General features: G+C 40.1%; 5 protein-coding genes across 11 annotated transcripts; 3 read left to right on the top strand and 2 right to left on the bottom strand.

Annotated features, from left to right (window-relative positions):
- The first annotated feature begins 16136 nt into the window (after window positions 1-16136).
- si:ch211-117l17.6 (regulator of G-protein signaling 21) lies at window positions 16137-20825 on the top strand. 2 transcript variants are annotated; one of them, XM_012923584.3, is made up of 5 exons: window positions 16137-16305; window positions 16414-16485; window positions 16573-16622; window positions 16723-16889; window positions 18885-20825. In XM_012923584.3, the coding sequence occupies exons 1-5, from the start codon at window positions 16229-16231 to the stop codon at window positions 19068-19070; spliced, it is 552 nt and encodes a 183-aa protein (XP_012779038.2). In that variant the 5' UTR covers window positions 16137-16228; the 3' UTR covers window positions 19071-20825. The 2 variants fall into 2 exon arrangements, with proteins under 2 accessions (XP_012779038.2, XP_004567428.2); XM_004567371.3 differs by having other exon boundaries at window positions 16138-16305; window positions 16390-16485.
- Window positions 20826-25888: 5063 nt separating this feature from the next.
- Window positions 25889-31429, top strand: LOC101466098 (regulator of G-protein signaling 21). 2 transcript variants are annotated; one of them, XM_076875618.1, is made up of 5 exons: window positions 25889-26313; window positions 26611-26670; window positions 26975-27036; window positions 27190-27356; window positions 27524-31429. In XM_076875618.1, exons 1-5 carry the CDS (start codon window positions 26234-26236, stop codon window positions 27710-27712), a joined length of 558 nt encoding a protein of 185 aa, XP_076731733.1. In that variant the 5' UTR covers window positions 25889-26233; the 3' UTR covers window positions 27713-31429. The 2 variants fall into 2 exon arrangements, with proteins under 2 accessions (XP_076731733.1, XP_004567429.1); XM_004567372.6 differs by having other exon boundaries at window positions 25896-26313; window positions 26972-27036.
- A 5756-nt stretch (window positions 31430-37185) lies between these two features.
- On the top strand, window positions 37186-39347 carry rgs2 (regulator of G protein signaling 2). The gene is made up of 5 exons (XM_004567373.5): window positions 37186-37321; window positions 37436-37513; window positions 37890-37951; window positions 38151-38317; window positions 38461-39347. The coding sequence occupies exons 1-5, from the start codon at window positions 37230-37232 to the stop codon at window positions 38653-38655; spliced, it is 594 nt and encodes a 197-aa protein (XP_004567430.1). The 5' UTR covers window positions 37186-37229; the 3' UTR covers window positions 38656-39347.
- A 3737-nt stretch (window positions 39348-43084) lies between these two features.
- On the bottom strand, window positions 43085-56976 carry uchl5 (ubiquitin carboxyl-terminal hydrolase L5). Its single transcript, XM_004567375.6, has 11 exons — window positions 56767-56976; window positions 56295-56358; window positions 56113-56218; window positions 55541-55666; window positions 54186-54247; window positions 53857-53987; window positions 53540-53603; window positions 53349-53451; window positions 44320-44433; window positions 44083-44181; window positions 43085-43455 (listed from the first exon to the last, which is right to left on the bottom strand). Exons 1-11 carry the CDS (start codon window positions 56840-56842, stop codon window positions 43411-43413), a joined length of 990 nt encoding a protein of 329 aa, XP_004567432.1. The 5' UTR covers window positions 56843-56976; the 3' UTR covers window positions 43085-43410.
- Window positions 56977-57705: 729 nt separating this feature from the next.
- glrx2 (glutaredoxin 2) lies at window positions 57706-64072 on the bottom strand. Of its 5 annotated transcripts, none has more exons than XM_012923585.3 (4): window positions 63988-64072; window positions 62795-62861; window positions 61320-61496; window positions 57706-58321 (listed from the first exon to the last, which is right to left on the bottom strand). In XM_012923585.3, exons 2-4 carry the CDS (start codon window positions 62858-62860, stop codon window positions 58157-58159), a joined length of 408 nt encoding a protein of 135 aa, XP_012779039.1. In that variant the 5' UTR covers window position 62861; window positions 63988-64072; the 3' UTR covers window positions 57706-58156. The 5 variants fall into 5 exon arrangements, with proteins under 5 accessions (XP_012779039.1, XP_012779040.1, XP_004567434.2 ...); XM_012923586.3 differs by having other exon boundaries at window positions 64010-64029; XM_004567377.4 differs by lacking the exon at window positions 63988-64072 and adding an exon at window positions 63801-63897.
- Window positions 64073-121744: the final 57672 nt, after the last annotated feature.

Raw genomic sequence — 121744 nt, 5'->3', positions numbered from 1 at the left:
GTTAATGATACAGAAAATATACTGTGAATAAACGTAATTTTCTGTTTTATAGCTGAAGGAAATGTCCGTAAATAGTACAGAGAGTATACTGTAAATCTACAGAATTTTCCGTTTTATCATTTACAGAAAGGTCCGTCAAACCTCCGTAAAAAAACAGAAAATGTACTGGCAGAAAATTACCAGGACATTTTCTGTTTTTCTACGGAATATTTTTTTACAGTGCACATGTAAAAATGTCTGGAAACGTTCTGGTAGCTTGTTGCAATGATTGTATTGTAATTATACAATACATTTATTTTATTAATTTATTAATTTTATTGTAGACACATTGTAAAATACAGAAGACTCTATAGTATATAGTATACTTTGTTATAAATATACATTTAGGGCGCTCAACTGTCGTCTTTTCCAGGTTAATTCTGGCCTCTGATGTTTGACACCCATTTTATACCGTCTATGGTAGGTTTGCACTCTTGCCTTGACTGTTATATTTTTCTTATAATCTCTAAAACTGTAAATGACTTGCTCCAGTTGCCTGAATCAGGTCCGTGTTTGCACAAATGGAGAGTTAAATGTCACATGTCACAGCGAGCCTGACGCAGACAGCCTAAGTTAACAGATAAAGTTTAAACTCATCATCTCTAGATAACATTTGTTGATGAAGGCTAGGTCAAGCTTGCTCCATAGATAGTACACCCCTCAGAAGTAAGGTAAATAACACCTAGTTTGAGCCACTTTGGGTATGAAGACATATTGTGTCCTTGTGTGGTCTCGTTGAAAAACAGGCTTTAAGAGAAACAGAATCTCTGCTGTTTTATTCTCAAGCAAAAAAAAAAAAAAAAGAAAAAAAAAGAATTAAAATAAATTACTCGCAAAAGTGTTTTTGAGGACGAAAAAAAGCTTCTACAACTTTCTCAAAAGTGTTGTTTAAAGTACAACCCATACTGTAGCTACTGAGGTGTGAAAGAAGGACAACAGGGACCTAACGACGGTGATAATACTACAAATGTTCAGGGCTGCATTACATGTGTAAAAAAAAAAAAAGTTCATATATTTGTGACATGACTTATATCAACTAATGGTTACTTCCATGGCCTCTGTGAAAGAGGCTTAAATCTAAGAGCCAAGCTAACTAAAGATAATGTCAGTTTTCAAGATGTTCATTATAAAAATATAAAAGTCTTCTGCCACCTTATAAGTGGTTTAAAGCATTTTGAGGATATGACCTCAAGTGCTTTCAAGTGCAAATAGAGCCTGACAAGAGGTTTGATTTCCTCTATGGAGGATAGTCACTGAGAATGCAGAAGAGATACTGTAACCATACATGAAGAGCTGATGAACTGCAAGTGCTGAAGAGTCATGAAAAGCTTACTCTGGAAATTTTGGAATGAAACTGAAAATGTAAGAGGCCTTTCAAAGAGAAAAAAAGAAAAGCATACACCGAGGTGCTCTCCAAAGTTACTGATTCAGCTATATGAATGCTTCTCCTAATCAGCACACCACAGCCTGCTATGAAAAGTAAACAAATCCAACAATGGACATCAAGAGTCCTGGGCCTGATTTTATACAACAAGTGTAAAAAACATGGAAAGTAACATGTTCCAGCAAGGAGTCACTATTTGTAAGTGATTTAAGACTTAATTCCATAGTGATTTTTTTCATAGGGAGCTAATGTCACTGAATAAGACTGGAATAATTTCCATCAGCCATTCTCAAAGTCAAAGTGCTGCAGCCCACTTCAAAAGCAGAAAATCCCACAGAGGCCCATCTGACCATAAATGTTCGGTTGAATCCAAATACAAGAGAAACTGAAGTATCTATCTATCTATCTATCTATCTATCTATCTATCTATCTATCTATCTATCTATCTATCTATCTATCTATCTATCTGATAGATAGATCAAGAAAACTGTACATACCTCTGTACACTGTACACTTGCAGTATACGTTTGGTCCACCAGAGGGCCACGGTCTACATAATGGGAATCAGTGATTTACATGAATTTTCCATAACACATAGCACCACTGCATCATCCATGTAAGCAATGAAGCATTCTTCATACTCTTGTAACTTCAATATGTGAAGCAAGCTGACACCACCATGCTGGTTAAAATAGTTATTTATTTACTTGTTTATTTTTTATTTATTTTTTGTGGGGGAGGGGGGTTATGGGTTAAAAACATTTGCTTTTAAGCATATAGTAAATTCCAGCTGAAGTGACTTTTTCTAAAAAAAAATAAAAATTTAAAAAATTTAAAAAAAAAAAAAGAAGAAGAAGAAGAAGTGAGTTTATTTCTCAAGTTTGCAGCCCATGCTGATTGAACATGTCCCTTTGATGGAGATGCAGGAGGTTCTCGGTTCAGTTCAGGTAAGAGTGACGATTGGACCCAACATTCAGAAGACTGCTTCCCTCACACACGTGTCCTGCGTTCAGTTAATGGGTGCTTAGTGAAGGTTAGAGAGGATTTTTCATTCTTTCCATCACGTTCTCTCATGCACATAGAATAAAATAGCCCTTTACAATGGAACATATATTGCACAGATATCGTTATAGTGAAGAATGCTCAAATTAAGCACGGTGCATGTAGAGGTAATGCCTCTAAACCAAAAACTCAGGCTTCAGCTACCAAAGAGATGTCAAAATGACAGATATGGATATCCTTAATATGGTCCTGTCAGGCAAACAGCCATGATCCGTCTTTCAGATTTGCTGCTTCCAAGAAGAATCCAGATCTGAGGGAGGGGAGCTAAACCAGCTACCTGGCTATAGAAGGTGGACTGACAATCAGAATTATCTCTATTGGCCAAGTATGTGCACACATATAAGGAAACGTGCTATTATTTTGGTCCCAGTGTTCATAACAGAACAGACAATAGACAATAGTGACAATGACAACATGGCACAGACAATAACAATATGTATAGCATAATCTGCAGGATGGCTGCTGTGTTGCCTGGGGTTACTCCTCGTCCCCTACCCATCCCTGTGGCTTGTCATGTCTTCCACAATGTTGTGCTGTGAACATTCATGTGCTTTTTTTGTGCAGAGGAGTTTTTTTGTTTCCTGTTCTCGTGCTGTCCTACCATGGAAGCACAGCATGAGTGGAGGTCTCTTTTTTTCCTCTTGTACCTTCCCGTTGTTGTGTACATTTCAGTCAAAGGAGCTTGCAAAGAAAAGCGTCTGGACTTCTTTAAGTTGCTTGAAGATGTTTCACCTCTCATCCGAGAAGCTTCTTCAGTTCAGAACTGAAGAAGCTTCAGTTCTGAACTGAAGAAGCTGACCTGGATGACTGAGAACCTTCACAGACATATGTACATTTCAGTGTTTTTCTGCAACGCTACTGTTACGGATTCAAATATTGGGGATGGATACAAGAGGAAAAACCACAATAACAACACTGGTCCGGCCGGGTTGAGTCAAACAATGATTTTAATGATCACACGCGTGGGAGATGGACACCATACGCAGACAGCATCAGATCTCAAAATGGTGGAGCATTGATCAAACTCTTATAGCCTCTAGTGGCCCCCACCTTATCATAAAAGCCTAAACATTCACATGCTTTCTCTCACACAGCGCCTAAGCTACGACCTTGGCTCCCTGTTTATCTGCTCCTGCCGAGATGGAGCAGAAAACTCCAGTATGTTCTGTTCTATTCCAATCAGACAAATAAGGCGATGACTTTCTGCGAACAGTATTTCTTATAACTCAGCAGTATAATGCATCATAAAACAATATCCTTCATTCACAGTGTAATGCAAATCAGTTTAACAAATGCAATAATTATCACCTTCTTCTAATTCAGGAGAATAATGCAAACTAAAACTACATAATAATTCACAATCTTTAATTAGGGGTCTAACATGGCATAAAAATAATATTATAATCTCACACTACCGATCTCCGACTTGTAACCCCATGTGATGTCTGTGTTATGTGTGTAAGGTCGGGGGGGGGGGGAGGGTTCCCATTTCACTGCAGGGCAACCTGCTTATGACAAATAAAGCTTTCATTCATTGATATTCACTGTCATGGTGCAGAGTGCAAAGATGGCCCAGCATCTGCTACTTTGAACGGTGAATTATGCAAAGCTATTCTGCTACCACAGACGAGTTCAAGAATAACTACATGAAGTTGGAAATGAGCAGAACAGGTCCTCCTTGGGTTGCTAACAACTCCAGTAGTTAGCATGAAACTTGTTAATAAATGATGATCTTTCCAAATCTACCGACTCTCTGTGGATATCTGTGTTTCTTAAGCATAGTCAGTCATGCGCTTTTTAGTGGCTTCTGTTATATTGTGTTACTTTAACAGCAGAGTAGAGCTTACAGATATTAATCTTTTAGTGGTTACAAGCATCCCACACAACAGCAAAGTATGTAAATGTGTCATTTATTTTCCCTAAAAGGCAAAATATCTGTTTTCATAGCACAACAAAAAAAGACAAGAAAAGTATAAAGTAAAATGTAACAACACACATTTCTCATGACGGAAATTAGCATCTAATTCCCAACTACCGTCATTTATAGTAAAAGGAAAACAAAAAGATGTATCAAAATGAGGACGGCATGATATAAACAAGAGATTGTGACATATATTTTCTGACCTTATGTTGTGTTTCCTGAATGAGCCATGCACGGAAACCTTTTGTGGACCTCACACATGACATCTGCAAAATGTAGTCGCTCTGTGCAAGCAATCCTGCAGGGAGCTAGCTTCTGCCTGTCTGATTGGTCTGGCATTATCTGATTGTATTTCTGGTGCTAGTGGAACTCAGCATGGGCTTAATACTCAGGAGAGACAGGATAGGATGGGATAAGATAGGATAGGGTGGGATGGGAGAAAAGGGGCTTGACAGCGAAGGTCAAAATGTAGGAGGAGAAGGAGACAAAAAGAAAAGAGAATCTGTAATTTAGAAAAAGGAAAAAAAGGAAAGCAGAGAAGGATTAGGAATAGGGAGGAGAGTGGAAGATGGGGAGACAAGTAATGAGAAAAAGAAGGATTTGTGGTGAGTTTACAATGAAATGGGGGGGGGGGGGGGGTGAATTAGGAGAGGCATTAAGGAGAGGAGGAAGGGTATAGAGAAAGAAATAAGTGAAAGCACAAACACTGGAGAAAACTGAAAAGAACAGTGGGATGCAGGGAGGAAGAGGAAGCAGGAAGTGATTGAGAAGAGAAGCATGGCAGGGCAAAAGAAGGGTAGGAAAAAAGATGGGGGTTGTGTTAAAGAAGGAGGGCTCAGGGGCAGAGAAGCCCCAGCAGGTCGATGTAATGTGAGCAGCCGAGGCAGAGATAATGCCCCGGGAATTTGGGACTCGGAGGGGCACGAGTGGCAGAGTTCACAGTGGGTGGGAGATAAGGCAACCGAGTCTCTGCTGACTCCCACCAACTGTTCCTTCTCCCCCAACTTTACACAGTCTCAACACACACTCCCACAGATTAACTTCTCCTGTGGCAGACCTTCAGCGCTTTAGCACAGAAGCTTTAGAGATACGGGGCAAGTGATGAAAGAGTGCTTTTATTTCTACGCTAGCTTGTAATCTAAGGATGCAACAACTTTTCCCGTGTAGCTTTCTCCCAGCTAGAGTGCCAACGGGTGTGTTAGTGTGGGGGGAAAAAACAAAGTGGGGAAAACCACGCTGTATCATTCACAGAGAATATTTGACACAGTTATCGCTGTTGTTGTTTTTTTGGTTTATCAGCTGTCGGTGGTAATAGGGTGCAAAGAGGGAATACAATGTGCGAGAGAAGGAAAGAGGAAGGATTTAATAATAGCTATAGGCTTCATGAGGAAGGAAGTACTCTCAAGACGTCCATTCAACCTCAGTGATACACTAAGGCACACTACGCTGCCAAAATATTCACACACTTCACACGCATATGAACTCGAGTGACATCCTGGTCTTAATCCATAGGGTTTAATAGGATGTCGGCCCACCCTTTGCAGCTATAATAGTTTTGACTCTTCGGGTAAGGCTTTCCACAAGGTTTATGAGTGCTTATGGAAAATTTTGACCATTCTTTTGACCATGAGGTCAGACACTGATGTTGGACCAGAAGGCCTGGCTCACAGTCCCCGGTCCAATTCATCCAAAAGGTTGAGGTTAGGACTCTCTCTGACTGTGTTTTGGTGGAGAAGAACTCGGCTAGCTTGCACAGTCATCCACGTCTTTATGGATCTTGCTTTGTGCATTGGTGTGCAGTCATGTTGGAACAGGAAGGGACCATCCCTAAACTGTTGGTAGAATGACATTGTCCAAAATGTCTTGGTGTGCGGAAGCATTAAGAGTTCCTTTCACTGGAACTAAGGGCCCAAGCCCAACTCCTGAACAACAACCCCACACCATAATCCCTACTCCACCAAACTCTGGCACAGTGCAGTCAGACAAACACGTCACTGTATGCCTTCCATAACTGAAAGGCAATCGTATTTCTGTTTGTGTCGACAATGTGCTGTGCCTCAGCATCCACCGACACCCCCCCCCCCCCCCCCCCTGTGATGTCAGCTCCCGAGAGCTTAGATTTATACACCTGTGGCCATGGAAGTGATTGGGACACATGAATTCAATGATTTGGATGGGTGAGTGAGTATTTTTGGCAACACAGTGCATCATTTTGGAAAAAATAATATTTTCCTTCATTTTATGAGTATTGTGATTAAGAACCAATCAAATGAAAACAAAGTAGTACCTGCAGGTGGCCTCTAGATGGTAAATGGCCTGTATTTGTATACTAGTCCCTAAGGACCCCAAAGCGCTTTACATATCCAGCCATTCACACACACATTCACACACTGGTGATGGCAAGCTACATTGTAGCCACAGCCACCCTGGGGCGCACTGACAGAGGCGAGGCTGCCAGACACTGGCGCCACCGGGCCCTCTGACCAGGTACTGTTTGTGCCTGAGGGTAGTTTCCTCTTTTTGTATCAACTGTTTGGGTAATTAAGTCTTGCCTCACTCTGCATATTCTTTTAGATTAGTATTCACACCCAACCACTAGATGGAGACAAATGCCAGCTCTTATCATTTCAGCCTCATATGAGACGGGTATGACATGGATCAGGCAGAGTAAACTATACTGCACATTTTTAACTATTATTTTTTATTTCATTTGCGTCTCTCGGACCTTTGAGACCACATGTTATGCTTAGCATGTTGTGTAATTATACCTGGAGGCTTTGTGGGTTTTTTGTTTTTTTTTCCCAAATCTTATTTTGAGGAAAGGCAGCAAGCTTTTTAACCCTCTGAGGTGCTTCTATCCTGGAACATGGTTCTGTTGGCTGTGGAGCTTTGGTTGCTGGGTGCTCCAAAGAGTCTTAAGTAGGCACAACCAGTGTGTGGGCCACTCTTGTTTGCGCCGTTGTTGGTCCTTCAAGCAGCCACAGAAAAGGGCCAAACTGAGGCAGAGTGTTTAAAAACAATGAAAAGTCTCCACTGCAGCCAATCTCTGTTCTTTCCCTGCTCTCTTTTTTGATCTTTGATAACTTCTTTTGCACTTCTTCCACTCTTAGTGACTTTTAGTGGCATTCCCTTCCCTGCTCCAGCCCACTTTTCAACCAATCATTATTCGATCTACACATAGTCAAATTACTACATGCTATAGCGGTTTTTGGAGTGCAAATAGTTCCATAACCTGTAGGAACACAACCACTGCACCATAAACCGAGAATAAGTTGCCATCAAGCCTAACTCTAACCTTAGGTCAAACTTTACATACATAGAATGAGCAACTTTTGTGTTTACAACACTGCAGGACTCGAATGAGCACCAGGTTGTGTATGTTCACAAGACTTTTGAGAGATTTCATCATTAGCTATGCTCTAAAAACAGGAAAGTGTCATGTGGTAAAAATTCATGCTGACACAAAGAGTGACACTTGCGGCACAGGCTCAAGTCTGGGGAATGTAGATGACATGATAAGAAAATGACAGTCTGACTTCCCTCCAAAACGGCCTCGTGTCCATCAGCTATAGAAAGCCGTTTCACTTCCACACAGTGTTCTGGTGAAACACTTGCGACACCGATTCCTCACAGTGTCAGGCTGCTGAGACAGAGGTGGTTTTCAATGTGACCAAGTTGAAGGTCAGCACACCAAGAGACATGATTTTAAATGTAGCAGGACTATGAGTGAAGGTCTTTGCAGACTCAGCATGCAATTTGTGATATTGTCTATTATATTTAATAGCATCAGTTGTTTACATATTTAGACTTGGGTTAATAGCAAAGCTTTAGAGCTCAGTAGCTGATCTTTAATCGTGGGTGGAAAAGCAGGAATATGATCATGCTGAATGCAATGTGCGCTGCTAACATCACGCTGCATACAGCTTTCTCGAACTGTAACGATGTTGAAAATGAAACCTGACCGGCTCCTCATCCCACCTCTCTTTCACAAGAAACAAAACCTACATAGGCGCTTCCTTTGAGCTGTGAGTCATGTCTCTGTGTGAAGCCCCCCCAACAAAAAATTATATCACAAAACATTTTTTTGTTTACTCGGTGAAAGAAACTAAAAGAGACTCCCAAAAAATCCCTTTCTGGGCTTTTTAAATTTGAAACACAGAGCCTTGTTGTAGAAAAGAGTACTAGAATTCCTCACTTCCTCTTGCGAGCTGGTTATTCATTCACACTTGTACCTCATATAGACATGACCATGTCCAACATGATGGAAAAGCTCATTCCAGACAGCACGGAGGATCAGCTCTGTGCGTCTCTTCCGACTCCCAATGCGGCACTTTTACGAGCGACCCTGAGGCTCAGTGGGACGGCATGTCACAGTGACCACAGTTTTTTTTTTTTGGTTTGCAATCATTTATGTGGTTGGCAGAAATCATTTCCAAAAACAAAGATAGGGCTTTTTTCTCTCTCTTCTAGCTCCTCGGGTTGATACGATTGTGTCGTATGATGATTAAAATAGTAAAGGGTCTTTTCTTGAGCCGTCTGAGTCATGCATGCAAACAAAGCTTGGTGCCAATTTAAACTTGCCTGTGATTGATGAGATAAAATCTAGTTAAAAGCTGTTATTCCCCACAGGGCAAGCAAGCACAGGAGAGGATATGTTCAGATCTGTGGGCAACATCAATGCTGTTCTTCTTCTTATCACTGTGAGGCTTACGTCAGCCCCAAATCTAGCCCTGAAAACTACCCCTGTGGTCTGGAAACAAGCAAAAAGTGCCTTTCTGTATATTCACAGAAATGTCTTTTTTCCAAGACGGCTGAGATAATTTAATGAAAAAAATACATAATTTGATAGCATAAGCTTAGGATCAGAGAAGGGTTTAAGTGACTGGGTGATAATGAGAATTAACCCCATCCCTGATTCAATATCCAAACTACAATTTCTGATTGCTTAGGCTCGATTAGAGGTAGGGGTTACTGATAACTCAGAGGATTCCAGTGGTGAGGGGTATCACTAAACCCTCTGAGATCACCTGTGGTGAAGTCCCCAACCGTAACACCATCATCGTAGGCAATCAAAAGATGTAATTTTTGTTTTATGACATCTTTTTCATATGTTTTTGTAACAAGGGAACAAGGAAAATAATCAATCTGACACTCATGTGTTTCTCCAAAACATAGGGTTGGGCTCAGAGTAGGGTTAGTGCTGGTAGCTGTAATGACCTGAAAGCATCTATAAGAAAACAGAGTTTGTTCTTCTTCTGTGAAAGTGTAGAAATCAAAGAGCTGTTTGAATTCCGTGTAAGAGTAACAACAGCGTTCCCAGTACTCACAGCAAAATCTTAAATACCTCCCTGTCATCTGCGTAGAATGAAAACATGCTGGCGCTTTGTTTTTGTTTTGTTTTTTACCTAGTAATAAATTAATTAAACATAATTATTGCAAGCTGTTCCTACAAAGTTAAGTGAAAGTGACAGAACCTTTTATGGTCTCTAGTTTTTTTTTTTGTTTCAGTTTTTTTTTTGTTTCCACCACATTATTACAGCTGCTAGAGTTATTGTCTCACCAAGTCCACTTCCTGTCAGTCAGTCAGGCCTGATATGTTGAAATGTTTCATGAGTTTCCATTATTATGTAATGCTAATGTCACAACCGCACTTCTGAAAGGTAGTTTTATACAGCAGACTAAGAAAGAAGGACATTATTGAAAATCTGGGGAAATTCTAATGTAGTAAACATACTTGGAAAAAACATACGACACAAAGAAAAGAAGAACCACGGTGTTTAAAATGCAAATAAGTGGTTAAATCAGAACAAGAGTAAAAACACTGCTCCTGGTAAACAGCAACTAGCTAGCACTGTCTCTATCTACATTAGGTATTTAAAACCTTGCTAAAAACTTTTGTTTCTCCTTAACTTCCAAAACCAAAGCTGCAGAACCACTGCTACTGCATTACCAGTAGCCATTATGTAGTTTAATAAGTTATAACAGTGAGACCATTAGATATTTAATGGCAGAATACAAATTTAAACTGAAAAACCCTAAAAAGGAGGTAAACCGGATTGATGCATAAAGCTTTTTTTTTTTTTTTTTGTATGTTCTTTTGCACGCAGGTGGGAATGAACTTGATTTGATGGAAAGTATGTGTCAGGTTCAACAAGATCTACAGAAATATTAGTAGTCTAAAAATAGCTCCTCTGAATGGCTAAATATGAAAAGAATGTTCACGACCATGCTTTTTGTTCAGTCAGATGCCTGTGTTTGTTGTTTTTATACTGCTATTCGTCAGCGGAATATTTGACTCAATTCGTTAGTGCAAAAATGACACGTAGTTTTGTGCTTCTGTGCTGTCACCTCAGAACAGTCTGTTACAGATAACATTACTTGATTTTCTAAGGACTGCACTTGACCAGGAAAATAGCAAAGATATAATGTTAGAATGACGTTAACAGACACAGTAAGTAAAGTAGAAAATAGAAAAAGGAGTCACTAAAGATGGTATAATTAATTGAGTAAAATAAGCATTTTCACATATTTCTAGATCATTTGTAAATGAAGTTTAAACGCATGTGGAATCATTTTAACTACCACAAAATCTGAATGAAACTCATGTACAGTATAGGCAAAAATCACCCGAGTGCCCTGTGATGCAAAATTACAATAAAGTTACTGCTGCAAAAAGGCACGTTGTTCGGTTGCTCTGTTGTACGACCGTGCAACACAAGAGGAAATCAACCCACTGTGTGTTTCCATTTGTTTTTAATTAAACTGTCAGTCAGGCTAGCTGATGTTTTAGACTGAAGAAGACAAGGCTGTAGAGCCACAATGTTTTGCAAGTGTCACATGCAGCCGCAGAACTGGAAGTGCCCTGCCCTGCATGTTTTTTTTAATGTGTTGTAATCAAAAGGCTGACTCTCATTGATAACCCACCTCTTGACTGAGTAAGCTCCAGTGTTTCACTGCGGAAGTTAAAATTTTTCACCATCTATATACAAACAATTGAGATTTTAATCTATTAAAATCATATTACTTTATATATTTAAATTGAAAACAATTCGAGAACAAAAAGGGCACAACTGAAACCTGTTTTGTTAACTTGAAGACGTCTCATTACTAGCGTCACTCATCACAAGCTAATTAGCACAGAGCCGTTTTTTCCACTTTTTTGTAAATTGCATGAAAAAAATGTAATCTCTGGAATATTTTATGACTCCAATCATACTTTTATGAAGCTGTGGAGTGGTTTTGTTGTAATGACTCCTGAATGACACCTGGGCCACTGAATGGGTCCCGTGTAGTTTACCTTATAAGGAATACAATCTGTGTCAGGATCACTGAGATAAGCTGGCTAGCTGTTGCTCTTCTTTCTGGTCTCTTATCATTTGCCTTTCATTTTCATTTAGAAACAGCATCAAGTATAAAAATACTAACAGGAAATAATTCATGTAGCAGGTTGTTGCCCATTTGCAAAATCTCAAGCCGGCCCAGGCACACATGAACATTTACTTTAAAGGCTATAAAAACAAAGCAGGGTGAGATAAATAAATTAACCAAGATATTAATGCAAATTTAATTCAGTGAAAAAATATCAGCCAGTCATGATAAACTATTTCAAAAAGATAACTAAATAGAGCATTTTTAAGATGTATTTTGAGACACAATGTTAAAAAATGGAAAATGATTCAATCTTCAAACACATTTAAACTTCCAATTTTAGCTTATTCCTTAAGGTAAAGCTTCCAGCTTACTAATTTTCTTCTATGCCTAAACTGCTTTTTTTCTGTAGATCCCACAGAGACTTTCAGTGGGATTCAAATTCAGATATTTCACATACTTGATAAAGGCATGCTTGGGATTACTATTTTATTAGAAATTATCTTAATTGCTGAGGTCAATTCATGCACTGGGAAGCTTAAATGCTGCTTTAAAATCATGTTTCAATGTCTATTATTTAAAAGAATGCTGAATACAAGTCCTATAGTAAAATGAACCATTTCTACAATGTGATGGTCCTTTCTGTATGTTTGATCCTTGGGATAGTCATACAACCCTTACCTTTCTAATTCTATCCACGGTCCAAAGAGTTCCAGTTTAGAAATTGAATTGTATGAACTTATCATAATTTATTTTAGCCTGTATTCGGGTCATATTATTTACATTTATTTGACTAAAGAAATGATTTCAGCATATGTTAAAGCATGAGGCTTTCCCTTGTTTAGTGTATTTCATTTAGTCTATAATTCTCCTGTAACACAGCAGATTCTGTAGTATCCTCTATCATATGTACAGGCCTACATAATGCTTCCACTTTAAACTTACTTTAAAAGGAACTTTAAACTTAAAAGAAACTTTAAAAGTCATGTTTGCTACTTATGTTGAACAGCTGCAAATACAGAACTTTTACGTGCATCACACCTGAAACACATTCTGTTTCTGGCAAGAGCTACACTTTAACATAGAAAGAGATTGTTCAAAATATGAAGTTTGATTTAAATTATTGTCAATAGAATGCAGATGAAAAAATACTTTGTATAACCAGTTGTTCAGTAAATGCCATTGCAATTAGTCTAAATGACCCTATAATATTTTCTTTCTAGACAACTCTATATTTTCATCTTGGTTCATTATTTAACTATTATCTCTACATACATATTCAATTTATTGACTCGCAAAATAACTATATGTAAATCTTGTCCTTTTGAAAAACACCTGGTTACAAGGTCACTGCAGAAGCTAGTAGGTAGCTAGGCATGGTAATATACACTGCTTCTGGAGTTAGGACAGCAATAGAAAAAAAATCTAATAATCGTTGGCTTACAATTTTGATATAGATTTTTAAATGTGATTGATAACCTCGCTGAATGTTTCTCTGCATTATCAAAAGCTCTTATTTCTTTTGAATGTTACAAGATTATTGTTGAATCTAGTTAGCTAGCCATGCTATTATCTATAGCTTGTGCACAGTTAGCAGATTAACAACCTATTTGGGTGTACAAGAGACATTAACCTGGAAGTGGGCAATATATCAAAGCTAATAAATGTAACAATGATAATCCAGATTGTACAGTATTGTATAATGCTAATACTTTATATAGACTATTAAAATGCCATTTCCATTTGTTACAACTTAATGAACTTGCGACACAACGTTGCAATTTCACAAACTCAATGGACCCATGATGAAGACATTGATTAACAAAGAGCTGTTCTGTATTCTGTGGATTTTCTCATGCCCTGGTGTGAAAGTGCAGTTCAATCAAGCATGCAATATTAAGGGTGTTGGCTACTGAAAATTTAAATCTCCAGCTTCACATGTGCATCTACTACGGCTCCTGTAGTGTTAGAGGGGAAAGTTTGAAATAAACCCACTTCAACATTCTCCTAACCACAAACACAGCAGTATACCCAACAACGAGACCCCTGAGGGAATCTTGAAAAGCACCAAATGGATACACCTGATTTAACGCACCCACCCAAAAATGCACACAAGCACCGACTTTGTGTGTTGTAAAATTTCCATTAGTATATCAATATGGGTCATCAGAGAAGAGGAACTTTGTCTACACATATAGTCTAAGGCTTGCATGTTAAGGCTGATGGGGACAGTAAAGAGGGGACATTTGTGTTTTAGGAGTCGTTCTCAGAACTGTCTGGGTCACTTACGTCAGGAGTTTCAGTACTTATAGAAACTTCCCTACTAATATCCTGTGCCTTAAAATGCTGCTACTCTGTCCTTGTATGACTCAGTGCATGTTTCGGTTTCTGTGCGCATGTTTTTTGGGCCATCACAGTTTTCAAAACAGCTTTTTTTGAGTTATTCTTTTTCATTTTTTGGTTGTCCTTCTTATAGCCAGCACAAAAATAATGCTGTCTTTGATCTAAAGAGCTTCCTGCAAATGACTTATTGGGCCCTATTCCTCAACAATACCTTCAAAGGCCCAACTTGGTGGTCAATTGTCCAGGAGCCTGCTTAAAATCAGAGGGCATTAGCTCTACAATGTATTGCCTTGCAACCCAATATTTAGGGTGTTAGAGTTATGCCGCTCTCACTTGAAAGCCACTTGTTACCATGACGTTCAATTTATTGTTGGTATGCAGAATATATTTAACTTATCATTTAATCAAATTAGCAAAAAGAGTGATTCAAGGGTGTGGTACTTTAGCAGTTTTCAAGCACATTCCAGCCTTTTTATGCCTTGTCTTTGTTTCTACTTTTATTATTTTACACAAGAAAATGTACAAGTCTGTTTGTCCAATTCATCAAATACTTTTAATATTTTGAAAATCAAGACTGTCATGTAGACAGTTTCACAGTTTTGCTCCCTCTGATTCAGATCCAGCACTCTGATTCAGAAATAGGTGAGGTTTGTCTCTGAAGGCATGGTTGGTTCCTCTTTATTTTCTGTGCACAGTGATAGCATTAGCTAATGTTTGCCAATGGGTGGCTTAGGGCCTGTGCCTACAAATACAAACTGACCTGTAGTGCCTAATGTTCTAGACAAATCTAGACAAATGAAATTCCGTGTTCACAGAGTCCTCGGCAAAAATAAAAACCCCAAGTTCATTTTTGCTTCTGCACTCAGCTCAAAACGATTCAACTTTTGAATCTTCTCTGCGCTCATCCATGTTTAATGTCTCTCGCCAACTAATCAAAATAAAGTGGGGATTGAACTAGGAAGGAAAATGTTTATTTGTAACCTGGCAACAAGTGTGTGCAAGAAGCATCAGAAGATGAGGTCATAGGTATTTTTGATGGGGGAAAAAAAAATTTGTGGATGCATGGGATTGTCTTGGTAATCCGTAGATGCTTTGTCGACATATAACAGCTCTATACCATATCACTGCTACAACAGTGTCAAAAATGTTTGAGTGAAACAGTGTTAAAAACAATTGACATTGTTCACTGCAGCCATTGTCAGCTATGTTTTTATCTGATGGCATCATCTCCTTGGCGCCCTTCCTTTTCAAGATTATTTGACCCGTTAGTACCTCTGGGCTCACTGTATGTGTTATCACATCTTCACCAATTGGTTGAATTCCCATAATTTTTCTCTTCATGTCATCACATAGCAACAAAAAATGGACATAGATACAATATCCAATCCCTGTTTTACTGCATGTTTACATCCCAATACAGCTGTTTTTTTTCCCTGGGTTTTTAAGATCGTGGGTCATCTCTGCTGGTGGTTAAGTAATCATAGCCTCTTTCACACAAGCAAATCTTGTCAATCACGGTCAGTCGGTTGCCTTTAACAAATGTTATGCCTTTTTTCAGGGACATGAATGCATGCAAACAACTGATCAGTAAATTAACTGCTAATTCGTGACTTTGCCCTGCCATTCATTGTAAAAATGAATCATGATTCTCACAAGATCCCACAGCACACCTGGACTTCCCTTACGGCACACCCATGTCTCGGCACACCATTTGTGAAGTACTGATTTAAAATATGGCATAGGTAGTGCATCTAGAATCTCCATACAGACAAGTAAAAGGCAAACGCTCATATCGCCCTATATGGACTACACATACATCACGCAGTCAATCAGTCACCTAAATACCTTTTTCCAGAAATCTGAGTAACGGAAAAAAAAATTCTCCCATAGGAATTTTACAGCTGTGAGTCAGTAACAAGGGTAGATCAGTCTAACAACAGACATTTGTATTCGTATCCAATTGGCGTTTAGATACAGGTACCAGCAGGCCCACAGCGTCATAGGTATACCTTTCCTGGCAGTTTAAGGACAAGCCCAGGAGGGAACAGTGCTTTTACACATATCACAGCAGGCTATTGTATCTCCCTACAGGGAATTACAGGGATATTAAAATGCCCAAACTCTTATTTTCAAGGATTCGACTTTACGAATTTAAGGATTTAATGCCCAACATGAAGCAGCCACGAAGGTAAGCCAAGCACACTAATGATACTAAGTTTACATTTATAAACTTTACATTAACAAACATATTGAACTTGAGTTTGTTTTTAAGGTTTGACATTGTACTGAACTGCAGGAGGCGTAAGAAGGATATCCAGTGTGTCAGTGTACAGAAATGTAATGATGAGATGTACTCTTCAAAGCTAAGGTATCATATGATTGGAAGTGTTAGTTATTTTCATCTCCATGGTGTATATTATAAAGAAAATAATAGCCATATATCATTTCCTTATAGTTGTCAGACTGACCATGAACTTCACCTGGAAAAACTGCTAAAAGACAAAAGTAAGAAGTGTTACTCTTCACAAAACTGAGCCATGTGATTCTACAAATGAATTTCACGTAATGAATAATTCTGTATGTTTAACCCTTTCCCTCTTTGCAGAGTATTTAGCAGCATTCCACTCTTTTCTGCAGTCTGAGTTCAGTGAGGAAAACATTGAGTTCTGGCTCGCATGTGAGGAGTTCAGGTTGACTACCTCACCAGAAGACCTTCAATGGAGAGCAGAGGAGATCTACCGGGAGTTCATCCAGCCTACAGCCTGCAGAGAGGTCAGTTTGTCTGTTATACCAGAGCTAAATCATATTTCATACTTAAAAGAAGAAATTACTTTCTTGGACTTTCTGAGTAACTTTGTAAACTAAAAGTAGGCCCAAATATAAACTGCATTTTATCAAACTGGCATTACAGAAAAGAGGAAAGTATGATTGCATCAGAGAAAAAACTGTACAAAACTTTTACAAATTCAGTGAAGCAATGCAGATGATTACCAAATTTCATAACTTCCAGTGCTTCTGGTGCTTTTAGTACAGTATTTTCTGTGCCATATTTTCAGGGAAGATGCACTGAATCAGAATCAGAATACTTTAAGAAATCCCAGAGATAATTATGTTGTCACAGTTGCTCCAAGACTACGGAAGAGGATTAGGGCCACTGGAAAATAAATCTGAGAAAAAAGTCAGAATTCTGACTTTAATCTCAGAATTCTGACTTTATTCTCAGAATTTAGGAAAAGAAGAAGAAAAAAAAAGACGTGCCCACTTCTTTTTTTTTTCTTTTTTTTTTTTTTCCAGTGGCCCTAATCCTCTTCCGTACAAGACAGTAAGAACAATACCGAACACGTAAAAATACCAACAAACAAGTTAAAGTAGAAGAGTATGGAGGGAGGTTATGTAGTGTTTTATTCATTTCAAATATGGCACAGAATTTTCCCATTGTGAACCACAGACTGCACACAAAATATATACATTCCTAGTAAGAAATCACTTAGTGGTGGCAAGTAAGCAGCACATGTATCATGTGGGGTTGTCAAGCAACGTACACTTGGATACTAATTCTACTACACATTATTATAGGATTAGATATTTCTGTTAGTTTTTTGGAGTGAGATGTGGCCATATTTGGAGTTTGGAGTCTTAAGTTATGAGCTATAGCTAGCGTGCTAGGTTAGCAACCTGCAATCATAAATTGAAACACAAACTTCTAATACAGGTTGTACCTCACAGCATGCTATATTATTTGTTAGGTAATTTAATTAAAGTCCTCTAAAAGGCAATAACACAATAGACAAAGGGAAGAGGAAGAAGTCCACTTTAATAACTGGAGTTGGAGAACTAAGGCCACCAGCTGCCTGTGACAGGATAAGCAGTCACACTCCTACCTCCAACATCCACATGAATAAGGTATTTTTAAAAAAAACCATTGTCTTAAAGAGGGATTTTACCCACAGAGAATAATGTTAGGGTTTTGTTTTGTTTTTTTTGTTTTTTTGAAGCAGGCTGTTAAAATGTTTTTAATGCTGTATTTCGTGGAAATATAAAAGTCTATGGGGAACTGATTTATGTAGCCATTCAAGGAACTTCCACAATGGTTTCTTATTTAATTAGTTGCAACTTGAAGTGAAGCAAGACCAATACAATAGTAATCATTCAGCTAAATGGCAAGCCAAATGTTTTATATATTCTTCAATGTTTCTTTGAAAGAATGAAGTATTTCAATTACAAAGAAAAAGCAGAATCCAAATACAAATGGAGCAAGAAATAACATAGTTAAAAAAACAAAACAGGACAGGAAACTCTTTAGGGACAAGTAGTGTGTGTGTGTGTGTGTGTGTGTGTGCGTGTGTGTGTGTGTGTGTGTGTGTGTGTGTGTGTGTGTGTGTGTGTGTGTGTGTGTGTGTGTGTGTGTGTGTGTGATCTGTCTCAGCAGCTAGAATTCTGAATTTCATGGAGTTTCATCTGAGTTGAAAAGCATACAAGAGAGCTAGCAAGTTAATGTTTGATTTAATGTTTTTTTTTTTATTGTACCAGTAATAAAATTGACCACAAAATAGACTTTTTTTTTTCTCAAAAATGTAACCCTAGGATTCAGAGGTATTTTCTTACCTCCTTCCAGGGGTGTATTTTGCACATCTTGGTGGTGGCATTTTAATTATTTTGGATTTAACGTTTTTCAAGCACCTTTTTACAAATTGAAAACAAACACAGCCAATTTGAGAACCCATTACATGATGATATGTTGACTTGTCACATTTGTTTCCTTCTCAGATCAATGTAGACCAGCGTGTTAGAGAGAAGATCAAGCAGGCACTTGAGAAACCCAACCTTTCCTGCTTTGACGAGGCCCAGAAACATGTTTACCTGCTGATGGAAAGAGACTCTTGCCCAAGATTCCTGCACTCAGATGCCTACCTGAGTCTAAAGCGCAAATCCAGGACTCTGTGGTACCTTTAAAGAGAGCTACCATCCCTGGATCAACTAATTTACTGTTTCACTCTAAACCCAAACATAAAAAAATATTTTTTAACAGTGTGCAATATCATTTTTTCTTTTTGTACTGATAAAATGCCGTGGACTTTAGTACAGCAAGGCAAACACAATGACAGAAAAGTAATGTGAGTGTGGAGATATGTACGTATAAAGAATGTTGGTATGTGTTAGTACTTTAGAGGAGTTCAAGGTTCTTTGAAATACTGTATGTGTTAACTGAAAGTCTAGGTAAGTTAAGCTTGTTTCTGATGTGAAATGTTAGGACTTCTTGCCCAAATTTGGCTAATTCAGTCAGTAACTGTAGTCATTCATCATCTATAAGTATTCTTTTTATTCCAATATAGTCAGAATTATATTTATCTGACTGACTAACTGAGACATGAGGAAGGGCATGAGTCAAAATAAAGGATAACAGTTTCCACAGCTTACCCAGCAAAGGGATTCTGTTTTCAGTCACATGTCTAATATATCCTTTAATTAGGTGTGGGCCTGACTCTGTACACCAACATCAGGGTTTACTAAACTGGAAAAAAGTAACCCCCCACTCTAACCCTCGATCCCGCTCTGTTCTGTAAACGGCCTTATTCCTAAAGATTGTGCCTTAAAAAGGAGTACTGAGGCAGCTAATAATAACTCAAGGGCTTAAATGACAACACAGGAGTCATCAGACAACCTGATGCGTAACAGATCAGCCCTCAATGTGCTGCCTTGTTAGGGGAATAATCTCATCACCCACAGACAATGACTGGGGAAAATACTACAAAAAGAGGAGTCTGGGAAAGGTTTTTTCAAATGAAAATAGAGAGACTGTGTATGTTAAACAGTTCCACGTTAATAAAGGTTTTTGTCACATCGGTTTGTACTCATGGCCTGATGTTGTTAACAAATTTAAGCAGTTTTTCCAACCATGATGAGTACTGTGGGGCAAAAAAAGAGGACGTGGTCATAGAGAATCTGCTTCATCACTTATCAGACTTGATAATAAAAGGACAGTAGCTTATATTTTTTACAACAGTAAGCGCCTCATACCATTACTCAAAAGGATATTTGAACCCTATCTGGTCAAAGACTAATAGCTTTATGACTGAAAATCCTATTTTTAAAATACTATATTGAGGCATTTGCTCTGTTTTTAACATAAAGGTGAAAGTCCAGAGTTCATGTACTACCATATGAAAGAGAACACCAATGAAAGGTATGAAAACAAACTATGAAGCTCACTTTTTTGTAGTTCCAACACAAGTGAAGAAGGCTTTGAAACTATGTTGCTATATTGTTTCCCCATGTTAGCTAGTTTACAATCAACATCCACTTCAGCATGACACAAATATTTGTGTCATGGCAGTTGAGTCTAAACACATCCCAGTCTGTTAGTCAGCTGCCATTATAGGGACGACAGATTGGGCCTTTAGGTGTATATTCAGTTTGAGTTTGCCTGTTCTAGTTACTAGTCATTAGATAGAAATGCATATGGATTTTAAAAAGCGATGGTAGATTTACGTTTTCAGACAAAAGCCAAAGGTTTTGGCTATTGCTTTCCATGCAAACTATTTACTTTGATGTGAGAAAGGTTGCTCTAATGCTATTTGGACGTTGAGGGAAATAGAAACAGAAATCATACACTCAGTATAACAGCAGAACATCCTTTATGGTTCTATGGGAACATGACCCCTTGGCTTCCTCGATGTATGACCTCAATAAAGACTTTCTATGGTATCAGTCTCTAGACTGAAGTGTTTTCTATATCATGTTCATTTTGTAAACTATGGTTGCCATTAGATTGAAAAAAGGATGATAAAGTCTCAGTCAAATTAGCCGCTCGCTCTTCCAGTTTTAAGTTGCCGAGCTGACTACAGCGAAAATGCAAACTTTAAAACTTTGCAACTGAACCTACAATTAGTCATGTCCCAAAATCCATGTTTCATAGTCGCAGAGAGAAACCAGAAAGCTTCAGACACCAACCTACTGCAGGGAGAAATATCTTTATAGAGACACACCCACTCATACTATTTTTCTATGGACTAGTAACCACAACTCTTTCTTTTAATAACAATATTATTATTTTTATTTATTATATCCAGGGCCACTTGTGTTTCAGAGATATAGCTGTTGGAAAGTTTATTTTGGATCCTTAATCTCATAATTACACACAAAAAAAGAAAAAAATACTTTTCCCTCATGAACATAAAGCAATAATTTTGTGTAAAATGCAACTGAAATGTTCAATTTAAAGGTATAATTAATCAAATAATTAAGCATTAAAAAATATTCTTGGTATAAACCGAATGTACACCAATCAACAGATTCCATTAAATTTAATGTTTTACATTATTATTACATATGTAGCAAATTACATGGAAAATTTACATGTAAGCAAATTGCTTAATAAAGTCAGTATTTTGTGGAATAATTTTTTGAATGTAAACTCTGAAAGCATTACAATTAAGTTAAAAGGTTAAAATTAGTTTTAAAGCAGGACAAAATCCATGTGTGCTATGAAAAGGTTGAAAGTGCTCACTCTAATTTTATGTGGATACTGTAGGAAATGTTATGGTTGACTTAGTTTTGATTGTAATTTTGGGCTGAAACTATTTGCAGGTGTACAGTCGTACGTCAGAAAACTCTCAGTACACAGAGTGTCACGGGTTGTTCCTGATAAACGACAGAGGTCTCACATCTCCTCCATCACATGGCACACAATCTGTCACTGTTTTCTCATAGCCCACAACCGTTACCATGGTAGCGAAAAGGAAGTGAGTACTGCTGCTGGCACAGTGTTAGTCAAGACGGTTACGGTCAGGAGGAACTTTCCTATAAGAGCTGGATGCTGAATGTTAAATCTTATACACTGATGTGCTTGTCCACATTTTAACTTCAGACAGGGAATGCAGCTTTCACCTCTCAGTGTTTGGTGACTATCGCAACGCCTCAGTACTTATAACCGTGTTTGGGCAAAAAAGGGAAGCCTCAGTGAGGCAAAGCCTAAGGGTAGATTATAACAGGGTAGCCTATGGCATCAGGTTTCGAGTGGAAGCTTTCAAAAAGCTTTAAAGACTTCAAATTCCCCAGTTAGGAACCAAAGTTCGCATCTTAGATCTGTGAAATGCACTTGCTTTGGGCTTTCACACCTCTAACAGTAAATCTATTCACACTACCAAATATTAATAAGATTGCAGAGTTGCTATTTTTGTCTGGTTTTGTGTATTTGCTACAATGTCAATGCAAAGCTGTTTCTATTGATTTGGGGGGGGGGGGGGGGGGGGTGAACATACATTTCTGTGCTATGTGGTCAAGGATGAGAATGAATAAAGCACCAACATCCTCTCTCTATACAAAATCAGTAGGAAATCTTCTGCAACATGTGAAGGCAGAGGCAGATGGTGTGACTCAGTACTGTCACACTCCCAGCTAGGGTCTACATGGAAGTGCAAGGCTATGGGCTACATTTGATAATAACCTGATCTATTTTTGCTTTAAATGTAAACTGACCATAGTGACTATTGTCAGTACATTGATTAGAGTTGTAACCAATGAGTGATAACCCAGAGCGGCCTTGCTTGTTTAATGTCCCATAATTGTGTTTTCCTACACTGGGCGATACATTGCAGTGAAAGCAATGCTGTTGAAAAGTTCTGCAACTCTGCAGATCAAAAGCCATTGCAAATTACATGCAAACTTCAACTTGTGCCAAACTGACCACCAGAGTGTTGAAGCCCAAAGGGTATCAAAATCAAACAGGCTACTATATACAAACTGAGGCATATATGAAGATTTGCTGCAAACTACCCGAATTGCGAGCATATGCCAGTACAATGTGTTTTAGCCCAGTTGTAGCCCCTTCATCTTGACAGACAGGAGGAGGTCCCATATGCAAACTAGACCTATAAGCGCTCTAGTCAAATAGGAACTTCCTGGAAGAGTTCCTGTGCTGTACAAATGATAAAATTCAAATCAGGGATGTTTTTTTCTTTTCAAATTTTGTTATAGGTGGACTCCAAAAACAATAATAATGAAGCTGTGGTTAAAAGTTTACTTAAACTCTTCATGGTCATAAATATCATGGTAATTTTGGGCTTCTAACAATTTCTATGATTTTTTTTTCCATTGTGTAACAATTGTGCAGCATACATCTTTAATCATTCTAAAAAAATAAAAAAAAAACAAGAATTCGGTGCACAACTGAATTTATTTTTGGATTTTCTCAAATCCACACAGGCTCAAATATTATTACTTGGTTAAATGTCTCTTAACAAGTTGCTCTTGACCTGACGCTTTTTGTAGCAATCAAAAAGGTTCTGGTGTAATTTTGGCTGTATGTTTAACCACTTTTCTTGGCACATTTCCTCATAAATTGGTTGGTTCCCTGGAATGGACCTGGCTTTTAAGTGTAGTACACAAATTTTAATCAGGGTTGAAGTCGGGGGTTTGACAAGGCCATTTAAGAAGGCAGTTCCAACTTGTGCTCAAGTTTCAACAATCTAGCTGTTCATCTGAGCGGAAGTTGGAAGAGTTTGGAAGTATTCTTCCTTCATTACTGCATCCACTTTCCTGGCATCAAAACAGACCCACCCATGAAGCTACCACCACCATGCTCGACAGCTGGTACAGTGTTCTTAGGTTTGAATCCCTCACCTTTACTCTTCCAAACATAGCGTCATTGTGGCCAAATAGGTCAATCTTTATCTTGCATGAACATAAGAATTTCTTCGTGAGGCATTTGGCTTGTCAAGATTGACTGCATGTTTCAGTAAGGCATGGTTGGTTTTGAAACAGGGGCTTGTTTCATGGTTGGCGCTCTTTCAGTTTGTAGTGATGTAAAACTTGCTTCATAATAGACAGTGAGACTGGTGTTCCTGCTTTTTCCAATAAATGGCAGTCCCTGTTTGTTCCCAAACATCCTAACCAGTTTCTGCTTTTCTAAGAATGATGTCCTGGGTCTTCTTCTATAGCTTGACAAAGTTGTGTCACATCTATAAAAATTCTACTTATGTTATGATGATCTTGATCTTGGGATCTGCAATTGTTTAGAAATGGCTCCAAAGAAGACTTCTCAATTTGTGTACATCTACCATTTTCCCTCTTAGGTATTCGCTAACCTGCTTGGACTGTATATACACAGGCTGTTTGAGCCTGTGTATATACTTTTCACCCTGTGTGGATTAGGAAAATATCCATAATAAATTCAAAGTTGTATACCCAGTTCTTGTTTTTTAAAGTGATTAAAGACTATTTAAGTATTTAAAAGTATGCTGTACAGTTATTTCACACCAGAAAAAGAACAGCTAAGAAAAATCCAGAAAAGCCCCAAATTCCAATTATATCCATTCCAATAAATGTATGTAAACTTCTGACCACACCTGTATAAGCCCAGCATCCATTTGTCTATCCAAATAGACAAATCGCTTCCATCTTAAGGTGGGTTTCAAACAAAGACCTTCGCTCAACAATCATCATTTGAAACCTTGACTGACAACACCTTAAACCAGGGGCTTTCTCTGGCAATATCGTTAGCACATTTAGAAGTTTCAAAGTTTATGAGCATGAGACCAAGAATGCCTTCTGACATTTACTCTACTAAAGAGCACACTGTTCTCATCCAACCATTTGCTCCAAACAGTTTACTTGAAACCTTCAGATGTAGCCGAAAGACAAACACATAAATTAGTTTATCTTTAAGATAAGAGTTTGGGATTTGAATTCCCACAGTTCTTTTCTGTGCTACAATTATCAGCAGAAACGTCTACTTAAATGCCAGAGAAAATATCTGTTGTAGATCACCGCAAAACTGAAAGGAACATGAAATGTGAAGGGTCACCACAACTAATGCTAATTTCAGCTAATGCTAGTTCTTGCCAAGACCCCATCCAGTTCATTAAAGGTTCTTTGGCCACAGCCACAAGTTCTGGCTGACCTCGGTTGGTTCTCCTCACTTCTCGTCTGTTCCCCTGTCCCTTAAATAAATAACAGGCTCAAATGTAAAACATTGGGGCCCTTCAAATATGTATGGGTCTCTGACATTGGCAATGACATCATGCTCATTATCATAGTACTTGACTTTGCTGGATGTCTACCTTTTGTGTGGGTTGATGTTACACTTTCTTCATTTTAACGGTAAAATCTGCCTAAAATTTAACTGTACGTTTCTTTTCTTTCTTTTCTTTTGTAATTTTTTCTGTAGTTTACAAATCGTGCTTGATGTGAGGGCTGACAGAATACCCTCTGTTTTTTGAGGCACTTCCAAACCCTTCTATATTTTCTGGAGATATTTGGCATTGGATTAAAGCTGCAACTTTTTTTTTCCCGCCTTTTACACTAGTTTTAGCCACCATATAAGGATTTCCGCCTGCAGTTTGACGATGGTGGAAGGCTTCAATAATAAAGTAATAACTCTGCAGCTGAAAGATGAGAGTGGTCAGGATATGATGTTCTGACAGTCTTTCTGGCTTCCTGCCTTGCGGAGCCTCTCTGTTGCAATCAATTTGCTGTTTCCTCTTTCTCACTCATGTAGCCTTGTGTTGTGCACATTTCTACCACATCTTGACGAATTTCCCTTTTTTGGGATCAAAAAATGTTAAATATGAAAGACAGAAGGACAATCCCAATATTTGGTTTCGACCGCCTTCTCTTTTACATCCCATTTAATGGACTCACTACACAAACAGCGTGCGAAGGTCACGATTTGCCTATCAAAGTCACTGTTGCTGTCATTTGCATCTGTGCTGGCAGACTAAAAATAATGGGAACACAGCAAGCTTTCAGCCACAGAGAGTGCTGTTTGTTTGGCTAGTCCGGTTAGGAGGCGGGAAGGAGCAGCAACAGCAGAAGGGAAGGAAAAGAAGCAGAGACATAATAGGGAGTAAGGCATCAAGGCGAGGGAGGGAGACATGCATGCAAAGCACCGAGTGAGTATGTGTTGTTTCTAACTGTGAGGTAGAAGGAGGAGGAGAGGGAGGGAAGGAAGGGGTGCTTCCTCTTTAGTTTAAGCTTCTGATGTATCCCATCAACCCCAGACCGTCAACAGGAAACCTTGGTATAAAAAGCTGCATTGCAGGGGGAATCCTCCTAAGTGTCTCTCAGCCACAGCATGACCAGGACCGAGAGCCCGAGAGAGTGGACTTAATAAAACAATGCCAAGCTTAATCGTCGAACCACCCAACACACAGCGCTTCATCATGGACAGAGATGACAGGAAGAGAAACAAAAACATGTGAGTGAAACTTTTGACTTTAACGCTGAGCTGGAGTTTCCAGTAAATGTGCTGACTTGGAGCTTGACGAGAAAATCTCGAGCTGTTTAATAGCAAATAGTGTGGTGACATAAAAAATATGTTAAAAATACTTCATACTATCTCTGAAAATAGCCATTCATCTTATATAACGGCACGAGTCACTGTCTTTTCTAAACACCAGCCCTCCTAACATTCTTTGACACATTCATTGGAAGCTAATCGAACAGCAATAAACGCAACAGGGATATATTCATATATTTTTTATTCCCTACACAGTGGAAAGAACTTTATGTGCCGACTCCAGTGCATGTTCTCTCACTCCTCCAGCTCTGAGAGGTAAGGAGACTTATGGAGTGTTTTGCATACATTTCAGTTTTAAAATAGCCAGCCTGCGCCTATGATTTCCATCTATGGCATCATTGAAAGGATTCAAATGATCCTGAGACACCATGTTTGCTTTGGCACAGCACGCACACCAACCCGGCATATCCCAGGGTTCGGCATTTTTGTCTGAATTCGATAAGCCCATCTGCTATGCTTTCTTAATGAGTGTGCTTCTGTGTGACTCGCACCCTTTACAGCTTCGCTTTGCTCAAATTTGATTCTGTTAAGTAATCCAACTTGCATTCTCTCCCAGCAGGCTAAGTTTAGAAGATACCCAACAATGGTCACAGTCACTGGAAAAGCTTCTCGAGTCTAAATGTAGGTTCCTTTTCCCCCTCAGAGTGAGAATGCTGCTAAAACAATATTGTGTTTGTAAGAATGACAGTTTGGGCAGACTGATTTGGGTTTTTTCTTCTTTTTTTGTTTTAAATAAAAGCTGAAAATGGGCTTGTTTTATTTGCTTCACCTCAGATGGACTGGCTACTTTTCGCAACTTTCTCAAGTCCGAATACAGCGACGAGAACATTGAGTTCTGGCTCACGTGTGAGGACTACAAAAAGATCAAGTCTTCATTCCGAATGTCCTCAAGAGCCAAGAAGATTTATGAGCAGTTCATTAAAGCAGAATCGCCTAAAGAGGTAACTTCAGAGTCACACACAGACACCGTTTCCCTTACATATTGTCTTTATATGTCAGTGCAAGCAGTCCTCTGAAAGAGGAGAGAAGTGCCAGCTGAAATGTTGAATCTCACATCTTTTGCTCTTGGCTTAAATCCCCTCATTCCTACCTTTGTGCTTCATTCCAGATCAACATCGACTATCACACCCGAGAGCAGATCAAAAGGAACGTCAAGACTCCCACCATGCACTGCTTTGACGACGCTCAGAAGATCGTTTACGGGTTGATGGAAAGAGACTCGTACCCGCGGTTCCTCCGCTCGGACATTTATAGAACTCTTCTGGAGAGCCTCGCCGCCGACGCCATGAAGGGATGAAAGCACGGCAAGAGGAGGGGAGAGAAAGGACATAAAACCCATAACTGGAATGTTTGAGCTCCTTCAGGTGGAAGGACTGACAACAAAGATGGAAGAAGGGCCAACCGGCGCAGCACACGCGTGCAGAGGACTTGTTCCTCAGTGTCCAGAATCAGCCCTCAAGCCCCGTCACGGAAGTATCTCCCCCCGACTCCCTGCCACCTCACACTTAGCATCACACACATGAGGACTATATAAGAATGAGAAGCACAGGCAGATTTCTCAATATCAAGCATGTAGTGTGCATTTTCGCACTGGATCATGAGTTTGTGTGCGCACTTTTGACAGTGAATGAATCAGCGGGCTGGTTGCCTCTCGGTCTGACTGTAGAGCTGCGTAAGCAAACCATTCAGTAGACGCCCTTTGGCCTTTTTTGGAGACGTGTTTCCTATGCAGATAAGGATAGAGGATGTAACATGTCACGGTCACACTTGAGAAACTGTGTGTATGCGTGTGTAAAGAGGGAAAGAGAGCGAGCATTTTAGATGTAGTGTTTTTAACCGTCACTGATTCAGAATAAGCTGTCATGAAAAGAGCCGCCCAGTTACGGGATGACAGCACCAAGGAAGACAACAAATCTATAGATTTAACACTGATAAGCAATCATCAGTAAAAGCATGCAGAAGGCCACCTAGCAAGAGCCACTCATGGACACTTTCTGGTTTTTTTTTTAAATAATGTAGATTGCACCGATATGGGGTTTGAAAAACTGATGATTTAGGTTTTTTTTAGTTTAAGCTGTCTATAGGCGTTATTTTGTGCCGATATTTAATATCCTTTAGGGTTGTTTTGAAACTACAAAAAGTAAAAATAGTTTGTTTCAATAAAAATAACTATTAATGGTATAGTTTTGTGATTGCAAGAAGCCTAATCATGTATATTTTTTGTGTGGGATCTGAACTTGCCGTTTCTAGCCGCTGACGTCTAGCCTAGTGACGCAGCGTGTAAAGACTAAAATCTAAGCAGAAACCTTACAACGCTGAAATGTCATGAGTTGTGATTTTGTTTATTTAAGTTTTCTGGCGTGGAATGATTATAGAAATAGGATGTCTCACATTGCATGCCGGGATGTCAAAACTCCTTTTATACCATGAGAATAGGCCCGATTGCTGATGTCCAAAGCGCACTGTGTGAATGTACTCTTAGGGAGCTGATAGTTAAGTTAACTTAAAAAGTTCAATGTTGTGTTATTTATTTTTCATTGTCACCATTTGAGTACAAAGTTTGCTGCAGTGTTTAAGTACTTGTTAAACTTGTTAGGGATTTGAATTACATTAAATTATTACATTGAACCACATTTACATTATTTTATTTGCCGACCTGCAACTAAGTGAACTTTTCAGTGTTGTGCACCACCCTGCGGTGTAGGTCCTTCTCACTCACAATGTCACTTTTAGAATTCTGATTACAGTTTTGTGGTCTATTTATAGAAGGCTTCAAGACGCTTAGAGTGAAACAGTTCTTAACGCATTTCATTCAAAAAGAAATGGGATGTTTGCACGTGGTTGTGGGTTTTATGTTATAACAGACATATGCAAACATTTGCATGCAAACATGTATGCATGGGAATGTATGTACCTAAGTACAGATTAAGCTCATTCACTTAACAAAATCCTTTCAAAGATCACAAAGAGTGTTAACTTCTAGTTTTAATTTCAGTTTATGAAATGACATTAGAAAAAAAAATCTCTAAAGATATCGGACCAATATATTGATTTCTCGCAGTTTCCTGCTATCCTCTTTTTTTTCAATCACTGAAAGGCATCTGGTGTCTTGAAAATTAAGCTCGTAACAGATATGTGCTGTTTCAGAAAAAGGAAGGCACGAACTTCCAGTTTCTTGTGAAATCAGACATTGTGAGAAATGAGATTTTCTCTGCCTGACTTTGTACCTTCTCTGTTCCTTCCTGGAACGTAGTGCAGCTGAACAGGCGTCACTGGAGCAGATTAACAAGGCTCACAAAGGCTGAAGATGTGACATGATATTCACACAATACACAATAAAATACACAATCATTACAAACTTTTTTTTGTGGTAATTTTAAAGAATTCTGTGCCAAAATTATAATTTTTCAGTATCTTCACACTGGGCTTGATGCACAGACTCGATAAAATGTAACGTAGGCATTTAATATACTCAATTTTAGCTTTATGGCCATCGCTATCTTGATTTTTTTTTTTTTTACAGCAAAAAGAGACCATAATAGGGTGAGAAAGTGAACCCATAATAATGCAAACTTTAAGTTTTAGGTTTTAAGTAATAAAATGTAAAGAGCTGAGCTGTAAAAAATTTCCATGCAAGTCTATGTGGATTGTTTGGAGGCAGCCCATAGACTGTAAATAAAATGACTGATGTAGCGTGCAGGCATGATAAGTGAAACTAGATGACAAGTGGTTTTTAATGGCCCTGAGGAAGCCCTTAAAAACCAGCTCCCTGTGACCACTGTAACTACTTTTTCTGATGATTTAATGGTCTAATTAGCCCTTTTATGATTTTCTGATTATAATATACAAAATTAACCTCATGTTTTATTGATTATGACTTGAGACAATCCAAAAGACCGCAATCTCATCAGGTTTCTTGATAGTTTTTAGTTACTGCAGAGCAAGATATCATATTATAGATTTCTACACAAATGAACTTTGAATAAAAAAAAGAAAAAATTCTATACAGGATTTGCTCTCTGCTGGCTATTTGAAACCATCACAGTTTCAAGTATTTCCACACTGGGTTCACTTTTCAGAACTGGAATCTACGTCAGTCTTTTCTATACAGGCTTATAGGCCAACATCAAGTGGCCCTTCAAGGACTTGCAGCGCTTGATTTTTTCAGTCCTGGATTATTATGTGGTATGTTTGCACCACTTAAAGGTGCAAAATCTAATGTTGGCAGTGCCTTAGGTCAAGTTTCTCTCTGTGTTTCATTCCGCCAAGGTCTAATGAACAGGCAGTAATGCATTATAAAGCTCACATGTGGCATGTTACCACATTAGCCAATGGAATTTAAATTATTACCTGCTCTACAAAGTTTACAAAGTAACAATTAAAACACCTTTTGGAGAGCAGTTGTACACTAAAGCAGAGAAGGCCGCCAAAGCAATGCTAACTGTTTTGGTCTCCTTTGAAGATCATCTGCATGCTTAAACACAAGCAGCAACAGGGTTTGCGTGGTTGAGGACAGGACGCTTGTCAACACAGCAGCAGGTGATTTGCTGTGGTACAGTCTTTGATTAAAATGCACCCCCATCAACACTGTTGTCAACTTAATTATGTGCTTGTTTAACAAATACACTGTTGGACTGGGCTCAGCTGGCAAAGTGCACCTTCATGTGGGCATGTCAACACTATAAGGACAGTGCCTCACAATGGGGGGAATTTTTTTTCCGGTAACGTGGTCCAAAAATATCGGTACTGTGCAGCATGTGTTAATAATTTCTTGTAACTTTTGACTAACATCAACGCTAAGGGTGCAGCCTTCATTTCTACACACAGTGCATTTTGCATGCACTCTCTGTCTGACTTCCCAATACAGTACATGTCTGCCATTGCAGAGTATGAATTCATTACACAACTTTGGCCACATCTTACATTTCATATCCAAAACACTACCGATCAATGTTGTTTGTAGTTTCCAATAAAACTTAATAAATCCAACTTAATAAAAACTAATAAAAACTAATTTGTGTGTTTTGCATTAAGTCAGAAATAAATGTAAGCTTATGTGAGTAAATGTGAGCTTTAAGTTGGCAGTGACGCCTTTGACTTAAGCCTCTAAGGATTTTATACATGACTAGAAGAAAGATGCCATTTCTGACAAACTGACTAAAGCTTTTCTTGTGTAAAGACACTAAAATTTAGTGTAAAGGGCAATCCACATTCTAGTATGGCATCTTTTTAGAGGTCTTTTGACATCTGTGACTTATTGTGCCTTTTATAGTGCCTATAATCATAACCAACATGAAATCGAAGAAAGCTCCAGAGTTACACGCTGTAACTAACAGCTAAAAGTTGAAGAAAACAAACTGGTGGTTTTCATGTTTTAGCTTCATACTTTATGGTTATTACTGTGGTGTTGAGAGAAAAGTGATTGACTGAACAATTGAAGATGCAAAATAAAAGTTATTACTATGTAGGTGACATCATCTGCATATGTGGGTATTTGTTGTAGATGCAGATTAGATTAGGTGTAGTTTTTACCCATTTTCCCTGACTCTGTACTGGCCTCCACTATATAAACAAACGGCTTTTGTGTTTATTTTATTGGTGCCACAATGAATTGTTGCTGGCTCTGTCTGCCTCTTGAGCAATATCATGTCCTCTTGTATTTCTTTCAGAGTTTTTATGGGTTAGTGTTGTCCTCTATGTTGTTGACTGCCCGTACTGCCCCTGTGGACCCATGAAATTTATCATCCTCTGCTGCCAGTGACCAGCTACGACTTTTATGACTCCGAGAATTAAATATCTGCACATGATAAACAAATGAATAAATAATGACGATAAAAATACAATGAGCAGCTTTCCATAGTAGAATGTGCTGAAAATGGCATCCTCTGTCAGCCCACCTGACACAAAACCTTTCGAGCCTTTGTGTAAGATGTGCCAGGACCTGAGTCTCAAGCCACTGAGTTAGCAATTATGGAGGCAAATTTAGAGCAAAATGCTTGAGCTAATGAAACAGGCTGCCAGTATGCACCACTGTTTATTTTTTTCACTTGGACAGGATCACTGTTATGAGTAAGCCAGCAACCTGTACTTCCTGTTAATATGCCAAAACAACAACATAGCAGAATCAGTTGCCATGGAGAGGTTTTTGCTATCCCAGGGCCCAGCAGACTAAGCATAAATAGAGAGTATATACTATTCTCATCTTAGCTTTGCTGATACAGAAAAATACAGGAAATAGGGGTCAGAGATAAGTGACAATGCAGAACCTTTTGCTTTCACTTGTATACTCAAGATGAGGCCTAAAGTTGGGGACTTCACATGGCCATTACCTCTCCTTTCTGTTAATCTGATGGCATCTTAACCCGTCTTAGTAAAAAGTTGCGGCAATAGTCTTACTTTGTCACACCAAATGCCAATAAAGTATTCAAATCACCCAGCTCAGGCCTGGCTGCACAAAGGATAGCACACATTGCTACATTATGTGTTCAATGAGCACTCAGTGAGCATACACTGTGATGACCTCATGTGCCATTTTATGTACTTTCCATTCTTGGACTCCGAAATTTTCATGCATCTGTCTCTCGGAATCCACAGGGAACATTAACATAAAATGTACCTGTTTAAAAGACAGGATGACATCAGTGGGATTTAAGCCAGCAATATTACACATCCAATGTCTAAACAAGGGCATAGACAGACACTCACAGGATGCTCCACAGATAACACACTCCACCAGTCATGCTATAGGGGGCACTTTTTTTTTTTACCTTGTGATCTCTTGTGTCACAGTACCCCAGTTCCACAGTACATACCCCCATGGGTAAGCACACTGGCAGTTCTTGGTACATGCAGAAAATGATAGAAAGCTCGTGCCACCAGACATTTTCATGTAGTCTTTGACACAAGGATGGTAAACTCAATACCAAAGCAAGTCCAGGACCTTTTGTTTATTTCTTGTCCATTTTACATCACGAAAATAGCCCGATGGTTTAGAAGGCTAATATTTGCTGATACTGGTGTTAGCTACACCCATAATCCCAAAGCAAATGCCTTGTGTCCTGTGGAAATTACAACACTTGTGCTACGTAACTCCAACGCTTGAATGATTGGTTCTCTGTTATATGGGCTGACTGTTAAAAGTCAGTAAAGCGGAACTGGCTCTGCGGAGGCATCAGCCTGAAGAAAAAAAAAAGATTTATCAATTCCTCATCTGAGATACTAAAGCTGCCTCTTTAGATTACGTAACTAGGAGAAATGGCACTTACTTGTGAATAGTGCTCAACAATGTATGTATCCTCATGTCCAGTGAAGAATAAAGGAGAGTCTCTCGTACAAATACATATATATATATTTATCTGTTTTCTTTGTGTCCTGATTCATGATAAATAGCCTGCAATTTACTAATGATATAATTTTTTTTGACGATTCATTTCAATAATTAATCAGCTTCTCCTAGCACGTAGGAATAACCAGTATCAGGTGCTTCAGAGCAGACAAACTAGCTTTGAAATAAAGGTGATAGTAGCTTGTGTTAGTTTGCAGAATGTGTCTGCAGCTGCCCACTTGGGATTTTGTCTTGTGTTTACGAGATGAACTTTAGACAAGTAGCACACATTGGTGCTAAAATATAGAAAGTCAATTTCTAAGCAAACACTATCCAAAGCTTTTCTTTAATTTATTTTTAGCACCTATTTGTTTTGGAACGAGTGCGTGTGAAGCAGCCAGAATGGCTCTTAGGGATTTTTTTCCCCCCTATGGTCTAGAGCAAATCTTTCATTAAGGGTTTGGAGCTCCATGCTAACTTTAGGATGGCTGTCGGCACTTGGCTCGGTGCCGACAGCCATAAAGCACGAAAGAAAATCACCTGGAAGGGTTAATGAGTGCAGCTGTAAAGTCCAAACACAAAGAGGACAAACTCTGCAAACCGGTGCTGGGAATCACCTTCTTCTGTGTAAGCCCTCTTTGGACACAACTCGTGCCTTAATGGAAACTTGGCCCTGCGCTTCATCCACTTCTAGACAGACAGCTGCTTATACACTGTCTGCACATCATAATAAACATGTGAGGCGAACACCAGTGTTTTCACCCTGCAGAGCTCCGAGCTGAGAGAGAAGGAGGGAGGACAGCGACTATCACAACAGTACACAGCAGGTGACGCAGTTGCAAATGCTGCCAATACTGGGGGACAAAATGTGAGGATTTTTACATACGGGCATCCCATTCAATGGCAGAAACGTTCTTTTAGGCTTTCTGGGATGTGACGTCACTTTCAACTCAAGTTCCCAGAACAAAGGGTTCACTAAGCTGAACAGGTGACCTTTACAAGCAGCCGTTTTTAAAATGTGATAGATGTTGTCCAGATGGTTGAACCAAGTGGACCATCACATTACTTCTCCTACTTGATCGCCGCTCAGGTATATGTCATTACATAGAGTAGTATTTTTTATGAATGGAAGCTCTGCAGTAATATTTTTAGTCTTCCTTTATCTCCACAAAGCCGTGCAGACTCTGCATTCAAAACTGCGTTCATGAAAATGTTGTCATGCTATTTTAGGTAAAAACACCAAGCTAGTGGAAAGATGGCAGGGTTAGTGCCACGTGAAGGTGGTATGGGTTACTCTTTGACTGTATATAAAAACCGGGCCTGCAGGTTTAGCAAAACAGTTACTCATCTTCTTTACATGACACCTGGCTATTTGTGTGCAAGGATACGCAGGTTTAAACGTGACTGGCACGTTTGGTAACAAGAACACAATGTCCTTTCAATAATATCAGTAACGTAGTCAAAACCTAGCCCTATGTTGCCAGCAACATTGAATTTTTTTCTGGCTCAAAAGTGAGCTCATATCAATTCAGTTTCTAGTGCTAGCTCGTGGCTGCTTGAAGAAAATGATTAAAAGACAGAAAGCAAAGTGTAAAAAAGACCAAAGAAAAAGAATAGGCTTTACCCTAAGAGAAAACATTTAAATACTAGGTAGAAAATAAAACGTTAGCGGTTAAGAGCTATATGCTTGAGTTACATGCATACATCTCACAGACAGCCTACAAGCGCAAATTAATGCTGATAACATTAACATTTACAAGTATTGGTTATATGTATATATATATATGCTTACTAAAGGTATTAATTGCTTGATAATATTTTAAGATGTTCTAATTGTGTAGATTTTAGTCAAGTAGCACACTCCATGGTTCAAAACAAAGTGAACATAGTAGGGCTTGAAACGTTCGACCACTATTGGTTTGATTCAAATTCAATTCAATCTTCACAGACTTTCATGTTCAAAGGCTCACATTTATATCAGAAACAAACATCTTTCCTGGTAAAAACAGTGGTCTTTGCCCCTCATTTTCCTTTCCTGACATTTGTAAGGGAATGTATTTTTATGTAAATTACACATTTAAATTGTTTTACACGTTAAAGTTATGAATAATTAAGGCCTTGAGGCTCTGGGTGACACGGATGTCATTTTTTTCTTACTGAGCAACAGTTCTAAAGAGTCTGTTTAGTTTTTCCAGTAAACAAGCCTGTGTCTTGCTAGTCAAATCAGCATGCCATTCGTGTGTGTGGGCTCATGGTGGCTGTATCCATGTTTTATATAAAATCTAATCGAGTATCAGTGGAAGACTCCAGACAGGAAACTCAGCGTGATCAGTATCAGATACCTCAGTCATACTTTGTAATCTCGTGTCTGATCAGTCACCAGCATTATTCTTTGGTATTCATAGTGGTGCCTGAGAAAGCTTTGATAAGTTGAATCTCTCGCAGGTGACTGCTGATACCTTCGTGCTAACATAATTGGGCTGGAGTGCTACTCAGATCTCTGCCTCTGGTGTTGAACGTTTTTGGCTGTCTTCGCTTTAATAAAATCTCATGTTTGAGCATGTGTTTGGTGAAGGCGGATCAGTTCTTTAGCAGCAGCTTACTGCAGCTCAGATCCCTCTGAGAGCTCCCTCAAAAGGCACGGCCTTATCCACTAAATCTCGCCTCCATAACCTTCTGCTATAAATGGTCAGTTCCTTAACTACTGTGTTTCTAACTGACTAAAACACACTTCAAGTAAAGCAGGTAGTACTCCCCTCTAGATAAGGTTATGCTTTAAAAACAAGTAAACCTTTTTTGAGCTTTATAACAATACTGGAGGTAACCACCTAAAGTTTACTGGTGGACTCAATTAAAGCTTTTTTTATTAGGATAAAATGTGAGGAATGAAAACATTGTTCCTACATTTTTACCTAGAGAGGTAAGAGGATATTACATCATCACGTTTGTTCCAACTTGCCCATATCTAACATGCCATCAAGACAGGAGTCAGGATGCGAAGTGACTGATCCACACCCTCTATGAGTAATTAATTAAACATCAACACAGAAGGTAGCAACGAATCACCTGTTTCATCTATTCATTTCAAATATATTTTGTTTTCAACTCACCAATTACAGTCTTAAAGATATTGTGATTGTGTCTGGCTATAAACACAGGGGGGAAGAAGAAAAAGAAGAGAAAAGTTCCATTACTCTCCCAACACAACTTTATTTTAAGAACAGGGGCACTGAGTGTGCTATATACGTCACGTCTTGACCTTACTCTTAAAAATGGAAGCCCGCAGGCAACTCAGGGAGGGAATATTTATGCAGCGACAGCCTATCGTTGCTTCGGGCTGAGAGTCACAGCGGGGCGAGCTGCTGTTTACTCAGGGAGAGCCAATCACATTACAGACCCGCCGTTCTAGTTCCGCCTTGCTGCGACGCATGATTCTGAGCTATAAAGTTGCCAGACAAGTCAAGAGGGAGAAGGAGAGGAGGACTGAACAATGAGAGAGAACCTTGCTAGTGTGTCATCCCCAAACATGGCATTTACGGACTGCATGAAACCAACAGAGCTGGCCGCAGACAAGGGGATCAAGTAAGTTGATGCAGTCTTTAATGAGCACGTTCCTGGTCACTATGTCCTTGTAAAAGAATTGCACATCTTTAAAAGCAGATGAGTGAACTCTTTTTTTAATTTTCTTTTATAAAGGAGGAAAAACTGGAGGAACAGAATACGACTTCTCCTGAAGACAAATTCTACACAGCGTGTGAAAAACAGACTCTGCCGGTAAGCCCTGTTTGTTTTACAAGTTGTTTTAAAATGATTTCTGTGGATTTAATGTCTCAAATTTCAGGTGTTCAGTTAATTTGCATTTTATGTAAATTAAGATTTGGCATATTTTTCACTTGTGCATATAAGTGAGAACTGTACACGGCTCATATAAGTCCTTAAATTCTTAATGGAAAAGATATGAGAGCATCAAATGGCTGTAAAATAATTCATCAAACAGTTTGCAAAACAATCATGCAACACAATCATGCAACACGATCATGCAATATGACTTTCAACTTTGATAAGCAATTCTTTACAGTGACACTTCACTAACGTAGTAGTTAGCGCTACTATAATTATCTCTTACGTGAGCTGCGTTCTTTACCCTCAGGCCAAGTGTAGATGACGTGAACCAATGGGCGCAGTCGCTTGACAAGCTGCTCAGTCATAAATGTAAGTATCATTCACGCTTCTATTGGCACATTGAGTCACTAAGGTTACACGGTTACTGTGAGCCGAATGAAATCTTTTTATAGTCATCAGTAAAACAAAGCTGCCACTCCTTTCACCTACATGAATGGGCAAAGAGCCAGTAGGTGTGACGGAAGTAGTTTTCTAATCTTTCTCTTCTCCCTCTCTATCTCTCACGCAGATGGGAAAATTGCATTTTGTATCTTTCTGAGGTCCGAATTTTGCGATGAGAACATTGAGTTTTGGTCAGCCTGCGAGGAGTTCAAAAAGATCAAGTCACGGAAGGAAATGGTGTCCAAGGCAAACCGCATTTACGAGGAGTTCATTAAAAGTGAAGCGCCAAAGGAGGTAACGGCTAACAGATGGCTTCGGATTTGTTTGTTCTTTTTAAGCTGATTTTAATCAGAATTCACGCACTTTTAATAATAAAGATATTCTTTGTTAAAATGGGGGTCAAAGGCTCATTCTGGATGTTTTGTCTTTGGTCACAGGTCAACTTGGATTTCCACACCAAAAATGCCATCGCACAGAGTCTCCACAAGCCCACTGCAACTAGCTTCCTGGTAGCTCAGAGGAAAATCTACAACCTGATGGAAAACAACTCTTACCCCAGGTTTATCAGCTCTGACCTCTACAACGAACTGTATGCAGCTGCAGCAAGAGAGGACATGGACGTTGAGTCCTAGCATAACTGGACACCCACTTGTGGAGTCATTTGCTTACCCCTGTGACTGTAAATAGACTGTCCACCGTGTTCATTCCAGGCGCTACCTCGGTATAATACAGCTGAATGCAAATTCGTAGCATAAACATTAACGGGCGAGTGTGGAAAATGCAAAGTGCTGTCAAGAGCTCTCAACGAGGAAGCGGGAATGATTTGGCCAGATCCTGTATGTCGCTGCAGACAGTGCACAGACTGTCTCAAGCAGATGGGACTAATGCTAAGCTTTTATCACTGAGCCATTACCTGAACCTTCTTTTCAATACCAATAGACATTTTGATCAATGATGCAGATCTAGTTCCACTGCATTCAAAGTCAAAACACTTGCCTGCATCTCTTGCCTTACATCAAACCAAACACAGTGACAGGAAGTGTTTTCTGTCACAATATCCATTTGAAGGCTTTGTATGGTCAAACACACCTCGCGTGTACCTCTAGTTTTCATTTCTCTGCTGGTTGCAGCAGTTTACATTAAAACAAAATTACAATTGTAATTTATATGACACAGTTTCATCTAATGCCTATGTTTGGCCTGAAATTACTGTGATACTGTAAGATACTGTAAATATGTGATGTTGCACTATGTGTTTAATGTGAATTTAAGCATTGAGCAGCTGGACTGTTTGGTTATTAAAATGTTTTCTTCAACACTGAAATGTTCTGGATGTGTTTGTTTACCAGTTTAATGCACAAAATATGTAGCACTGAAGAATGCACGAGTTGTCTGAAAAAGTAGTACGTCAGCAAAAAGGGATTTAAGGTAGCTCCCTAGCTGGATCCTCTTTTAGCAGACTACTCGGAAATGTAAAATCTACATTACTGCTAGAGTGAGTTTTTCTTAACTCACTTCAACAGTAAATTTTAAAATAATGAATTAAAAAAAGAAAAAAGCTAGCTGACGTAAATAAACTAGCTGAGGCTAGCTTGTGCCCAAGCTAACTTTTTGGGGTAACTGGGGCCTGTAAGAAAAACTCAAACATAGTCGACATCTTTTCAAGGTACAAAGCTAATATGTGCGAAGTGTTTAGTATACCGTTGCTTTAAACCACACTACAGAATAAATATAGTCAAATATAGTTTGTCTGAGTTTGCATACTTACAACTGAATGTACTACGCTATGTACATTAAAGCATAGGTACTCGTTTTGCAAAGTGTTGACAGAGTACTTTTGGCTCAGACTCAACACCCAACGTCAAATGTTTCAAACAGGAAAGACTTCACGGAAATAATGACTGCCTTTGTCACGCCAGCTCTTTTTATGCAGCATTTGCAGAGTTCATGACAGAACACATTATCATATACATATAACACATATAATACTAAATTCTTCTACTCTAAGGTGATATTTTCATATACTTGAACACCTGTGCCTAAAAATACTGTTGTTAGCTAGCTAGCTAACACCAGCAGTATTGAAATCAGATTTGCTGGTGGTTTTTTACTTTCTGCCATGTTACCTAATATACTAATACAATAAGTTAGTTTCTAGTCTTTAAACTCAAATTTTGGTCTCCACCAGGCCTCAAGGGAAATACGTCCTTAGCTGTTCTATATTTTCTTTCCATACATTTTCTACATACGAGTTGTTTCCCAGTTCCTGCAGCATGTCGAGGTTGTGCACAGTAATGCGAGCTCGAGGAAAGTGTTACATTCAAAATACAAATGAACGTATGTGGAAATGCTGAAAAAATACGTACAAATACAAAGTTTTAGAGGACCTTTAAAATCCCAAATTCTTTGTTTAAAATAGAAATAACAAATGATTACTGAGATAAATGCCTCGCAATGTTTAACAGAGCAGTCAGACTTATTAGATAACGTGCAGCATGTTCAGTTGCCCAACAACAACATTCCTCGTCTTTTCTGGAACATTGCATTCCTTTTTGTACAGTTGAGTTCGCACACTGTAACAGTAACCCCTTATGTTTAAATTTCTAAGTGTAGGAGAAGAGGGCCACCTGACTGACAGGGAGAGTCCCCTTCTGTGAACTCACAGTGGTGGCTGACAGTGGCCAGACACCCAGACCTTCCCTTCTGCTCTCTCTGTCAGATGTCTGCCCTGCTGTCGTGACGAGACGGAATAATCTTTTAAAGCGGCTGCTCTCCAGAACCATATGTTCTGCTGTTCTCTGTGATGTGAGCACCATCAGCCAGCGATTTTATACCAGTGCGTTTAACTCTGCTCTTTCTTTGTTTTTGTGCTGGATTCATGTTCCCATAAAACTGCAGGACATCTATGGGGTGAGGGATGTTTAGGATATGGAGTCTCCAAAGATGTTTGATACACCAGTAATTTAGGTGAAACTTTCTTCTAGTCACGTCATATTTATTTGTTTGATCCTTTATACCTGGAAACCTTTCATGCTTCTATGTATGTTTTATTCAACTGATTCAGGTGCAGTTTGCAGTGGCAGCAGTCTAAACAAATGCCGAGACCTCCATTGCCTTGGGGGGGGGGGGGGGGGGGGGGGGGGGGGATACTGAGGTACTTTGAAACCAGCCAGTATGTCGTAGTGACTGGACATGTCTGAAACACCTTGCCTAAGGCGTGTCTACTCAAATCCCCTGGTTCCTTTCAACGTGGAGTAGCAACTCTACCCCAAGTCCGTCCCAAGTGACTTATCTTATTTCTAAGGGAATGTCCCGACACCCTCCGGAAGAAGCCCATTTCCGCCTCTGGCATCTGTGACTGTTTTCTGTTGGTGACTTTCTACAGTTCCTGCCCACATACGTGAGGGTAGAAACACAAATTTACAGTAAATAGCTTTAATTTCAATGCTTGGCTTTCATTTTTAGCTCTCTTCACCACAACAGATGAAAGCTGCTTTCTTTCACTTGGTTTGAAGAGTGAGCTGAAGGTTAATGCTCAATGAAAACAAATAATCCCCCCAAAACAAAGTAAACTAATGCTTTGTGTTTAGCCCATAGATACCTCTCCAAAGCACTGCTACACTTTTTATACAGTTTGCACATCTAGTTGTCAAAGGAGAAAAGACATCTAGAAGTATTTCTTCCAGAGTGTCTATTTGCCCCCCAAAGATTTATCATGAAAACCTATGAATCTTCCTAATCTTAGTCAACAAACAATGCCAAACATTCGATGGTTCCTGTTTCTCAATGCTTGTGCGTCACTGTGAAATCGAGTTCTTTTGGGTTTTGAAATGCTGGCTGAACAAAAAGAAAGCAACCGAGAAATTTAACAGTAAGGGAATACAAAAAAGTGAATTGTGTCCTAGTGCTGATGTTATTCTGCCACACATTTTCTCCATGTCTGATTGTGGAACCGTCATCGCTTCAGGCCTCTGAAGACCTTTGAGGAATCATATGTGATAATGAGCTGTGCAAATAAACTTGCCTTGACCTTTAAAGTAGACTTACCCAGCACACATTCCATTACGTAGATGCCTGGCTATTTTTAGAATCTTAATTCTTTTATCTAACATCTGCATCCATCTACCACATCATCACACTCATTTTTGTGACAACAGCCAAATAAAGGATACAATAGGCGTGAAAAAAAACAATGGCAATTGGTGTGCACAACAGCAGATAGTCCAAAAAAAAGCACAGGGTGTTGGTATTCACAAACGCAAAACTGGTATGTCATCATAGTGAACACCTTTGCTGATCCACATGGCTTGATGCAAGAAAATAAAACTGTCTTTGCCTCTCTCTCTCTAAACTGGTAGTAAAACCTGTGGGTTCTCATTTGTTGCTATGGACGATCATGGCAACAGACTACTGGGATCAGATCCAAGGAGTACTCAAAAGGTGTGTAAATACTGGATCCAAATTTAGAAACGGGCCACTGCCTACTTTGGTCAGCACTCTGCATATACGTCAGTCTGCACAGGCCTTTAGACGCACACACTGTTCTAGAGCAGCCAATTTCTGTACACCGCCGTCTCGAATTTGATTTACTTGACAAATTAAGAGAAGATCCTTTGCCTTCAGTGTTAAAAAACATCAAAACACTGCAATGGGAATGTATCCAAAAGCCACACAGACGTCATTAAATTTCCAGTCCATTGTTGATGATGCACTTATAAGGACCTGGCGGCTTGATTGTGTCCTCCCATCAGGTCCAGCTCTAAAACAAAGATCTGAATGTCTGATTGCTTAAGTAGGAGCTCTTTTAGAAAAACAGCTGTAGTACGAGTGTGCCACCATGTTAATTAAATGACAAAGCCTGGAAAAAAATAGTCTTGATACACGGCCTTCAAGAAGTACAGTAAATACATGCCCTGCTATTTCAACGCTACACCACCAGATGGAGCCAAAGATCCACTAGTAGAAATTTAGCTACACAGCACTGATGGGTAAACTATCTACAGACACATCTAAACATCAGGGGAACGCATAATACAGGTCCATAAAAGCAAGCAGTCCGCAAACATCTAGACATTTTTATTATGAAAATAAGACAGAACATCATTTGATAACAGCTTTCCTTCGAGCATGCATTAGAGCTGATGGACACATGATTTTTCTTTTTTTCCTTGCCAGACAGTCTTTTGGCTACACCCGAAGGGCAGTCCTGGATGGTTTAATGGGTTGCCATGGTGAGAGTGTGCTGCAGACCATCTTCGGTCATTAATACATATGTGACAGGTACAGTGTGTGTGTGTGTGTGTGTGGGAGGGGGGGGGGGGGGGGGGGGGTGACTGTAGGGTTTAGGATGGACGTGTGTGTGTGTATAAATCATAGTGTGCTCTTGTTCACTTGGCCTCCTGGGCTTTTTTGGCACTCTGTTTCTCTTTCGCCTGGGGAAACAAACCCAGAGACATTTTTATTAATAGCAACGGAGGACCTTCTCATTTCAAATGTAATTTCTTTGTATAATTCCTCTGGTTATTTCCCATTAAACTATCATAGTCACAACAATTAAACTCATATGCTCTAGTTACAAATAGATTAATAAACACATTTATTTTCTGTTTTTGTTGTCCAGTTGGAATCAATTAATGAAATGAAAAGTTATTTCCCATGAAAAGGTCCTGTATTAATAAACAGAAATTACTTCACTCAAAGACAGCGCCTACTTTTCAAATCAAGTTTGCCCCCTAGTGGACACAAAAGCCAATTACAGTCTGGCTTTCTACACAGTTTCACTAATCAGCGTGTTCTTAAAGAAATGCCCTCACCAAAATCTCAAAAGGGAATTCTTAATTCACAGAGACCCTTCACATTAAGAAAAGGTATTTCATTATCACTCCTCCAATGCTCATAAAAGCTACCTGCTGGCAGCACTCGGCTTATTAATTAAAATAATGTGCTTGTTAAAAGAACAATGTTTTAAAATGTCAAAGTACTCGAGTCTTCTGAGAACACTCGCCTGCTCAAAGTAAACAGGGCTGTGGAAAGCTGGAGAAAGTGGGGGGGGGAATTACCTTCTCCACCAAAGGTATTAACTGCTGGTACTCTGCCAGCGTCTTCAACAGCTCCATGATGAAAGGAAGGTAGTTGTGCTTTCGTCGAATATTTTCAATCTGTAAGAAAGAAAAATAATAATAAAAAATCCGCATCCACCAATCTTTCTGGAAGGAGAATTACTTCTTCATGGACCGGCTTTCTGTAAGACACGTCACATGCAACATTATGAAATTATTACTGAAGAAGAGACCCACCTTATATCTTTTTAGTTTCTGATTTTCTTCTTCAATAAGGAGCTGGTACTTGGCAATCTCTGACTGGATGGAGCTGAGGAACGTGCTGCTCTGGTCTGTGTCCATTGGTTCATCCTGGAAACAGAAGGCGGGAGAAGGTTTCCGTCCACTCACTGAATACTTGCACTCAGAACAAACGGTGATGATAAGTAGATGAAACGCACGCAGCAGCTAAACCTCTGCAAACGGCTTTAATCACCAAGATATGGAAATATAACACAGGCAACGATTTTATTAGTCTTAACAGAAGCAAGACACTAGATAATGAGCTGCAGTGAACAATATGTTTAGTCATTTTTACATTCTTCCACCCATCATTGAGAAAACTTTTGTGAATGTTAGGTGTGGTTAGTTACAGCAACATCCCATAACAGTGCACAGGACCATGGCAACGGCCTAAAGCTTTCAATCAGAGAGAGGCCAGCTTTCTTTCATCACTCTCTTAAGACACCTGCTCTTCTCTGGCAGGCCCCACTTTGAAACCCCAAATAAAAACAGCTCAAACCTACGCCCTGCTATTCTGATCAGTCAGCAGGACCAGCCTGAACTAGGGCTGTTCATATAACGATATATATCGGATGACAACATAAAAACGTCTATCGTTTCATTTTACGCCATCGTTTGTTTTGTGGTGTCGCAAAATAAACTGTTTACAGCAATATATTTTTCATTGTTTTGATGGTCACTGTAGTGGTTATATTAATTTCTTAAAGTTCTCTCTTTCTCTTATATTTAATATAACCACACTACAGACAGACAAGCGCCTGTTTTTATGCGTTGTCGTTAGCAACAACGATGGTAAAACCATCATCGCGTGTCCGCTTGTTTGTTTTCCACATAAACCTTTCACAATAAAGCTCAAGATCCTGTTGAGACTTTTCAAAATAAACTGAATCACGTGAAAGAGTTTGCAGAATGTTTACGGATGAGAAGCATAAAATAGCCGTCAGGTGCTAAAAAAATAAACCTTAGACTCAAACGTGTCTAAAAATGTATCGTTTCATGCATCGGTTAAAACACTCGACTCCAGGTACACGACGCCCAGCTGGAAACACTTCACACACGTCGAGCTGCCCGAGATTCACAGAATTTACAGAAAATGTTAAATTTTTGTGATTTATATCGTTATCGGGATGATAGATGTCTTATATCGGGATTTTGGCCATATCCCACAGCCCTAGCCTGAACTGTATTTAAATAAAGGTCAGCTAAACAGCAACAAACAGGCCGCTTTCTAACAGTGCAAAAGGTGCCAAGTTGTATTTGTTCCAACTCTTTCATTTTAATTTGAAGTTCAAAGATTCTCTCTCTTAAAAAGGGGGGAGCGGGGACTTAAAATCCTTAACCCTTTACAAATCACAGATTTTGTGAAACCTCCAATCATTAACTGAATGTGAACAGATAAATAAATGTCAGGCAATTTGCTGATAAGCTGATATCCATGTTTGGCTCATGTATCTGTGCAGCCCCTTTCATATACATGAAATCCCATTGATTTCATAAATACGAAATCTTTCACTCATGTCAGGTCATGTAAACTCAATATTTTATCTAATATACGTTATCAAGCAGTGGAATAAGGTTTGACATTTCAACCAGTGTCAGAGCGTAAAGATCAGCCGTAGACAGTCTTAAACTCCTTTTCTGAAACAAGTTCCTACAAATGTTTGCCTTCAAAAGCTTTAAGAAAATAAATTTCTGTGCAGAGAGACTAAAAAAAAGGAACTGTCTCACTATTAAACAGAAGGAATGAGAAAAGGCCAGTTATGTTCAGCAGAGTATCCATTACTGTAAGATGATATGCAGTTCTTGTGTTGTTTGAAAAGTTGGGTTAACTTTTAGTTTTTACTCGTGTAAGCCAGCAGCCGATGTAAAACTTTTCCACGCTTGTCTTTTTGATGCAATCTCTGATCCTGAACCAATGAGCATAAATACTGACAGCTAAAAGGAGTCTTGAACCACAGCCAGAGCCACATGGTGCTCTCTGCTCATCTTCAGTGGCTCACTGTGGTTTTGAATTAATAATGGGGGGCAAAGAAAAAAAAAAATAGACGAATATGAAAATGAACAGTGGGCATTTCATTTTTATTCATCATTGATGATGACTGATGTCGAGCTTATATAGATACAAAAGTGAATGTTTGCATCACCTGCCTTATCGTCTCAACTTTCCTGAACCTCGACAGTGGTGGGGAGCACAGCTGTATACACATAAATGGCAAAAAGCTCCGTTCCCCAAGCTTTGGGCTCCACATCCAAAAAAGGAAAAGTGACACAGAAGAAGGGAGAACTTAGCAGTGAACGGAGAGATCCGCAGCCGGACTTTAGCCTAAATTTAATTCAGAGCGGCTTGCTTCTTTTCCTTTTACCATTTTAAAAAGCTGTTAGGCTGTCGTTATGTACTAATACATAGATGGGCCTCAAAGTGGCCCGCAGAGCTTCTGTTTCACAATAACCCTAACAGGGTTGTTTCTCCCCCTCTACAGCCGTTCTGCTTGTATATTCATTCAAAAGGTAAAACGTTTTCAGTACTTCAGTCCCATCATTTCAGCACTGATTTAAGGTGTGCGTTGGGGGCCCCTGGTGGGACATGATGGTACTGCAGGTCGGCCACAGTAATAACAGAAATTCAGTTTGAAATTAATCACAAGTATGTACAGTTACACATTTATCTCAATTTATTTGTTCATATAAAAAGTGAGTTTTTTAAAAAGCTTTTAAACATGTAGCTTTTCCACCGAGGCGGAGCAACAAAAGTCTGTTTCCTGTTTGAGAAGACTGAGAATTTACGTTTGTTTCACAGGTAGTTGCTAGCCCATACAAACGTTTGGACATCTATAGAACGTTCCCGCATTAAGAATATAAATGGGTATGGGATATTGTATTTGTTTTAAATGTTATATACTTATGTGGTATGTGTATTTTGACTTTCGTTGCCATGAAGCCAGGTCTCTCTTGAAAATGAGATTTTTAATCTCAATGACATTTTTTACCTGTATAAATAAAGGACTAATAATAATAATAATAATAATAATAAAGTATACCCTGCTATGAATGTTTTGTAGTTCAAACTTGAAGTGTACATTTGAAAGTTGGTTCAGATGGAGCTCAGAACCTCTCTCGAGGTCATTTGGCAGCTGTTTTGAAACAAGAGGGACAAATGAATTTCCTCTAGGGCTGGGGGATATGGCCTAAAACCCCTATCATGGTATAATTTGAAGCATGTGCGGTAACGATATATATCGCGATATATTATTTTCTTCTCTATAACGTATTTTACACACTATAAGGCACATTTAAAATCCTTTAATTTTCTCAAAAATCGACAGTGTGCCTTATGTGTGAATTCTGGTTGTTCTTACTGACCTCAAACTGATTTTATGTGGTACACAGCACTCAAAAATCTGTCAAAAATGTTTTAGTACAACTTTGGTAAGCTACGAAGCTGCACCACCTGATGGATTGTCGGAGCATTATGGCTGTCGTTGTCAGGAGCCTTGTGAAGTAATCTGGGTCCAAAACTCCATCTGCTTCAGGTCCCACAGTAAAACGAACACTGGGGCATCAATGAGAGTTAAAAACTGTCTAAATTATTTCATCTTTAATCAAATTATCAGCGTTGCTGCTTTACCAGGTGTAACAATTAAGTTTAACATCCAGGCATCCATGAAAACAGAATTTATTCAATTCAACGGAGTTAGAAGTTAGCTCGCTAGTTTCCACCTAAACATGATACAGTGGGGCAAAAAAGTATTTAGTCAGCCACCAATTGTGCAAGTTCCCCCACCTAAAATGATGACAGAGGTCAGTAATTTGCACCAGAGGTACACTTCAACTGTGAGAGACAGAATGTGAAAAAAAAAAAAAAAAAAATCCATGAATCCACATGGTAGGATTTGTAAAGAATTTATTCGTAAATCAGGGTGGAAAATAAGTATTTGGTCAATAACAAAAATACAACTCAATACTTTGTAACTAGAGCTGGGCGATAGAACGATAACGATATGTATCGCGATATAACTTTTACTCGATAGAGAAATTAAGATATCGCGATAGACCTCGCCGCTCTTGTCCTCTTAAAAAAAAAAAAAAAAGTCAGCCAATCCAAATTAAGTAGCGCAGAGCCGAACCAATCACAGCCGCAGCGTCACGTCGCGTGACTTGTTACGTACAGCACAAGTGCCAAGCCGCACGTGTGTTTGTTTGGGAAGCAGCCAGCGGGTAATGGAGGAAATGAGTGTGCCGACTAGAAAAATCAACCGAGCGTGACCGAAGAGAAAACAGATGATGGTTCCAATGCCGGAGAGATTGTCAAACGGAAGAGCCATAGAAGTTCCGTAGTGTGAAGGTATTTCAGCTATTTCAAGTCTGACAAAAAACAGAGTAGCGTGCACTGTAAATGTGCCGAAAGCAAGTCTGGAAATACAATAAACTGGTGCATGCGTCACACTGTGCGCCACGTTATTGTTTCAGTGAAATGAATTTCTACAATACTGTTACTGTTAATTCTACTCTCTGCAGTGTTTAAATGCTTACATATACACACAGTTACTGTCCCTCCACACATACGACTCGGTTCTGCTTCTATGCCCCAGCTTTGTTTACTTTTTCCCACCGAGGCTTCTAGACTTCTGATTGGCCAACATTTCTGCACGGTTAGGAATCTAGCGCCACCTGCTGCTTTGGCATGTTCATAGCAGCGTTTTCCTTCATTTCTGCCTTTATGTGTGGACGGGATTATTTTTTAAAATGAAAACGGAAAATCTCCGTTTTCAAAAATACCCGTGTACGTGTGGACGTAGCCTCAGTCTCTGACTGGAAGCGCTGATTCGTCATTCGGCTTTTGTCAGACTAAAGTAACTGTTAAAACTGTTTGAAAAGCTCAGCTATACAACAAGGAGAGATTGAGAATTTCCTTTTAGTTCAGTTTATTTGATATTGACAAAAGTTAGTCAGTTTTGTCTGTTCTTCTGTAAAACAAACTAAGATTTATTTTTAGAATTAATATTTTGTTTCTAAGTGGAATTGACAATTTAGTCTGTTTCGTTTGTTCTATTTTGAAACTTAAACGCTTTAGCGGCTGCCTTTTGTGTAGTTTGCAATATTTGCCTTTATTTATCTGAAAAAGTCTCATGTTCCTTAAGTACATCTACCCTGTTGAACTTATTATTGTAACAAAAAATAATTTCCCCCAGGGATCAATAAAGTATTCTGATTCTGATTCTGATTATTATGGGAAATAAATATTTAAATAAAAACAAGCTGCTGATTATTTCACATTTTACTTGTGAGCAACGGCACATTTAAATCTTACAAATATAGTTATTTGGCTTATATCGTGATAGATATCGTTATCGCCTGAAATGAAAAAAACATATCGTGATATGAAAAAAATCTCATATCGCCCAGCTCTATTTGTAACATAACCTTTGTTGGCAATAACAGAGGTCAAACGTTTACTATAGGTCTTTACCAGGTTTGCACACACAGTAGCTGGTATTTTGGCCCATTCCTCCATGCAGATCTTCTCGAGAGCAGTGATGTTTTGGGGCTGTCGCCGAGCAACACGGACTTTCAACTCCCGCCACCGATTTTCTATGGGGTTGAGGTCTGGAGACTGGCTAGGCCACTCCAGGACTTTCAAATGCTTCTTACGGAGCCACTCCTTTGTTGCCCGGGCGGTGTGTTTTGGATCATTGTCATGTTGGAAGACCCAGCCTCGTTTCATCTTCAAAGTTCTCACTGATGGAAGGAGGTTTTGGCTCAAAATCTCACGATACATGGCCCCATTCATTCTGTCCTTAACACGGCTCAGTCGTCCTGTCCCCTTGGCAGAAAAACAGCCACATAGCATGATGTTTCCACCCCCATGCTTCACAGTAGGTATGGTGTTCTTGGGATGCAACTCAGTATTCTTTTTCCTCCAAACACGACGAGTTGAGTTTATACCAAAAAGTTCTACTTTGGTTTCATCTGACCACATGACATTCTCCCAATCCTCTGCTGTATCATCCATGTGCTCTCTGGCAAACTTCAGACGGGCCTGGACCTGCACTGGCTTCAGCAGCGGAACACGTCTGGCACTGCGGGATTTGATTCCCTGCCGTTGTAGTGTGTTACTGATGGTGACCTTTGTTACTTTGGTCCCAGCTCTCTGCAGGTCATTCACCAGGTCCCCCCGTGTGGTTCTGGGATCTTTGCTCACCGTTCTCATGATCATTTTGACCCCACGGGATGAGATCTTGCGTGGAGCCCCAGATCGAGGGAGATTATCAGTGGTCTTGTATGTCTTCCATTTTCTGATGATTGCTCCCACAGTTGATTTTTTCACACCAAGCTGCTTGCCTATTGCAGATTCACTCTTCCCAGTCTGGTGCAGGTCTACAATACTTTTCCTGGTGTCCTTCGAAAGCTCTTTGGTCTTGGCCATGGCGGCGTTTGGAGTCTGACTGTTTGAGGCTGTGGACAGGTGTCTTTTATACAGATGATGAGTTCAAACAGGTGCCATTCATACAGGTAACGAGTGGGGGGCAGAAAAGCTTCTTACAGAAGACGTTACAGGTCTGTGAGAGCCAGAGATTTTCCTTGTTTGAGGTAACCAAATACTTATTTTCCACCCTAATTTACGAATAAATTCTTTACAAATCCTACCATGTGGATTCATGGATTTTTTTTTTCACATTCTGTCTCTCACAGTTGAAGTGTACCTCTGGTGCAAATTACTGACCTCTGTCATCATTTTAAGTGGGGGAACTTGCACAATCGGTGGCTGACTAAATACTTTTTTTGCCCCACTGTATGCCATGTTCTGACTGAGAGATATTTGAAAAAATTAAAACGTACAGCTCTGCTATCACTTCCAACATAAATGAAGACAGAAAACTAAGCAGTGACATTTGTAGGGTTACTGAAGTTGGGCTAGATGGTATATAATGATGTCCTACGTGATCGCTAGCGACACAGCTATGTTAGCATAACATTAGCACAGTGAAGCTGGAGGATGAACGCTAAGTTTTTTCCACTCGATAAAAGTAAACGTGAGGGTTTCTGGTGGTTAGGGGCTATAAACGGACCAAACTTCAGTCAGGAGAACAACTGAGATAATCCATCCAAAAAAACGAGGTTAGTCATTAATATACTGCAACAACACAGGAATAGAGCGGCTGCAAGAGAATTCAGCATTAATGAATCAATGGAAGGGAAGTGGAGGAAGCGCAGTTTTTGGCTTTCCTCATATTCCAAAAGTGCTTTGTGTCTTTGCTATGACTGTCGCCCGGCATAATTTGCAGATGATGTTGTTTGCAGCCGCTGCGATGCTTTCGACCAAAACAGGCGCAGCTTGATGACACCATCAACATGCGCTATCGCGGTTAGGGATGGGTATCGAAAACCGGTTCTTGTTGAGAACCGGTTCCCACTGTTTCAATTCCTTGGAATCGTTTGCCACTTTTAAAAACGATTCCCTTATCGATTCCAGTCGCCCCGAATGACGTCATCACGTTGAGTAGCGTCTTTTACCCAGTAGGAAACACGGCGCCTGAGCGGCACAAACGCTCAAAAGTTTGGTTACACTTTATGAGAAAGGATGACAAGAGGGCAACGTGCAATACTTGCAAAGTAGAGATTTCATCAAAGGGAGGAAACACTACGAACATGCAAAAGCATTTGCTCAAAAAACACGCGATTGCTTTCAACGAATGTCGTGTTTTTGATCCGCTCCGGACTAGCGAAGCTCAACCCAGCAGCAGCGGTAGCGTTTCCACGTCCTCTCCCGTTAATACTGCAGGTAACTAATCAATTAGCATTGCATATTATGTTAGCGCGATTTACCTTATTACAAAACCTGCTATTACTGTGCGTTGCATTTAGATAACCATGATGAGAGAGACAGAGTCTGGCTGGCTCAGATGCTGGCAGTTCTCGCTGCAGTCTACCGGTAGCGTAGACTGCTACGGTAGCGTAGACGAATGTCACCGAGCAGTGACCAAGTTTGTGGTCAAAGGCTTGCACCCATTTGCCACAGCAGATGCCCCCGATTTCACTTTGGTAAGTGAATGTGTTTAATTGTAGGCAGGACATTACTGGATATTCTTGTGTAATTGCTACAGAATAATTTATGTTAAACTTTGTTATTGCTACAGGAGAATATTTATTTTATTATTTTACATATACATTTTTTTTCCTGGGGACCCTGTGACACCCCATTGAAGAGCCGTAGGCTGGATCTCTTAAGATCTCACTGTTGGGTTTGTAAGGCCATGTTACTCCTAAATTTCTATCTTGTTCAAAGAGAAGATATAAAACACAGTTCTAAGCTAATCGACTTTAGTGTTCTCCTTTAAAAAAAAAAAAAAAGAATCGATAAGAGAATCGAATCGTTAAAATCTTATCAATACCCATCCCTAATCGCGGTAGAGTGGTATAGTAAAAATCTCTACCATTGGCCAAATTTATATCGTTTCTACCGTATACCGTTTATACCGCCAACCCCTAATTTCCTCTGCAGCAACATCCCTGCTATATTTGTTTATATTCAAGCAAGCACCGTGCTTCAGTCCATTTTTGCCTGTTGTATTGACAACATGACACATGTGCAGTCTGTTTCGGTTACATATCCCCATAAACGGACTCTGTTCTGCATGTTATTTTGGTTCAGCTGGGTTTGAAATTGCAATGTTATTAAGTTAAATGAGATGACACAATTTTTACAACCCTGTCCATCAACATGACAGACAACCGAGTCCCTCTCTGACCCATCGTATTACTTATGGGAAAAAAAAAAGAAAAAAGGAATAGATGAAGTCCACAAAACATTTCTTGCCTCATTTCTTTCTTTCTCTTCACTTCCAGTGTAGCAGAGCTTTATGATCTCCAACTTTTGAAAGCTGCTGACGCATTATACAGGTTGCCTCAGAGGCAGAAAGCAACAGAATAAAAAATGATTCTCTGTCACATCTTCACTGGATTCAACCCCTTTCACTGCCTCTCACCTCAGTAAGCTGGGCCTGGAGCTCCGCAATTTTCCTCTCATATATCATTTTTCTGTCAGACACGATGGCCATTAGGTTGAACCGGATCTCTCCCTCACTGTACCTGAAGAAGGAAACAATGACGTGTAATTACAAAGTATCTGGTTAACGCAAGCCGTTCGTGAAATACATGTACAACACACAATGTTTACTTCTGTATTCTTTTCTCAATCACAGGGCGGACTGCGCTGATCCAGTCATCCTGGTTGCATGCACCTGGTGACAAAAAACAGGAAAAAAATAATAATAATAGCGCATACACTGACACCTGCACTAACCCCAAGCACGCACTCTACATCATCATAAAAAACAGGCAGCTTTATGAGGAATGGAGCACAGCCAAGAAGACAAAAATCAGCTGTGCACAGCAGGGCTGCACACCGAGGGACTTTAAACATTAAACTGTCAGTTTGTACTAAGCTATTAAAACCATAATGAAAAAAATAACAAAGGACATTTTTCTGCTTACCCAGGTCGATCGGCCCCTCTCGAAGCCCGTCCAGCTCATATAGCCTGCCATTTACAGGAACGTAGCTCACAAAGTGGAATGCGTCCTCGTCCTTCGCCGAAGACTTTGCATCAAATTCAAACATTTGCTGTCTGCAAACGCAAAAAACACAATTACAAAAAACCTCATACACAAATTATCGAGCAAGCGAGGATGCAGGACAGAACAGAAGTGACTCTCACATTTGCCCGTCTTACAAAAAAGGCACACTCGTCCACTGACAAACAAATCGACCAATCTCTTTTATTTTTCATCTTCCCCAGCTGGAAATGACAGGAGCAGAGCCTCACCTGGCAAAGCTGTTGTGAACTTGTCGGATCACTTCTGAGTTGCTGAGAGCCAAACCTTTCATCTGAGGAGAGGAGAAGATGCTGATTTTACGGGTCGTCACAAGACACCACTTAATTCTTTTCTCATCATGTGTTTAAATAGCTTGTTAACAAGTCATTACAGTAAATTATTATATTACTGACTGCTACCAACGTATAGTACATATAATAAACCGACTGATGCTACTGTTCATTAGAACAATGTGTCAACATGATTGCGGAGCCGCCGAGCCTTCCCATGTCTGTCTATAGAGGTCGAGGTCCGTATACAATTAAAAACATAATCCTCAGATCTCGTTGAATTTTGAACTGATCTTTGTTACAAATGCATGAACTTTGACAATGATACAGGCTAATGAGTTAACATCTTTAAAATGGTAAATGGACTGGTTCTTATGTAGCACTTTTATACTCAACTTGAGTGTTTTATACAACATGTCTCATTCTACAAGTGTTTCTTTCCCTTGTCTATGTTCTTTCTATCCAACACTAAGACTCCAATAAATGAATCTTGCCCAAGAATACTGCTGTGGTCCATGAATAACTCCTAATCTAGTCTGTGGATTAGCTGGGATTTCTCTTTGTGGAGTCTGCATCTTCTCAGTGTGGTTGGGTATTCATTTTCCCCCCACAATCCACAGACATGCATGGGTGTGAGCGCTCAGAGTCTAGAGTGCAAACCGATGTATACATGGGTAAAATGTGGCTTGTAGTCTTAAGTGCTTCGAGTAGCTAAGGCTTCCCAACAAAAATATTTGCTTATCCCGGCTCTCATAGTGTGAAAGGCTAGCTAAAAAGCTATCTATGCCCAGGACAGGTCACCAGACTGTCACAAGACTGACAATCATTTACGCTCACATTCCCACTTACTGCCAATTTAGAATCACACATGACCCAAACCCACACATGCCTTTGAACTGTGGGAGGAAACCAGGGCGCCAGGGGAGAACTTGCACAGAAAAAAGAGCTCCACACCAAAAAGCCCTGGGTGCACGATGGCTGTTCAAACCTAGGACTAGCTTGCTGTGAGGCAACAGTGCTAACCGCTACACTACAATGCTGCTGAAAATGTTTTCTTTTTTCCTCTTTATGCGATAAAAAAAACCAACCCTAAAACAACAACAACAACAAAAAAACCAAACTATACTGAGTCAGTATGGTTCTCATGACAATCTGAAGGACAGATGGCTGAGTCATCTCATAAAATGTATAAAATAATAAAATGTCTTGAAATCTATTTTTCGGTTAGATTTTTCCCCTTCCTTTTTTATTTATTTTTTAAATTTGGATTTGAGACAAAAATACCATTGACGTACAGCTGCATCAAAACTCTGTGAAAACTCTCTGAACTCCGTCAGCGTATCGCCGAGCAACATGTCAGGATGAGAGCAGTTGAGCAAAACACTGATGATGGCCTGGGTGGCACAAGCGTTGTTAATGACCTGGAAACACACAGATCAGAGAGGCACAAAATAAATAGACCAATTAAAAACACTATGACACGAGACTGGAAGTGGGATCTGCATGTTGATCATAAACATAATGAACATAAACATTTAACAAAAAAATATAACTTTAAACATTTTCTGCAGATCAGGTATCTCAAGATATATATATATATATTTTTTTTTTTTTTACACTGATGAGCAGCATCCTTTGGTGTGGGCTTAGTGAGATTTATCCAGCCAAGTAAGATGTGCTGCAATTTATTATCTCACTCATTTTCCAATGTGAATGAACTAGAGCCTTTTGCAGAGCCACTTCATTTCTCGTCTGGTAAGCGCCACCAACACTAACTAACTGGAAAATGCATTGCTTCTGCAGTGAAGATAGTGAGTCAAATGCATCTAAATGAACACAGGGACATTAATTGTAATGCTAAGAGTACCTGCTTGGCAAAGAAGATGTGATCAAGTCTTGAATCCTGGACAATTGATCCTGCTGGCTCTTCACCAGGCTGCCACTTAAACAGGAAAATCAACCCGTGAACGGGTCTGTAACAAAACACATACATTAAAAAGACCTGTCTTTAGCAGAGGCATGCAAGATAAGAGGTGTAGATGAACATACTTCAAGTTTTCAAAGTTCTCTGGCTCCATACTCCATATCTCTTCAACCTGGGCTCCTCTGCAGCCTGACAATGACAAGTGAAGCAGCGAACATTTATTTACATTGCTAATTACCGTTCAAGTAACCATTAACTAACGGAGAGAAAGCATTTGTAGTCTGACAGCTGAGAATGCACGACACATGTCAAAGGGGTTGCTTTCACGCGCGTTGTTTTGAACGCTGAGTAATGCTAGCTATTTAGCTCGCCCAATTAAAGTAGCGACCCAATTATTACAAGCAAATCATTCAACATTAAGGTGTAATAAAGATGCACAGTATGTAAAAAATTTTTCCTGTTGCAATACAAAAGTAAGAAGTAGCAATTTGGAAGCTATTGTTAGCTTTATTGTATCCAGTTAACCACCTAGCTAGCTTGTCGAGACAGCCACGTTACATTCAATGAGCCGCTAGCGTCACCCTACGAGTCACTCACCGAAACCTTTTATGAGCTCCGTGAAAACCCCGGGGTCGCTCTCCATGAGACACCACTCTCCTGCACTTCCAGACATCCTTCACACTGTTACTTATTCAGCCTACAGCACACATAAACGAAATGCTAATAGCTTAGCAGTGCACTGCTCCCGTTAGCCAGGCTAATTTAACCGCAGCACGACAATGACCTCACCGTGATGCGGCGCAATGTGGACGCGATGGTTGCGCGCGTTTTGTTTCACAGCGTACAACGCACGGGAATGGTGTAATTGGCAAAGAAGAAAAAAAAATTCGATTACTAACATCCTATTAACAACATCCGTGACTACATTGTTTAAAAAAAATAAATGCATAAAAACAAATATAGAAATAATAAAAACAATCTCTTTCTCCCGGCAAGGCAACCAGTACCCGCCCTCATGTGAGGTGAAGCATTGACATATGGAGCGCCCTTTGTAGAAGGGACACATTGCGACTTTATAACGGAATTTCCTTCATATTTAATATGTGAAAATCATTATTCACTCTATTTTTTGTAGTAATTATTATTTACTAATTTAATGAATTCAATGTCTAGCTCTAAAGTCAAAGATTCAGGAACTTCTTAATGTTGGCGTGACCTAAAGATTGTCCATAATGCGTATATTTGTAACAGGATTTCTTATCAGTCTACTTCAGTTCAATTGTGTTTTATTTAAATAGCAAAAATCATAAGAGCAGTCGCCTCAAGGCACTTTCTACTATAAGGAAAATACCCTACAATAATACAGTGAAAACCTCAAAAATCAATTACCCCCTCTTTTAGCAAGTACTTGGGGACAGTAGGAAGGAAAAAAAAACCTTTTAACAGGAAGAAACCCCTGGCAGAACCAGGAACGGGCAGCAATCCCCCGCGACTGCTTAGGGGTGGTAGAAAGCAATAGGACAACTGCAAAAAAAATACACAAATTACTAAATTTATTCACATTTTATGCAAATAACAGCACAATACTCTGCATATTTTTACAAAGTGTACCTCTTTTGCTCTTGCAAAATATGAAAAGTTACCTGAAATAAAAACCAACGGCTAAGGTAGAATCAATACATCAAGATGTTCACAGTTCAGTGAAGTGTAATATTGTTCAATAAAACAAACATGTACAAGTGCTGTACGAGTAATACAGCAATCCCACGCTTTACACAGAGGCCATAACAATAATATTAAAAACAATATCATCATCATTATCATAATAATGTACATCCCTGGATGAAAATGTATTTTTACATCAAGTATCCACCGCACTTTGATGCATAAATACTATAGTCATGCTCAAGCAATGTACACCTTGTACCATGAGCTCAAGCAAACATGTGATAAGTGGTGCATTGATAAAAACCGTAAGAACGGTTAGTCATTTGGCCGCCTCAAACTGTCTGGCGCCTGAGCCTTCAGAGCCTGTGGCAGCACAGCAGGAAGCACACTGCTCGATCAGAGGCACCAGCTTTCCTTGCTGATGGAGCTGTTTGGTATCAGACCCGCCCCCAATGCAATGGCCATTGACAAAGACTCTTGGGACCTAAACAGAGAAAAAAAGAGGGGGGAGGGTGTCAGGGGGATACAGACTTTAGCATGCTATGAATGAGTTGCTAATGATCAACGATTTCAGATTAGGTTAGGTTTTTTCCCCCAAGTTTCATGTGCCATCTCACATCTCCAATCTGTCCTTGCATTCAAGACCCACACACAGTCTATTTGTAGCTCCAGGTTTGTTTGTGTTCTTTCTTGGCCCCAACTTGACAGCTGTGTGAGCTGTTAATGAATTTTTACAACTTAAAGTAGGAGCAGCTAGTGAGCTAAAGAATACAAGTAGTGGAAATGGGCCACCTCCAAGGGCTCGCTGACTAGGGCTGAACGATTATGGAAAATAATCTAATTGCGATTTTTTGCCCCAATATTGCGATTGCGATGCGATATGCGATTATTTTTTAAGGTCTTTGTCTTCTGTATTATTAAACAAAGACAAGCAATACATCATATAGTATGGCCAATACTATATTACATTAATTTTAAACTGTTCTTTCCTGGAAGACAGACCTCTGTTATGATGACATGAGGTGATGCATGAATTGATGACTGACATTTTTATTTAACTTCTTCAATCACAACAGTATATTTGAACATACACAATAGTTTATTTTTAGCTTACAAACATCTGAGCATAAAGTGCTGGCAAGGAACCCTGGTGTAAACATTAAAATGAAAGTCAGTACAATGTGCAGATTGCAGAAATATACATAAACAAAATCAGTGGCTTTACCACACTCAGTTTTTCGACATCTGTGAACTACTAGACAGTCATTCAATTAAAAAATAATATTAAATAAATAAAACTAATAAATAAAAAATACACACATCTTACTGATCTCTGCAGTCAGTAACATTACACATAAAGTGCAAACATAATAGCAATTGTATAACCACACACACAAACACGCCTTTAAAGTTTAAAGGCATGAAATTGGACGGTCTAGTTCTGATTAGCGTCACCGCTGTCTCGGTGGAGTTTAATAAACTCGGCCGTCTGCTTCTTGCTATCTAAAATATAACCAGACACTGGTGTAAATTCTCGACTGTCTCATACTTCTGTTTAATAAGTTTTCTGTTTGATGTTTAGTCAGCTGTGTGAAAACCAAGGAGGAACCCACCCGGGGGATTAATAAAGTTTTATTTTATCTAATCTAATAACTTTAATCTCAGCCAAACCGATTTACTCACGAACAAACAAAACACTGAAAAAAGCCCAACAATAACATTTTTAGGTTGTCTAAGTGACTTATATATTACGTTTAACCCGAGCAGCAAAACTCCGCGGTGATCTGAAAATGATGTGCCGGGAGTTGTGCCGTTCTCGGCCGCATCAGTAACCCTCGAGCTCCCGGCTAGCTGTCGAGCTGGTGGGTAGCAGACGCCTCTGAAAACGTCGAAGCACTTTTGCAAATATGGGATATCTTGATAAACCGAGCAGATATTTGATGTTTACACAACTACTTTCTCGCCTGAAAATATGTTAAAAGTTTATTTTGTGACCCAGAAAGATTAGTATGAGTAATTTTAAAACTTAGTAGCGGCCGCCATTGCTGGAAACTGGAGTTTGGCTGGGCCGCGCTATGAATTCTGGGATATGGTAGTAATTTGGACAGCCTTCGGCGCGTCGCTGTGTCGTAATCGGTCTACAAATGCGGCCTCAGGAGGATGCAGCCCATGAATTTGGACATGTCCAGAGTATAATCGCAGCCTTTGCGGTTAGAAAATTGCACTTGATCATGTCGCGATATTATCGCAAATGCGATATATCGTTCAGCCCTATCGCTGACCCTGGTGAGGAGCCTGGTTATTCAGGAAGGACTAACAGTACAGCCACTACTCCTGAGGTGGTTCAGACACCTGACTATAATGCCTTCTAAGTGAGTTTGTTTGGCATTTTTCAAGCGGGAGGAGGCCCTGGGGCAGACCTGGGCAATGCTTGAGAAATTAGATCTCTCTAGGCTGGCTTGGGAATGCCTCAGCTGCAAGAGCTGAAGGAGATGGCTGGGGAGATGGTGGCCTGGGCATCTGTGCTTAGACTGCTGCCCCCACAACCCAGACCTGGACAAGTAGCAGAAAATGGATGGAATTACAGAAAGAGTAGATACTTTGTAATTAAAAGGAAAAAGACAGCATACATCCTCATGCTCAGCAATACTGGATCCAGTGGTCCAGACTGGCCTTTTTGGAGGTGCTAGTTCACGCCAAGGGGCTGCAAGTTTGACATAGTTGTTGAAATCGATGAGCCCCTAAATGTGGGCTGCTGCCCCCTTGTGGATGGTGGGCAGCAAGATGTTGTTCAATTTGCCATGAAAATGTAATGATTAAATATTTAGACTATAAAAGTATCAAGGTGATTTAAATTACGTGCTGTTCTTTATTAGTTACATGGGCTTTGAAACATCTGGTTCGATAACACTTCACAGATAACGTGTACGAGCACAAGGACATGCGTGGCTTCTCTGATAAAAAACAAAACAAATACATACCCTAACAGCGACCCTGAGTCGAGATGCTCCTATTTTGAATTATAAAATTCATTATCAACTTTCACAGCTTTCAAGCTGAGGCCAGGGAACATGAGCAAGGCTGCAGTGGCATACACCTGAAGGTAAAGCAGACGGCCTATGTATGTGTTTTTCAGCTTCATTGTTTTAATGCACAGTGTTCATGTGCGGACAGCCTTCCTCGTTTCCATGTTTTCAGAACTCTCGCATATTGGAAAGTGACTAAAGAGCAACAGAGCAAAGGCTATGATGTAAAAAGATGGGACTTGCTATGGGGATTCATCCTGACTCAGAGTCAGCTATTCTGAGCGCCTATAAAGTCCTCAATCTTGGCTGCAACCCCAACAAAGATGCTTGTTAACTCCACCTAAATTTAACTTGAAGGCAGAGCTGCCAGAACAAACAAGCTGTCAGAGATGTGTGTTTTGATTCTTCTTCTACTTAAAAAAAAAAAAAAGCACACGAAGGTGAGGTCCTTCTTACCGTCCTGGCACCGGTCATCTGAGCTAGGGCCTCTTGCAGACTCCGCCCGTCATTGTGCTCATCCAGTTCGATCACTTTGTAGGTTGCGCCAATTTCGTTGAAGACGTTTTTGGCCATTTTACAATATGGGCAGGTGGTCTTGGAAAATATCACAACACAGTTCTGTGACACCACATCCTGAAAGGGCAGACACAATTAGAATACTTAGTTATGAGTGTGGAGTCCAGAAACAGCTTCAGCATAGCAGGAATCAAGTTGGTGAAGGGCGAGAAGGATTTTATCTCCACTTCGGGCAGAGACCCAATTGCAGAATTATGGTGGAAGTTTCATGGCTTCCTTTTTGAGGGCAACAAGCACATTTCTACACCAGCATGACGACGGCTCCTCCTCTTTGCATTCTTTCTAGCAGATTGATGATTCATCACCAGAGTGTTGTCTGCTCTACTCACTTTAGGGTAAGCTGGTAAAGGAGGTAACGTCAGTAACCACAGATCTATAGCTTTAGCTGGAATATAGTCAACAGATATAGAAAGAATTCTGATTAACCACCAGTTTTATTTGAATTTTTGCCTGTTTGGAACACCTGAATGCAAAGGCCTTTAAGTTTAAGGATGCAGTCAATTTGAATGCACAAGACTTTGTTTTAAAGTTAAGAAGTTTCTAAAAGATTGCTCATTCTTCATGTGGCTAAAACACATTTCTAATTATTGATGAGTCGGTGGTGTCTTAATGGATTTTAGGATGTCACCTCCACTCATAAGCAGACCGCCTTCAAAGTTAAACATGCCACTGACAAGATGACATGCTCTGATACCACAGAGCGACTGATCTGGAGAAGTGTAAAACTGATGTGCACAAGAAAACCTCAAGGCATCTTGATGCATGCAGTTGTGCACTTTGTAATCACACTCAGGTCATTTAATGGAAAGATTTGTTGACTGACTACTGTGTAATGGACCGATATAACACCTATACTAGAGGCAAGTATGTAAAATGCAGCCGCACAAGATGAATGACCATAATTTACTAAATTAGAGCCAGTTTTCCTCATAAATTTCTGCAGTACCTTCAGTTTCTGTAGCCACGCATACCGCCCCCTGGTGGCACTTAAAAAGAATGCAGATTTAAGGCTTCACTTTTCAGACCCAGACCTTACACCCATTTTCATGCAGTCTACAGTAGATGGGCATACCCCTGAAACATTACAGGGCCTTGTCACAGATTTATTTATATTTGTTTGTGAACACGTGTATTCACACATGTCACTTCTAGGTGTGCTGCATGACATATGTTTAATTCAAAAGTCTTCAGGTAAAACATGTATTGAATCAGACAGAATATGTCATGGTTGTGTATCCATAAAAAAATACATAAGCCTGTGAGACCTGCACAACTGAAAACAAGTTACACAAAGACCCACTGCACGCTACCATACCCAGCAAAGTAACAAACTGCTTGTATGTAGCAGGTCTTACCTGAACGTACTGTAAACAGGCAGTGCTGGACAGACCCCTTGGATGGGAGGAGGTTAAATTCCCCATTCTGGAAAAGAAAAATCACACTCACATGATTATAAAATGCAGTGTTTGAGGCAACTGGTCCAGTGCTGATCTTGTGAATCAAGTGGAATTAACTGACACACAAGAAGCAGGCAGAGGTCCATAGACGAAGCTGAAGATATGAAAGGAAGAGACGAAGAGAGGACATATCAGAGCCATCAAAATAAGATCTAACTGAAGGATAACTGCTGCTCTGATTATAACCATGTTTACTGTAGGTCAATTTTAATATTCACTTGTGCCGCTGGTCTTAAACTGCAGTAAGGTTCGTGCGCTTGGTAATCCAGGATTAGCACTGCACTCGCTTCTCATTGGCACTGGGCAAGACAAGCCAAACACCATCAGGATCTAGCAACACTGAGCCGGCGGCACGGCAATAACAAACTAACAACGCTCCATAAAACGTGGCTCTGTATGTTAAATGAAAAGTGACCGCCTTCTTTTATAATCGGCATGTCTTTTAGTGCCATTTTTATCGTTTCTTATGCCTAGCTACCACCGCTTAATCGAGTTAAGACTGTATAGGTAGCGTTTGCTAACGCTGATAACAGCCGGCACGCCGGGGATAAAGACTGATATTTAAAGCAATAATGTAAAGTTAATTTATATTAAGTATGCCGAATTTTTCAGAAGGATCCTTTTGATCAAGAGGCCGCGAATAGGTGTATTTGTTAATGAGAAAGTCATTTAAAATTAATTTCATGTTAAATCACGGGAAGTTATGATGACAGACGGTAAAGCATGCAGCATGCGGGAGTGAATTAACAAGAATTATGAGCTCCTGGGAGCGGGCAATGTTGTCCACCCATGTAGTATTATTTGCTTACGTTACCAAGCAGAGGAATATTTCTTTATAAATTTGGTGTGGGGGTGATTTTTCAGATCGACAGCTAGTTGCTATAGTCAAACAAGTGAGAATGACCTTCGACAGCCGGTCCATAGCAAACTACGAAGACATCCTGCGTGAAAAAACATGGCGAAGACAGAGCACACCGCAACAAAACAATTACGTCTTTGCCCTGGATAAAACATAAGATTAGTGTAGGAGCCGTTCTGAGGCTACACTAGCCCTGCCAGATGCTATACACTTACTATAGCACGATACTTACACTGTTTACGCCTGATGCCTACCTTACGTGGACACCGGAAGTAGTTTCTGACGCAAGTCGCAGCGTGAATGTAACGCTCGAATTAAAAAAAACACAAACAAACTATAAAGCAGTCTTTAAGTACAGTTAAAATAGCAGTGTAATCCTTTAATGGCGGTATCATTTTTTCATAAAGAATACATCATTTGGTAAATTAAATTACATTATATGTCATTTGAGCTTTAGGGCAAATGTAAGGCTCAGGGGCCAGAATTGATCGGGCAAAGGCTCCAAATCTGGACCAATGGACAGCTTTAAAAAAATGTGGAGGCGTGCATAGATTTTTTTTAACTGCCTGTCCCACTGCAACTAACAGATAAACAATTAAATTACAGGAAAGTTCCCCGTTTTTCCATTACTAGTGAGTCCATGGTAAATAAACAAAAACTTTAAGTTTATTATAGGACAGTCTGTATAATGAACTGTTAGAACAATTTTTTGTAATTTTACACATTTGTCATGAAGTTTCACTGGTCAGGTCCACTTAAGATGAGAGTGGGCTGTGCCTGAACCACAATTTTAAATGAGTTTGACAGCCCTGCTTAATATAAATATGTTTTTTTATTACAATACCATTTACATTTATAACTTTAGCTTTCTGAAGAAGGAATTTATTACATTTTGCAACATGTATTTTTTGGGATACTTTACTATGCTCTGTTGTTTCAGAAAAACACACTGATTTAACCTATGACTGACCTATGACTCATTCTAGCATCAAGAGATGAACCAATGTTTTCTTGACAGAACACACAACTTAGCGAAGAACTAATTTTAAATGTAATCTTTAGGCACTTTGTTACTAACATCCTGTTGCAAAAACACATCATTTGTTTCAATGTCTTTAGTTGAATCAGTTGGGAAGGCGTAACATACTATTTTTGTAGCAAAAAGTTTTGCTTTGTATTTGTTATGTTAGTTTTTGCTCCCTTGTCTCCTGATAATTGTAGTGTAGCTTTAGTGCCATGCTGGTCGCACGCTTTCAAACCCCACTGAACATGATAGTGCTCAAAAGCACAGGCGTTTGTATTCAGCTTAAAAGAACAGCAGCATATTCTGACAGAAGTGGTAAAATGTAATATTGTTAATAACAACCATGACGAAAATATAGTCATTAACTGTGTGCTGCAGTCTGATCTTACTCCAGGGCCATGTAGGAAAACTTAGTCTCAAAGTGATTACATCATGAAAGCATGATTGGTCAGTTGCTGTGCTCTTCCTGGAAATCTGCTGTTTTCATTTTACTTTAGTGTCATTTAGTGTGGGTTTGCCTTTTTTTTTCTTCTTTTTTTTAAATTGCATTTCATTTTTATCTATTTGATTCACTTGCTAAAAATGTGTTTGTTATAGGTAGAATGACCAGGGTGGTATATGTCAGTCTGAAGAAGCTTTGAACAATGTTGCATTTGTTTTTCATTTAGTCTAAGTGAACTCTAATAACCTTGTTTCCAGAACGACATCATTTATGATGTCGGAACAACAGCAACACAGCACTGTCAGAGATGCTCATCCAATAGTGTGGCTACCTTAAATGCACAGCTTTCCCTTTGCTCTCCTCTCTACCCATTTCTACTCCTCACTACCTTAACCTGCTGAAGCAGAGAACCATCATCACTGGGTTTCCTCCCCACTGTCACAAGGTGCTTGCATGTAGAGGAATTATTGATCTTCTCTCTAAAATACTGCAAATGCCTTGAGATTACCAATAAATCTGAAGCCAAAAAAGATGCAACCTGGGATGTTTGAAAAGAAATCAGTGGAAAGACAGTATAATATTCTTCCCATCTCACACTCTGTTTGTAGAGCACAGCCATGAAACCTGGCGTGGATGCATGGCTTCTTTTGTATCCTCAAAGATTTCTGTTCCCCCTCCCTCTTCAAACACAGGAGAGGGAGGAGGAGTTAATTCAGGATTAACTGTAACAGCAAAATGGGAAACATTTGCTGTGTTAGTCTGTGCTAGGCTGAATAAAAAAACAAATCTAAAGATACGTGACGAGGCAGCACAGGAGTTCTTCACTTCAAATGCCTTCATTCCTTCAAAGCCGAGGAAGAAATGCATCACGGATTCGCAGCATCAAAGACATCAACAGTTTTTCCCTGGAGTGGGTAACATCCAGAGACAGAACCAAAAGGTTATGAAAGAAAGTGGAGAATTGCATTACGGTTCAAACACTTGCTCACAGCATTGATAGATGAGAGAGCTGTCTAACCACACCAGTCAATCAGCCGCAACATTACCACCACAAACTTTAATGTGGTGCTGGTCCTCCTCAAAGTCGCCAAAATAGTCCTAACCCATTCAGGCATGGATTCCCCAAGACCTCTGAAAGTTTCTTGTGGTATTAGACACCAGCACTTAAACAGCACATCCTTTAAGTCCTGGAAACTGTGGGGTCAAGTTGTCATGGATTACTTGTTTTTACATCCTCCAGATGTGTGGAACTGAGGCCTTATCAAATGAGAACTTCTTATCATGTTCCTCAAACTTTTTTTGAGGCCCCCGCCATCAAGGAATCTGCTTATTTTCTTACTTGTTCCTGTCATTTGGAGTTTCATATTCTAACCTTATTTCCATGATGTTATTCCCATTCTCAGTTAGATTGTGTTTTCTTTTGCAATTATAGTTATCCTTTTAGTTGATTCCCTGAGTTTATTTTCCTGATGTACCCGTGTTCAGTTACTTTCTGAATTTATTTTGTTAGTCTTTAGTTTTGTTTCCTGTGTCTCATCTTCCATGACTGGTTTCAGCTGAGTTTCCCTGATGTTATCCATTTCTCTGATTACCTTATAGCCTTGTTCGTTGTTGCCCTCATCTGTCATGACTGTGTACACCCCAGTTCTGTATAACTTACCACAAAGTTTCTTGGTGTACTTGTATCTCCCAGTGATTCTGTATTTTCTGGCAATGTCTAGTATTTTGATTGCCGTGTTTCATTCCCTGTTTGATCCTGAGTAGCGAACAATCACCATTAAAGACTCGTTCTGAGTTACTATGTTCTGCACTTAGACGTTCAACAAATATCTCATACTTGACAAATGTCGGTACTCTGAAAGGTAAGGTTTCCATCTATTTGTGTTACAAAAACTCTTCTATTTGAGTGAAACCATGTTTCATTGTGCCTTGCACACCCATGATTGTACTACCACTATGTTGTCCTTTCTTAAACCACTTTTGTAGGAACACTGTGCCATTCATCATGTCACACGTTTGCCCTTGTCAAAGTTACTCACATCCTTACACTGCTATCTTTCCTGTTTGCTCCCTACCTAATATACCCCAGCCTTTTGACAGGTGCCTTTAAACAAGAGGAACTTACTCACTTCTCCCATCCATGGTAAATGGCCTGTATTTATATAGCGCTTTTCTAGTCCCTAAGGACCCCAAAGCGCTTTACATATCCAGCCATTCACACACACATTCACACACTGGTGATGGCAAGCTACATTGTAGCCACAGCCACCCTGGGGCGCACTGACAGAGACGAGGCTGCCGGACACTGGCGCCACCGGGCCCTCTGACCACCACCAGTAGGCAACGGGTGAAGTGTCTTGCCCAAGGACACAACGACCGAGACTGTCCAAGCCGGGGCTCGAACCGGCAACCGTCCGATTACAAGGCGAACTCCCAACTCTTGAGCCACGATCGCCATCCATGGTTTTAATTTTGTGGCTGACTGGTGTATGACAGTCATTTTGAGGATTTACTTACTGGGAAGGTGCCTCTATTGTCTATCATCTTCAGTCAGTAGTGTGCCAATGCATAGATTATCATCCTTCCCAAAGATCATCTTTGAAACATTCAGTCAACATAACCTGGGGTGTCCATACTGTACATTGTCCAAAGGTTGGCCAAAATGCAAGAAAAGAACTGTTTCTCACTGGCTAATAGTTACTAGTAACAGGCACATACACCTTAAATGCATTAATGTCATGTACATAGAAAGCACATTTTTATTACCGGACTTCTTAAGCATCATAAAAGCATGTTATCTCACACTGGTTTAGATGCAGCAGTCTTGTAATATTTTCCAAGTACAGCTGTAGAAAGCATGGTGGAATTGTCTAAAAAGCTGTTGGCCAGAGGATATGATAATCAGCTTGAACACTTAAAAGTGACATGAATTTAAAAAAGCTTAATTCATTTAACATTTCAGACACATACAGGAAAATGTGTTCTCCCCCCACATGTAAAACAGGCTGGCAAATGAGACATCCACAACCATTTCAAGCTGCAGTGATATGCTGCCATGATATGACGAATTGTCGGTACATGGATTTGCGCCACTGAATGCTATAGTCCAATCAAATCCATGAGACATATGTGATGGAATGGCCACCAACACATATAAACAATCCCTTGGCATAGTGTGATTTATACAAGTTTACGTAAGCACCAGAAATATCCTTGCCATTGTAAACTTTAACTGCAGGATGCTGGTGACACAACACAAGACAATGAACTGCAGAAAAGCCTTACATGGACATTTCATAGTTTCGACTATTTCTGGACACTTTAAGAGGAGCTTTAAAATCTGACAGTAGAAGCCAGAGAATAGACTTTGTCCGCTGTGGATAATTTGTCTTTTTAGAAAAGAATGAGGAGCCATTAGTGTGATCTATATCACACATCTCATTTTCATTAGTCCGCTGATGCTTCACTCTGACGAATTAGAGTCAGCATGGGGTAAATTTTTAACTCTGCTTCTTCTTGTTTAACATTATTTGAGATACAAATCTGTTTCAATGGACTTCATTTATCTGTGTCATTTGTTTCTTGTCAGGGTCACGTGGGGTTAGAGACTATTCCATATGCATCTGATTCTGCTTGCAATGTTGGACAAACGCCATGTATTTACAATCCAGCAGGAGGACATACAGCCATAGTATAAAACAAGTACACCTATTATCATTTTTAAGGTTTTATAGATCATAATAAAAATCTAGTCTAAATCAGGTCAAATATAAGTTCAGATGAAACATGAGACATTACACTTTGTCATTATTGTGTTTGATTTAACATGTCTTGTTTTCTTATATTCTTATATTTTTGTTGAGCATAACAATTCTAGGGGAACTATTTTGTTAAGGCATTTGTTCCCAAAAGAGCACTGCAACACCAGAACCAGCCAAGTGAATTGTAATGATCTTATCAGCAGTTACAAAAGAACAACTTATGTAATTGTTCCAGACTTTTTAATTAGTGGAGGGCTACATATAAATCTCATTACACATGAGTCCTTCTGGTGTGCTACTACATGGCAGTCAGTACTGCATAAGCATGAAATAGGAGTGATTTGCCATGCAGAAAAAATAGTTAAAACAAGACATCTATGCCATCTCAGTTTAAGTCATGATCTCAGCCTGTAAAAACTGTGTGACTTGAGGTTGAGCTATACTTATTTTTAGTTTATATTGTAGGACCATGCCAACAAGCATTTCCTATTTGGATCATGGAAAACCAGCCATGATCCAAATAGAGGTGACACATTGTCATTTAAATATGGGGATAACAACAATCCTAACCATTCCCAGACAGTGTCTCCTGGTAGATGTTCGGAAGCTAATCAATAAAGCATCAAACACTTCTGAGGAAGTATATCCACAACTATAAGAAATGTGCATTTCAGGGTCCCAGTTTCACTCAGTGGGTGGGCAGGAAACCACATGCCCACCCACTGAGCAGGTTGAAGAGTAGCAGCCAGGGTTTGAATCAGACCCGTGGCCTCCCCTGTGGCATGTTGTATAGAGCACTTTGAGTAATCCAGGATAATGAAAAGTGCTACATAAGAATCAGTCCATTCACTGTATGAACAGAGGTTTGTCGTGTTACTTTTGCACTATTGTGCACATGTTGTTATTACATGGCTTGATTAAGGTACACATTAGGCTGACATTTGGGGCCAGAGCTAAAACTGTTCTGGCACAGGACCACCAGTTTGTCTGCAACTGGTCTTGTACTGGCCCACCTGGCCCATGTGCTGGCCACATCTGGCAAACCAGATCTGGGCCACTAAAGGGCCATCATTCTTTGCGGTATGTGGGGCATGTGTAAGCACATTGTATGGGCCAGATTCAAAACCTTTGCAATTTTATGTTGAAGAGCACACACTGATAAACACAGTTTATTCCAGGTTGCTAATTAACCTAACTAGCTGCAAAATGTTCCTCCAGCAGTTTCCTTCTAGTATCGCGTACTTTTTCAGCCTTTTGGTGGCCTCGGCCCAACTTTTTCTTTTTCTTAGATGTTTTGATGGCATCAAATTCAAACTGAGCTTATATTTTCATGTAATGTCTGATTTTATAAACATTTGAATATTTTCCATGTTGTATTAATTAAATTATTGCTAATTATAGCGTTCAGATAGTATTTATATTTTTCACAGCATCCCAGATTTTTGGAACTGGAGTTATATTATCAAACAGACCACCATTAAGCCCAGCTGAAATCACACTCCTGAATGTTTGTAAAATACTTTTATCTTTGCCAGCTTTGAAAAATGACTTGTGAATTAATAGCTGCTTTGGGGGAGAGCTTTTACTTGTTTGCTTTGTGAGTTTCTCTGCACATTCTGCACACGATTATATTTTCTTTACAGTTAGCAGTTGCTTCAGGCCAAATAACCCAATAGTAGAGAAAAATCTCAATTGCAGTCTTCATTGATCAAAGTGTGGCTCTTGGCTATAGTTTGATTGAGTGCTGTAGAGTTTCTGCCTAACTGACAATTGCCATAGTGTATAATAACTCATTTTCAGTCAGTTAATCAATGAGCTAACACTAAAATCTATAACACCTATCATACAGATAAGTAAAGAGTGTGTCACTGTGGGGTTTTTTTCACTATATGTGGGCTTCAGTCAGGATTGGAGCTTGGCTGCAGTCAGATTCTCAATTTTTATGTGTTGATAAAACTGTCAATCAAGACTGGCTACAGTGCGGAGGGCCTGGGTTCAGTCCAAGTCTGCCAGATCATGTCCAAAAGACTCAAAGCTGAGCCGAAGCTACAGCCAGAAAAGCTCCGAGACTTTTATGAGCCAATACTTGTTCCAAAATCTGCAGTAATGAGGTTTTCCAAATATGAAAATCCTATCAACCTTTTTGCATCAGTCAGTGTTTTTGTTAGAAAGGTCAAATTACATGAATCTGTGGAGCATCTGAGATTTTGTTCAGCTGCATGGAAAACCGGGGCTTTTTCTTGCAATTAACAGTCAGATGCTTACCAAGCACGTGATGGCATTGGGAGAAAACAACATTAAGTGAATATCTAAAAGCTGAAAAGCAAGATTTAGGTTGAAATGAATGGAGACCAGAAAACTCTGACAAATGAACACTTCCCTGTTGGCCTGACTTCAGCTGAGTTCCAACTGTCTTCTGTAGAAGAATGGACTTTAAACTTCAGGATGGATGGATGGGTTGATATACTGTATATGTCGTCTCTCCTTCCAGCTTGATGTTTTTCGGCCCCATACTGGCAAAAAAAGCACATTATGCAACTGAAAGAGGTTAGAATGGTTTTTAAGGTTATAAATATTTTATTTATTCCCACAACTGGGGAATGAAATGAATGAGTTACAGCAGTCAAAACAAAAGGCAATGCAGGACATACATTTAATTATTACAGTGACAAAACAAACTAGCAGAATAAAGTTAAAGGGGTGGAATGGATAAAAAAAATAGATAAAATAAATCTAAACAAAATAAACACATCTGTTGTGGGAGGAAACAGTTCCTGTATCTGTTCTCATCTACGTAGACACAAAATGACTAAATCAACAAACTGTACTACACTGAACAAAAATATAAATGCAACACTTTTGTTTTTGCTCCCATTTTTCATGAGCTGAACTTAAAGTTCTGAAACATTTTCTACATATACAAAGGACCCATTACTATCAAAGATTGTTCACAAATCTGTCTAAATCTGCACAGCAAATCCATCATGTCCAAATTGACACTGTCAGATTTGATTTCAACACTATTAAAGTGTCTATATGGGTCCACACCAGAGAGTGTTAATTTAACTCTTTTTGGAGAGTTGGTACATTAACTCTGATTTAGTGTTAAACACCAAATCTGTCTGGAGTTGATAATTTAACACTTGGTGTTAAGAGTTTATATATTAACTCTCAAAGAGTATTTTAGTTTAACTACGTAAGAGTTATCTTCTAATTCATTCTAAAAAGCGGGAATTTTACTGTTCTGAACTTCTAGAAATTTCTTTTGGAAATAAACATTTACTAAAAAGACGCAATGGTTTTTGAAAAACATTTATTCTGAACTGTGCACCACAATTTCAAAACATTTTCTAAAAGATGTAACAGTGTACATGTTCTCACTTTCATTAGAATTGTGTTTATTAAAAGGTCTGACATAGGTGAGCTGATAAATGCAAATAACAGCATTCTCATCACTTATTTCTTCAATACAATATGCATGTCCTTCATTCATCACTTTGTGGAACTTCAATGCACTTCTGCTCTCCCCCATATTCCATCTTCACAAGCATATCCTATGTGGAGATTGAAAAAAAAAAAATTAGTTGACACTAATTAATGGCACAAATAATCCGGTAATCAATTGCAGCACAGTAAAAAAAAGGAATCCTCTTTGAGCCATTACTTGTGTAAAGTAATTTCCCAAAAGACAAGGACACAGGCAACAGGTAATACTGAACTAAATGTAAAACCTCAACCTTTTTCATTTTTACCTAAACCGTGTGCACAAAACTCTGAGGATCTAAATGCTAACGTAGAACCCAGTCAGGACATCTGCTACTGCTGTTTGCTCGTTTTTTTTTATGGGAGATCATTTTCAGGCTTCAAGTAGCACCATTGTCTCAACTCCAAAGAGCCACAGAAGTAAAAGCTAATAGAAATGATTGAAACAATCTTTGAAAAAATGACTTACCAAGCATGCCAAACAACTCAAATATGTAGAGCAAAATGTTCTGAAACGGCTTCACTTCAGCTTCGATTGGAGCCTATGGTGCTGGGGGCGGAGTCTGTGAATTTACTCTATTGGTGTCATAGCCCCTGTAGGAGTTCAGAGTTAAGAGGTCAAGAGTTAATGTTTCCATTGTAACACCTCCAGATTTGACATAGAAACACACATTTTTAACACTCGATTTTAACTACTATCATTTTACACCTCAGAGTTACATTAAAAGAATGTGACTCTACTTAGAGTAAAATTAACTCTACTTTTGCAAGAAGACTATTAACACCAAAAAATTTAACACTTTTGAATTTGCTGTTTGTTAGTGAGAACTTCTCGTTTGCCGAGATAATCCATCCCACTTCACAGGTGTGGCATGTCAATGTGCTGATTAGACAGGATGAATATTGCACAGGTTTGCCTTAGACTGCCCACAATAAAAGGCCACTCTGAAATATGCAGTTTGATCACACAGCACAATGCTACAGATGTCGCAAAACAGTCAGTATCTGGGGTGGCCACCATTTGCCATTGTGCAATTGGCATAGAGTTGATCAGGTTGTTGATTGTGTGCTGTGGAATGTTGGCCACTCCTCTTCAATACTTGTGCAAAGTTGCTGAATATTGGCAGGAACTGAAACACGCTGTCATATACGCCGAGCCGAGTGTCCCAAACATGCTCAATGGGTGACATATCTGGTGAGTATGCTGGCCATGCAAGAACTGGGATATTTTCACCTTTCAAGGAATTGTGTACAGATCCTTGCAATATGCTGCAACATAAGGTAATGGTCATGGATGTCAACACGGTATCTCTGTGCATTCAAAATGCCAACAATAAAATGCACTCGTGTTCAATGTCCATAACCCCACCACCACCATGGGTCACTCAATCCACAACGTTGACGTCAGCAAACTGCTCATCCACACGATGCAACACAAGCTATCTTGACCTGACGCCATCGAATGTGAGCATTTGCACACTCAAGTTGGTTAAAGTGACGAACTGCAGTCAGATCCAGACCCCAATGAGGCGCACGATCATGCAGATGAGCTTTCCTGAGATGGTTTCTGACAATTTTTGCAGAAATTCTTTGGTGGTTTGGTTGATTGTTGCTGCAGCTGTCTGGGTGGCTGGTCTTCACCTGGTCGACCATCCTGGAGGTGAACATGCTGGATGTGGAGGTCCTGGACTGGTGTGGTTACATGTGGTCTGCGATTGTGAGGCCGGTTGGATGTACTGCCAAATTCTCTGAAACGCCTTTGAAGACGGCTTATGGCAGAGAAATGAACATTCATTTCACAGGCAACAGTTCTGGTAGACATTCCTGCAGTCAGCATGCCAATTGCACGCTCCCTCAAAAGCTGCGACATCTGTAGCATTGTGCTGTGCGATCAAACTGCATATTTCAGAGTGGCCTTTTATTGTGGGCAGTCTAAGGCAAACCTGTCCAATATTCATGCTTTCTAAACAGCACCTTGACATGCCACACCTGTGAGGTGGGATGGATTATCTCGGCAAACGAGAAGTTCTCACTAACACAGATTTAGACAGATTTGTGAACAATATTTGATAGTAATGGGTCCTTTGTGTATGTAGAAAATGTTTCAGATCTTCTAAGTTCAGCTCATCAAAAATGGGAGCAAAAACAGAAGTTTGCGTTTGTATTCTTGTTCAGTGATGATGCATCTGCATTTTTTTTTTGGAACTTGCATGTCTTTGGACTGTGCCTGGAAGTTGGAGTAATGCCTGAGGAAATGCACATTGGTCCAGGGAGAACATGTAAAGTCACACAGAAAGGCATGGGCTCGAGTCTAAACCAGGAACCTTCCTGATGCAGAAAGGTTCCTAATCACACAGAGAACAGTTCCCTCACTGACTTCCTCCACCAATACGGCCACAGTCATTCAGATTTGCAGAAATTAATAAACTTTTTTTTAAAAACTTGAATAACACAAAATGTTTGTAGTTAGAAAAAACCCTTAAGTAAAAAAGGCCTAATCAAAAAATCAGCTAATTTATCCGTTACTTTAAAAAAGCACAAAACAACAACTTTGAAGTAGATGGCCATTTGTTAACAAATAGAGTACAAACAGACATCTCCATGACTTCATGAATTTTTGAAATACTAAACATAAAACACAACTTTTGACAAAAGGCCCTAATAAGGAAATTGGCTAGATTTCAAGGGAAGACTGGCTGTCTTCTCAGTTAATGCTGTTAGATTTTCTTTTGCGATAGTAGATTTCTAAATATAATGGAGTGCTTTATATGACTCTAATAATTCAGACTGGCACATGCACTTCTTAAATAAACACTGTAAGAAGTGAAAGACGTGAGAAAATGGTCTGGGGACCAGACTCAACTATAGCCCTGCACACGTCCAAAAATAGACTTCTCTGTACAGATGACAGCAGACAGTCTGTAAGAGCATGCTGGGTTAGAGATAAAATGAGATACTTCTGCCAGATTTCTCTTTGTATTGTTTGGTCTCTGGGAGCTTAATTTTATACCAAAGGGCTTAAAAATCAGTGCACGGCATGTGGCAATAAGTTTCGATGGATCAGGCACCAGCTCTCCTGAAGGATGAGTGGATTTCACTGGATCTGTGCTATTACTGTGGAAGGCTTATCAAATCGCTGACCTCAAACAGAACAGAATGGCTTCCAAGTGCAAAACAACCGAATCTCATACGAAGCAATTTATGGTACCATCACTATTAATCATTGCCTTTGAAAGAAAGATCGTCTAACTCATCTGGAGCCCCCATAGTAATGTAATTCTTCCCACTGCCTGTTTATAGGGGCTGGCTGCAGATGCATTTTGCCCATGCTCAGGGTCGGTCCTATACTGGCATGGCAATAAGCTGTGCTGATTTAATATCCATTTGCCGCATGCATTTTCCTGGACGTGTAATCAGTCCACAAGGTTCTGCAGGAGGCTGACATGAATCTCGCCAGCTACAAAGTCACCCCCACCATCCCAAACTTCCTCCCACCTCGCCTACAGTGGACAATCACTGGCTCGCCAGTAGGATGCAGCAGATCCAGCAGCCCTTCCTGATTACACTCATGAGTCAGGTTGCCGATTGGCTGTCAGGGTGCAATCACGCACAGCGTCGTCTTTTCTTTCTTTCTTGCCTTCTTTCTTTCTTTGGTTTTCTTTGGCACAGCTTTGTCTCTGGAAATTTAGTGAGACTGTTTTGAAATGCAAATTACCTCACAAGAAAAAAAATATTAAAAAGAAGGAAGGCAGGCGGGGGTTTGACACTGAATAATGGAATAATGAAGCACTTTTGTGTTTAGTTGGTGGAAGCCAAACAAATTGTGAGATCCTGCTGACAGTAAAGACTCCAAAGGCCGAATATAATACTTGCTAATATTTTTCAGTTTAATTTAAGTGTTTCCACATCATTCTTTTTTCTTTTTAACATAGAACTTTTGTTGGTGTAACCATTGCTATACTCACTGAGAGATGTAGATAAAGTACTGGAACAGACTCTTTCACTGTTTCCAGCCAATAAGTTTCATGACTCTCTGGTCTTGCCTCTAGTGTTACCAGCAGGATAGTCTATGTGGTTCAGACAAAAACATCTGGGCAGCTGCTGCATCGGTTAGAATTTTATGCACATCTGGCTTTTTGTGAACTTTGTAGAGTCTTTGTTTTTAAGCAAATAGTTTCCTTTACAATGAGGATTAGAACCTCCAACCAGCAATACTATCATCTCTTTGTGGCCTAAATATCTTCTCCTAGATTACTGTACTTGACACTGTTTCAAGATGCAGCACTAAAATGCTGAGGAGGGTCCAAAATTACCTTGATCCATGTGCAGATATTTATCTATATGTTTGTAGATATATATATGTGTAGATGCATCATATGGACCAGAGGTGTTCTAATGGATTTAGATCAGGGTTGAGTGGGGACCAGTCAATGGTATCATTTCCTCCCTTCTCTGAGAACTGCTTGCATACTCTTGTCACATGAGGCTGGGCATTATCATACACAAAATAGAACCCAGGACCCTGACAGCGGGTCCAAGGACTTCATCCTGATTCCTAATGGCAGTCAGGGTGCAGTGGCCTAGCCTGTAGACATCTGCATGTCCCTCCAAGGAAATGCCTCTCCAGACCATCACTGACCCACCACCAGTGTTGGGACTAACGCATTATTAAGTAACGCGTTACAGTAACTACGTTATTATTGTGGTAACGAGCACGGTAACTAGTTATTATGCCAAAACCGGGAACGCGTTACTTGTTACTGGGATTTAGATAGGCTCGTTATTCGTTACTTCATGTGGTGGCTATCGCGGAGTTTCCACAGATTCAATAACATTAGCAAGTGTTGGAAGCCAGCAGGTGGATGAAGGAAAAGGGAGGCAAGAGGAGAGACCCGAAGCGGCCGCTGGAGTGTCAGGTGAACTGAACTTCAGGTAAGAAGTTATAACCTGCAGTCTATCTGGGTCAGATATAAACCAAGTTTAGGTGGAGTTTATTTGTGTTATGCTGACTTTTTCGTACTGGGTAGCTACTAGCTAGCATGACGGAGTTTCTATACAGCTGGGTGGGTGCTATGTTACTGATGTTGAACTTTATTTTGTTCATAAGGTTAATTATTAGAGTTGCCAACCGTCCCGTAAAAAACGGAATCGTCTGGTATTCAGAGAAAATATTACGCGTTTCTTATTGAGGTGAAAAGGAACAGTTTGTCCCGGACTTCAGCTACAATGAAAAAGACACAAAGTTATTCTGTGTCTTTTGCTGCACAGCTGCCTCTTCTACTCTCATCCTCTCACCCTCTCTCTCCCGTTTCTACTTCAATCATGAAACTGATTGGCTTTTCTCTCTTGTTTGTTTATCGCCCACTTTGCGCAAGAAAGAGGAAACCAGCAGCACTTTTAAGCTTGATCAGCTGTTGTTAGAATTTATTTAATATTAATTTCTAGTACAGTTGATGTTGGCTGGAGCCACAGATGTAAACCTGCTGGTCATGACGTCGGGTTATCTGGTGAGAGGGAAACATGAAGATGAAACCAGGAGATGTCCTTACTGAATCATCAGAGCTGTGATGGAGAAACAGGTTTACCTTTTAGGTGACATGAATGAGTTGAAGGGAAGTTATGAACTGTTTCTGAGAGACAAATAACACCAGGATCCTTTTCTAAGTAGCTGACAGCTGGTAACTGTGCAGGGGTGGGTCTAGCAAAGTGTTGCCAAGGGTCCATGTAGGGCATTAAAAGGGAAAGGGGGGCACAAGGAAATACTTTCTTATTCTCATTTAAAATGTCTCACTTTTAAAAAAATAATTATCTGAATCTTACAACAAACGATTGATAGATTGATACATATATACCATCAGAACAGTGTACATCACTGTCACAACAGTGTTTATTTTCATTCAAAGGCTTTATGATTTTTCCTATAATGGTGGGTCAAAATTTTTGTCCCAGTCCAGCCCTGTATGCAGCTCATCTGCAGTCTGGTGTTACCTACATCTTCCTATTCAGAAGGCAGAATTTCCGAGTTCTGAGTACAATCGAAAGCACCACGACTGCAGTTTTTGTGTTGGATGTAAAAAGCAGGCTAGGATAGAATCAGGTGTGGGATTTCTCATGTGGAAATGTGCACATTATTTTTTCCTTTCTATTGGTAGGTGGCACAGTGCACTTGTGGCAAGTAAGCAAGCTAGAAGACTGGCAATCTTGCTGGGTATCCAGTTACGGAAGCAACACATTAACAAGAGAATTCTGAGTAAAACCAAAGTTACTTTCCCTAGTAACTAGTTACTCTGAAAGTACCGAGTAACTTGAAGTAACCGAGTTACTTTTGATAGAAGTAACTAGTAATGTAACTAAGTTACTAATTTAAAGTAACTTACCCAACACTGCCCACCACCAAACTGGTAACGCTGAACAAAGTTACAGTCAGTATAACATTTTCCGCAGCTCTTCCAGACCCTTTCACATCTGTCACATGTGCTCAGGGGGAACCTGCTCCCATCTACGAAAAGCAAGGGCACCAGTGGGTCACCTGCCAATTCTGGTATTCTGTGGGAAATGCCTGTTGGACTCCATTGTGCTGGGCTGTGAGCACTGGGTCTACTAGAGAATGTCGGGCCTTCAGGTCACCCTTATGAAGTCTGTTTCTGATTGTTTGGTCAGAGACACTCACATCAGTGACCTGCTTGAGGTATCTCTGGCAGTGTTCATCCTGTTCCTCCTTGCACACAGGAGCATATGATGGGTTAAGGATGTTCTACAGCCCTGTTTAGCTCCTCTACATTATTAATGTGGAGGAGTTGAACTGTGCAACCTCTGTAGGGTCCAGGTATTGCCACTACATATAGTGAAAAATATGTGTACAAATATGCATCTATATTTTTGTGGTTTGATTTCATTTACATGTCAACTACACCTGTTCTCATCTGTCCCTCTTCTATTCTGTCTGTTTCGGTTTGGCATGTGCAAGAAATCTAATGCTGCTTCTGAGAAAGCCCTTTTTTTGAAAGCTGTGACCATAAACCTTTCAAACACTGGACTGAGCCAAAAACAAAAGCTAGAATCAGCGCCTCCAAATCTGAGGCCATGGTTCTCAGCCGGAAAAGGGTGGAGTGCCCACTCCGGGCCAGGGACGAGTTCCTGCCCCCAGTGGAAGATTTCATGGTCTTGTTCATGAGTGATGTGAGAGCAGGAGATCGACAGACGGATTCATGCTGCGGCTGCACTGACCAGTCTGTTGCGGTGAAAGAGAGCTGAGTGTAAAAGTAAAGCTCTCAATTTATTGGTCGATCTACGTCCTTACCCTCACCTATGGCCACAAGCTGAGGGTAGTGAGCAAAAGAACGAGATTGTGAATACAAGCAGCGGAAATGGGCTTCCTCTGAAGGGTGGCTGGCCTCTCCCTTAGAGATAGGGTGAGAAGTTTGCCCATTCGGGAGGGGCTCAGAGTAGAGCTGCTGCTCCTCCACATCGAAAGGAGCCGGTTGAGGTGGTTCGGACATCTGACAAGGATGCCTCCTGGGCGCCTCCTGGGTGAGGCTTTCCGGGCATGTCCCACCGGGAGGAGGCCCCAGGGCAGACCCAGGACACGCTGGAGAGATTATATCTTTCGGCTGCCCTGGGAATGCCTTGGTGTTCCACTGGACAAGTTGGAGGAGGTGGATGGGGAGAGACAGTCTGGGCTTCCCTGCTTAGGCTGTTGCCCCTGTGATCAGGCTTATCTGGAAGATAAGCGGAAAAAGATGGATGGATGGACAATACTGGTTCATACCTCGAATTATGTCTTTTTTATGCTTGAATGATTTATAGGTTAGTGTTAAATGACATGACATCCAAAAAACACTGATCTGAAAATACTCAGGTTCAAGGACTGGACTGAAAATGAGAGAACACTTTGAAAGATGTTCAGAAAAACCTGGAGAACTATTGCTAAAGACTACTTTTTGTTTTTCTTCTACGAATCCAGACTCTCTAGTAAATTTTTAAATATAATTTTAAAGAAATGAAGCATGGCTCAGGAGTTTTGTGCAGCATTGTATGTCAGACTGTACTATATTATTTTCCAGTTAAAGCACATCAATGTCCATTGCATACAGTTGAAAATATATTTATTTTATTTTTGGCCTCTCACTGATGCTGCACTTAATAGCATAATGTTTTCCTTTATTTATGAGAAACATTTTCAAAGGTTTGTCCAAATATATCATTTTCCCAATTATACATTATCAAAAGTCTCTCCCAAATATATGCCTTTTTTCTTGTTAGGCCTTATCTTGGACAAACATGTTTCAGCAGGAGCGCACACTCCCCCCCCCCCCCCCCCCCCCCCCCAAAAAAAAAGTAAAAAAAGGAACTCACGGCATGAAAGATCATGCTGAAGGAAATCAGAAACACAATTTCACAATTCTATTTGCAGGCTTTAAATGAATTCTGCTGCCCTGCTTCCTGCTTGTGTGTCATCTTTGCTTTTTAAATGCCTCTGCTGAAAGACCGGACATGGCTTGTGTCAGCCGAGATGAGCCCCGCCATCGACGGTGACATTTGTTTTAGGGAAGGTTACGACAATGTGTCAAGTAAGTATTCTCCTGACTGCTGTCAGCACCAATTGCTGTCTTTGTTGTTGTTGTCGAGGGGGGCTCGGTGGAGGGACCGCAGTTGACACAAATTGGATTGGTGGCATGTCAGGTTAGTGTTTAAAAGTCTAAAAAGGACAGGTCCCAATTCTTTTGACTGTGTGTGTGTGTGTGTGTGTGTGTGTGTGTGTGTGTGTGTGTGCGTGTGTGTGTGTGCGTGTGTGTGTGTGTGTGTGTGTGTGTGTGCGTGTGTGTGTGTGTGTGTGTGTGTGCGTGTGTGTGTGTGTGTGTATGGGTTATTTATTTATATTTTTTGTTCCTTGTTATTCAGGTTAGATGCTGACCAGTGTGTGTTTCTGTGATAGGGGAGGCGGACACCAGTTGTTTCAGTGGCTTGAGGTGTCGGAAGAGATTTCACAGCTCCTTGAGCACAGTAATCCTGGAGCTCTTGATACAAGATGGCAAATAAAACGATCCCCTTGGAAGATGCTGAAACACTTACTGAACCCTGCTTCCCCTGATCTGTATCGCACCACACTGTGAAGTGCTCTTGTCCCCCACAAATAAGGTCAGCAGCACCTTGCTGTAGTGTGTTATTTTCTCTGAATTGATTAAACACTTTTACCAGACAGTCACGGCAACTCCATGGTGATACAGCAACGCCTTCACGCATCAGTTAAGAGCACGAGATGTTGATGCTCTTCGTCATTTTGTTACCTTTATGTTTGAGTTTAAAGCCAGGGCAGAGCGGAATGTCGAAAGTGGAACTCTCATGAGCTGTACAGATGGATCCAAATATCGATAGTTTCAACACCAACACTGGTATTGGTATCGGATTGACACAAGCGCAGTAGGATCTGATTGATACTGAAAGAGAGAGCATTTTTTTTTCCTATATTGGCTTCCCTTCATTGGCTTCCTGTTAAATCCAGAATTTAGTTCAAATTCCTGCTCCTCACATACAAGGTCTTAAATAATCAGGCCCTATTTTATCTTAATGACTTTGTAGTAGCATATCACCCTATTAGAGCACTTCGCTCTCGCACTGCAGGCTTAGTTGTTTTTCCTAGAGTATTTAAAAGTAGAATGGGAGGGAGAGCCTTCAGTTTTCAGGCCCCTCTTCTGTGGAACCAGCTTCCAGTTTGGATTCGGGAGACATTCGGGTATACCAAAATTTGCACCATTGCACTAATGGTCTTTATTTCAAAGCCATATATAATAAATTTATAAGAATAATATATATTTTTCTTTTTTTTAAATCTCTTGACTGATGATACAGATTATTAAAAGATATAAATGAATAATAAAAATGCAAATACTCTTGATGAATGCTTGACAGATTAATTTGTTCTTTTAAGTTCACTTCAGGGGGGGAAACAGGATAGAGCTGACATTTCATTTCACAAGGTGTGACCATTTTGCCTCATCAGTGCCAGACGAGGTGTTTCACGCAGTTTCGATGTCATCCTGCGGAGGGCAGAGTTGCTTTGTTGTCTGACAGGCACCGAAACTCGAGCTGAATATTTACCTTTCCAACAGTCTAATCAAGAGAGGTGAAAAACTTTATTTGCAGAAGAGATAGCCAACCACCTCTCGCGCTGTTATTGAATTTGCCTGCTGCTGGTGCAGCGTGCTTGGCCAAGAACAGTCTCCTTTGGTTTAATATCACCTGTTTAAGAGCAGACTTTGTACGAAGCAAGCAAGCATAAAAGGGATGATTACTAATAAAGCATCAGAGTGTGCAGCGTTACCGCACATCAGAGGGGAAAATGCAGCATTTATCTCTAATAATCCCCGACCCCCGAGGCTCAGTAGGCCAAGGTAGATAAGTAAACGGCCTGTCGCTGCTGCTGTTCCTGTGTGGGTGGCCTGCAGCATTCACAGATGACATCCTGTTGGCTATGGAAGCTGGCGATCCATCTCCCACCAACCTTTCCCATCTTCTTCTTCTTCTTCCTCTTCTTTTTCCCTTCTTTCTCCTTTCACTCTTATCTTTTTTTCAGGACCCCCCACCACCACACACACCCACACAAACACACACACCCTCCCCTTCCACACCCAGTGCAGTTTTATCAGCTGGTTTCAGAGCCCCCAAGCGGAGCTCCAGGTTTCTATGTGTTGCTTTATCTGGAGCAGGAATAGCGTTGACCTCGCGGCAACTAAAACACTTTATCAGAAACGCAATAATCTTCTTCGTGGGAAGGCGCATCGGCAGAAGAAAAATAAGCGGGTTGCGGGGCTACAGCCAGTCTTTGGGTTTTGGCTCTCCGTGGGAGGGGGTTGCTCACAGAGCCAAAACCCAAAGGCTGGCTTGAAGTCGGAGACAGCAAGGCTTCTTACATGCTGAGACTCATTGTCCCCGACATAAGAAAGCTGAAAACGTACTGACTGCAGCAGCCAGCTTAACTGGTTAGAAAGGGGGAAAAAACATTAATAATTAAAGTGCGAGAATTCAGGTAGTAGATAATAAAGGGTTCAGTTCTGATTCTACACATTATTTATTCCTTCTCAAAAGAAAAAGCGTGACTTGACAGGTGTTAAGAGAATTTTTATTTTAGTTAAATCATTAAAGTATAATCAAGTAGAAACAAGTATGCCTTATAATCAAGTGTTTATATATTTTCACACGGTAAAGCTTACTGTTGAAAAGAACACAATGTATTCCTTGCTTAAGTGTGTGGGATGTTTGACAAAGACAGGATATATACATGCATTCTTTACTTCAGTGTCTGCGATGTCAGATAAGCATGAATACTGCTGTGTCGTTGTTTTTCAGTTTGTGTGCAGAAGTTAGATAGCTAAGACAATGCCTGAGCTCTCCCCTCTTCAGTTGAAAGAGGAAGTACTATGTAACCCATTTTGCCTTATAAATAAAGCGAGTAAACGGTGCTCGGTGTGTTAGTCTGCTCAGAGACTCTCACCCGTGCGCACGTCTTTGAAACTCTGAGTCGGTCTGCCAGTGTCTCATTTCTCTCTTACTGTGCTTTTACAAATGTCAACCCCTTGACACAGGAAAATTCTTTGATGTTGCCTCAGTGTTATTTTTCATATGAAGCTGACTGTCTACATCATCAGAGTGATTGGATATCGCTACACAAACTGATGTGTGACAGATTTTGCATTCCTTGATATTGAGATGTTCTGTCCTCTCTCCTGGTCCCTACAGGAAAAACAAATCCACTATCGCTTTCTTCTCTGTGGCTGATACGTCTCTTATCTGCAGGCTATGTTTTTTTGTTGTTCTCTCCTGCTATTTCAGTCACAGTATCCATACTGCATTAAAGTGTGTGTGTGATTTTTTTTAACTTCTCAGGAGGGACATATCTGTTGTTGCAGGGCTGTGAGGGCACGCAGAGTCTGTCACAGAATACGACTCTGGGTGAGCTAGCATCTTTCTGTTGAAATAATCAGTCAACCATTCAATTGGACCATCAAGAGAAACTTTTTCAAAAAGTATTATTGTTTGCTTCAGCTCATTAGCTGTTTCATTAGCCTTTCCTTCTCCATACTTTTCTCTTGCCATGATTCTGGTACGAGTTCATCTTGGTGTCCTCTGTTTTTCCCCCCAGAACTGTGCAGTCCTTTTTATTCTTGTGTGTAATTAGTAGTGCACAATCACTCTGTATTTACATTCATGAAGGTGTCTTTTATTCATAGACTTTGTCAATAAGACTCCTAACTCCTGGAGAAAGTTCTTGACTTGACTAGTTGTTGGGATGTGGTTTTTCCAGTTTTGTTGTCTTCTTTGATCTTTACTTTTGGTGTTGCTGAGCAGGCCCATGCGTTCCTTCTTTTTATGAATGCCCCAGATTCGTTATTTGGCCGCTCTTAAAGTTTTTGCCATCTCTCTGATTGATTAATTTTCAGGTGGTACCTATCACCATATCGAAACTGCATGCTTTTGTGTACTATGTGTACTTTGTGTACTTTGTGTACTATGTGACTTCACTATCATATCACTGATATGATAGTGAAGTCAGTGATACTTTCTCTATTATGTGTTAAAGTGCTGTTGTACATCTGCAAGCCACTTTGCAACCCACCAACTCCATTTATGTTATATGTGAACTTAATGTTGTGTCTGTTGTTGCTACTGCCTTCTCTGTTATCTACTGGTGTATTGCTGCTGCTCTTTCCATACCCAGCTTTGTATGTGTGGACATGGAATGGGTGGAAAGGTCCAAATATAAATTATTTGAGATGGAAATGTCAGTGGCCCTGACTGAACTTTTTTTAATCATTTCTGAAACATGACTTTTACAAATGAACTGCAGGGGGAACCAGATTTGGTTCCCCCTGCAGTTCCTCCCACAGTTCGAATAAAGGTTAATTGATGACTAAAAATGTCTTATATTTGTGTGTCTGTTTGCTTGGGGAGCAGCCCCCACAGAGGCTGAGTAAAAGGGGTGCACTGTAAATAATGGATGGAAAGTGAAATTCTGGTCGCCATTTTGTTCTTTAAAATTCACTGTATGTCACATTAATAAGTGAGCTTAGGAACTGATAACTCATGTAGTTCTCATTAGTGTTAAAGCAAGTAGATGGCTGCTGAATTCGGTAATCAATGGTAGGGGAAAATAATAGTCAGCTGCAGACACCTCATTACTGTTAAAACCCCAAATCACATATTGTGTTGCACAATGTGCTGGAAACAGGCTGGAAAAGATTAATTCTTCAGGAAAAATTGTTCTGATATCTAAAGTATGCACACAGTCAATGGAACTTCACCATCCAATTAGAGTTTAAGGCATACTGATCAATATTACAATGAAGTACAGCTAAATAAAATAGTAAGAAAAGTAGTAATGAGTTTCACCCAGCCAGCCACAGCTTCATGTTGGTGCAATAACCATCATTACAGTAATGACTGTCTAGGGCCAGAGGGCTACACCTTTGATACTGTTCCTTTGAGTCTGTGATCCATCTGTTTGATTGCATTTTTATGCATGAGGGGAACTCCATAAATTTTATTCTGTGTTACGACAGAGTTGCAAAAATAGTTGCAGATGCTATTCTGTCTTTAGAAGCTATGAGAAGCTATGGATTATGTACCAGAAATGCTGGATTCTCTGCCTCCCATAGAAGAATCTGAAGCAATTCTTTAATCCCTACCTCAACAATGAGCTCCACACTAAACTTTACATGAGCACATTCAGCTCCTGCTTAAACTGTACGACTGAATTGCAGGGGTTAGAAGTTCGTAGCTCACGTTGCATGTTCTCACACTATGCTCTGATGTGACCTGAGTGCTCACACTGTGCGTCCATGCACAACACGTGGTGTTCTTGTTTCCGGAACTGTAAGAACCCGGAAGTGGGGAGTCGGTAATCTGAGAATTTGAGAACGCTCACCAAGGAGAAACTTGGCATTCTGTGTTCAGAAACGTCCAGGCAGCTGCAATTGAGCAGGAATGTCCGTCCAACTCTATTCATGGTTGTTGCGGTTGATAATGTTGATAATTTTGTGAGGCCATCGAAAAGGCTCGGATGAGTTTGCCAAAGTTCTACATGTTGGGCCTCCATCGCTTGTGTCCAGATCACACGCTGCACTGCCGTGCTACTCTGTCTTTTTCACTTCCATTTCTGTGTTTGCACATGCGCATTGTGAGAGATCGCGTTAAATCAGCTTGTGGCACTGCTTAAACAGTGCGATACCCTCCCGAGGAGCGACCAGAACAGACAGGTTTCATTTTCTTGCGACCATACGATTGCTGATTGGGAGCTGGTCGTGTGGTGTCAATCGCTTTTCATTACCCCATGACCTACACGATGCAGGAGACACGATTAAGGTGAAACTCGGGCCGTTCCCCAAAATGGTCGCACGAGTGAAAAATCATCTCAAAATGGGCCAAAAATCGCACAGTGCATGCCCAGCTTAAGCAGTTTGCTTGAACCAAAGATGGAGTATGCCTTGCTCTGAGCTTTGTGTTGTGCATTGTGGATTTCATAATGACATCCCTACACAACAAAAAATTTCTGTCACAACTTCACCTGCTTCCAAGGTGCGTGAAGAGGATGAAAAACAAACAAACAATGCAAGTGTCAAGTGTTGCTGGAGTCCCTGCATTGTGATCACTACACAACAGCCTATATGGGACTATCAATTATGTAGCTGATTGCTGTTGTGATTTGGTGCTCTGTAAACAAACATGAAGAAAATCTGTTTTTGGAAAAATCACAGATTTCTACACATTGTGTTACAGAGATGTGTAGTAAAGTTAGCATGACCCTTCCTTTCTTTGCAAGACAGCGCTCGGTGTGCCCTCAAGTTGCAAGAGTAAAAACAGGAACTGTTCTCATACTGTAATTTTCTCCTATGCAGTCTGTGTTTAAGGTACACATAATAATGGCTGAAAATCTTGTTAAGTGACCCTTGGAGAGTAGGTTTAATGGCGGGGCTGACTGGCATCACTTTTAGCCTAGCCCTCTTTCCTCAGTTCAGATTCCTCACACAATGGCTGTGAAGCAGTGGAGATTATTATTGTTGCGGCGCTTCTGTTAGCAACAGTAAGTGCTTCACAGAAAGAAATTGAAAATGTATTATTTAAATATTGTTACATCTCCCAGGAGGATGTTGGTTTTCTTCTCTCAACTAACTCCTTATGTTTTGTCTAGGCTCCACCTCCTCTATCCTGATTGGATCCTACTCACAGAATCCAGCTAATTGTCAATCAGCTACTTAAGGCCTGTGGAGCTGTGTTTCTGGGCCCTCTGGCCACTTTGATTGCCATACCTGTGCAGGCTTGCGTGCCTTTGTGACTTGTGTTTTCATGTTCAGACTGCCTGTAGAGGAGAGCTGCCTTTTTTTTGACACCCTGTTTTCTCCTTTTTATGTGTTGTTAGGTAGGTTATGGTTATAGGTTGTGTATTTTGTTTTCTTTGGAGTTAGGTAAGTTTCTTTTATTTTCACATCAGGGATGTTTTGTTTGTTATTGTTGGCCTTGGCTCTCCCTGAAGTTAACCCTCAGTCTGAACCAGAATTTCAACACTAGCATTAAATAAACCTTTTAAAATTACCATCTGGGCTCCTCCTTTACTATTTACCTTTATGTTTGTCCCTTCAAACCTTCTAGACTAGCCAGGGGACGTAACAATATATACTGAAAAGAGACATCTAAAAATATTATTTAAAAAAACAAGGCATAAAATAAAAGACATGAGAAGATTTCAGAATCTTAATAGTCTATTAATCTTAGAGGAAATTATGTAACCATTTGTTTCATCCAATATTCATTTACAAAAACTAATATTTTAGAAGAGATTTAAAAGACACTGAAGAAGCTCCAGTTCTGATCTAAGTGGGCAGACTGTTCCACAATTTAGAGTAGGAGCTCTGAAGGCCAACACATAACCAACTTTGTTTTCTAGCTAAGACCTCAGAATAACCAGCAGAGACCCCATTCACCAGTCTGAGTAAAAGCCCAGTCACATAAGGGGTTAATGTCCTTAATGTACTTCAGAGCTAGGCCTTTCAATGGTTTAAAATAATTCTCACGATTCTGAAATCTATACGTAATGCGACAGGCAGGCAGTATAAACTTACCAGCGCTGGAGTGACATGTTCATACTCCTTGGTGCCACTTAGAATCCAGACGGCAGCATTTTGAATCTGCTGAAGTCAGTGAAGTGAGCTCTGGCTGATGCCAGTTTAAAGAAGCAAACGTGAAGGCAGATGGTAGACAGGAACACGGTTTATTCATGTGCCATTCAATTTTCAGAAATATGTGCAAAGAAACAAAACAAGACCAGCTGCTGTGTGCCATTGCCAATAACCTTTCCTAGAGTAAGGTATTCTTCATAATGCACTTTAAAAAATAAATAAATATTTGTCTTTCATATTATTGAGAGCTTTTTTTTTTTTTACACCAAAGTAATTAAATAATAGATAAACAATTTATTAACTAATAAAATGTCATTTTATATGAATTAACAGAAACTTTGTTTCTGGCAACTTTTCTTACAATTTAAGCCCAGAACAGTCATGCCGACAGATTTCTTTCATATACTGCAGCAGCATTTCTGTATCATATGGAAAAACTGAGACACCTTTTCCCCTTACATTAAGATGTTTAAGTGTGTAGTTACACTTCAGCTCACTGACAGAAAAGGGGAATTTTCACTGGTCCGGCCCCCTTAAGATCAAAGTGAGCAGTATGTGGCCTACGATGTAAAATGAGTTTGACATCCCTGGGCTAGAGTATTGCTCTCCATGAGCGATCTAAAGCTTTACTATAAAAAAGTTCCCCTTTAACAATTAAACATCAATGGCAAAATGAAGCCTTGTGACAAAGGCAACCCTTTAGCATGAGCCAGAATCAGCAGCTTACAGTCATCAGCACAATGAGAAGTAAAAGCAGGCATGGGGGATGAAGGGCTGCAGTGTGAGTCGGCCAAACAAAAATGATTCTGCTTTTTTCTCTGATCCTTCTGTATATTAGTCTGAGACTCTGTGTGTGTATATTAGCAGCTTTCTCACCCACCGCGCCATCTCTCTCCATCCTCCACCAAGCGCTGCTTGCTCTCCGTCATTAATATTCCCTCTCTCACAGCATAACTCAGGGGATCAATCACTGGTTGCCATGGCAATAAAACCACCCATGCAGGTGTATGTGTGCGTGTGTGTGTCTGAGTGTGCTTGCGTGTGTGCGTGCGTGCGTGTCGTAACAACTCCTGTGTACAGTGTGCTGCACACACTGTATCTGCCTCTCAGCAGTCAGGGCGACGAGGCCTCCACCGGTGATGCGGCTCTCCGCGATGCCCTCCCGTTCCGAGTGGCTTTGACAGCTGTCTAGTCAAGATGCTCTCACCTGCCACACTCGGCTTCCTTTCAGCTCTGTGCAGAATAATGACCAAATTCAAAGGAAAGGAAAGGAAAGAAATAAAAACCACACACACGCAGTGCTGTCAGGCTTGTTTTGTTTCCATCTAGTTAAAGGCACCGCTTTGCATGACGGCCGTTTATTGAAGTTTTTCTTAAATTCTGGCGGCACCGCAGCAGAGGAGCCCATCATCAGGAGGAATAACAACATTTGTTGCCTTTGTTTACCGCCGAGCTTTGTTTGGAGGTTTCTCCCCAAAGGTTCCTCACTAATCGTGCACAGCTCCTGTGTGGCCAGAGAAAATGATCAGAGGATAATCTATATGAGAAGAACTGATCTAGTTTGGGGGGAGACTGAATCTTTTTTCTTTTTTCGTCATCCTTTCATTCTCTTTTAACTTCTTCTTTCCGAACACATTTCACACCTTTTTTTTTATCTCTACCCACACACATGTTACCCCACCCCCACTTCCTTTGTCACTTTTCCCTCCTTAAAACCCATCAACCCCGCCTTCCCACACGTACCCCAACCTCCACCTTTCCTCTGTTCTTGAGTTCTCCTGCTTTTTCTCCTTTCAACTTCCAGCGATGACTGATTCTGGGTATATTTATAGTAAGACCAGGTAATTTGAATAATAAACCAAGAGGGATGGAGCTCCCTTTCTCCAAACTTTATTATCTTTCCAGCAGGGAACGGTGAACTGTTGTTGTACATCATATGCACCGGGGCTGACCTTGTGCTGGAGAGATATCTGGGCAACGGTAATGAGAAGCAGCGCACAATGAAGACAGGATGATGAGGCTGGCAGAGACAAACTGCATCATATTCAGGAGGCTTTGGGACACTCAACGCCGAGTTTCAAAGGTACAAACCCTAACACTATCCTACAAACTCCATGAAAAGCTTTCGGTTTATCCAGAATGCTGCTGCGAGAGTACAGACTAGGACTAGAAAGCGAGAGCATATTTCTCCTATACTGGTTTCTCTTTACTAGCTAAATTCAGAATTGAATTTAAAATCATTCTCTTCATTTACAAGGTCTTGAATAATCAGGCTCTATCTTATCTTAAAGACCTCAAAGTACCATATCACCCTAACAGAGCACTTTGCTTTCACAGGGTTGGCTTACTTGTGGTTTATAGGATATTAAAAAGCTTTCAGGCCCCTCATCTGTCGAATCAGCTCCCAGTTTGGATTCAGCTGACAGACACCCTTTCTACTTTTATTAGGCTTAAATTTTCCTTTTTGATAAAGCATTAATTAGCTCTGGATGAGGTAATCCTGAATTTTTTCCCTCATTTCTTCCTGTTAAAAGGGAGGTTTTCCTCCCGTCTGTCGCCAAGTGCTTGATCATAGGGGGTCGTCTGATTGTTGGGATATTCTTTGTATTATTGTAGGCTCTTAAAGTATAAAGCATCTTGAGGAAACCACTGTTGTGAAATGGCTCGATATAAATACAGTTTAACTGAAATGAAGATTAATTATGTTCGCAAGTACTGGTGGTACACGGCAAAGGAGGTCATCGAGCGGTTAAAGGAAATAGCCAAATTGGGAATAAACTGTCAAAATTGACAACATAGTACTTTTAAATGTTTGTTTCTTGGAAAGAGAAGGGAGTGAAGCATCAGAGCAGAGGTTAAAATCACATTAATACTCTTCTTGATGCCTGCGGTTCAGCGATCACTTATTCATCATCTGCTGAAATGCTCTTGCCTTTTTCTTTTTTGCTCCCCACATTTTCTATTCAACAGAGATTCCAGAGAAAATGAGTCAACTTCCTGCAGTCTCCTGATGAAAAATTACTAAATAAAAGTACAAATATATTTAAAAAAATGCACGCATAAAGTCTTCAAGGGAATGTTTGGAATTTATTATGCATTATGTCTGAAAATACTTTGTTTGTTTCACTTTTGTGTGATATAGTACTTTCAAGAACCCTACAGAGCTCTTAATGAAAGTCAGTGGAGGATGTTTAGGGGAGGGAAACAAAAGAAGGCAAATATAAATAAATAAAAAGAAGGAAAAAATAAAATTTAAGAAATAAACAAACTCCCAGGCTGCAGACACACATACGTGCTGTTGTTCCACCAGACGAGCGTGATTGATGCCCCCTCCCTCCAGAGGGTAATATCGCCCAGACCAGGAAGCAGCCAACCTTGAATTCCTGCATTACTTCTGAAAGTTGTGCCTTTAGTGTAGCTGCGACAGCTGCAGTTGCACTTCATAAAATGTTACAGTGGATGGATAGCCAGTGAAGGATGTACTGAATAAAGACTCTTTAGAGGTTGAACAGACTGTTCGGCTGCACATCAAAGTCTCTAAAAACTCTCAGCCAATGAAAGCAAAGTGGTGTGCCTTTTATTCCTGATGGTGGTGACAAAGCCAGACTTAAATACACTTTAGAAAGCAGTGCAGTGCAAAATTGAGTATGTGTATATATGACATGTGATTGATATTATTTGTAAAAACTAATCTTTGTTCTTCTTTTGGCTCTGTGGAAGGATTATGAGTGATGTCTGCTGTTTCCACGCCACACCTCTCTGCATAACAGTGACTCTCTGCCTTTTGCACATAAACTGTCTCCTTTAGTGGCAGCACACATGCCAAAGATGACTGCAACCTGTCTCAAAAGGGGGCCTCCACCAGTAATAATGTTGAAGTTGCCAGACTCAAACAAGGAAAGCAAAGGAAAGGAGACTTAAAATGAAATACTCAGTCACAATGATGACACAATCTCTTAAGGCCTGAAGATCAAAGACATGCACGCACAGAGATTTCTCCAGATTATTTAAATTTTTTCATCTTCACATCTGGGAAACTGCCTCTCTAGGATGTTGTTTTTATACTAGTGTTACTGACCTGCTATCACTGTGAAGCGTTCTGCCAGCTGTTTCTCTTTTTATTACCAACAACTTTTTGAGACACTTCACTTATATCAAAATCAAAATGAGGTAATATTTTTCATGACAACATAAAATTTTTCATTTTAAATATTTGATCTGTTTTCTGTTTTGCAATGTGAATAAAACATGGACCCAGGTCTTCTAGGCCCCGAGTTGGAGAGATGGAAAAATGAATTATTTTAACCCCAAATTAAATAAGACAGACTAGCTTGTTTCAAAGGTTACATTCAGCGTGTATTTAGCATTTAGGGAATTCTCTCTATCTGCCTAAACACAAGGTTATTATCTTTATAGTGATAATACTGGAATATGAGATGAATTCAGCAATATTATCCAAAACTACACTCTGCGTCACACAGAAACGTTAAAAACTGACTTTAACTGCTTTACATACATCAGATAGAGCTGTTGGGAGTATTTTGTGCATGCTTACAGCTCAGTCACACCACACAGTCTGCATTGCAACATGTTATCAAGAGGAGGCTGTTGGCAAATTTTCATCTTCATTACCCTGAAATGATGTGAGGTGATATCAATACACTGCACACAGCACACAACTCATTACCGACACAGCTATTCTGTAATATTTGATGATAAAGAATAACGCAATAAGGTAGGCCCCACTATCTTTTGGCACTACTATTTGTTGTCACTGTCTTATTACATTCTGTCAATCTGATAACTGGCAGCCAATAATCCTGACAGCTAGCAAGATTGAGTGATTTTCACAAAAAAAGCCTCATTTTGTTGGTATTGTGGGAGACAGTAAGTGACTTTGCAGTCCTGGATCGGGAAGGTCACCACACCATTGGAGAGCCAAGTAGAATAGATTTGAAGCCCGGGCTGAGTGAAGTCCAGACCACCATAGAGGAGGGAGAGCTGCCAGTTATAGCAGAGAAAAGAGGATTGGTGTGCAAGTGAAACCTGGACAGTACAAGGTTACACTGCCATTAGCACTGGGGTTTGAATTTGATATGAGCAGCCACAGGGAAATTATACAGTAGTGGAAAAACTAGGGAAATTCACTTTGACTGCACATCAGGTTTTCAGTCCTGCAGGACCTGGGTACAAATTCAAAGTACATGCACATGCATTTTTATGTAATGCCCATATACTCAATTACTATTGAATTACAATGATTTAGACTACTTTTATATTTATTTTATATATTATATAGATTCATATAACAATTAAAGTATATATTTGCTGGCCACTTCATTAGCTACACCTATCCAGTTGCTCATTAATGCAATTATTTAATCAGTCAGTTCCTGGCTGACTCAATGCACTTAAGTATATTGGTTAAACCGAGTATCAGAATGGGAGGAAAGGGCATTTAAGTGACTGCGAAATGCTCAGATCAGCCAGCCTGCCATCAACAACCATTCCACATTCGGACCATCTCCAAATGCACAGAACATTAAACCTTGAAGCAGGTGGGTTACAGGAGCAGAAGACCACACCAGGTGTCACTCTTGTTAGCTAAAAACAGGAAGTTGAGGCTACAGTTCACATGGGCCTATCAAAGTTGGACAGTATAAGATGTTGCCTAATTTAATAAGTCTTCATTTTCGCTATGGTATTCAGAAAAATAAGGTCTCATTTTGGTGTAAAAAAGAAAAACAAACAAAAAACAACATGGAATTATGGACCCATTCTGCCATGTATCTATGGTTCGTATTTTCTTGGCATACTTTAGGCCATACCATTTGTGCCAGCCTGAGTATTGTTGTTGACCACGCCCGTATCACATCAGATCATCTCATCTCATTTCTTGAACATGAGCTCAAACGGTCTCTGCGGTCAGCAAATCTCAATCCAATAGAGCACCTTTGGAACGTGGTGGAACAAGAGATTCACATTATGCATGTGCAACTGACAAATCTGGGGCATCTGTGCAATGCTGTCATGTTGATTTGGACCAAAACCTGTGAAGAATGTACCCAGCGCCTTCTTGAATGTATGTCACAAAGAATTAACTAATGCAGTGATTGGTGAGTCTGTACATGCATATTAACTGTTATGACATACATTGTTTGGAATGACAGCAGTACAAGCTGTAGTGAGTAAATTAGTACATTAAACCACATGGTAGGCCTGTATCTTTATTGAACATAACAGAGTATAATCTAGGATTAACACTCTCCAAAGAAATCTCACACTAAATAAAGGCATTATTTTAGGGGGGAAAAAAATGATAGGATTTAACTTTGCATACTTGATTTTCTGACTGTCTGAAGAACTTAACAAAGAAACTAACCAGATACAAAAATACTTACAGGAGTGTAAGTTGTACTTGTCTCTCCTAACCTTTCAGTTTATTAAGTAATTCATCGTGATATGATATTCAGTTCCATTTGTTTTAGTTGCACCTGTGTTGTCCTTAGCCTAGCGCACTCCTCAGTACCTCCAGTTGTTCACTTACTTCCTTGTCAGATCGTCTTGCACTTCCTGTAGTCAAACATAGTAATTTCTAGTGTGTCTATAATCCCATGTCGTTTCCATTGTGGAACTGACCCAATGGTCTATTCTTGCATTTTGCCTGTGCCTTGTTGGATGTGTTTACTCCACTCATGTTTTCACATTAACCTCCTAAGACCCAAACTCTTATATGGCATGCATTTTTAAATTCTCTTTGCTATTTGGGCTGTTTGGGCCTGATGAATGTAAAAACAAAGAATTTCCAAAAGATTTTTTTTTTACCTAATTTTTATCTCTGACAAGGATCCACATAAGATCCACATATGAGGACATTTGTTTTAAATTTCGATAGAACAGTGTCAGTATAATGTTCTCGTAAGTGGATATCAGTCCCTTGTTGAGTAAAATTTTGTATTTTGGTCTAGAAATCCCAAAATCTGATGTCCACATATGTGGACGCCAGGTCCTAGGAGGTTAAAGATTTGGATTTTTTACTTTGGAGCTGCCCTCTTTTGTTCCGTGTTTAGATCATTCAGCTGTGGTGATTCTCAAAAATCGGAGCCATAGATGTCTCCAAAGCATGTGCACTTTGAAGTCAATAAAGTAATAAGTAACCTCTTAACATGACAATAAATGTACTTGTGCTATAACTGCTGATATTAGATAAATGATTATTATACATGGACAGAATCTCCAGTGTGCAGGAAATCATTAATACAGGGAGTGCAGAATTATTAGGCAAATGAGTATTTTGTCCACTTCATCCTCTTCATGCATGTTGTCTTACTCCAAGCTGTATAGGCTCGAAAGCCTACTACCAATTAAGCATATTAGGTGAAGTGCATCGCTGTAATGAGAAGGTGTGTGGTCTAATGACATCAACACCCTATATCAGGTGTGCATAAGTATTAGGCAACGTCCTTTCCTTTGGCAAAATGGGTCAAAAGAAGGACTTGACAGGCTCAGAAAAGTCAAAAATAGTGAGATATCTTGCAGAGGGATGCAGCAGTCTCAAAATTGCAAAGCTTCTGAAGCGTGATCATCGAACAATCAAGCGTTTCATTCAAAATAGTCAACAGGGTCGCAAGAAGCGTGTGGAAAAACCAAGGCACAAAATAACTGCCCATGAACTGAGAAAAGTCAAGCGTGCAGCTGCCAAGATGCCACTTGCCACCAGTTTGGCCATATTTCAGAGCTGCAACATCACTTGAGTGCCCAAAAGCACAAGGTGTGCAATACTCAGAGACATGGCCAAGGTAAGAAAGGCTGAAAGACGACCACCACTGAACAAGACACACAAGCTGAAACGTCAAGACTGGGCCAAGAAATATCTCAAGACTGGTTTTTCTAAGGTTTTATGGACTGATGACATGAGAGTGAGTCTTGATGGGCCAGATGGATGGGCCCGTGGCTGGATTGGTAAAGGGCAGAGAGCTCCAGTCCGACTCAGACGCCAGCAAGGTGGAGGTGGAGTACTGGTTTGGGCTGGTATCATCAAAGATGAGCTTGTGGGGCCTTTTCGGGTTGAGGATGGAGTCAAGCTCAACTCCCAGTCCTACTGCCAGTTTCTGGAAGACACCTTCTTCAAGCAATGGTACAGGAAGAAGTCTGCATCCAAATCAAAATCAAATCAATCAAATCACTTTTATTGTCACATCACATGTGCAGGTACATTGGTACAGCACATGCGAGTGAAATTCTTGTGTGTGAGCTTCACAAGCAACAGAGTTGTGCAAAATACAAGAACATAAACAGGCAAAATATACGAATGGCTAAATCTGAAACTAATAAATATATGTACAATATATAATAGTATATGCAAAAAAAATTTTCTGGATGTGTATGCTAAATGTTTTTCTACGTGTGTGTGTGTGTGTGTGTGTATACACATATTTTACAAAATTAAATAGAGTCAGCAATAAATAAAATATAAAAAAATATACAGAGTTGAGACATGTACAAAACAGTGGCATTACTGTACAGTACGGAGTGCATAATGTTGAAGTTCCAGTAGTGAAGCTGAGGTGTCTATGACGTGTTCAGCAGTCTGATGGCCTGGTGGAAGAAGCTGTCTCTCAGTCTGCTGGTACGGGACCGGATGCTGCAGAACCTCCTTCCTGGTGGAAGCAGTCTGAACAGTTTATGGCTGGGGTGACTGGAGTCCTTGATGATCCTCCCCGCTTTCCTCAGGCACCGCTTCCTGTAGATGTCTTGGAGGGAGGGAAGCTCACCTCCAATTATCCGTTCAGAGCACCGCACTACTCGCTGGAGAGCTTTGCAGTTGTAGGCGGTGCTGTTGCCATACCAGGTGGTGATGCATCCAGTGAGGATGCTCTCAATGGCACAGTGATAGAAGGTCCTGAGGATGCGGGGGTTCATGCCATATCTTTTCAGTCTCCTGAGAAAGAAGAGGCGCTGCTGCGCCTTCTTCACTGTTTTGTTTGTGTGTACTGACCACGTAAGATCCTCAGCCAGATGTACCCCAAGGAACCGGAAGCTGCTCACTCTCTCCACAGCAGCGCCGTTGATGGTGATGGGGGTGTGTACTTCTCTGCACCTCCGGAAGTCCACTATCAACTCCTTTGTCTTTGCGACGTTTAGGGTGAAATGGTTGTCTTGAAACCAGTGGGTCAGGGCGCTGACCTCCTCCCTGTAAGCCGTCTCATCACCGTTGGTGATAAGACCCACCACTGTAGTGTCGTCCGCAAACTTCACAATGATGTTGGAGTTGTTAGTGGCTGTGCAGTCGTAGGTGTAGAGTGAGTATAGGCGAGGGCTCAGTACACACCCCTGTGGAGCACCAGTGTTCAGTGTGATGGGGGATGAGGTGATGCTGCCCAGTCTGACCACCTGGCGTCTGTCAGACAGGAAGCTAAGGATCCAGCTGCAGAGGGAGCTGCTCAGTCCTAGATCCTGCAGTTTCCTGTCCAGCTTCGAGGGAATGATGGTATTGAATGCTGAGCTGTAATCTACAAACAGCATTCTCACATACGTGTCTCTCTTCTCCAGGTGTGACAGGGCAGTGTGTAGTGTCAGGGCTATGGCATCATCAGTGGACCTGTTGTGGCGGCATGCGAACTGTAGAGGGTCCAGTGAGTCGGGTAGTGCAGAGCAAACGAAGTCCCTGACCAGCTTCTCGAAGCATTTGCTTACGATGGGGGTCAGGGCTACAGGTCGCCAGTCGTTCAATGAGGAGATGGTGGAGGATTTGGGTACAGGGACGACGGTGGCCATTTTGAAGCAGGCTGGGACTACAGACAGAGAGAGGGAAAGGTTGAAGATGTGTGTGAACACTCCAGCCAGCTGAGCCGCGCATGACTTGAGGACGCGGCCGGGAATCTCGTCCGGACCAGTAGCTTTGCATGCGTTCACCTTCCTGAAGCACTTCCGCACATCCTCCTCAGACACAGTGTGCGCACTGATGTCATCCGCAGTGCGCACACTGTCCGGTCTCATGGTATTCGCTGTGTCGAATCTAGCGTAGAATACATTTAGATCCTCACACAGAGAGGCCGTGGTCTGCGGTGTGCTGGTTCAAGAAAAACATGATTTTCATGCAGGACAATGCTCCATCACACGCGTCCAAGTACTCCACAGCGTGGCTGGCAAGAAAGGGCATAAAAGAAGAAAAACTAATGACATGGCCACCTTGTTCACCTGATCTGAACCCCATTGAGAACCTGTGGTCCATCATCAAATGTGAGATTTACAAGGAGGGAAAACAGTACACCTCTCTGAACAGTGTCTGGGAGGCTGTGGTTGCTGCTGCACGCAATGTTGATGGTGAACAGATCAAAACACTGACAGAATCCATGGATGGCAGGCTTTTGAGTGTCCTTGCAAAGAAAGGTGGCTATATTGGTCACTGATTTGTTTTTGTTTTGTTTTTGAATGTCAGAAATGTATATTTGTGAATGTGGAGATGTTATATTGGTTTCACTGGTAAAAATAAATAATTGAAATGGGTATATATTTGTTTTTTGTTAAGTTGCCTAATAATTATGCACAGTAATAGTCACCTGCACACACAGATATCCCCCTAAAATAGCTAAAACTAAAAACAAACTAAAAACTACTTCCAAAAACATTCAGCTTTGATATTAATGAGTTTTTTCTGGTTCATTGAGAACATGGTTGTTGTTCAATAATAACATTATTCCTCAAAAATACAACTTGCCTAATAATTTTGCACTCCCTGTATAACGATTATCTTGAGCAACACAGAAAGAATCCTTGGTCTGCAATTACTAATGGATTTTTTGGAGTATTACTGTGTTGTCTCACTGTTTCTCTCCACTAAATACACTTTGGGAGCCCTTGACTTTTTCAAGTCATTTACCCAAATGACTCGCACCCCCCATACTGTATTGTAACTCTGCAACTTTGTCGTCAAGCTCAGAAACAGAAAAACCCGGACCACAGCTTTGTCTGGCACATATGCAGCAGTCTGTTCAAAACAAGTCATGTTTTTGTCCATCTGAAGAAAGTAACTCCAATATTCAATTTGTTTTAGCCACCATTTCTATCACTACCTCCAGAGGTTTATCTGGCTGTGCCTCACTGAGTTCACCAACTCATCTCTACCTCTGCAGGTCTTCTGTTCATTGGGAAGTGGATACATCCAGTGGATTTTTAGAGCTTTGTAACTGAAAACAGCCTCCTGCTGCATCCAAAAACAGCATCATGAGATTTTCTGTCCACTAGCAGAGATCCTTTTCACACTGTCACATTACTTGGACATTGTCATTATAGTTTTTATAAAAATCTATAGAATCAACTTTAATGGGCTGATTACTTTTCATCAAAAAATGCCTTGTACTGTACACAAAAAAGGACAGTTGGGCACCTGTTATTGCAAATTCATTCAGCTATGTGACAGTTAATCCTCTTAACACAGAGCCTGCTTCCCTCATCCCCCATCTGGCGATGTGGCCAGCAAATCTGAGTATAGTATACAGAGAAGAAAGCTTTCCCCTGGAACATCCTAGTAAAGTCTGGGACTTATATTTAAGACATTTTTGAGGTTTATGTTTTTTGTATTTATTTTTCTTTATGCTCCTGTTTTCAATTTGTTGTGCTTTTTGTTTTTAAACCTGATGATTGTTCGCTCACAGTGTTGTGTCAGTAATCATTTTGCTCATTTTTTCCATTGTAATGCAGAAAAATATAGCGACAAATGAGATGCTGATTGTGGATTTACAACTGAGACAGTGTTAACTTGTGGCTCCTATTTAAGCAGTGAACACAGTCTTTTGTGGTTGTTGGTACAGTAAGTTCCAGGGTTTGTTTGGGGACAAAATGTGTATCAAAAAATCTTCTGTAGAAAGAGGGTGATAAAGGCCTTCATAAACTGTTAACTGTGGTGTAAAGCCTGACTCAACATTTGGGAAAGCTAGCAACACAGGGGACTGGGCAACTTCACTGCAAATACAGTTTGGCCCCAAGCAATACGTTAAATACAAGCCTAGTTCTTCATGCTGAATTTTAATACATTTGAAAAATGTTGTGGACAGAAATCCCAGCCTCAGTGCTGGTGCCATGAATAATGAAAATGTTGACTTTCCCCTTTTTCCATCCGTGGCAGATGCAAAACAGAATTGCAGAATATCTGATTCAAAGTCATAATAAGACTAATGGAATTTTTACTCACTGCTGACTGAAACCAAACAGAGCTGCATATCAGAAAAATAACACGGACACTTTCAGCTGATTGTCTTCTAATCAGTTTTTTTCCCCATCCCTATATGCCCAAAGTGTACCATCTTCTGATGGCTTCACCCAGCTGGATAAATCATGGGGATGTGGTGGACCAGGAGACTCACATCATGTATGTGTAGCTGACAAATCTGCAGCAGTTATCATGTAAATCTGGACCAAAATCTTGGAGGAATTTTTACATTACCTTGTTAATTCTACACTATGAAAAATTAAAGCAGTTCTGACTGCAAAGCTGGCCCAACCTGATACTAGCAAGGTGTACCTACCACAGTAGCTGGTGAGTGTAGAGTTTTGAAGTTCAGTCAGTCAAATTAATGAAGATATGTGTTCTGTATATTGAATACACATAAACATACCTACCTTACCTGATTAAAAGTGACATAAAATGCTACACACATAAAGGGTAATAAACAGCATTGAGCCCTGCATGCTCTCAAAAGCTAATAGAGATGTAACATTGTCTGTGAAGATGGATTTAAGAAATAAGTGCTTAAATTTAAAGTTTTAAAAGCTTAAAGTTAAAATTGGTTGGTTGGTTGCAGCTAACAGACTTACATTCGTTTATGTTAGCTAACCAGTGACAGAATCGACAACTCAGAGGAAAATAACGACACTAAAACTTTTTCCCAAACATAACCAAATAGTTTACAAAATCTCAGATTACTACATGTGTATCACATCGAATACAATTGGAAATCCCAACATAAGCAAGTCTGCAAGGAAAATTTTCTGATGTGCGGGCTGTTATGTTGTAAAACTGCCTGGATTAGCTTGGGAAGAGCGAGATTATTTTATTTCATTTAATAGCGCTGTTTGCATTATCTGATTGCGCCGCTCGGTACACTAAGTCAGAGAAGGAAAAATATGTTTCTGTCGGTCCGGTCAACCATCTGTCATCTGGTTCAAACAGTCTCTAATCCACACAGTCCTCATTATTAAAGTGCTTTACAAACCCGAACATTACGGCTAACAGCTAGATTTTCCTGTTTGAGTGCAGCTAGCCAAACAGCAAATAGCCACTTACTGCTAAAAACACAGAGTATATCCTTGGTTTCCTAACATAAAACTCATTGTTGCGCCCAGGAGGAGCACAAAAGTGATCCCCTTAAACTGATTTGTAGTTTTACTGTCTTTTTTTTTTCCTCTGAGTTATCGATTCTGTCACTAGTTGGACTTACTTTATGTTAGCGTTACCTGTTAGCTGCAACCAAACAACTGACCACTTGACCCCAGAAGATGGCGCTAAACAAGTTTTTAAAACTAACTTTTAGAACTTATTTCTAAAATTCAGCTTCAACGACAGAGTTACATACATGTCAGTTTCTGAGAGCAGGGCTCAAATTAAATTAGCCTTATCATGTGTGTAGTGTTTCATGTCCCCTTTAATACTTAATGCAATAGGGTCCAAGTGTGTAACTTGTGACTGCACAGACTGTAGCCTAAATACCATGGCAAGCAGCTGCTTTCCACTCATCCAACGACTGGGAATGGCAGATGGAAATCAAAATAGCTCGGAATTTGTTTTGATTTGTGATGATACTTTAACAACTAGACAATATTCCAGTCTTACTGGTTGTAAATAAAACAGCCAGCCCCTACTTTTTATATTGCTGGAACCCTTCAGCAGGTAGAAGAACTAATGACGCACTTGAGTTTTGTTTTGTTTGTTACAGTTCTCCAGTTTTATGGTTTTGTTTTTCCTTTTTAAATTAGTACTCTGTGCTGCAATAACTAAGACTGATAGACAAGCACCTACTGATACACACACACGTCTTACATTTTTATCCACAGTCAGCGGTGGCTTTTAGGAAATGTTGTAAACCCATATTTTTTATTGCATGCTTTTCATTAAATGTAAGGAAATAGAAATGAAAACCCAGTTGCATTATAATAACTCGCCAGCATGTATTGGATGTGCCAAATACTAAAGACATGGTCATGGATTTTAGTAAAAAATCCCATGAGCTTGTGTTTGTGCAGCAGTATAAACACCTTTGCACTTAATTGATGACGAGCTGACCTTTGATCTTCAGGTGGATGCCATTTGTTGAAGAGCTTGCCACCAGCGCATGTACGTTTATCCTGAGCTTCATGGTTTTTATGTCAGCAGCACCTTTATGAGAATATTTTATTTCTGTCTTATTGAATCTTCTCTTAAGGTCCCACTTATCAGCTGGCATGGTGGGTCACTGAAACTTTGAAATGAAAATAAAAATAGACTGCAAGGTCTTGTTAAATGAATGACCTTCCTGATATTTAAAAGGTTAGGACTTTAAAGAGGGCCCAGACAGTTCAGGCCGATTCTAAACTCTCCTTGTCTAAAGGTGCTGTTCAAGGTGGCTGTGGATACAGTTCGCTAGCATGCAGGACAAAAAGACTCAACAACTTTTTGGTCACTTTTCTTTTAAATAAGGTAATATACTTTTAATAGCTCTATTTTACTATGGACTTCTGAAGCTTAGAATGTTTTATATGTATTTTTTTTAGTTATATCTGCTTCTTGATGACTGTACAACATATTCCCTTCCAGCATAATAAAGAGATTCTTGATCCTTTATAGTCCTGCTGCTGGTATATTTTAAGACAATAATTATAGTACAGCCTACATGCAGTAGGTAGCAACAGAAATGGAACATTTAATATCTAGTGCATCAAGTCTTTGTGTTTGCCACATCCAAATCAGTTGTAAGGTTAGTCCAACAGTAATTAATGCAAAAACTCTTCTTAGCATTCGTGCCATTTGGTTGCACCACCTAAAATATTTCCCTGCAACTGTTTTTAGCCAAACATATGATATTGCACATCACTGTACATTGACTTTATAAAAGTAATGCTTGCAGAAAGTGTTGGAAATTCTCATGATGTTGTGATGTATGTGGAGCATTTCTTTCAGACCAAATAGTACTTTAGTACTGGATTTCACTAATTAGACCACATTCAGTGAGAGAGGTTTAATCAGCAGAAGCACCTGCTCCCGCTGCTACTGGGCCATATTATTCAGACTTCATGTGGGTCCTCAGTGACAAACACTTGAATGGTTTTACTACAGACATATTATTTTATTGTGCTCACTGGTTGGCAGCTTATCATGCTGACCAGTACGGACTGCGGATGCATGGAGACATACAGTATGGACAGTCTGTATAAATCATGTATGTAACTTCCAGGTCTTAAACTAGCTGAACTCTTTATAATGGCCAACAGGGGTAAATTCTTTTGTAGCCCTCAGCTTCCATAATCTGTGAGCTCAGCAAACACTTTCTTGATTACTTTAGTTTCAGTTCATTAAGTTAATTAAATTGAATTGAATAAAAATTGAAGTACATTGTGTAAATTATGGTCTCCATTAAAGTCCATTAGAGTAAGATTTTGCATGCTGTACTCTTTGTCATCTTGTTGCCCCTCCCTCAGCCTGGTTCTGCCAAAGAGGTCTTCCTGTTTAAATGGGAGTTCTTCCTCCTCACTGTTGTCAAGGTCTTGCTCATTCAGGACTGTGATTGTTGGGATTTTTTATTTTGTTACAATATAAAGCACCTTGAGGGAATATTTGAATTGAATTGTCATTAGTCAGTAAACATGCAGTCTGCAGTTTCAGAGCTAGATCCACCCCTTGGAAAGCCCTGCTTTAAAGAGCAAAAAAAAAAGAAAAGACAAAGTGCTTCAAACTTCACTAACCAATAGTCCATAGTTTACATTGGTAAACACAAGTCCTACTAAAGTATGACCATGTCCGTCTTTTATTTGCTATTTTTATTTATGTTATCTACAGAACATATATTTAACCCTCCTGTTATGTTGCCGGTCAAATTGACCCATTTTAAACTTTAAAAATCTAAAATCTAAAATAAATAGTTTTAAGTATTTTTTCAGTATGAAGCTTCTCGTTCTTGGCTCAGTAAGGGTAATCAAAATGTTTATATTACAAAGAAACTGTTCAAGTCAATTTGACCCGGCAGTCAAAGGGGCGGTTAAAGGGGTCAGAAGTGACCTCATCTGCAAGTGCAAGAATGCATGTGTTGTTATGACTTTTGATGGGAACCTTTTCTGTTCCTGTGGGCAAACTCCACCCACAACTCCATGATTGAAATGGTTAATAATGGAGTTGTCTGTGAAGGTTCTCAGTCATCCAGGTCATCGTAGTGGATGATGGAGTTAATAATGAGATATAAACAATGTTTTTTGAGGATTTTTTGGTTTCTGACACTTCTGGATAAGTAAACACGACTTGGGTCAAATTGACCCAGGAACATCATTGGTGTTCCTGAGAAACGACCATAACAGGACGGTTAATTTATAAACCAATAACAAACCTGGACACTGGACAGGCATTTACATCCTCAGCGTAATTTTATCTGGTGGAATGTGTCCCTATGTAAATGTTCAGCTGCTGGACTTTTAGCTCCAAGCTCAAACCATCACACCTACCTCGACAGTTGGTTTGCCCTGTGGTTTGTTGCATCATAACTATTTTTCTGTTTGTTTTGTTTCTTTTCCAGAGACAAAACCCTTACGAACAAGTCATACTTGTTCAGCCTTTCTACCGTCATCAGTTTTAACACTTAACATGCTAACCTAAGAATGGCAATGGAGTCCAAGAACCTAAGTGTCAGATCTAGCTGTTGGGTTTTTTGCAGTTTCTTTGTATTTGCTGGGACATCTACTCCTGGGAAAATTGTGGCATTGTGTTAACCAACACTTGAAAATAATATATTATTGAAGGATTTGTACTTTTTTTATTCTTAGTGTAAATGTTTACACATTTGCCTAACAAGTGCAAGATCCTCATTCAATCCTGCAAGGAATCTCACTTGATGACATGTTGTTGTGTATGTATACATGTATCGTGTCACTTTTTATTGTATATTATTATTTGACTTCCATAAGGAGAGCAGACACAATTTTGCCCTATATTTTTAGAGTGATGCCAATTAACATGCACTATCCATGTCAAATAAACAAATAAAAATGGAATACTTTTATTAAAATCATTAACATAAATTAAAGAATTTAAGCATTTCTCTCAGAGTGCTAAGTGTAATTCTTGTCTCCTTATGCTCAACTATCCTTCAGTAACCTATGTAAATTTTACTCCACTTTGCTTTGAAAATGACTTGCCTATAGAGTAATTTACATTACTGTTGAGCGTTAGACTATAAGTGTGATTCCAAAGGCTGCATAAAGTACTTACACATCTACATTGATCCCCCTGTTAAAATCCATAACTTAACAAAGTGAAAAACTCTGTGCATGTAATCTGAGTCCAAGCTTACCCAGTCAGAGAGCATCTGATGAAGAGCTTCACCAATAACCAAGCACTTAATTAACAGCTCCCATTTTTGCTGGTTGTGGAAGAAAATGATTTTGGATGTCTTAATTAACAAAGAACACTTCCTGCCGGAGTGCAACACTGACCTGCCTGAGCCCGAGCTAGTTGTTTCTCAGGGTGCACTTAAGCACACAGTCGCTAAGTTAACCGTGAAGCAATTATTCCCCTTTTGTGAGCTCAAGTTTGGCTGCTGGTTTATGCTGTCCTTATTAAATTTTTGATACAGATGCACAATGAATGGTTGTGAATGAACAAAAGAAACAGAAGGAATAAAGATAAGTGGTTTTATTGCTTGTTCAAACCAAAAAAAAAAAGATATTCAAAACAACAGTGAAAAGTTGGTCAAGTTGCAGTTTATATCGATGTCTCTTCAGACTTGACCTTTGACCTTTTGAAAATAGCCACCCCATACATTATACATGAAAAGCAGTATCAGAATTAACGTAAAACTGCCACACTGGCCTTGACCTTTGATCTTTATTTGAATCCAGTAGTGAATTTGTACCAAATACTCTAGAAGCATTGCTCTGACTTTGTTGCAGCCATTGACGAGGTACAAAGATGATTAATTAAATGGTGAATTTGTAGTTTAAAAAACAGCTGTGTGACAGGAAAAAAAGTCCTATGAATGTACAGTCCTATAAAAGAAAGCTACTCCAATGTGAGAACACTTCTATAAAGTTACATCGAAATCTAGACTTTGACTGGCCATTGCAACAACCTGATTCTTTTTTTTTCAGCCATTTTATTGTAGATTTGCTGTTTCATGACCCAGTTGGTATATATATGTCTGCAAAACAAGCTCAAATCATCGCACCCACACAACCGTGGTTGACATTTGGCATGCCATGTGGTTTGTTATTTTATTTTTAAAACCCCTTATAGTCCCACCCGAGGGAGCAGTGTGTAGAGACGGTACTTTGCTCAAGGGTACCTCAGGGTAGCCATACAGTGGATTCAAACCCCGAATCTTCCGATCATGGTGCGCCCACTCTACCTACTGAGCTATTGGTGCAATTTTGATGCAACTTTGCAAACTTAAACTGTGCCATTTGTTGTGGGTGACTTGTTTATATGACTTACAAACAAGTCATATTTGTTCAGCCTACTATGATGAATTTTAACCATTAACATGCTAACAGAAGCCTACGTAGCCCCGCAATGGACATTGGAGAAAAAAAAAAAAAGAACTATTGCGAGATCTCGCAAAAGAACCCGCTACTTTTCGATAGTGGTTCTGTTTCTGTCCGTACAGAAGGGTCCACGGGGTAGACATGGAGGAGCATTTAGAGCGTTTCCTGCAGTCAAGAGAGGTCCCACAAGAGGACATCATGCACATGCAACAAGACAAAATTACAGAGCGCCGCAAGGGACATTGGAGGAAAAAAAGCCTGTGTATGATAGGTAGCTCACGGTTCTTTTGCAGTTTCTTTGTATTTGCTGGGACATCTACTTGGAAAATTATGGTGTCATGATCCGTGGCTCTGTGTCTGAGGAGTGCGTTGGATGCCCCGGCGGCCACACTCTTGGGTTGGGCCGTCACTATCACACCTGCATCTCATCCCAGGCGATTTGATGGAGGACTATTTAACCCTGTCCGGTATGCTGTGCTATCCACCTGCCTGTCCTCCTGCCCGTTTGGACCTCCAAGTAGTCCAACTGTTCTCGTCTACGCCTCCTCGGACTTACCCTCCACAGACGTACTCCCTTCTCTGGGTTCCACTCAGATTGTAAGCCAGATTGCCTTAGACCTGCCTAGTTGTATCTTCCCATACTCCTGCACTCTAGTAGTAACCTTTTCCCCTTTCTGTTGCAGCCTCCCACGGTCCCGATCACGGCTCCCCTGTGCCCCTTTGATTTCCTGGTTTTCTTTTGACTAGTTCCTCTTTCCCTGGGTTGTCCCGGGTCACTTTTCATTGTGTGAATAAAATTTGAACTTGCCCGCATTAAAGCGTATTGTGTGTGCTTGTGTGGAAACCATGATTCATGACATATGGCATGAAAAAACGCTAATTTGAAAACACCTCTATGAAGTTTCTGCCGTTTGTTTGTGTTGAGCATTCAGGCGTGTGTTGACACAAAACCAAAATCTTCCCAGCAGTGGAAGAAGATTGCGCAAGAACAACTTGTTCATGCGAGACACTGATCAAGTCAGACACCTGTGACTCTGCGCAGAGATTCCTGTAAAAATACACAATGTATCAGCTACAGGAAACATTGTGGGGATGTATACAAGGGGATCATAATATATAATATAATAAATAAGGGTGAAAGGGCTATGGATGTTGAAGAGGTGGTGGTTAGGATGGAGGTGGTCTTTTATAATCGCCCTGGTTCTGCAGAGACATCTAGAGCTGGCAATGGAGTCCAGGGAGGGGCAGTGGACAGTCAACCCCCTTCTCTGCAGTTCTGATGACCCTCTGGAGTCTCGTCTTATCGACAGTTGTACAACACGGAGATGGCGTGCACCAGCTCACTCTCGATTGTGGCTCGGTAGAAGGACACTAGTAGGTGAGTCTGTAGCCTGTTCCATCTCAGAATCCTCAAGAAATTGAGGCACTGCTGGGCTTTCTTCATTAAGGCGGATGTGTTTGTACCAGTGTTTTAACATATGTCCAATCTTTACTACCCCATGCACATGGCAGTAGAATTAGTGCTTTGTTTAGATGTTAGATGTTGCTCTCTTTGAAGCTTTTCTGTTAGTAGGGGTTTTTAAATCAGACTTTGGTGGCTAGGAGACATAAAACCTCAACACCTTATCAAATAATTGGGTCTCATTTAAACTGCCAAAAAAGATCATCAAAAACATAGCAGAATCATTTTTGGTCTTCGGATTGATCACTATGATTACCGGGAACCAATGGTCTATATAGCAGTACAGTGGCGGCAAGGTGAAAGAAATTTTCGTGATCCCTACAGCAAATGATCACTTATTCATGTCTGTCTCCCAGGGCTGTGACCGTGACCTGTACTCTGTCAGCATTTATACCGGACTAATTAGAATTGAAAATGAGAAAGGCTACGAATACGTTGTCTCAAATCATCTGTTTTGGGAATTAAGTGAGAACTGGGGGGACTTATATCTGCTCTAATTCCGGGACTGCCACTTTTATTTAGCCTCCCTGCGCTGTTATCTTGATTTTTGCATTTGGTTTTAATGAAAGCCTGGATGTTACAAGTTAGTGCACAGCATCAATCACCTCAATTAGGCAAGAGGGAGCTTTAGTCATAGTCTCAGTGTGTGTACGTTTACGTGTGTGTGTGTGTGTGTGTGTGTGTGTGTGTGTGTGTGTGTGTGTGTGTGTGTGTGTGTGTGTGTGTGTGTGTAGAGAGAGGTTGCACAGAGATCTGTGAGAAATAAAGTGAGCCAAAAAAAAGTTTTAATTTTTGTATCCTATATCCAGATCATTTACATTTATGTTTGCTTATCATGAAAACCCTTCTGTTAATGCAGGGGCAGTGAAATTTGTCTGCATGGAGGCTGTACTATAAGAGACTACAATTTTGATAATATTTTTCTTTCAGCTCCTCATGCATCTCTTCTTTCTCCCTTCTATTTTGCTCCTGTTAACCAAGGCTGCTGAGCAGACAGGCGGGATGAACACAATGTGAGGCTGTCACACTTGTCTGCCATCTGCAAAGAGCCTTGTCACCATCTCTTTTCTTAGCCCTACATCTGGAAATGGCTGCTAGTATCCACCAACAAGGTCGCAAATCTACAACATAGTTTGTGGATGAAATAAGCAGGAGAGCAGGAAGATTGAGGTGTGGCTGTTTGTGTGTGTGCTTGGAAAGATAGACGGAAATGCTGCCAAGCTGATGTCAGTGATAGGACTTAATCTAGCAGCTTTTGGCAGGGTGGGCTGCCAACCCTTTTGACCACTGCATCATTTGATATAAGGTGTAATTCATTTAGTGGTCCTATTTAAATATTGAAACACTGCACATATTTGCTTTGCCATGCAAAATTAGTTGAGAAGATTTATACAGTCCATTAAAGCTTAAAATCTCATAAAGGGCAGAAGCAGGGGGAACTGTTAGCTCTGTCCAAAGGTAATAAAATCTGCTAATATGAAAATGGTTTGCTTCATGGCTTTCATTGGACTGACCCATGACTCAGGAAAAATGGGAAGGTCTAAAGATCTCAGTGGAGATCTGAGAAAGACGATCAAAGATTTATACATGCCATGAATATCTCTTTGAACATTTCTAAAGGATCGCACATTCCAAGAACTGTTCAGACAACTGCACAGCATACTGGTCATAGCCAAGGCGTGATCTGATATGAAGTTGGTATGTCTTTTTGGAGATTTCCCAGGAACCAACCAGGCACCCTTGAACTGCATCATATACAGGGTGGGCCATTTATATGGATACACCATAATAAAATGGGAATGGTTGGTGATATTAACCCTTTAAAGCCGGTCGGAGCGGGCACGCTCCGTTTTGCGTAACTATTTAAAAAAATTTTTTGCATATGAAACTCGAGGAGTTGTACTTACATCTTATGCCATCAGCTTGTCCTAAGTCACGGTTTCCTTCCACATATAGCTTTGCAAAAACTGCATAAAAAGCACTTGCAGCAACAAAAACATAATATTTCAGAAACACGCTTTGCCAATCCGATCAGCTGTTTGTAACACTTCCTACGTCCATCAGCGCGAACTATCGCATGTCCGCCATGACCTGCCCGAAACCGGAAGTGACGTCATTTTGCGGAAATGTAGTTTTTTACCATCAGGGCCTTATGAACCTATACTTATGAACCTAAGTTATGTTTTTAAAAACACAACTTTTAAAAACACAAGTATAGGCTCATAAGGCACAAATTGGGCGAATTGGATGGAACCCACTACTTTTTGTGTAGCCTTTCAAAAAGTATGACTTCAAACCTATTAAAATATGTAACTATATCCAAACACTCAATTTAATTGCTCTATATCAGTCCTTACTAGAAGAGTGGCGAGATGTGAACCTGAATGATGCTAGAAGATTGTTTGTGCCCGAAAACCTCTGAAACAAACATTTGTGTTGCCTGTTTAATTTTGACTCTGTTTTTATTTTGGAAAACTCCTAATAAATTAAAACTTTTGAGCAAGTTCATTAGATTTGCACTCCAGTAGTTGTATGCTGTATAATAATTTTATCCCGGGAAAAAGAACAACTCAAAGAAATCAATGAAAGAATAATGCATATGCACAAGTGTATTTTAACTCTCAGTAGCAACTGTGAGCCTTATTTTTCACGGATATATTTAAGAATGTTGTCAGTCCTGTAATAAGTGTACTTTCTATATTCACACAATTTAAGATGGAGGTTCTCCAGGGCATCCTGTGCATATACTTTTTATGAATGTGCTACCATGTTGACATACTGTTGCAGCTACCGAGTGAGTTGCAGTTGTACGTATTCTAGGAAAGTTTTGGCCAACCCTTTCAAGTTGTTGTTTAAGGAATAAGACTTGGTTTTTATGATTAAGGCTACACTCAGGGCTCGTTCTGATGGTTAAATTAGAAGTAAATGGCTGAGAATGCATTATGTCGGTGAATGCCCACACAAAGGTAGCCATACAATCAATACTGTTTAACAATTAAATGACTATGGGCAACGTAACCGGAGTCTTTCACAGCGACCACCCCCTTCAGAGAACTGTCATCAGACTCTGCACTTCCCTTCTCCTTTTAATATTTTAGTGACTTTAAATTCCTTATGGTTTCATGGCCTACATCTTCAGTTTTTCTGTTCAGTCTCTTTTCACAAGTTTTAGCAACCTAATATAAATTTATTGTATGCCTGGACGGTGAGTCGCTATCTTGTGGATCTATAATGCAGCATCCAGCAAGTAAACAGACAGCCGTATATTCCAACAGATTTCGGAAGAGCACAACAGAGAGAAATTGTTATTAGTTCATTGTATATGGATAAAACCCTTTACGTTTTAAGAGCAAAATTGGCTGGCTGCCCAGATTTGATCCTCTGGGAGAGACTTAGGTGTATAAGTCGATGTGAGTACTGTACACCAGAAGAATTCCAACAATAGGTTGCTAATCTGAGTGCTGGGTCACTGCAAATGATGAATTGACTCACTAAAGCCCTAATACTTTTGTTTTTTGTGACTTTTGGGACTAGCATGACACCACGGCGGTGTCCCAGTTCTACCCAAAAAATGTAGACACTTTGTAATGTGCATAATTAAATAGTTGTCATTTGTCACATGCAGATAAAGCAAGTAGGTAACTGTCCTAAGCTCTAATTAATGGTGTGTACAGTGTAATTGTTGCAATTTGTTTTCTTCGGGTTCCACAATTTAAAAAACAAAAAAGGTTTCGGAGCCACACAGTGAGATCCTCCTAATTAAAATAAGCACTGCACCACTGTTCCCATATGTGTATCACCAGATATTTGCCTGAAGCACTACGAACTGTTACATAGCAGGAGCTCTGCTTTCCACTTTGGAGGATGACACCTCTGAGATTCCCCAGGAAAAAGCGTTTTGTCAGGCTTATATTTTGCCGGCACATAACCCAATAACCCTACTAATGCACCCTCGGCCTGCGATTTGTTCTCGTTTGTCATCCCAGAAAGTGCAAGAGTAAACACCGCACTGAAACATGAGCCTGGCAGAGGTGGAGGAGCTGCGTCTGCCGCTGCCCTCCACAACCTCGCACCAGGGAGAGGGCGGACAGGCCTTAGGGGAGATAATTGGTATCTCCCTCATTGATGCGAGTAGATTAATGGACCTTTTAAAAAGTTGTGATTGTATTCTTCTAGCTGGCTTGCTGTTTTAAGTTCTTCAAACATAAATAAGTGGTATCAAGTTGTTAAGAGAATACTTTAAAAGCAGCCAACAAACAGAATTGGAGCAGCGATGCAAATGTTCCAGATGCTTTTATAAACTTAAATGTGTTAATGGAGGAGTCTTTGTTTTCTTGCCACCATAATACTGTACATGAGCTGATTTTTTTTTTCCTTCTGTTGTCACCATCTGTGGTGTGAATCACTTATTGCTGCGGTGCTTCTGCACTGCTCCTGGCAGTCGGAGATCACCTGTCAATCAGAGTGGATGCTACTGAGGCATCTCCTTCCTCGAAGTTTCCCCTGCTGACTAAATACTTATTTGTAGTGTTGCTCTTTTAATGCTGAAGTTGTGCTTCAGTTTGATAGAAGAATTAGCCAAAGACCTATTACTGCTTTCCAGTAGGGATGAATCACAAAATTCTAGCATTCAAGGAGTAATGCATTTAGCAGTGGCTGCATTCACACCAGATGTTAAAGAAGTTAATTTTCTGTGGTTATGTATTGGGTTATCTCCAAAAGTTGATTCTGTTCATCTGGAGGTAACGTTTTGGGGGAGAAACGTTTCGTCACTTGTCAGTCTCAGACTTCTTCAGTCTCAGCTGACTGCAGGTTTCCCCAATCTTCTAAACAGTACATTTGCATAATGACTGAAACCAGCCCACTGTAGGAACAATGGGCTGGGAGGTCAGTTCCTTAATCTTAACCTTGGAGAACCCATGGGGTCAAATTTGACCCCATGGTTTCCCTAGTAAACCAATGGGGTCAGATCTGACCCCATTGGTTCTCCATGGTTAATTATGCAAATTGTCATGACCATTGATCAACAACCACTGACCAAAACCTACTGATCAATGGCCGTGAGTACCATTCACAGAGAGTTGGGGAATGGCTGCAATCACAGCCTTGTAAGATGGCAAAAGATGTACCCTTAGGCCCCCTCCTCGATTCAGAGATGGTCTTTCCCTTTTCACATAAATGGCCTCCTTGAGGCTCAGACCAGCATTCCTCCCTGTCCAGGATGTGTACATCCTCATCATGGAAAGAGTGTCCACTGGCCTGTAGGTGTAAATAGATTGCAGAGTCCTGGCCTGACGAGGTAGCTCTTCTGTGTTGTGCCATCCGCTTCGCCAGAGGTTGTTTGGTTTCCCCGATGTATAAATCCTGGCAATCCTCCTTGCACTTAACAGCGTACACTATGTTACACTGTTTGTGTCGGGGGACCCGATCCTTGGGGTGGACCAATTTTTGGCGCACCGTGTTTTGGGGTTTAAAAGCTACAGAGACCTGGTGTTTAGAAAAAATGTGTCTCAACTGCTCTGATACTCCTGATACATACAGGATCACTACAGATTTTCGCTTGGGCAGCGGTTGTCCTTCTCTCCTGGATTGGCTGGAGCTTTCTTTAGGTGCCTTTCCAGCTTTGACAAATGTCCAGATGGGATAACCACATTTACTCAGGGCTTTCTTGATGTGATGTTCTTCTGCCTCCCTGACCGCTGTGTCTGTGGGGATGGTGTTCGCTCTGTGTTGTAGCGCCCTAATGACACCCAGTTTATGCTCCAGTGGATGATGAGAGTCAAACCTTAAATACTGATCCGTATGCGTAGGTTTACAGTACACGTCAGCTTTTAGATGTCCCCCATTACTGATGGAAATCTCACAGTCCAAGAAGGCTAACCTGCCACTTTTCATATCCTCCCTGGTGAATTTGATGTGTCGGCCCACCGAGTTAATGTGATCCGTGAAATGTGGTACGTCCTGAGATTTGATTTTCACACAGGTGTCATCCACATATCTGAACCAATGGCTTGGTGGTGTTCCAGGGTAGGATAGCAAGCCCTCTTTTCCACTTCTTCCATGTACAAATTAGCCACGGTGGGTGAAACTGGGGAGCCCATGGCACACCCATGTTTCTGCCTGTAGAAATGACCCTTGAATGTGAAGTAGGTGGAATGAAGACACAGTTCTAAAAGCAAACACACTTGGTCGATGCTGAGAGTGGTCCTGTTGCTGAGGTTGGGGTCATCCTGTAATCTCTTACGGACTACCTCCAATGCTTCTGTGACTGGGATGCAAGTGAAGAGAGATGTAACATCGTACAAGACCAGGGTTTCATCTGCCTCCATAATGACATCTCTCACCTTCTCAACAAAATCTAGGGTGTTCTGGATGCAGTGTTCAGAGCTGCCTACCAGCGGGTTGAAGATCGATGCCAGAAACTTGGAGATGTTATAGGTGACAAAGTTGATCATACAGACAATTGGTCTTAAGGGTGCACCCTTTAAGACCGTCTATCAAAGGTTACAGCTATCTTTATGAAGTTGTACAAAAACGCTTTATTACGCCAAGACAGCTATGGCTTTACTTTAAGTATACTAAACTGTATAGTCTTGTATACCATTTGACCAAACTGCATACAAATGCAGCATTTTGACTATGTTTGTGATTGTTTTGGAGACAAAACTGGCCATATTTAGACCAGGAGTGACTGGTTAGCATACAGAGGGCTGTAATGCACGGACAGATGTTTGGGAATTAGTGCTTCTAGTGGAACAAAATGTTAAAATTGTAGCCGTCTGAATAGTCTGTGCCATGAAACAGTCCGTATCGTTTTTCAGATAATTCCATTAAAGGAATCAAAGGAGCTCAACAGCACATACATAGTAGCTCTGGTTCACTTAAGTGAATTATTTCGAGGCCACGTGGACATACAAGTCAAAGCAGTCAAACCTCTAACACCGAGCCTTAGTACCATTCAAATGCCTGAGTATTTAAAAAAAAAGGAAGAAACACATTTACTATGTAAACACATTTGTGTGTGTGTGTGTGTGTGTGTGTGTGTGTGTGTGTGTGTGTGTGTGTGTGTGTGTTTTTTAATGCAATAAAGTTGGGCGTTTTAACTTTACAATGTCTAAGAATGTTTAGTCAGCTCTCAAGTGGATACTAGAGCAGCTGCACTTTTTGGCACATCTATGTTGGCATTATTTCTTTTTTACACCTTTGTGGGTTGGTATAGACCACTGTCTATGACCACCCATCCAGTGATTTGGCCATAAAGCTGTGCGGGAGGTGGGACTGAAAGGGCTAAAGGTGTGAATCACTGGCCCTCATGAAATAATATGGGAAGGCGTGGTGAAGAATGCCAGGGAACTGGTGGGGATTTTACAGGCAGCTCTTTCTCTCATTTGGAAGATACCATTCCTTTTTGTGTTGTCTGACAGTTCAGTGTTTAGTTGACCAATGTGGCGAGCAACAGCAACTTAAGACCAAGCACTGCGTGGGCTGGCCCAAATTTCAGGAGTGAAGATAGCTGAGTATCACCTGTATGTAGTGAGGGGCCAGTTTGTCCAAGTCCAGTTTCCTTTGTATCGATGGTAACTTTGTATGACCTTCGAACATAATATGGACTGCCAGACTTTCAGATTTGTGAAAGAGAGATAGGATGGCATTTTCTACAGGAGACTGTATGCAGTGGACCCTATGCTAAAATGTTTAAGAAAAGACACATTAAACAACCTCTAAACGGTACACTTAATCACAGCTGATCCTGTCTGCATATTGTATGATTGTGTGTTACTTTACTTGGAATGCATTAATTTTCCTGTTGTTTATGGCCCTCATAGTAAATACCAGCAATGTTCTATGCATGAATAAAAGAAACCTTGCATTACATTTTTACCATCATGCTGTACAGTTGGCATGAGGTTCTTCCCCCGAAAATCTGTCTTTGCTCTGTGCCAGACATGTCTACTGTTACTGCGGCCAAATGACTCTGTCTATTCGTCTGCCCATAGCACATTTTTCAAAACGGCCTCATCTTTGGCTATATGTTCGCTGGCAAACTGTAATTTTTCCTATAATGTTCTTTTTGGATAACACAAAATTTGTCTTGACACACTATCCATGCACTTCAAATGTGTGCAATACTAGATTGGGTTCTGAATGTACATGTGCATATTTTGTGCATATTTAACACTTGGAACATGCCACAGAGAAATGAGACTCATGGTGCTAAAATGTTTTTATATTTTTCTCAGTAAAACTAGCTTAAAATCCACATAAATGCTTAACGTTATTATATATTAAAATAAATGCCTGCATCTTCGAAGACGAAGATGAAAAAAATATTTTTCCCTCTCAAAGTTGGGAAGTTGTCATGTTACAGTAACCAAAAAAGTGAAAAAAAGAAAGCGAATTCAGCGCATTAAAATCTAAATATTACACAATAAAGACCTCACAACAAATATAGGTATTATGGTAGAAATTTGGTAGAAATGTATACGTAACATAACATCTATAGCTGTTAGTGAAAGTGTTTAGCTGCATGCCTGTTATGTGGTGAGGACAGTGGTCAGGATCCATTCATTGTCTACAGAGGTCACAGCACAGTCATTCGGATGGCCTGTGTCAGCTGATGGACGGATCCAAACAGTGTGTTGAACTCAAATGTCAACTGCATGATGAATTCTATCGACAAGGATTATGGACACATTCCACCAGCTAGCAGTTCGATATTCAGTTCACAGAAACACCTCTTTGCTGTGGAATATATGACTTTTCAGTCAGGAGTAAGTCAACTCCTTTCCACTCATTTCCTGTTAACCTATAAAATTCTTGGAGCCAGGTATGGTCGCGCTGTGGCCCAGGAAGTGCAAATGTGAGACTTCTTGCTGCAGTGCTGCATAAAGTGGGTCAAAGTACACTCACTGTGTTCCCTCTGAGTCTTAATCAGCTCTCTGGGTTTATCCATACTATTGTCCAAACACCCCACATTCGGAGTGATGACTGATTGAACAGCACCAGCGCTAAAATTCCATTGTTCCCTTTGTAGCTCATTCGGGATTACAGACCTCGCTTCTGGCAGTAGAACTGCCACCATGATCAGCTGGTGAAGATTTGTCATGGTATTATGAAGAAACAGCACTATTGGAGTTGCAAAACTAGATTTTACGAGAGCTTTGAAACAAAAAGTAATCCTTTAACCTTTGCTTGAACCCCCCCTCACTTTATCAGGTGAAACAAAAGAAACAGAAAAAAAAAACCATAACAAAATAATAAATTAATAATAAAATAATAATAAATTGTGAACAAATACATGTTCCTGTAAAAATTACTTTCTGGTTACGGTACAGACCATAGGAAGAAAAGCTGGTTAGCCCTAGTTTTAGACACATTTTGCATACATGCTATATTTCCTACACAGACTGCTGCTTGGGTATAGCACTGGCCAAGACAAGGATGCCATGGATTTACTGCTTGCATCTTCTGCCGAAGCTAAAGCTTTTATTGATTTCTAGAGTTGTTTAGTTTACCTGCTAGGAAGTCAGGGGTCAGATTGAAATGATCCATGGAGCAGTTCCCAGCCCAAGACTTATTTTTCAAACGCTCTATAAGGACCTTTTTTTTTTTATATAAAGAATTAGAACTGGAAAAGAAAACTTAACAAACCAAACCAAGAAAGACAAATGCAACAAATTTCACCAGTAACATCTAAGTTTCAGAAACAAATTTGTTATACATTATAGTAAAAAAAAGCTACAGCTGGTACTGGTAATTAAGTTTCTATTTACTATGGTGTCATGTCCTGCTGCAAAGGATATGACACCATTTTGTTCTTTCTCTGGCAATGTTTTGTTTGCGTGATTTTAGATATTTAGATACCTAAAAATACACGATCTTATGCATTAAAATAAGGGAAGTAATCTGGCAAATCAGGACACTTCTATTGTTTAAACTCTGGGAAAAAAAACCCTCTATTCCCTCTTCAGCATTTTCATGCTGCTCTGCTGCATTGTCCTAAAAAAAGGTCAGAAATCTGTAAATTTGAGCGTCAGCACTTTAACAACATACAGCAAGCATGTGCAGAGGCACAAGATTCAAAGTAAAGGAAAAGTGTCTTAGGATATATGTACTGAAAATAAAGTCCATAACAGCTTTGAAAAGGCTTTTTTAGATTTTAAAGTTTATTGTAATATGTGTATGACCACTTATGACTGGAAGAATTATACCTTACCATATTACATTGCATTAACTGTTCTGCTGCTAGTGATCCTTTCATCCAGTGTGTCCATTATATAACAAGGTGTATACAAAGGCCATACAACAAAAGCTCACATCTACAGAGGGCTCTTCAAAGTGCTAACAGGATTGGATTTGTTTATCTAGGCCCTGGCAGGTTGGATATCCAGCAGTTCTCCTGCTTTGTGGTGTGTCACTGTCAAATTACATTTATAAATAGATTTTGGCTCAATGCTGGCACCACCCCATCATCCTTGAGTTCTGGCTGGAATCTGCGATCTGTCTAAAACTATTAGGGAGAAATAATACAAGTGAATTGTATTGAGATTAATGAAACTAGCTGGCTCTTTGAAATCAGAAGAAGAGTTGTGGGGGTGCGACGCGTGTGTAAACCATGTAGACTACATAAAGTTAATTGTATTATTAGTCAAGCTAAGATAATCAAGCCTCAAGTTATGTGTTATAAAATATCATTTATTTTTTCTTTAATAGAGTTACTATTAAAACATAATACATTGATATACAGTTTTAAAATAGCAGGGGTGTGTAGTGACTTTTTCTGAAAGGCAAAGATGATAATGAATTGATTTTGCGCTAACTAGAACATGCTGGTGGAGCCTGCACCTGCTCACCCTGCCTGTTTTATTAAACCAGACATAGCAGAAGTTAACCTCTCGAGGTTTTGCTTGCTAAAGAGCTAAAGGAGATTTTAAAAATAATCTTCACACTACTCCAATTTCTCTGTATCACACATGTTGGTTGCTGATCACATGGGGGTGAAAGCAGAGCCACTGGCACTTTGTCTGGCACACTAGTCTTACATCACCAAAGATTTAAGACCAGGTGACACAGACAGCTCAGCGTTCAACAGCACAATACCAGACAGCCTCACCACCAAACTGGACCACCTTCAGACCCCCCCTGCCACCTGTTCCTGGATGAAAGACTTCATCATAAACCGGCTTCAATCAGTCCTAATCAGGCCCCACTGTCACTCAGCACCAGATCCCCATGGAGCTGCTTTCTCAGCCCCCTACTTTACACCCTGTACACATATGACTGTACACCAACCCACCCAATCAATGTCATTTCCAAGTATGTCAATGACACCATTGTGGTTGGGCTCATCTATGATGGAGATGAGACAGAGGTAGACAACTTGTTCTGCTGGTGCTCAGAAAACAACCTGATGCAGAATATCTTTAAAACAAAAAGACAGTCTCTACTGTCCCTGTCAAATAAAGCTGACAGAAGAGCCAAAGGTCAGGTTTGAACCCAGGCTACCTGCTAATCTCACTGAGCTGAACCAGTGACCACACTTTCTATTGCCTTTCTATCGTTTTGTACATATTCCTCTAGTTTGCACATATTCTATTTAAACTGTATATATCTCTTTCGTTAGTTTTTTATTTCTGATGTCTTTATTATTTATATCTGTTTTTTTTTTTTACTTCAGCACAGTTGGTGCGGAGCACCCATAATTTTGTTGTACATGTACAATGACAATATAGAATATTCTATTCTATACTATTCTGCACAATCAACCAGACACATGGGCTGGCCTCAAAGCTTGCCCTTCTGCTGCTGTTAATGTTATGCAGACACAAACATCAAATCCCTGACCCCATACAGATTCCAATGACTCTGAGACAAGCAGACCTAATCCTGCTTCCAGAGATAATACCCAAACTGTGATTATAAAATAAGAGTGGATGGATGGATGTAAATATGTAAAAAGGTTTATAACAGAACTCTGTTTGAGAAGAAAGGAGAGTGATTGCCCTTTGAGAAATTTCAATTGATGTCCATTTTTAGGTTTTGGGAGACAAAAAAAAAAAATCTAGTGGATGAAAGTTTTGTGATTAAAATGAGCAGAAAATTTTTTTTGTCTTATTTTTGCATTTTTGTTTTGCAAGGCAGTAGTCATCAAAAGACACTGACATTTATTATTTCCTTTGCCAGATTTACATATTGTTCACCCAAAACCTCCATTAGTAGTTATCAGTCATGCCCACAAAGAAGCATTAGTCAGGTTCTGGGCCCGGCTGTCATGGAAAGGTCAGGAGATTTGTCTCTTCCTCGAGTGTATTTTCTCTTCTATGGTTTCAGAGGAACAGTGAGCAGTGATGTTAAAGCCAGGCTCCAGCCTCCACTCCATCATGACAGACATCTCAATCTGTTCCCACTGTTAGTCTTTTTTACCGCGTTTACAGCAGCACAGGTTTTCAATACTGATCAGTCACTGCTCCTTTCGCCTTCATTCATCACTACCTACTTCCTGCTATTTTTCTCTTTCCTCCTCATCCTTTTCTCTTTCACCTGTACTGTCACCTGGCTTCACTCCATGTTTTCCTACTTCATCTTGCAATGCCTCTTCCTCTCTCCAAAAGCAAAGAAGTCTATCTATCTCTGCCTCAGATTTTCTATTACCTCCTTTAGCCTTCTTCTTTTTCTTTTTCCCCACTCCCCTTTCTTTCCCCGCCTTCCACCATTTTCATCATTTGTAGAAGGGCTGAGTGCCGCCGGATGCTGGTAATCTGGTGCTGTGATTGCATAGGGCATGCATGAATGATACCCAACCTTACTCCCAATATCCTCTTGCTTTGAGTCATGAGTTTAATCATTCCTAATGGAGGGTGATGAATACCTGAGACCAGCTGAGTATTTCATGATTTGCTCTATGATGGAATAACAAGGGCTTCCAAGA

This window comes from Maylandia zebra, linkage group LG17, assembly GCF_041146795.1.
Source record: "Maylandia zebra isolate NMK-2024a linkage group LG17, Mzebra_GT3a, whole genome shotgun sequence".
In the NCBI taxonomy this organism is placed as follows: Eukaryota; Metazoa; Chordata; class Actinopteri; order Cichliformes; family Cichlidae; genus Maylandia; species Maylandia zebra.
Note: the sequence above shows the minus strand (reverse complement) of the source record. Positions and strands in the feature narration are given on the sequence as shown.

Excerpts from the sequence above, each read along its gene's own strand:
- uchl5 (XM_004567375.6), bottom strand. The coding sequence starts at position 56,842 with ATGTCTGGAAGTGCAGGAGAGTGGTGTCTCATGGAGAGCGACCCCGGG. Across the intron at positions 56,219-56,294 it reads GAGAACTTTGAAAACTTGAA|ACCCGTTCACGGGTTGATTT; the intron begins GTATGTTCATCT and ends GTTTTGTTACAG. Across the intron at positions 53,604-53,856 it reads AGAGGGGCCGATCGACCTGG|GTGCATGCAACCAGGATGAC; the intron begins GTAAGCAGAAAA and ends TTTTGTCACCAG.
- si:ch211-117l17.6 (XM_004567371.3), top strand. The coding sequence starts at position 16,229 with ATGCCCAAACTCTTATTTTCAAGGATTCGACTTTACGAATTTAAGGAT. Across the intron at positions 16,623-16,722 it reads AAAACTGCTAAAAGACAAAA|AGTATTTAGCAGCATTCCAC; the intron begins GTAAGAAGTGTT and ends CCCTCTTTGCAG. Across the intron at positions 16,890-18,884 it reads AGCCTACAGCCTGCAGAGAG|ATCAATGTAGACCAGCGTGT; the intron begins GTCAGTTTGTCT and ends TTTCCTTCTCAG.
- rgs2 (XM_004567373.5), top strand. The coding sequence starts at position 37,230 with ATGAGAGAGAACCTTGCTAGTGTGTCATCCCCAAACATGGCATTTACG. Across the intron at positions 37,952-38,150 it reads CAAGCTGCTCAGTCATAAAT|ATGGGAAAATTGCATTTTGT; the intron begins GTAAGTATCATT and ends TCTCTCACGCAG. Across the intron at positions 38,318-38,460 it reads AAAGTGAAGCGCCAAAGGAG|GTCAACTTGGATTTCCACAC; the intron begins GTAACGGCTAAC and ends CTTTGGTCACAG.
- LOC101466098 (XM_004567372.6), top strand. The coding sequence starts at position 26,234 with ATGCCAAGCTTAATCGTCGAACCACCCAACACACAGCGCTTCATCATG. Across the intron at positions 26,314-26,610 it reads AGGAAGAGAAACAAAAACAT|TGGAAAGAACTTTATGTGCC; the intron begins GTGAGTGAAACT and ends TTCCCTACACAG. Across the intron at positions 27,037-27,189 it reads AAAGCTTCTCGAGTCTAAAT|ATGGACTGGCTACTTTTCGC; the intron begins GTAGGTTCCTTT and ends GCTTCACCTCAG.
- glrx2 (XM_004567376.6), bottom strand. The coding sequence starts at position 63,085 with ATGGTTATAATCAGAGCAGCAGTTATCCTTCAGTTAGATCTTATTTTG. Across the intron at positions 62,862-62,957 it reads CCTCTGCCTGCTTCTTGTGT|AATGGGGAATTTAACCTCCT; the intron begins GTCAGTTAATTC and ends TTTCTTTTCCAG. Across the intron at positions 61,497-62,794 it reads CCTGTTTACAGTACGTTCAG|GATGTGGTGTCACAGAACTG; the intron begins GTAAGACCTGCT and ends CTGCCCTTTCAG.